The sequence below is a fragment of the Bombina bombina genome, chromosome 3 (genome assembly GCF_027579735.1).
Source record: "Bombina bombina isolate aBomBom1 chromosome 3, aBomBom1.pri, whole genome shotgun sequence".
Classification (NCBI taxonomy): Eukaryota; Metazoa; Chordata; class Amphibia; order Anura; family Bombinatoridae; genus Bombina; species Bombina bombina.
In genome coordinates this window covers 1,026,382,317-1,026,522,599 of record NC_069501.1, presented here as the reverse complement: position 1 = coordinate 1,026,522,599, position 140,283 = coordinate 1,026,382,317, and the positions used below count along the sequence as shown (strand labels likewise).

General features: G+C 40.1%; 1 protein-coding gene across 1 annotated transcript; it reads right to left on the bottom strand.

Moving 5' to 3' along the window:
* Window positions 1-18,615: 18,615 nt before the first annotated feature.
* Window positions 18,616-101,731, bottom strand: HIGD1C (HIG1 hypoxia inducible domain family member 1C). The gene is made up of 4 exons (XM_053708215.1): window positions 101,574-101,731; window positions 87,691-87,791; window positions 45,173-45,307; window positions 18,616-18,901 (listed from the first exon to the last, which is right to left on the bottom strand). The coding sequence occupies exons 2-4, from the start codon at window positions 87,779-87,781 to the stop codon at window positions 18,837-18,839; spliced, it is 291 nt and encodes a 96-aa protein (XP_053564190.1). The 5' UTR covers window positions 87,782-87,791; window positions 101,574-101,731; the 3' UTR covers window positions 18,616-18,836.
* Between the last annotated feature and the right edge of the window lie 38,552 nt (window positions 101,732-140,283).

Genomic DNA, 140,283 nt, shown 5'->3' with positions numbered 1-140,283 from the left:
AAAAATCAGCCTCAAAAGAGGCAAACTTGTCAAAATGGTCCTCTTTGCATGCTTTTACTAAATTTTACCAAGTAGCTGCCTTTACAAATTTGTTCAATGGAAGCTTCATTCTCTCTGGGGGAGACTTCCTGCTACCAAGCATGCTTTATGAATCAAAGCTTTAAGCCATGCGGCAATTTAATGGCTGTAGACTTATGTCCCTTGCAGGGACTAGAGAAATGGAGTAACAAATAAGAAGAAAGTTCGCTATCCAGTTGTCCACACCCAGGACTACTTTCAATCGCTATGGTACTTCTAGTACCGCCAATGTGATGTAAACCACTGCAGTGACATTGTCTGATTGAAACATCAGAAATTGCTCCTGTCTTAAGGGGCAGCTCTGGAGAACCCTGAAGACAGAGTCCCAAGTTGTTTTGTCTCCTTAGAAGACGAGGCAACCAAACTGCCTTTGCACTCTGGAAGTGCAGACTGAACCCCGACCAAAAAAAACCAAGAGTTGGTGGGTATTACCACTCAAGTTGGACATAGAAAGAAAGGACGCCCTGAAAAAGTGATTTGTGAAATTGCCACCATGTTAGGGATTGCCTTGTCTTTAAGTCTAAATTAAACTTCTGGTAGATTACAAAGATCTGCCTCAGAATATCTACTTATCTGAAAAACAAAAATGACAAAGAATAGACCTGTTGAAATAACAGAATTTATGCTTACCTGATAAATTACTTTCTCCAACGGTGTGTCCGGTCCACGGCGTCATCCATAACTTGTGGGAATATTCTCTTCCCCAACAGGAAATGGCAAAGAGCACAGCAAAAGCTGTCCATATAGTCCCTCCTAGGCTCCGCCCACCCCAGTCATTCAACCGACGGACAGGAGAGAAAAAGGAGAAACCATAGGGTGCCGTGGTGACTAGTTAAAGAAAGAAATTTATCAAACCTGATTAAAAAACCAGGGCGGGCCGTGGACCGGACACACCGTTGGAGAAAGTAATTTATCAGGTAAGCATAAATTCTGTTTTCTCCAACATTGGTGTGTCCGGTCCACGGCGTCATCCATAACTTGTGGGAACCAATACCAAAGCTTTAGGACACGGATGAAGGGAGGGAGCCAATCGGGTTACCTAAATGGAAGGCACCACGGCTTGCAAAACCTTTCTCCCAAAAATAGCCTCCGAAGAAGCAAAAGTATAAAATTTGTAGAATTTAGCAAAAGTGTGCAGTGAAGACCAAGTCGCTGCCTTACATATCTGATCAACCGAAGCCTCGTTCTTGAAGGCCCATGTGGAAGCCACAGCCCTAGTAGAGTGAGCTGTGATTCGTTCGGGAGGGTGCATTCCGGCAGTCTTGTAAGCCAATCGGATGATGCTTTTCAGCCAAAAGGAAAGAGGAAGCAGTAGCTTTTTGATCTCTCCTCTTGCCAGAATAAACAACAGAGAAGACGTTTGTCTGAAATCCTTTGTTGCTTCTAAATAGAACTTTAAAGCACGTACTACATCTAAATTATGTAACAAACGTTCCTTCTTTGAAACTGGATTCGGACACAAAGAAGGCACAACTATTTCCTGGTTAATATTCTTGTTGGAAACAACCTTTGGAAGGAAACCAGGTTTAGTACGCAAAACAACCTTATCTTAATGGAACACCAGATAGGGCGGATTACACTGCAGAGCAGATAACTCAGAAACTCTTCTAGCAGAAGAAATAGCAACCAAAAACAGAACTTTCCAAGATAACATCTTGATATCTATGGAATGTAGGAGGTTCAAACGGAGGTTCAAACGGAACCCCTTGAAGAACTCAAAGAACTAAATTCAGACTCCAGGGAGGAGTCAAAGGTCTGTAAACAGGCTTGATCCTGACCAAAGCCTGAACAAAAGCTTGAACATCTGGCACAGCTGCCAGTCGTTTGTGTAACAAGACAGATAAAGCAGAAATCTGTCCTTTTAGAGAACTCGCTGATAATCCCTTATCCAAACCTTCTTGGAGAACGGAAAGGATCCTAGGAATTTTAACGTAGGAGCTATCAAAATCACTGAGGCCCTCTCCTGTTTGATCCTGGCTACCAGCCTGGGAATGAGAGGAAACGGTGGAAACACATAAGCTAGGTTGAAGGTCCAAGGCGCTACTAATGCATCCACTAGAGTCGCCTTGGGATCCCTGGATCTGGACCCGTAGCAAGGAACCTTGAAGTTCTGACGAGACGCCATCAGATCCATGTCTGGAATGCCCCATAATTGGGTCAAGTGGGCAAATATCTCCGGGTGGAGTTCCCACTCCCCCAGATGGAAAGTCTGACGACTCAGATAATCCGCCTCCCAGTTTTCCACTCCTGGGATGTGGATCGCAGATAGGTGGCAGGAGTGATCCTCTGCCCATTTTATGATTTTGGTCACTTCTCTCATCGCCAGGGAGCTACTTGTTACCCCCTGATGGTTGATGTAAGCAACAGTCGTCATGTTGTCTGATTGGAATCTTATGAATCTGGCCTTTGCTAGTTGAGGCCAAGCCCGGAGAGTATTGAATATCGCTCTCAGTTCCAGAATGTTTATCGGGAGAAGAGACTCTTCCCGAGACCATAGACCCTGAGCTTTCAGGGGGTCCCAGACCGCGTCCCAGCCCACTAGACTGGCGTCTGTCGTGACGATGACCCACTCTGGTCTGCGGAAGCTCATTCCCTGGGACAGGTGATCCTGGGTTAGCCACCAACGGAGTGAGTCTCTGGTCTTCTGATCTACTTGAATCACTGGAGACAAGTCTGTATAGTCCCCATTCCACTGTTTCAGCATGCACAGTTGTAATGGTCTTAGATGAATTCGCGCAAAAGGAACTATGTCCATTGCTGCAACCATCAACCCTACTACTTCCATGCACTGAGCTATGGAAGGTCGTGGAACAGAGTGAAGAACTTGACAAGCGTTTAGAAGTTTTGACTTTCTGACATCTGTCAGGAAAATCTTCATTTCTAAAGAATCTATTATTGTCCCCAAGAAAGGAACTCTTGTCGACGGAGACAGGGAACTTTTTTCTATGTTCACCTTCCACCCGTGAGATCTGAGAAAGGCCAGAACGATGTCTGTGTGAGCCTTTGCTTTTGAAAGACGACGCTTGTATCAGAATGTCGTCCAAGTAAGGTGCCACTGCAATGCCCCTTGGTCTTAGAACCGCTAGAAGGGACCCGAGTACCTTTGTGAAAATCCTTGGAGCAGTGGCTAGCCCGAATGGGAGAGCCACAAACTGGTAATGTTTGTCCAGAAAGGCGAACCTTAGGAACTGATGATGATCTTTGTGGATAGGAATATGTAAATACGCATCCTTTAGATCCACGGTAGTCATAAATTGACCCTCCTGGATTGTAGGTAAAATCGTTTGAATAGTTTCCATTTTGAACGATGGCACTCTGAGAAATTTGTTTAGAATCTTTAAATCCAGAATTGGTCTGAAAGTTCCCTCTTTTTTGGGAACTACAAACAGATTTGAGTAAAACCCCAGTCCTTGTTCCACAGATGGAACTGGGTGTATCACTCCCATTTTTAACAGGTCTTCTACACAATGTAAGAATGCCTGTCTCTTTATTTGGTTTGAAGATAAGTGAGACATGTGGAACCTTCCCCTTCGGGGTAGTTCCTTGAATTCCAGAAGATAACCCTGAGAAACTATTTCTAGTGCCCAGGGATCCTGAACATCTCTTGCCCAAGCCTGAGCGAAGAGAGAGAGTCTGCCCCCTACTAGATCCGGTCCCGGATCGGGGGCTACTCCTTCATGCTGTTTTGGTAGCAGCAGCAGGCTTCTTGGCCTGCTTACCCTTGTTCCAGCCTTGCATCGGTTTCCAAGCTGGTTTGGTTTGCGAAGCATTACCCTCTTGTCTAGAGGCTGCAGAGTTGGAGGCCGGTCTGTTCCTGAAATTGCGAAAGGAACGAAAATTAGACTTATTCTTGGCCTTGAAAGGCCTATCTTGTGGGAGGGCATGGCCCTTACCCCCAGTGATGTCTGAGATAATCTCTTTCAATTCTGGCCCAAAAAGGGTTTTACCCTTGAAAGGGATATTAAGCAATTTTGTCTTGGAAGATACATCCGCTGACCAAGACTTTAGCCAGAGCGCTCTGCGCGCCACAATTGCAAACCCTGAATTTTTCGCCGCTAATCTAGCTAACCGCAAAGCGGCATCTAAAATAAAGGAATTAGCTAACTTAAGTGCGTGAATTCTGTCCATAACCTCCTCATACGGAGTCTCTCTACTGAGCGACTTTTCTAGTTCCTCGAACCAGAACCACGCTGCTGTAGTGACAGGAATAATGCACGAAATAGGTTGCAGGAGGTAACCTTGCTGTACAAAAATCTTTTTAAGCAAACCCTCCAATTTTTTATCCATAGGATCTTTGAAAGCACAATTATCCTCGATAGGAATAGTAGTGCGCTTGGCTAGTGTAGAAACTGCCCCCTCGACCTTAGGGACTGTCTGCCATAAGTCCTTTCTGGGGTCGACCATAGGAAATAATTTCTTAAATATAGGAGGGGGCGCTAGAAGTACTAGGGGTCTCCTGCGTGGGCAAAACTGGTGTAGACACAGAAGGAGATGATGTAGAACTATGTCTACTCCCTTCATCTGATGAATCATCTTGGGCAACTTTACTATCTGTGGCAGTGCTGTCCTTACTTTGTTTGGACGCTATGGCACAATTATCACACAATTTTGAAGGGGGAGACACATTGACTTTCATACATACTGAACATAGTCTATCTGAAGGCACAGACATGTTAAACAGGCTTAAACTCGTCAATAAAGTACAAAAAAAGTTTTAAAACAAAACCGTTACTGTCTCTTTAAATTTTAAACAGGGCACACTTTTTTTACTGAATATGTGAAAAACTATGAAGGAATTGTTCAATTTTAACCAAATTTTCACCACAGTGTCTTAAAGCATTCAAAGCATTGCACCCCAAATTTCAGACCTTTAACCCTTAAAATGAGGAAACCAGAGCCGTTTACAGTTTTAACTCCTCTACAGTCCCAGCTCCAGCCTTTGCTGCGACTTTACCAAACCCAGGGGGGTATACGATACCAAATGAAGCCTTCTAGGAACCTTTTCAACTACTTCCAGACCCACACACATGCAGCTGCATGTACTGCTCTCAAAAGTAACTGCGCAGTAATGGCGCGAAAATGAGGCTCTGCCTACTACAGAGAAGGCCCTTCCTGACTGGGAAGGTGTCTAAACCAGTGCCTGACGTAAAAAAAACGTTCCCCAAAGTTATAAAGTGTGAATTTCAACATCAAGCTGTATAAAATGCCCAAATAAAGCAATCGATCTAGCCCATAAAAGTGTCTACCAGTTTTATAGCCCATATTAAGCCCTTTATTCTGTTTGAGACTAAGAAAATGGCTTACCGGTCCCCATGAGGGGAAAATGACAGCCTTCCAGCATTACACAGTCTTGTTAGAAATATGGCTAGTCATACCTTAAGCAGAAAAGCCTGCCAACTGTTTCCCCCAACTGAAGTTCTCATCTCAACAGTCCTATGTGGAAACAGCAAACTATTTTAGTTACTGCTGCTAAAATCATACTCCTCTCACAAACAGAACTCTTCATCCTTTTCTGTTTCAGAGTAAATAGTACATGCCAGCACTATTTTAAAAATAACAAACTCTTGATAGTAGAATAAAAAAACTACAACTAAACACCACATACTCTTCACCATCTCCGTGGAGATGCTGCTTGTTCAGCGGCAAAGAGAATGACTAGGGTGGGCGGAGCCTAGGAGGGACTATATGGACAGCTTTTGCTGTGCTCTTTGCCATTTCCTGTTGGGGAAGAGAATATTCCCACAAGTTATGGATGACGCCGTGGACCGGACACACCAATGTTGGAGAATATATATATATATATATATATATATATATATATATATATATATATATATATATATATATATATATATATATATATATATATATATATATATATATATATATATATATATATATATATATATATATATATATATATATATATATATATATATATATATATATATATATATAAAAAAATACTGAAAAACAAATGGACTCCAAAAGACACGTGCTAAAGGGTTCAAGAAGTAACTACTTCTCTAGAATGAGCAGTAATGCACTCATGAAGCAACTTACCACTAGATTGGCCTTTTACCATCACAGTCTTCAGCCAGGCTGATAAAAGTAGTAGCTGTAGCCTTGTTACCCTTAAAGGGTCTAGAAAAGTGTACAAAAAGCATAGAAGAAAGCTTTTGCATCTTTCACATAAAATGTAAGAGCAGGAACCAAATCCAGTTTGCGAAGGAGATGCTCTTTAGAATTTTTAGGAGTTGGACACAATCTCTTGATACCACCTTCAAAAGGAATAGCGAATTCTGAGAACAGCCTTATTCTGATTAAATAAAACAAAGGAGGGCAATTAAAACCTAAGCCTTGATGGGATCCTGAGACTCAGGATAAAAGAAAACCTTTTTCAGGGGCACCTGTAGCGAAAACTCATTCAGATAAAGCTCGACAAAACCTGAAAATTTTGCTATATGCACCCCATAGAAAGAATCCTGATAGAGGTACACAACTACATGCAAACTGGAAACATTGTTGAAATGTTTTGGCTTGTTTTCTCTTACACCATGAGCTATGTCTCTATGAAGTCTTGGGGGAACCTGCTGATTAATTGGGAGAAAAAGGCTTTTTTTATATCTGTGTTGTCTTAGTGCTGAAAGGAGATAAAAAAAAAAAAGTTCCCTAGATCGTGAAAATGGTAGTATCTAGGCCAGGCACAAAAAATATTTTACTTTGTAAGGGCAGAGATTGATGTCTGCTAAATTTATCTCTAAAGAGATCATGTCTACAGAACAAGAATTTAGCCATAAGGCATGTCTAGCCAAACAATTTCCACTGCAGAGTCAAATAAAGCTATTAGCAACTTTAATCATATTAAATTTGATCTTTGATTTCTTCCAAGAATCCTTCTCCACAGGCAACCTCAAAAAGGTGATCGTAACATTCATGCCCACGCTAACAGCAAGGCAAAATAAATAGTCTGCTAGCTATAAGAACCCTCAATGAAAACCTTCAAGCTGCCAGTCCATTAAGTCCTTGAATGAGATGCTATCCTATAAGGAAAAGATGAATCTGCCTGGCTTCAGTGGAAATAACTTATGGTATAGGAAAGATAGAAAGCGGTTTAGGAACAGACAAATAATTTTTCCAGCACCTGCATATTAGCTTTAGGAGGGTTACTGTGTTCACACTGGAGCATATACATGACTTACTGAGAAAATGTTAAGCACCTAATGAAAATTAAAGGACACATTCTCACCCACTGTTTCTGTAAGGGGAGCGGGGTCCTAAGACTTAGCAAATTACTTCCCAGTAGAGGAACAATCATGAGGCCAACATTCCCTTTTAAATGTTTAGGAGAGTTAGGCAAGTCACTGTATATAAGTGACCCAAGAGAAAATGGCTTGTGAGAGAAGGTAACCTCATCTGCAGGCACACATCTGTGCTTAGCTGGGGGATGCATAGCAACCATAAACTCAACCATAGAATGTATTTAAATTTAGGAGATTATTAGAGTTACCTGGCTGTGAGGCATGAACCTCTTAGCTTTACATCTCTCAGGACAGCCTGTATAGGATTAGTAATATGCACAGTGCATGAATCACAGTTGAAGGAGCACAGGAACAGCTTTGCAAAGTATATATATATATATATATATATATATATATATAGAAGTAAGTTGGCCTCATGATTGTCATCCATTACTTATGGGATACCAATACCAAAGCTAAAGTACACGGATGATGGGAGGGACAAGGCAGGAACTTTAAACGGAGGGAACCACTGCCTGTAGAACCTTTCTCCCAAAAACAGCCTCCGAAGAAGCAAAAGTGTCAAATTTGTAAAATTTTGAAAAGGTATGAAGCGAAGACCAAGTCACAGCCTTGCAAATCTGTTCAGAGGCCTCATTCTTAAAGGCCCAGGTGGAAGCCACAGCTCTAGTGGAATGAGCTGTAATTCTTTCAGGGGGCTGCTGTCCAGCAGTCTCATAGGCTAAACGTATTATGCTACGAAGCCAAAAGGAGAGAGAGGTAGCCGAAGCTTTTTGACCTCTCCTCTGCCCAGAGTAAACGACAAACAGGGAAGAAGTTTGACGAAAATCTTTAGTTGCTTGTAAATAGAACTTCAGGGCACGGACTACGTCCAGATTATGCAAAAGTCTTTCCTTCTTTGAAGAAGGGTTAGGACATAATGATGGAACAACAATCTCTTGATTGATGTTCCTGTTAGAAACTACCTTAGGTAAGAACCCAGGTTTAGTACGCAGAACTACCTTGTCTGAATGGAAAATCAGATAAGGAGAATCACAATGTAAGGCAGATAACTCAGACTCTTCGAGCCGAGGAAATAGCCATCAAAAACAGAACTTTCCAAGATAACAGCTTAATATCAATGGAATGAAGGGGTTCAAACGGAACACCTTGGAGAACTTTAAGAACTAAGTTTAAGCTCCACGGTGGAGCAAGTGTCTTAAACACAGGCTTAATCCTAGCCAAAGCCTGACAAAAAGCCTGAACGTCTGGAACCTCTGCCAGATGTTTGTGTAAAAGAATAGACAGAGCAGAAATCTGTCCCTTCAACGAACTAGCAGATAAGCCCTTTTCTAAACCCTCTTGTAGAAAAGACAATATCCTAGGAATCCTAACCTTACTCCATGAGTAACTCTTGGATTCACACCAATACAAGTATTTACGCCATATCTTATGGTAAATTTTTCTGGTAACAGGTTTCTGAGCCTGTATTAAGGTATCAATAACCGACTCCGAGAAGCCACGCTTTGATAGGATCAAGCGTTCAATCTCCATGCAGTCAGTCTCAGAGAAATTAGATTTGGATGGTTGAAAGGACCCTGAATTAGAAGGTCCTGCCTCAGAGGCAGAGACCATGGTGGACAGGACGACATGTCCACTAGGTCTGCATACCAGGTCCTGCGTGGCCTCGCAGGTGCTATCAGAATCACTGATGCTCTCTCCTGTTTGATCTTGGCAATCAGTCGAGGAAGCAGCGGAAAAGGTGGAAACACATAAGCCATGTTGAAAACCCAAGGGGCTGCTAGAGCATCTATCAGCGCCGCTCCTGGGTCCCTGGACCTGGATCCGTAACAAGGAAGTTTGGCGTTCTGGCGAGACGCCATGAGATCCAGTTCCGGTTTGCCCCAACGACGAATCAGTTGGGCGAAGACCTCCGGATGAAGTTCCCACTCCCCCGGATGAAAAGGACTTAGAAAATCCGCCTCCCAGTTCTCCACGCCTGGGATGTAGATCGCCGACAGGTGGCAAGAGTGAGACTCTGCCCAGCGAATTATCTTTGAGACTTCTAACATCGCTAGGGAACTCCTGGTTCCCCCTTGGTTGATGTAAGCCACAGTCGTGATGTTGTCCGACTGAAATCTGATGAACCTCAGTGTCGCTGAGGCCAAGCTAGAAGAGCATTGAATATTGCTCTTAATTCCAGAATATTTATTGGAAGGAGTTTTTCCTCCTGAGTCCACGATCCCTGAGCCTTCAGGGAGTTCCAGACTGCGCCCCAACCTAGTAGGCTGGCATCTGTTGTTACAATCGTCCAATCTGGCCTGCGAAAGGACATCCCTTTGGACAGATGGACCCGAGAAAGTCACCAGAGAAGAGAATCTCTGGTCTCTTGATCCAGATTTAGTAGAGGGGACAAATCTGAGTAATCCCCATTCCACTGACTTAGCATGCATAATTGCAGCGGACTGAGATGCAGGCGCGCAAATGGCACTATGTCCATTGCCGCTACCATTAAGCCGATTACTTCCATGCACTGAGCTACTGACGGGCGTGGAATGGAATGAAGGACACGGCAAGCATTTAGAAGTTTTAATAACCTGGACTCCGTCAGGTAAATCTTCATCTCTACAGAATCTATAAGAGTCCCTAGGAAGGGAACCCTTGTGAGTGGTAATAGAGAACTCTTTTCCACGTTCACCTTCCACCCATGCAACCTCAGAAATGCCAGAACTATCTCTGTATGAGACTTGGCAATTTGAAAACTTGACGTTTGTATCAGAATGTCGTCTAGATACGGAGCCACCGCTATGCCTCGCGGTCTTAGCACCACCAGAAGTGAGCCCAGAACCTTTGTAAAAATTCTCGGGGCCGTAGCTAACCCGAAGGGAAGAGCTACAAATTGGTAATGCCTTTCTAGAAAGGCAAATCTTAGGTACCGATAATGATCTTTGTGAATCGGTATGTGAAGGTAGGCATCCTTTAAGTCCACTGTGGTCATATACTGACCCTCTTGGATCATGGGTAGGATGGTTCGAATAGTTTCCATTTTGAATGATGGAACTCTTAGGAATTTGTTTAAGATCTTTAAGTCCAAAATTGGTCTGAAGGTTCCCTCTTTCTTGGGAACCACAAACAGATTTGAGTAAAATCCTTGCCCTTGTTCCGTCCGCGGAACTGGGTGGATCACCCCCCATTAGTAAGAGGTCTTGTACACAGCGTAGAAACGCCTCTTTCTTTATTTGGTTTGCTGATAACCTTGAAAGATGAAATCTCCCTTGTGGAGGAGAAGCTTTGAAGTCCAGAAGATATCCCTGGGATATGATCTCCAACACCCAGGGATCCTGAACATCTCTTGCCCAAGCCTGGGCGAAGAGAGAAAGTCTGCCCCCCACTAGATCCGTTTCCGGATAGGGGGCCCTCTCTTCATGCTGTCTTAGGGGCAGAAGTAGGTTTTCTGGCCTGCTTGCCCTTGTTCCAGGACTGGTTAGGTTTCCAGCCCTTTCTGTAACGAGCAACAGTTCCTTCCTGTTTTGGAGCAGAGGAAGTTGATGCTGCTCCTGCCTTGAAGTTACGAAAGGCACGAAAATTAGACTGTTTGGCCTTTGATTTGGCCCTGTCCTGAGGAAGAGTATGACCCTTACCTCCAGTAATAGAATAATATGTACAGCGCCAATAAAGGCTGAGGGATAAATATAAGCACTAAAAAATATGGTGTAGGAGTACCAGGGCTAAAATGATAGTTTAATACAAAATGGTAGGTAAAAACAATGGTATAGGTAAAAAGTGGCCAGGGATATAATGACAGATCCCTATAATAAAAAGCTCAAAATTACGTTAATTACTTAACAGTAAAGATCATGGATCCATGAATTATATGGTGAGAAAATAATATAAACTCCACGTATGGGCATAAATAAACCAGTGTGCAAAGTGATTTACAGCATAGGTGGGCAATAAACACACAAGTGTAATAATAAAAATATAAACAGTGTATAAATATACAAGATTAAAAAACAACCCAAAAGTAGCTGAACAGTTCTGCTGATAGCACTGCAGTGCAAAAAATAAACACAAATAAGTGAATACAAATAAGTGAAAAATGTGAAAAAATGGGATGAGATGACACAGTAATGTGAAAAAATGAAAAAATGAAATGGGTCAAGAATCCAGTGAAAAAACGAAAAATAAAAATGATGTTCAACAAATGTTAATGAAGATCAAAAAATGTGTTTTGTAATCCAAATAAATAAACAGTTGAATTAAAAATAAAGTCACAAGAAAGAACCTTGGATCCTGAGGGTGAAAGTTCCCAGGTGAATCCTGACAGCGGTCAGCTGCTTATCCAATATTCTAGAAATGTCCCTGTAAAAAAAAAAAAAAAGGATGAACATAGCGTAACAAGTCCTTAAAATAGTGAAAATCTTAAAATGGTGCTTACCAATAGGTCTACGCGTTTCGGCCCTAAAAAAGGCCTTGATAAAGGCCTTTTTTTAGGGCCGAAACGCGTAGACCTATTGGTAAGCACCATTTTAAGATTTTCACTATTTTAAGGACTTGTTACGCTATGTTCATCCTTTTTTTACAGGGACATTTCTAGGATATTGGATAAGCAGCTGACCGCTGTCAGGATTCACCTGGGAACTTTCACCCTCAGGATCCAAGGTTCTTTCTTGTGACTTTATTTTTAATTCAACTGTTTATTTATTTGGATTACAAAACACATTTTTTGATCTTCATTAACATTTGTTGAACATCATTTTTATTTTTTATTTTTCGTTTTTTCACTGAATTCTTGACCCATTTCATTTTTTCACATTACTGTGTCATCTCATCCCATTTTTTCACCATTTTTCACATTTTTCACTTATTTGTATTCACTTATTTGTGTTTATTTTTTGCACTGCAGTGCTATCAGCAGAACTGTTCAGCTACTTTTGGGTTGTTTTTTAATCTTGTATATTTATACACTGTTTATATTTTTATTATTACACTTGTGTGTTTATTGCCCACCTATGCTGTAAATCACTTTGCACACTGGTTTATTTATGCCCATACGTGGAGTTTATATTATTTTCTCACCATATAATTCATGGATCCATGATCTTCACTGTTAAGTAATTAACGTAATTTTGAGCTTTTTATTATAGGGATCTGTCATTATATCCCTGGCCACTTTTTACCTATACCATTGTTTTTACCTACCATTTTGTATTAAACTATCATTTTAGCCCTGGTACTCCTACACCATATTTTTTAGTGCTTATATTTATCCCTCAGCCTTTATTGGCGCTGTACATATTATTCTATTGCTAGTTCTTTTCTTTGGGGGTTGGTTAGGCCCTCTATTTGTACTTAGCTTAGGGATTGTCTTAGCGCTTGGCTACTACACCATATTTCTATATACCTTACCTCCAGTAATGTCAGCAATAATTTCTTTCAAGCCGGGCCCGAATAAGGTCTGCCCTTTGAAAGGAATATTAAGCAATTTAGATTTAGAAGTCACGTCAGCTGACCAGGATTTAAGCCATAGCGCTCTGCGCGCCTGGATGGCGAATCCGGAGTTCTTAGCCGTTAGTTTGGTTAAATGTACGACGGCATCGGAAACAAATGCGTTAGCTAGCTTAAGTGCTTTAAGCTTGTCCATAATCTCATCCAATGGAGCTGTGCGAATGGCCTCTTCCAGAGACTCAAACCAGAATGCCGCAGCAGCAGTGACAGGCGCAATGCATGCAAGGGGCTGTAAGATAAAACCTTGTTGAACAAACATTTTCTTAAGGTAATTTTTTATCCATTGGATCCGAAAAAGCACAACTATCCTCCACCGGGATAGTGGTACGCTTAGCTAAAGTAGAAACTGCTCCCTCTACCTTAGGGACCGTCTGCCATAAGTCTCGTGTGGTGGCGTCTATTGGAAACATTTTCCTAAATATAGGAGGAGGGGAAAAGGGCACACCGGGTCTATCCCACTCCTTGCTAATAATCTCTGTAAGCCTTTTAGGTATAGGAAAAACGTCAGTACACACCGGCACCGCATAGCATCTATCCAGCCTACATAATTTCTCTGGAATTGCAACCGTGTTACAATCATTCAGAGCCGCTAATACCTCCCCTAGCAATACACGGAGGTTCTCAAGCTTAAATTTAAAATTAGAAATCTCTGAATCCAGTCTCCCTGGATCAGAACCGTCACCCACAGAATGAAGCTCTCCGTCTTCATGTTCTGCAAATTGTGACGCAGTATCGGACATGGCTCTCTCATTATCAGCGCGCTCTGTTCTTAACCCAGAGCTATCGCGCTTGCCTCTTAGTTCTGGCAATTTGGATAAAACTTCTGTCATAACAGTAGCCATGTCTTGCAAAGTGATTTGTAAGGGCCTCTCTGATGTACTTGGCGCCACAATATCACGCGCCTCCTGAGCGGGAGGCGAAGGTACTGACACGTGAGGAGAGTTAGTCGGCATAACTTCCCCCTCGTTGTCTGGTGATAATTTCTTTACAGATAAAGACTGACTTTTATTTAAAGTGACATCAATACATTTGGTACACATATTTCTATGGGGCTCCACATTGGCCTTCAAACATAGTGAACAAACAGATTCATCTGTGTCAGACATGTTTAAACAGACTAGCAATGAGACTAGCAAGCTTGGAAAATACTTTCAATAAATTTACAAGCAATATAAAAGACGCTACTGCGCCTTTAAATGGCACAAAAAAACTCACAGTTGAAATAACAATGAACCAAATCAGTTATAGCAACCAAATTTTCACAGTAAATGTATTAAGTTAGCAAAGGATTGCACCCACCAGCAAATGGATGATTAACCCCTTAATACCCAAAACGGATAATCAATTTAACAATTAACGTTTTTATCACAGTCAAACACACTGTCACAGGTCTGCTGTGACTGATTACCTCCCTCAAAATGAATTTTGAAGACCTCTCTAGAGACGTCCTGGATCATGGAGGAAGAAGCAGGAAGACTGTGACTGAATTTTTACTGCGCAAAAAAGCACTAAAATAGGCCCCTCCCACTCATATTACAACAGTGGGAGAACTCAGTTAACTGTTTCTATGTAGAAATATACGTTAGCCATGTGGAAAAAATCATGCCCCAATAAGTTTTATCACCAAAGTTCCTCACAAAAAAAGATTAACATGCCAGTAAACGTTTTAACATCCATTTTAAAGGTTATGTAGTGTTAATAAGCCTGCTACCAGTCGCTTCTACTGCAGTTAAGGCTCATACCTTACTTCAGTATTAACAGCATTTTCTTAGTCAAATTCTATTCCATAGAAAATTACTTTACTGCACATACATTCATCAGCCTGATACCAGTCGCTACTACTGCATTTAAGGCTGTACTTACATTACATCGGTATCAGCAGTATTTTCTTAGTCAATTCCATTCCTTAGAAAAATATTTTTACTGCACATACCTCGTTTGCAGGGGACCCCGCATGCTATTCCCTTTTCTGAAGTTACCCCACTCCTCAGAATGTGCGAGAACAGCCAGTGGATCTTAGTTACTTCTGCTAAGATCATAGAAAACTGTCAAGGTATTTGAAATATTATTAAATAATATATAGAAGTATATTTATCTTTATTTAATAAATCTGTGGATGTGCACATGGTCTGTAGGACAAAGGATTATTTCTAAGAGATCTCCCCCACTCCAATTGCACAGGAGACATTCTTGGCTGAAATGAGAACAAAGGATTATCTCTGGGAGATCTCACACACTCAATATGTTAAATTATGCAATTGTATAATTTAGCAAGGAACTAAAATATAACACAGTTTATTAGACCATATGTATGATTGCTTGGGAATGTGAGATAAAATCTATTTACCCCTCCCAATATACCTAGGAATCTAGCTCAGGTGACAAGTCATGTGAGATTTTCAGCATTTGCCCTTTGGTGCAGGGGACCCCATGTAGTGAATGGGAGACAGGGAGTCTGAAGTTACTGAAAGGGCAGTTAGAACATACAGCACACAGTGAAGACAAATGGCTTACATTATGATTTCAAAACAACTGTATATATTTTAGTGGATATGATATATATATACTTGTGATGACCCCTGGAGTGTTTTAATGTTTTCTACAATAAAGATGAAGTTTTATCTATATTGACCGTTGTCTGCAAAATTCTTCCTTTTGATATATATATATATATATATATATATATATATATATATATATATATATATATATATATATATATATATATATATATATATATATATATATATATATATATATATTTTGAAAGCATTGAATATCTTAACCTCTGTTTTTAAATAAATATTTGTGGACCTGGAAAGAAATAATTAATGACACTTATTACTTTATTTCAGATGGAGTGCCTGCGTGAGGTGAAATAAGTCATATCATATAAATGTGAAACAAATGTTTATAAAGTTTTAAATACATCTCTTAAAATATAGTGAGATGAAGATATAGAAGCTACTTTGATGTGATATGACTATGAGATATAAATTTTCTGTTAGGCTAAATGAAATATAAATTATTTTAATATAATGTTAGATATATGTGATGTTTCATATCAAAATGATCAGAAAATTCATTAAGATATAACTTATCCAAAACAAATATTATGAATAGTTGTCGCAGTAAATTATGATAAAATTAATAACCATTTCATAGAAATACTGATTTAAGTTGTTTCAAATGTTACTATGCCTGTTCATAATGCTGCCACCCGGTGTTGCCACGAGAGAACTACAGCCAGAAAGATTTTTGGCTGTTGGAAATGGGATATCCAGTTATCCAATAGAGGGACAAGGTTTCGAAGGGCCACCCATATTTCACACCAATGATTAAACTATATAGTGGATGCAGAAGGAAGAAGAGGGAGACTGGCTACAGTTTTTTGAACTGACTGAAACTGTTTTGCGTGGGACACAGTCAAACTACAAAAACAAAGTGGGCCATATTTCTCCTATTCCATTGCAATTACACTTATTTTATATGAGGTGTGAAATTGGATCCGTTGCGAAAATTGGAAACTGGATTGCTGTTATTTGATGATGTATATAAAAGTTTTATTATAAGATAAGTTATATACATAGTCAATTTGTATTTAATAGATTTAAAGAAACAGTGTGTTTTAGTTAGCATTTCACAGTATATATATATATATATATATATATATAGTTTAAATCTGTATCTGATTTGCTAAGTAAATCATCTGTGCAAGTTCTGATATTGTAAGTTAATTCTGTATTAAGATATATATATATTATCCTATTGTTGAAAGAGCACAGTTTAGAATTGTACTGCTTGGATGTTAAAGGTTTTAGTCCCATTGTATTAAATAAATAAGGCTGAATTGTGAAGGTATATTTTTCTGGGTTTTGTAAGAAGGATAGCATATCTTAAGAGTTGGTTTTAACGCATATAAATTTTGTTTCATTTCCTTTTATTGCGAATATACTTCAATATGTTTATGGATATTAACTAAATAAAAGAATTCAGATATTTATATTAATTGTATGGTCTAGTAGATACATGGTTGATTAGGGTTTCAATTTTTAAGGAAAATTAATATAAGATTGTATTTATAACCCTGCCATAAACTGATATATTATTTGGATAGCACTACTAAGATTTTCATAAATATACTAACAAAACGCAGGCAGATTCTTCTTCTAAACACTGCCTGAGAGAAAAAACAGCACACTCCGGTGCCATTTAAAATAAACTTTTGATTGAAGAAATAATTAGTTGTAAAAAACTCCACACTCCTCTCACGACCTCCATTCCAGAGAATGACTGGATATGACATGTGAGGGGAGGAGCTATATAGCAGCTCTGCTTGGGTGATCCTCTTGCAACTTCCTGTTGGGAAGGGAATATATCCCATAAGTAATGGATGACCCGTGGAATGAATACACTTAACAAGAGAAAAGCCCCCCCCCCCCCCCAGATGGAGGATCAGCAATGCTACGGGAATGTAAGGTACCCTCTTTAAAGTAACAGAATCCTCCATTGCTAGTGCAATAACTGGAACTATAGAAATTAAACATGTTATTTTATTAAAAACAAAAAAACGGCACCTTATACCCCCCAATGGCTGGGGCACTCACCACCTCCTATGACACAGACAGTACAGAGATTTAGGACACCTCTTTGATAGACACCCGGTCAGGAAAGAGGGAATGAATCACATGGTGCACAATGCAGGACCGTCCCTGATAAGAGAAAAAGCATGCCAAGCTTGTAAGCTGCACAGCTCTCAAAGTGAAACCTGTATATTCCATAACAGCCTATGAGCCCATAACAACTCACACAAAAGCAGAATAAAATCATATAAGATTATTCCCCACTGTTCAAAAATCCCTCTCAGGAGATATTAACCTTTGATTCTATACAGATAAAAGGCATCACACTGCGACCCTGTCTTTTTGCATATTTATACATGTGTAAAATATGAAACGATCTTATCAGAATCTATGTCATGGAACAGTAACACGGTCCTTGAAGTTTGACAGATAGTGCATCGCTTCTGACATGGACTTGAGAGTAGAAAGCAGGCAGAGAAACTAGTCCACGCTGATTGCTAAGGAGCTGTTATTAGTCTGGATGGTTTCGCAGAAAGACTCCCTGCATTTCCGGACTAACTTTCATCCATGCTCTCACTGAGAGGCTGACAGGACTACTTAAAACTCCAGTCCATTCTCAAAGAGTACTACCCTCCATAAGAGACTACTCCAAAATCTTCTAACACTTCTCTGCCAACCTTCTGAGACGAAAGGCAAAGAATGACTGGTGTTATGAGGAAGTGGGGGAGGTAATAAAGCCTTTGGTAGGGGCGTCTTTGCCTCCTCCTGCTGGTTAGGTTTAGTATTTCCCACAAGTGATGAATGCAGCTGTAGACTCATCCCATATTAAGGAAATTAAGCCAAATTTGATGAGAAATACAATGGAAAGTTATTTAAAAATGTATGCTCTATCTTAATCATGAAACAAAATGGGTTTCATGTTAGGAGTTTTCGTTAAGTGTATTAGTATAATAAACTACTACTACTTGCCCAATTTTCTTAAGTCTAGAGCTCTACAAACGCCTTATTTTCATAATCTGAGTTTAGGTGAGGAAAAAAAAAAAAAAAAAAAAAAAACAACGCACTGCAATAAATGAGGTTTGGCCTAAGGAGGATGGTTTTCCAAAATAGAGTGCTGTGTTTAATATCCCTTAGCATATTTGAGTTCCCACACCATATCAGCAGGCCTTGACATATTCAAAATGCAATTAATCTATACTGCACACTAAGATTGAAGTGCTTTATTTCAGATGCTCTGTAATGTAGGGGACATGATCTGGTGATTTCTCAAAGATATAAACAGCTTCACAGAACAGATTTGTAGACCACAATGTGCGGTTGAGGGTACGGTTTTACGTGTTGCCTTATAGCAACCTAGAAAATACAGAAGGAAATATTCACAAATTCATTTGATGCTGTGTATTTGCTGCAAGTCATCTGCCGTTGCTCACTTCTCATCTGCATTACTAAAAAGCGGCTTAATGTATTCCTTGAACATGGAATACATAACACCTGGGGGAAAAAAGAAAAAGAATAGTTACAAAGTGCAAAATCCTACAGTACTTAAACTTAGTTACATTAAAAAATCTACGTTGACTATAGGTACAGACTTTTTTAATGAGGGGAAGTGGCCTACAAGAAGATAAAAACTTCATTATGGGATTCTAGGCATAAGTTTATTGAGCATATAATCACATTCCCAACCAAAATCCTAATATATTGTGTTTGCACTTTTTTTATAAAGCAAAACAAAAAACCTTACCTGCTTTGTAGTGGCAAGCGATTCTTTCAAATAACTAGTCTTGGAGGTCTGTGGCTTTTAAAGGTAGCCAAGATCAAGGGATTTGAACAGAAACCCCAACCAACAAGCTCCCTTAACTACTTGTTATTTTGGAGCCCCGCCCCCCTTTGATGTCACCATGCACGTTCATGGTGACCTAACTTGCACTCCCATGTAGCTCTGGGAATACTGCCACCAACGATCAGTGCAGGGGAATCGCTGACCCGCTGCTATGATCATCAAGCAATAGTAGATAGATACAACTGAATTAAGCTTCTGAGATTTCTCTATTGCTTCAGATCTGAGGACATTTTTCAGTAAAAAGAAATAACTACTTACTGAAATACACTTATTTTGGCATCTTAATGAATGGAATAACAGCTACTCCAATCAAATATTATATCGATAAAATACACAAAGATAAGCCCTGGCAGGTCTTTCAAAATAAGTTAATTGTTTGACTGTTTTCTGAGGAAGGGGGGGATAATTCTCCCCAAAACAAATGACCCACTTATTTTGAAAACCCTGTGAGTACTTTTGTTTATTATTTAGGTTTAACCACCCAAGTGGCTGTTACAACAGATGTCCTTATATCACGGTTTGAATTGACATATAGATTTTTTTAAATACATAATATAAATATCACCTATATTTATGCAATCCCTGCAAAGGGATTAAACAAAGGGTTAGCTTACAAATAAGGTTCTATCTTAAGGTGCACCTGTAAAGGGGCAAATTTAAATAACCAGCCATTAAAAGTGGCTGGTTAATGTAACCACGGCGTGTTTTCACTTTGCACAATTAACCAGAGGTCTGACCTAAGTGCCTTTACATAGGAATAACATAATTTATGCTTACCTGATAAATTCCTTTCTCCTGTAGTGTAGTCAGTCCACGGGTCATCCATTACTTATGGAATATATCTCTTCCTAACAGGAAACTGCAAGAGAATTACCCAGCAGAGCTGCTATATAGCTCCTCCCCTCACCTATCATACTCAGTCATTCGACCAAAGCAGACGAGAAAGGAGGAACCATAGGGTACAGTGGTGACTGGAGTTTAATTAAAATTTAGACCTGCCGTAAAAACAGGGCGGGCCGTGGACTGACTACACTACAGGAGAAAGGAATTTATCAGGTAAGCATAAATTATGTTTTCTCCTGTTAAGTGTAGTCAGTCCACGGGTCATCCATTACTTATGGAATACCAATACCAAAGCTAAAGTACACGGATGAAGGGAGGGACAAGGCAGGAACATTAAACAGAAGGAACCACTGCCTGAAGTACCTTTCTCCCAAAAATAGCCTCCGACGAAGCAAAAGTGTCAAATTTGTAAAATTTTGAAAAAGTGTGAAGCGAAGACCAAGTCGCAGCCTTGCAAATCTGTTCAACAGAGGCCTCATTTTTAAAGGCCCAGGTGGAAGCCACAGCTCTAGTAGAATGAGCTGTAATCCTTTCAGGAGGCTGCTGTCCAGCAGTCTCATAGGCTAAGCGTATTATGCTACGAAGCCAAAAAGAGAGAGGTAGCCGAAGCCTTTTGACCTCTCCTCTGTCCAGAGTAAACGACGAACAGGGAAGAAGTTTGACGAAAATCCTTAGTTGCCTGCAATTAGAATTTCAGGGCACGGACTACGTCCAGATTATGCAAAAGTCGTTCCTTCTTTGAAGAAGGGTTAGGACACAGATGGAACAACAATCTCTTGATTGATATTGCTGTTATTAACTACCTTAGGTAAGAACCCAGGTTTAGTACGCAGGACTACCTTGTCTGAATGAAAAATCAGATAAGGAGAATCACAATGTAAGGCAGATAACTCAGAGACTCTTCGAGCCGAGGAAATAGCCATCAAAAACAGAACTTTCCAAGATAACAGCTTGATATCAATGGAATGAAGGGGTTCAAATGGAACGCCTTGAAGAACATTAAGAACTAAGTTTAAGCTCCACGGCGGAGCAACAGACTTAAACACAGGCTTAATACTAGTTAAAGCCTGACAGAAAGCCTGAACGTCTGGAACTTCAGCCAGACGTTTGTGTAGAAGAATAGACAGAGCAGAAATCTGTCCCTTTAACGAACTAGTAGATAAGCCCTTTTCTAAACCCTCTTGTAGAAAGGACAATATCCTAGGAATCCTAACCTTACTCCATGAGTAACTCTTGGATTCGCACCAATGTAAATATTTACGCCATATCTTATGGTAAATTTTTCTGGTAACAGGCTTCCTAGCCTGTATTAAGGTATCAATAACCGACTCCGAGAAGCCACGCTTTGATAGAATCAAGCGTTCAATCTCCAATGCAGTCAGCCTCAGAGAAATTAGATTTGGATGTTTGAAAGGACCCTGAATTAGAAGGTCCTGTCTCAGAGGCAGAGACCACGGTGGACAGGACGACATGTCCACTAGGTCTGCATACCAGGTCCTGCGTGGCCACGCAGGCGCTATCAGAATAACCAAAGCTCTCTCCTGTTTGATCTTGGCAATCAAACGAGGAAGCATCGGGAATGGTGGAAACACATAAGCCATGTTGAAGACCCAAGGGGCTGTCAGAGCATCTATCAGCACCGCTCCCGGGACCCGGGACCTGGATCCGTAACAAGGAAGCTTGGCATTCTGACGAGACGCCATGAGATCCAGATCTGGTTTGCCCCAACGACGAATCAGTTGAGCAAAGACCTCCGGATGAAGCTCCCACTCCCCCGGATGAAAAGTCTGGCGACTTAGAAAATCCGCCTCGCAGTTCTCCACGCCTGGGATGTAGATCGCTGACAGGTGGCAAGAGTGAGACTCTGCCCAGCGAATTATCTTTGAGACTTCCAACATCGCTAGGGAACTTCTGGTTCCCCCTTGATGGTTGATGTAAGCCACAGTCGTGATGTTGTCCGACTGAAATCTGATGAACCTCAGAGTTGCTAACTGAGGCCAAGCTAGGAGAGCATTGAATATTGCTCTTAACTCCAGAATATTTATTGGGAGGAGTTTCTCCTCCTGAGTCCATAATCCCTGAGCTTTCAGGGAATTCCAGACTGCTCCCCAGCCTAGAAGGCTGGCGTCTGTTGTTACAATCGTCCAATCTGGCCTGCGAAAGGTCATCCCCTTGGACAGATGTGGCCGAGAAAGCCACCATAGAAGAGAATCTCTGGTCTCTTGATCCAGATTTAGTAGGGGGGACAAATCTGAGTAATCCCCGTTCCACTGACTTAGCATGCACAATTGCAGCGGTCTGAGATGCAGGCGCGCAAATGGTACTATGTCCATTGCCGCTACCATTAAGCCGATTACTTCCATGCACTGAGCTACTGACGGGTGTGGAATGGAATGAAGGACACGGCAAGCATTTAGAAGTTTTAATAACCTGGCCTCTGTCAGGTAAATTTTCATCTCTACAGAATCTATAAGAGTCCCTAGAAAGGGAACTCTTGTAAGTGGTAATAGAGAACTCTTTTCCACGTTCACCTTCCACCCATGCGACCTCAAATGCCAGAACTATCTCTGTATGAGACTTGGCAGTTTGAAAACTTGACGCTTGTATCAGAATGTCATCTAGGTACGGAGTCACCGCTATGCCTCGCGGTCTTAGTACCGCCAGAAGTGATCCTAGAATTTTTGTAAAGATTCTTGGAGCCGTAGCTAATCCGAAGGGAAGAGCTACAAACTGGTAATGCCTGTCTAGGAAGGCAAATCTCAGATACCGGTAATGGTCCTTGTGAATCGGTATGTGAAGGTAGGCATCCTTTAGATCCACTGTGGTCATGTACTGACCCTCTTGGATCATGGGAAGGATGGTTCGAATAGTTTCCATTTTGAATGATGGAACTCTTAGAAATTTGTTTAGGATTTTTAAGTCCAAGATTGGCCTGAAGGTTCCCTTTTCTTGGGAACCACAAATAGGTTTGAATAGAATCCCTGCCCGTGTTCCGTCCGCGGAACTGGGTGGATTACCCCCATTAGTAAGAGGTCTTGTACACAGCGTAGAAACGCCTCTTTCTTTATTTGGTTTGCTGATAACCTTGAAAGATGAAATCTCCCCCGTGGAGGAGAAGTTTTGAAGTCCAGGAGATATCCCTGAGATATGATCTCCAACGCCCAGGGGTCCTGGACATCTCTTGCCCAAGCCTGGGCGAAGATAGAAAGTCTGCCCCCCACTAGATCCGTTTCCGGATAGGGGGCCCTCTCTTCATGCTGTTTTGGGGGCAGCAGCAGGTTTCTTGGCCTGCTTGCCCCTGTTCCAGGACTGGTTAACTTTCCAGCCCTGTCTGTAACGAGCAACAGCTCCTTCCTGTTTTGGAGCGGAGGAAGTTGATGCTGCTCCTGCCTTGAAGTTATGAAAGGCACGAAAATTAGACTGTTTGGCCTTTGATTTGGCCCTGTCCTGAGGTAGAGCATGGCCCTTACCTCCCGTAATGTCAGCAATAATTTCTTTCAAGCCGGGCCCGAATAAGGTCTGCCCTTTGAAAGGAATATTAAGCAATTTAGATTTAGAAGTCACGTCAGCTGACCAGGATTTAAGCCATAGCGCTCTGCGCGCTTGGATGGCGAATCCGGAGTTCTTAGCCGTAAGTTTGGTTAAATGCACAACGGCATCAGAAACAAATGCGTTAGCTAGCTTAAGTGTCTTAAGCTTGTTGATTATTTCATCCAATGGAGCTGAGCGAATGGCCTCTTCCAGAGACTCAAACCAGAATGCTGCCGCAGCAGTGACAGGCGCAATGCATGCGAGGGGCTGTAAAATAAAACCTTGTTGAACAAACATTTTCTTAAGGTAACCCTCTAATTTTTTATCCATTGGATCTGAAAAGGCACAACTATCCTCCACCGGGATAGTGGTACGCTTAGCTAAAGTAGAAACTGCTCCCTCCACCTTAGGGACCGTCTGCCATAAGTCTCGTGTGGTGGCGTCAATAGGAAACATTTTCCTAAATATGGGAGGAGGGGTAAAAGGCACACCCGGTCTATCCCACTCCTTGCTAATAATCTCTGTAAGCCTTTTTGGTATAGGAAATACGTCAGTACACACCGGTACCGCATAGTATCTATCCAACCTACATAATTTCTCTGGAATTGCAACCGTGTTACAATCATTCTGAGCCGCTAATACCTCCCCTAGCAATGTGCGGAGGTTCTCTAGCTTAAATTTAAAATTGGAAATCTCTGAATCCAGTCTCCCTGGATCAGATCCGTCACCCACAGAATGAAGCTCTCCGTCCTCACGTTCTGCAAACTGTGACGCAGTATCTGACATGGCTCTCATCTCATCCGCGCGCTCTATCCTTAACCCAGAGCTATCGCGCTTGCCTCTTAATTCTGGCAACTTAGATAATACTTCTGTCATAACAGTAGCCATGTCTTGCAAAGTGATTTGAAAGGGCCTCCCTGATGTACTTGGCGCCACAAAATCACGCACCTCCTGAGCGGGAGGCGAAGGTACTGACACGTGAGGAGAGTTAGTCGGCATAACTTCCCCCTCGTCGTCTGGTGATAATTTCTTTACATGTAAAGATTGACTTTTATTTAAAGTAGCATCAATGCAATTAGTACACAAATTTCTATTGGGCTCCACATTGGCCTTTAAACATAGTGAACAAAGAGATTCATCTGAGTCAGACATGTTTAAACAAACTAGCAATGAGACTAGCAAACTTGGAAATACATTTCAAAATTAATTTACAAGCAATATAAAAAACGTTACTGTGCCTTTAAGAAGCACAGAAAAAACTGACACAGTTGAAATAACAATTACCAACATAGTTATAGCAACCAAATTTTCACAGTAAATGTATTAAGTTAGCAAAGGATTGCACCCACCAGCAAATGGATGATTAACCCCTTAGTACCCAAAAACGGATAACAATTATATAATTAACGTTTTTCTCACAGTCAAATACACTGTCACAGGACTAATGTGCCTGATTACCTCCCTCAAAATGGATTTTGAAGACCCCTGAGCTCTCTAGAGACGATCTGGATCATGGAGGATGAAGTAGACAGATTGTGACTGAATTTTTACTGCGCAAAAAAGCGCTAAAATAGGCCCCTCCCATTCATATTACAACAGTGGGGAAGCTCAGAAACTGTTTCTATGCAGAAAACAAAAATGGCCATGTGGTAAAAATCATGCCCTAATAAGTTTTATCACCAAGTACCTCACAAAAACGATTAACAAGCCAGTAAACGTTTTAAACATACATTTGAAAGTTATGTATTATTAATAAGCCTGCTACCAGTCGTTTTTACTGCAGTTAAGGCTCATACATTATTTCAGTATTAACAGTATTTTCAGAGTCAATTCCATTCCTTAGAAAAATACATTCATTCAGTGTACACACACACACATCAGCCTGATACCAGTCGCTATCACTGCATTTAAGGCTGAACTTACTTTACAATGGTATCAGCAGTATTTTCTCAGTCAATTCCATTCCTCAGAAAATAAATTACTGCACATACCTCATTTGTTGCAGGGGAGCCCTGCATGCTATTCCCCTTCTCTGAAGTTACCTCACTCCTCAGATGAGAAACAGCCAGTGGATCTTAGTTACGTCTGCTAAGACCATAGAAAAAAACCCAGGCAGATTCTTCTTCTAATGCTGCCTGAGAATAAACAGCACACTCCGGTGCCATTTAAAAATAACAAACTTTTGATTGTAGAAATAAACTAAGTTAAAAAACACCACAGATCTCTCACAGCTTCCTTTTTAGTTAGGCTGCAAGAGAATGACTGAGTATGATAGGTGAGGGGAGGAGCTATATAGCAGCTCTGCTGGGTAATTCTCTTGCAGTTTCCCGTTAGGAAGAGATATATTCCATAAGTAATGGATGACCCGTGGACTGACTACACTTAACAGGAGAAAAATAGGAAGTGGGCACAAATTTAAAATTCAAATTTTGCACGTGAGACCACACATGCAATCTTATAAAATGCCCATGTTCCCTCATCTATATTGGAGAGATTGCGAGAACAGTTAGAGATAGAATGAGTCAACACTGCTCCAATATTAGATGTGGGGATAAGGATGCTCCAGTAGCACACCACTTCTTAGTAAAGGGACATAAGATCAGTCAGCTAACGTGGCAAGTTATTGATTATGTGGGCACTCAAAGGAAAGGTGTTGCTCGTGAAAAACGCAAAGAAAAATATGTATTGGGGGACGATGGTCCCAAATGGAATAAATAGGGCATTTAACTGGTCAGTATTTTGGTAACAGGTTCATAGTCTATAGAAAACCATACTATGACAAAGTTAGCAATAGACCCAGTCAGTTCAGTTGTAATGCAATTTGTTAATTTTTTTTGAGCACTTCAAAATAGATGTTTGAAGTTATTAAATTATTTAGTATAAGGAAACCAGACAAGTGATTTTAATTACATTGTACCAAAATGAAAAACGGTAAATGGCTCCAGATGTAAATAATTAGTAGCGCAAAACAAAGTGTTAAAAAGGCAACACAGTATCATATGTATAGCATGAATAAGGGATTTGACCCTGAAACGTCGCTATATTTGTGTGTCATAGAATAAAGTTGTAAAGTTTAATACAAGTGCTGTGGATATTTACTATTTTGTACATAGGAATAAATGGGGGACTTCTCCATAAAAATATATTTGTTGTTTGTAACAAATATATATATGTATATAAGCATATACATATTTATTTATTGTTGTGCAAGTTGCCCTCTGCAAAGCGCAAGGTGCTTGTGTGCAGCTGCCAGCATGGAAACGAGGTTCCCATGGGAACCTATGGAAGTGCTCTTTTATCTATGTGCTCTGGCATTGCCAAGCTCAAATATTGAGCTTGCAAAAGTGCAAATTTGCGCTTAACTTGTAATCTAGGCCAAAATCAGCTCCAGAGTTGCAATACACTACTGGTCCATAACTGAACCAGTAAACTAACAAGAGACGTGATAATGATAAGAGGCATGTGTGTATCCAACAATTACCAGCTATCTTTATCTTGGGGTCAGTAATGCATTTTTGGTCTGGAGATGTGTTTAACCTCTGTGCAAAAGTGCAATAAAATTCAAATTAGAACATTTTAATTTATGTCCCATAAATAATGGCAACATCGTCAGAAAAGTGCATAGCATATAAATATGCATTCCTGTTAGCTAAATGGAGGGATAGGTGGAGGTCTGAGTCCAAAGGCCATCGGGCAACCCTTTAGCTAGTTTGGGCCCCAGAATATTAATATCAAAAATAAAAAAAAGTGGTATGAGACAGGGGGGTTAGGGGATGAGTCGTATACCCAACAAAAAACAAAATTTATGCTTACCTGATAAATTTATTTCTTGACAGTGAGTCCACGTATCAACTAATTACTATTGGGAATATTACTCCTGCCCAGAAGGAGGCAGCAAAGAGCACCACAGCAAAGCTGTTAAATATCACCTTCCTTCCCTCTAACCCCAGTCATTCGACCTAAGCAAAGGGGAGAAAGGAAGCAACAAGGTGCAGAGGTGTCTTAAGTTTATAAAATACCAACAACCTGTTCAAAGAACAGGGCGGGCCGTGGACTCATTGTGTCAAGAAAGAAAGAAAACAAAAATGTATGCTTACCTGATTTATTTCTTATGACACTGAGTCCACGGATCATCTAATTACTACTGGGAATTAATACCCAAGCTAGAGTACACAGTTAAGGGAGGGACAAGACAGGGAACCTAAACGGAAGGCACCACTGCTTGAAGAACCTTTCTCCCAAAAGAGGCCTCAGCTGAAGGCAAAAGTGTCAATTTATAGAATTTTGAAAAAGTGTGAAGAGAGGACAAGTTGCAGCCTTGCAAATCTGTTCCACAAAAGCATCATTTTTGAATGCCCAGGAAGAGGAAACAGCCCTCGTAGAATGAGCCGTAACTCAGGAGGCTGCTGTCCAGCAGTTTCATAGGCAAAGCAAATGATACTCTTCAGTCACAAAGAAAGAAGTAGCCGTAGATTTCTGCCCCTTCCCAGAGAATATAAAGAGCAGTAGACTGACGAAAATACCTAGTCGCCTGTAAATAGAATTTTAATGCATGCACCACATCCAGATTGTGCAAAAGCTGTTCCTTTTTAGAAGGATTAGGACACAAGGAACGAACAACAATCTCCTGATTAATGTTCCGGTCAGAAACTACTTTAGGGAGAAACCCTAACTTAGTATGCAAAACCACCTTATCCGAATGAAAAATAAAAGTAAGGAGACTCATACTGTAATGCCGAGAGCTCTGACACTACGAGCAAATGAAATGGCAACAAGAAACAAAACTTTCCAAGATAACCACTTAATATCTAAGGAATGCATAGGCTCAAACAGAGCCCCTTGAAGAACCTTAAGAACTAAATTAAGACTCCAGGGAGGATTAACTGGCTTGAACAAAAGCCTGACAAAACAATTGCATATCTGGGACGTCCGCCAGACGTTTATGTAACAAAATACACAAGGTAGATATTTGACCCTTTAGGGAACTTGCCAATACACCCTTCTCCTAACCTTCCTGGAGTAGAATTAGGATTCTGTCCTTTCTCCAAGAGTAGCCCTTGGATTCACACCATTATAGATATTTACTCCATATCTTATGGTAAATCTTTCTAGTCACAGGTTTAAGATCCTGAATCATGGTCTCTAACGATTCCAAAAATCCACGCTTTGATAAAATTAAGCGTTCAAACTCCAAGCAGTCCCCTTCAGAGAAACTAGATTTGAATGAAGGGCCCTTGAAGTAGAAGGTCCTTCCTCAATGGAAGTCTCCAAGGTGGAAGAGATGATATGTCCACCAGGTCTGCATACCAAATCCTGCGAGGCCACAGACACCCTCTCCTGCTTGATTCGAGCAATGATCCGAGGTAGAAGAGCAAACTGAGGAAATAGGTATGCAAAATTCCAAGGTACCGCCAGAGCGTCCATCAGTACAGCTTGAGGGTCCCTTGACCTCGACCTGTACCTCGGAAGCTTGGCATTCTGCTAAGATGCCATGAGATCCAATTCCGGGTGACCTCATTTGAGAATCAGGATGTGGATCACCGACAGAAAGCAATTGTGGATCTCTGCCCACTGAATTATCTTGGCTACCTCTGTCATGGCCAAGGAACTCCTCCCTGATGGTTGATGTAAGCCACTGAAATTATGTTGTCTGACTGGAACCTGATGAACCGGGCCGAGGCTAACTAAGGCCAGGCCAGAAGAGCATTAAAGATCGCTCTCAGCTCCAGAATGTTTATGGGTAGAACAGACTCCGACCGAGTCCATGTTCCCTGAGACTTTAGAGAGCCCCAGACTACTCCCCATCCCAGAAGACTGGCGTCTTGTCACAATCACCCAAGAGGGTCTGCGAAAGCAGGGTCCCTGGGAGAGATGATCCTGAGACAACCACCAAAGAAGAGAATCCCTTGTCTCCTGCTCCAGCTGTAATCTGAGACAGATCCGCAAAATCTCCATTCCACTGACTGAGCGTGCTTAACTGCAGAGGTCTGAGGTGGAAACGGGCGAACGGGATGATGTCCATTGCCGCTACCATCAGACCGATTACCTCCATGCACTGAGCCACTGATGGCCGAGTAGAGGACTGAAGAGCTAGGCAAGAATCGAAAATCTTTGATTTCCTGACTTCTGTCAGAAAAATTCTCATTGATAAGGAATCTATTATGGTTCCCAAGAAAACTACCCTTGTAGTTGGAACTAAGGAACTCTTTTCCAAATTCACATTCCATCCGTGAGATTGCAGGAAAGATAACATTTCCGTGTGGGATCTTGCTTGTTGAAAGGATGGAGCCTGAACCAGAATGTCGTCCAGATAAGGTGCCACTGCAATGCCCCGCAATCAGAGCACCCCCAAAAGGGATCCCAGAACCTTTGAAAAAATTCTGGGAGCTGTGGCAAGGCCGAATGGAAGAGCAGCGAACTGGAAGTGTTTGTCTAGAAATGCAAACCTTAGAAACTTGCGATGGTCCCTGTGGATGGGAACATGCAGGTATGTGTCCTTTAAAACTGTTGACCCCCCTTGGACCAAAGGAAGAATGGAAAGAATAGTTTCCATCTTGAAGGACGGCGCTCTAAGGAATTTGTTTAGACTCTTGAGATCTAAATTGGTCTGAAGGTTTCCTTCTTTTTGGGAACCACGAAGAGATTGGAATAGAACACCAGACCCCGTTCCTGCATCGGAACAGGAACTATTGATCTCAGGTCAGAGAGATCCCGAACACAGTGTAAGAATGCCTCTCCTTATGTCTTGTCTACAGATAATCTTCAAAGCAGAAACCTGCCCCTGGGAGGAAAGGTCTTGAACTCTAGTTTGAATCCCTGGGACACTATGTCCACCGCCCAGGGACCCTGAACATCTCGAACCCAAGCCTGAATGAAGGAAAGTCTGCCCCCACAAGAACCGGTCCCAGATCGGGGGCAGGCCCTTCAAAAAGCCTGCTATTTAATCAAAAACAGCATGGATTGTTTTCCCTTGTTCCATGACTGATTGGACCTCCAGGAAGGCTTAGACTTCTTCTGCTTGGAAGAGTGAGAGGAAGGCTTTCCCTTGAAATTTCGAAAGGAACGAAAATTACTGACGTCCTTTTGGTTTCTCTCTCTTATCCTGAGGGAGGAAATGGCCCTTTCCTCCCGTAATGTCAGAAAATATTTCCGTCAAACCCAGCCCAAACAAGGTCTTTCCCTTGTAAGGAATCGTCAAAAGTTTAGACTTAGATAACACATCCGCAGACCAAGATTTTAACCATAAAGCTCTGCGGGCCAGTACGGCAAAACTAGAAATCTTAGCTCCCAGCTTAACCTGAAGGTAAGCATCCGTGATAAAGGAGTTGGCCAACTTAAGGGCCTTTATACTATCCTGGATTTCTTCGAGGGGAGTGTCTGTCCGAATAGAATCTGACAACGCATCAAACCAGTATGCTGCCGCACTAGTGACAGTAGCAATACAAACCACAGGTTGTCATTGTAAACCCTGGTGTACATACATTTACTTGAGTAAACCCTCAAACTTCTTGTCCATAGGATCTTTAAAGGAACAACTATCCTCTATGGGAATAATTGTTCACTTGGCTAGCATGGAAATTGCCCCTTCCACTTTGGGTACCGTCTGTCAAGACTCCTTGATAGAGTCTGCTATAGGAAACATCTTTTTAAATATAGGGGATGGAGAAAAAGGGATACCCTGTCTCTCCCATTCCTTAGCAATCTCTGTAGCCCTATCTGGTACAGGAAATACCTCCACCATGGAGGGCACGTCAAAATACTTGTTTAGTTTACTAGACTTCTTAGGATTGACTACGACGGTAGTGTCGGAGTCCTCCAGGGTAGCTAAAACCTCCTTAAGTAACAAATGGAGGTGTTCAAGCTTAAACCTGAAAGAAACAACTTCAGTATCAGTTAAAGGTATTACACCGAGTCTGAAATTTCACCCTCAGATGCTACCAAAGTATCTTCCTCTTCAGGTTTCTGGGAAGAAACATTCAGAATAGCCACTACTGTGTCAGCAACCTTATTCACTGATTGACTACATTTCCTCTTGCGCTTTCCCTGCAGCATGGGAAAAGCAGACAACGCATCAGATACTGCTGATGACATTATGGAAGCAATGTCTTGCAAGGTAACTCCAGGAGAACTAATAGAGGAAGCGCAGGGCACTGGCTGTATGGATGCTAAATTTTGGGACGCTTGAGGAGAAAGCTGCTGCATATCTTGCACATTGTCAAAAACTCTTGGACAGCATCTGCCTTAGACAATATAGGCTCAAAAAAAAATCTATCCTTAAGATTTAATGTTCTCTCAACACATGAGGAACAAAAAGGAATTGGTGGTAAAATATTAGCATTTAAACATACAGGATATCTGTAATCTGTAACAGTCTTGGGTCCATCTTAACAGAATAAAAAGAAATAAATTAAATTACCAACAATTTAAATAAAGAAAAAAAGTTACTGTTTCTTTAAATTTTAAAACTAAACTGCTTTATTTTTGATGCAATGCAAAAAACAGAATTTATGCTTACCTGATAAATTACTTTCTCCAACGGTGTGTCCGGTCCACGGCGTCATCCTTACTTGTGGGATATTCTCTTCCCCAACAGGAAATGGCAAAGAGTCCCAGCAAAGCTGGTCACATGATCCCTCCTAGGCTGCGCCCACCCCAGTCATTCGACCGACGGACAGGAGGAAATATATATAGGAGAAACCATATGATACCGTGGTGACTGTAGTTAGAGAAAATAATATATCAGACCTGATTAAAAAACCAGGGCGGGCCGTGGACCGGACACACCGTTGGAGAAAGTAATTTATCAGGTAAGCATAAATTCTGTTTTCTCCAACATTGGTGTGTCCGGTCCACGGCGTCATCCTTACTTGTGGGAACCAATACCAAAGCTTTAGGACACGGATGAAGGGAGGGAGCAAATCAGGTCACCTAAATGGAAGGCACCACGGCTTGCAAAACCTTTCTCCCAAAAATAGCCTCCGAAGAAGCAAAAGTATCAAATTTGTAAAATTTGGCAAAAGTGTGCAGTGTCGCTGCCTTACATATCTGGTCAACAGAAGCCTCTTTCTTGAATGCCCATGTGGAAGCCACAGCCCTAGTGGAGTGAGCTATGATTCTTTCAGGAGGCTGCCGTCCGGCAGTCTCATAAGCCAATCGGATAATGCTTTTAAGCCAAAAGGAAAGAGAGGTAGAAGTCGCTTTTTGACCTCTCCTTTTACCAGAATAAACAACAAACAAGGAAGATGTTTGTCTGAAATCTTTAGTAGCCTCTAAATAGAATTTTAGAGCACGGACTACATCCAAATTGTGTAACAAACCTTCCTTCTTTGAAACTGGAAGAACTAGATTTAGACTCCAGGGAGGAGTCAAAGGTCTGTAAACAGGCTTGATCCTAACCAGAGCCTGAACAAATGCTTGAACATCTGGCACAGCTGCCAGTCTTTTGTGAAGTAAAACAGATAAAGCAGAGATCTGTCCCTTCAGAGAACTAGTAGATAATCCTTTCTCCAAACCTTCTTGTAGAAAGGATAGAATCTTAGGAAGTTTTATCTGGTTCCATGGGAATCCTTTAGATTCACACCAACAGATATATTTTTTCCATATTTTATGGTAAATTTTTCTAGTTACAGGCTTTCTAGCCTGAATCAGTATCTATTACAGAATCTGAAAACCCACGCTTTGATAAAATCAAGCGTTCAATCTCCAAGCCGTCAGTTGGAGGGAAACCAGATTCGGATGTTCGAATGGACCCTGAACAAGAAGGTCCTGTCTCAAAGGTAGCTTCCATGGTGGAGCCGATGACATATTCACCAGGTCTGCATACCAAGTCCTGCGTGGCCACGCAGGAGCTATCAAGATCACCGATGCCCTCTCCTGATTGATCCTGGCTACCAGCCTGGGGATGAGAGGAAACGGTGGGAATACATAAGCTAAGTTGAAGGTCCAAGGTGCTACTAGTGCATCTACTAGGGTCGCCTTGGGATCCCTGGATCTGGACCCGTAGCAAGGAACCTTGAAGTTCTGACGAGACGCCATCAGATCCATGTCTGGAATGCCCCATAATTGAGTTATTTGGGCAAAGATTTCCGGATGGAGTTCCCACTCCCCCGGATGGAATGTCTGACGACTCAGAAAATCCGCTTCCCAATTTTCCACTCCTGGGATGTGGATCGCAGACAAGTGGCAGGAGTGATCCTCCGCCCATTGAATTATCTTGGTCACTTCTTTCATCGCCAGGGAACTCCTTGTTCCCCCCTGATGATTGATATATGCAACGGTCGTCATGTTGTCTGACTGAAACCTTAAGAATTTGGCCTTTGCTAGTTGAGGCCAAGCTCTGAGAGCATTGAATATCGCTCTCAGTTCCAGAATGTTTATCGGGAGAAGAGACTCTTCCCGAGACCATAGACCCTGAGCTCTCAGGGATTCCCAGACCGCGCCCCAGCCCACTAGGCTGGCGTCGGTCGTGACAATGACCCACTCTGGTCTGCGGAAGCTCATTCCCTGTGACAGATTGTCCAGGGTCAGCCACCAACGGAGTGAATCTCTGGTCTTTTGATCTACTTGAATCGTCGGAGACAAGTCTGTATAATCCCCATTCCACTGTCTGAGCATGCACAGTTGTAATGGTCTTAGATGAATTCGTGCAAAAGGAACTATGTCCATTGTTGCAACCATCAATCCTATTACTTCCATGCACTGCGCTATGGAAGGACGAGGAACAGAATGAAGTACTTGACAAGAGCTTAGAAGTTTTGATTTTCTGACCTCTGTCAGAAAAATCCTCATTTCTAAGGAATCTAATATCGTTCCCAAGAAGGGAACTCTTGTTGACGGGGACAGAGAACTTTTTTCTTTGTTCACCTTCCATCCGTGAGATCTGAGAAAGGCTAGGACGATGTTCGTATGAGCCTTTGCTTTTGACAGGGACGACGCTTGAATCAGGATGTCGTCCAAGTAAGGTACTACTGCAATGCCCCTTGGTCTTAGAACCGCTAGAAGAGACCCTAGTACCTTTGTGAAAATCCTTGGAGCAGTGGCTAATCCGAATGGAAGTGCCACAAACTGGTAATGCTTGTCCAGAAAAGCGAACCTTAGGAACTGATGATGTTCCTTGTGGATAGGAATATGTAGGTACGCATCCTTTAAATCCACGGTAGTCATAAATTGATTTTCCTGGATAGTAGGTAGGATCGTTAGAATAGTTTCCATTTTGAACGATGGTACCCTGAGAAATTTGTTTAGGATCTTTAGATCCAAAATTGGTCTGAATGTTCCCTCTTTTTTGGGAACTATGAACAGATTGGAATAAAAACCCATTCCTTGTTCTCTTATTGGAACTGGATGTATCACTCCCATCTTTAACAGGTCTTCTACACAATGTAAGAATGCCTGTCTCTATTTGGTTTGAAGATAATTGAGACCTGTGGAACCTTCCCCTTGGGGGTAGTTCCCTGAATTCCAGGAGATAACCTTGAGAAACTATTTCTAGCGCCCAAGGATCCTGAACATCTCTTGCCCAGGCCTGAGCAAAGAGAGAAAGTCTGCCCCCCACTAGATCCGGTCCCGGATCGGGGGCTATCCCTTCATGCTGTTTTGGTAGCAGTGATAGGCTTCTTGGCCTGCTTACCCTTGCTCCAGCCTTGCATTGGTTTCCAGGCTGGTCTGGGTTGTGAAGTATTACCCTCTTGCTTAGAGGATACAGAATTAGAGACTGGTCCGTTTCTGCGAAAGGGACGAAAATTAGGCTTATTTTTAGATGTCTGAAATAATCTCTTTCAAATCAGGTCCAAATAATGTTTTACCTTTGAAAGGAATGTTAAGCAATTTTGTCTTGGAAGACACATCCGCTGACCAAGACTTTAGCCAAAACGCTCTGCGCGCCACAATAGCAAACCCTGAATTTTTCGCCGCTAATCTAGCTAATTGCAAAGCAGCATCTAAAACAAAAGAGTTAGCCAATTTAAGTGCTTGAACTCTGTCCATAACCTCCTCATACGAAGATTCTTTACTGAGCGATTTTTCTAATTCCTCGAACCAGAAACACGCTGCCGTAGTGACAGGAACAATGCATGAAATTGGTTGTAGAAGGTAACCTTGCTGTACAAAAATCTTTTTAAGCAAACCCTCTAATTTCTTATCCATAGGATCTTTGAAAGCACAACTATCTTCGATAGGAATAGTAGTGCGTTTGTTTAGAGTAGAAACCGCCCCCTCGACCTTGGGGACTGTCTGCCATAAGTCCTTTCTGGGGTCAACTATAGGAAATAATTTCTTAAATATGGGGGGGGGACAAAAGGTATGCCAGGCCTTTACCACTCTTTATTTACTATGTCCGCCACCCGCTTGGGTATAGGAAAAGCGTCGGGGGGCACCGGAACCTCTAGGAACTTGTCCATCTTACATAATTTCTCTGGAATGACCAAATTGTCACAATCATCCAGAGTAGATAACACCTCCTTAAGCAGTGCGCGGAGATGTTCTAATTTAAATTTAAATGTCACAACATCAGGTTCAGCTTGATGAGAAATTTTTCCTTTATCTGAAATTTCTCCATCAGACAAAACCTCCCTCATGGCCCCTTGAGATTGGTGTGAGGGTATGTCAGAACAATTATCATCAGCGTCCTCTTGCTCTTCAGTGTTTAAAACAGAGCAATCGCGCTTTCTCTGATAAGTAGGCATTTTGGATAAAAGATTTGCTATGGAGTTATCCATTACAGCCGTTAATTGTTGCATGGTAATAAGTATTGGCGCACTAGATGTACTAGGGGCCTCCTGTGTGGGCATAACTGGTGTAGACACAGTAGGGGATGTAGTATCATGTTTACTCCCTTCACTTGAGGAATCATCTTGGGCAATATCATTATCTGTGGCATTACTGTCCTTACTTTGTTTGGACACTATGGCACAATTATCACAAATTTAAATGGGGAGACACATTGGCTTTCATACATATAGAACATAGCTTATCTGATGGTACAGACATGTTAAACAGGCTTAAACTCGTCAACAAAGCACAAAAAACGTTTTAAAATAAAACCGTTACTGTCACTTTAAATTTCAAACTGAAAACACTTTATTACTGAATATGTGAAAAAGTATGAAGGAATTGTTCAAATTAAAAGTATTGCACACCAAATTTCAGAGCTTTAACCCTTAAATTAACGGAACCGGAGCCGTTTTTACATTTAACCCCTATACAGTCCCAGCTATATACTTTGCTGAGACCCAACCAAGCCCAGAGGGGAATACGATACCACAAGACGCCTTCTATAAGCTTTTTCAGTGATTCTTAGCTCCTGACACATGCATCTGCATGCCTTGCTCTCCAAAAACAACTGCGCATTATTGGCGCGAAAATGAGGCTCTGTCTATAACTAGAAAAGGCCCCTATTTGAAAAAGGTGTCCAACACAGTGCCTGCCGTTTTCCTAAACGTTTCCCCAAGATTATAACACCAAAAATTAGTTAGAATCTGTATAATATGCCTATTAAAGCAATCGTTTTAGCCCAGAAAAATGTCTACCAGTTTTTAAGCCCTTTTTGAAGCCCTTTATTCTTTTATGTTAAACTAAGAAAATGGCTTACCGGTCCCCATGAGGGGAAATGACAGCCTTCCAGCATTACATGGTCTTGTTAGAAATATGGCCAGTCATACCTTAAGCAGAAAAGGTCTGCTAACTGTTTCCCCCAACTGAAGTTACTTCATCTCAACAGTCCTGTGTGGAAACAGCAATCGATTTTAGTAACTGTCTGCTAAAATCATCTTCCTCTTACAAACAGAAATCTTCATCCTTTTCTGTTTCAGAGTAAATAGTACATACCAGCACTATTTTAAAATAACAAACACTTGATAGAAGAATAAAACTACATTTAAACACCAAAAAACTCTTAACCATCTCCTTGGAGATGTTGCCTGTACAACGGCAAAGAGAATGACTGGGGTGGGCGGAGCCTAGGAGGGATCATGTGACCAGCTTTGCTGGGACTCTTTGCCATTTCCTGTTGGGGAAGAGAATATCCCACAAGTAAGGATGACGCCGTGGACCGACACACCAATGTTGGAGAAATGAAACTTATTTCTTTCATGTAATTAGCAAGAGTCCATGAGCTAGTGACATATGGGATATACATTCCTACCAGGAGGGGCAAAGTTTCCCAAACCTCAAAATGCCTATAAATACACCCCTCACCACACCCACAATTCAGTTTTACAAACTTTGCCTCCTATGGAGGTGGTGAAGTAAGTTTGTGCTAGATTCTACGTCGATATGCGCTCCGCAGCAAGTTGGAGCCCGGTTTTCCTCTCAGCGTGCAGTGAATGTCAGAGGGATGTGAGGAGAGTATGGCCTATTTTGAATACAGTGATCTCCTTCTACGGGGTCTATTTCATAGGTTCTCTGTTATAGGTCGTAGAGATTCATCTCTTACCTCCCTTTTCAGATCGACGATATACTCATATATACCATTACCTCTGCTGATTTTCGTTTCAGTACTGGTTTGGCTTTCTACAAACATGTAGATGAGTGTCCTGGGGTAAGTAAATCTTATTTTCTGTGACACTCTAAGCTATGGTTGGGCACTTTGTTTATAAAGTTCTAAATATATGTATTCAAACATTTATTTGCCTCGACTCAGGATGTTCAACATTCCTTATTTTCAGACAGTCAGTTTCATATTTGGGATAATGCATTTGAATCAATCATTTTTTCTTACCTTAAGAAATTTTTGACTTTTTTCCCTGTGGGCTGTTAGGCTCGCGGGGGCTGAAAATGCTTCATTTTATTGCGTCATTCTTGGCGCGGACTTTTTTGGCGCAAAAAATCTTTTCTGTTTCCGGCATCATACGTGTCGCCGGAAGTTGCGTCATTTTTTGACGTCTTTTTGCGCCAAAAATGTCGGCGTTCCGGATGTGGCGTCATTTTTGGAGCCAAAAAGCTTTTAGGCGCCAAATAATGTGGGCGTCGCTTTTGTCTCCACATTATTTCAGTCTAATTTTTTCTTTGCTTCTGGTTGCTAGAAGCTTGTTTATTGGCATTTTTTCCCATTCCTGAAACTGTCATTTAAGGAATTTGATCAATTTTGCTTTATATGTTTTTTCTCTTACATATTGCAAGATGTCTCACGTTGCATCCGAGTCAGAAGATACTTCAGGAAAATCGCTGTCTAGTGCTGGATCTACCAAAGCTAAGTGTATCTGCTGTAAACTTTTGGTAGCTATTCCTCCGGCTGTTTGTATTAATTGTCATGACAAACTTGTTAATGCAGATAATATTTCCTTTAGTAATGTACCATTGCCTGTTGCAGTTCCTTCAACATCTAAGGTGCAGAATGTTCCTGATAACATAAGAGATTTTGTTTCTGAATCCATCAAGAAGGCTATGTCTGTTATTTCTCCTTCTAGTAAACATAAAAAATCTTTTAAAACTTCTCTCTCTACAGATGAATTTTTAAATGAACATCATTCTGATTCTGATGACTCTTCTGGTTCAGAGGATTCTGTCTCAGAGATTGATGCTGATAAATCTTCATATTTATTTAAAATGGAATTTATTTGTTCTTTACTTAAAGAAGTACTAATTGCTTTAGAAATAGAGGATTCTGGTCCTCTTGATACTAATTCTAAACGTTTAGATAAGGTCTTTAAATCTCCTGTGGTTATTCCTGAAGTTTTTCCTGTTCCTAATGCTATCTCTGAAGTAATTTCCAGAGAATGGGATAAATTGGGTAATTCATTTACTCCTTCTAAACGTTTTAAGCAATTATATCCTGTGCCGTCTGATAGATTAGAATTTTGGGACAAGATCCCTAAGGTTGATGGGGCTATTTCTACCCTTGCTAAACGTACTACTATTCCTACGTCAGATGGTACTTCGTTTAAGGATCCTTTAGATAGGAAAATTGAATCTTTTCTAAGAAAAGCTTATCTGTGTTCAGGTAATCTTCTTAGACCTGCTATATCATTGGCTGATGTTGCTGCAGCTTCAACTTTTTGGTTGGAACCTTTAGCGCAACAAGTAACAGATCATGATTCTCATAATATTATTATTCTTCTTCAACATGCTAATAATTTTATCTGTGATGCCATTTTTGATATTATCAGAGTTGATGTCAGGTTTATGTCTCTAGCTATTTTAGCTAGAAGAGCTTTATGGCTTAAAACTTGGAATGCTGATATTGCTTCTAAATCAACTCTACTTTCCATTTCTTTCCAGGGTAACAAATTATTTGGTTCTCAGTTGGATTCTATTATCTCAACTGTTACTGGTGGGAAAGGAACTTTTTTACCACAGGATAGAAAATCTAAGGGTAAAAACAGGGCTAATAATCGTTTTCGTTCCTTTCGTTTCAACAAAGAACAAAAGCCTGATCCTTCATCCTCAGGAGCAGTTTCAGTTTGGAAACCATCTCCAGTCTGGAATAAATCCAAGCCTTCTAGAAAGGCAAAGCCTGCTTCTAAGTCCACATGAAGGTGCGGCCCTCATTCCAGCTCAGCTGGTAGGGGGCAGGTTACGTTTTTTCAAAGAAATTTGGATCAATTCTATTCACAATCTTTGGATTCAGAACATTGTTTCAGAAGGGTACAGAATTGGTTTCAAGATGAGACCTCCTGCAAAGAGATTTTTTCTTTCCCGTGTCCCAGTAAATCCAGTGAAAGCTCAAGCATTTCTGAATTGTGTTTCAGATCTAGAGTTGGCTGGAGTAATTATGTCAGTTCCAGTTCTGGAACAGGGGATGGGGTTTTATTCAAATCTCTTCATTGTACCAAAGAAGGAGAATTCCTTCAGACCAGTTCTGGATCTAAAAATATTGAATCGTTATGTAAGGATACCAACGTTCAAAATGGCAACTGTAAGGACTATCTTGCCTTTTGTTCAGCAAGGGCATTATATGTCCACAATAGATTTACAGGATGCATATCTGCATATTCCGATTCATCCAGATCATTATCAGTTCCTGAGATTCTCTTTTCTGGACAAGCATTACCAGTTTGTGGCTCTGCCGTTTGGCCTTGCTACAGCTCCAAGAATTTTTACAAAGGTTCTCGGTGCCCTTCTGTCTAATCAGAGAACAGGGTATTGTGGTATTTCCTTATTTGGACGATATCTTGGTACTTGCTCAGTCTTTACATTTAGCAGAATCTCATACGAATAGACTTGTGTTGTTTCTTCAAGATCATGGTTGGAGGATCAATTCACCAAAAAGTTCATTAATTCCTCAGACAAGGGTAACCTTTCTGGGTTTCCAGATAGATTCAGTGTCCATGACTCTGTCTTTAACAGACAAGAGACGTCTAAAATTGATTTCAGCTTGTCGAAACCTTCAGTCACAATCATTCCCTTCGGTAGCCTTATGCATGGAAATTCTAGGTCTTATGACTGCTGCATCGGACGCGATCCCCTTTGCTCGTTTTCACATGCGACCTCTTCAGCTCTGTATGCTGAATCAATGGTGCAAGGATTACACAAAGATATCTCAATTAATATCTTTAAAACCGATTGTACGACACTCTCTAACGTGGTGGACAGATCACCATCGTTTAATTCAGGGGGCTTCTTTTGTGCTTCCGACCTGGACTGTAATTTCAACAGATGCAAGTCTCACAGGTTGGGGAGCTGTGTGGGGATCTCTGACGGCACAAGGAGTTTGGGAATCTCAGGAGGTGAGATTACCGATCAATATTTTGGAACTCCGTGCAATTTTCAGAGCTCTTCAGTCTTGGCCTCTTCTAAAGAGAGAATCGTTCATTTGTTTTCAGACAGACAATGTCACAACTGTGGCATACATCAATCATCAAGGAGGGACTCACAGTCCTCTGGCTATGAAAGAAGTATCTCGAATTTTGGTTTGGGCGGAATCCAGCTCCTGTCTAATCTCTGCGGTTCATATCCCAGGTATAGACAATTGGGAAGCGGATTATCTCAGTCGCCAAACGTTGCATCCGGGCGAATGGTCTCTTCACCCAGAGGTATTTCTTCAGATTGTTCAAATGTGGGAACTTCCAGAAATAGATCTGATGGCGTCTCATCTAAACAAGAAACTTCCCAGGTATCTGTCCAGATCCCGGGATCCTCAGGCGGAGGCAGTGGATGCATTATCACTTCCTTGGAAGTATCATCCTGCCTATATCTTTCCGCCTCTAGTTCTTCTTCCAAGAGTAATCTCCAAGATTCTGAAGGAATGCTCGTTTGTTCTGCTGGTAGCTCTGGCATGGCCTCACAGGTTTTGGTATGCGGATCTTGTCCGGATGGCCTCTTGCCAACCGTGGACTCTTCCGTTAAGACCAGACCTTCTGTCGCAAGGTCCTTTTTTCCATCAGGATCTCAAATCCTTAAATTTAAAGGTATGGAGATTGAACGCTTGATTCTTGGTCAAAGAGGTTTCTCTGACTCTGTGATTAATACTATGTTACAGGCTCGTAAATCTGTATCTAGAGAGATATATTATAGAGTCTGGAAGACTTATATTTCTTGGTGTCTTTCTCATCATTTTTCTTGGCATTCTTTTAGAATACCGAGAATTTTACAGTTTCTTCAGGATGGTTTAGATAAAGGTTTGTCCGCAAGTTCCTTGAAAGGACAAATCTCTGCTCTTTCTGTTCTTTTTCACAGAAAGATTGCTAATCTTCCTGATATTCATTGTTTTGTACAAGCTTTGGCTCGTATAAAACCTGTCATTAAGTCAATTTCTCCTCCTTGGAGTTTGAATTTGGTTCTGGGGGCTCTTCAAGCTCCTCCGTTTGAACCTATGCATTCTTTGGACATTAAATTACTTTCTTGGAAAGTTTTGTTCCTTTTGGCGATCTCTTCTGCCAGAAGAGTCTCTGAACTATCTGCTCTTTCTTGTGAGTCTCCTTTTCTGATTTTTCATCAGGATAAGGCGGTGTTGCGAACTTTTTATATTTTTACCTAAAGTTGTGAATTCCAACAACATTTTGATGTGTTTTCTTCTTCTGAAGCAGTTTTTGGTAGAAAAGTACTTCAGGCAGCGGTTTCAGTTTGAATCTTCTGCTTATGTTTTTCATTAAACTTTATTTTGGGTGTGGATTATTTTCAGCAGGAATTGGCTGTCTTTATTTTATCCCTCCCTCTCTAGTGACTCTTGCGTGGAAAGGTCCACATCTTGGGTAATCATTATCCCATACGTCACTAGCTCATGGACTCTTGCTAATTACATGAAAGAAAACATAATTTATGTAAGAACTTACCTGATAAATTCATTTCTTTCATATTAGCAAGAGTCCATGAGGCCCGCCCTTTTTTGTGGTGGTTATGATTTTTTTGTATAAAGCACAATTATTCCAATTCCTTATAATATATGCTTTCGCACTTTTTTCTTATCACCCCACTTCTTGGCTATTCGTTAAACTGAATTGTGGGTGTGGTGAGGGGTGTATTTATAGGCATTTTGAGGTTTGGGAAACTTTGCCCCTCCTGGTAGGAATGTATATCCCATACGTCACTAGCTCATGGACTCTTGCTAATATGAAAGAAATGAATTTATCAGGTAAGTTCTTACATAAATTATGTTTTTTTTGAACAAATACAAAAACGTAACTGCTTTATTTTACAAAGATACTGAAAAATAAAAATGTCTTAACACCTCAAACAGCCTCTACACCTCAGCAGTAGCTTTGCTGAGGTGCCTACCTTGCAGGAAAACGATATATCTTTCTTAAAACCGGAATCCAGACTGAGCTGTTTCATTTATGACAGGCTAACAAATAACCGTTAAATTTGAAAAACGTTAAGATGCAGATATCTCTCCTCCATATACAGGAAGGGAGAGGACAACAAGTGCGCAACTTAGATAACTTCCCGCCACACAAGCCCCGCCCATCGTGGGCGTGTCAAAAATAACGTCTCCGCAGACATGTTTAAGGAAAAAAAAAAAACGATAACACCAAATTGAGCCAAGTACTCATCAAGTCCCCAGTGCCTGCAATACATAATCCCCCTTACAAAACTAGGAGCACTATATTAAATATCCCTGTCAGGGAAATAGTAAAGTGCCATGTTTTTTCCTTAAAGCAGCTTAAGAAAATAAATTAGCACTTAACTCAATCTGCCTGGCAGCAAGGCAGCTCACTAGGTTTGAGAGGTCCTTTCCCTCACATGGACCTGTGAAAAATAATAAGGGCATCAACTTATTTAAATATGAGGGAGGCACAGTGAGAATTATGTCCCACAAGTTCCCTTTGCTTAAAAGCCACCAATGCTCTACTGGAGAGACTGAAATGGACCACAGCTACACCCTGGAGTAAAAACAGCACATACTAGTACTGCAAATAAAATAAACTCTTGATTGAAGAATCTTTCCAGGCACCTAACTTTACCACTTCCTTACACTAACGTAGGCAAAGAGAATGACTGGGGTTGGAGGGAAGGAAGGTGATATTTAACAGCTTTGCTGTGGTGCTCTTTGCCGCCTCCTGCTGGGCAGGAGAGATATACCCAAAAGTAATTAGATGATCCATGGACTTGTGTCATTAGAAAGAAAAAGGAAGTTTCAGACTGGATTAAAGCTCAGCCCATATTAAAGTAACATCTTTTGTTGGTAAGTACCATTAGGGATAGAAGAAAATCATATAAATGTGTTTAAAATCTGAGGGGAAAAAAAATTGCCAACAATAATTAAAGGGACATGAAACCCAATTTTTTTCCTTTCATGGTTCAGAAAGAACATGCAATTTTAACCTTTCCAATTTACGTCTAATTTGTGTCATTATCTTGATATCCTTTGTTGAAAAGCATATCTAAATAGGCTCAGTAGCTGCTGATTTGTGGCTGAACATAGATGCCTTGTGTGATTGGCTAACCCATGTGCATTGCTATTTCTTCATCAAAAGATATCTAAAGAATAAAGCAGATAAAATAGAAGTAAATTGGAATTTTGTTTAAAATTGTATTCTGTCTGAATAATGAAAGAAAAGTGTTTCATGTCCCTTTAAGACCTAGACCAGTAACACAAAGTGTGAATTCAGTTAAGATAAAATGTAACTCATGGTTTAGATTTGAGTATGGCATTTTGAAAAGCTTTCCAATTTACCTCATATATTTGCTTCATTGTCTTGGTATCCTTGGTTGAAAAGCATACCCAAGTAGGCTCAGGAACAGCAATTCACTACTGGGACCTGGCTGCTGACTGGTGGATGCACATATATACCTCTTGTCATTGGCTCGCCCAAAGTGTTCCATGTAGCTCCCAGTAGTGCATTGCTGCTTCTTCAACGAAAGAACACTAAGAATTAAAGAAGTCCGATAATAGAAACAAATTGCAAATTTGTTTTTTTAGGGTTATTTTTATAATTATATGCAGTCTGTATTACAAAGGAGAAATTTGGGGTTTCATGTCCCTTTAAATAATTCATGAATTAGGTGTGACACAATCACAATCGTTAGAGAAACAGCAGGTGTTTTATTTTTCCTTATTTTAGCTCTTTAACATTATCACTCTCTGCTCTTCTAAAGATCATGCCATGACCCAATAAAACAAAAAATTAACATTGAGCCCTATTGATACACAATATGAATAGTTTTGTGCTTACCAAATGTTACAGCACCAACCACAAATCCTTGAGCACCAACTCTCATGTGAATGAGATGCACAGACATCTTCTGATCACCTCTGCTACGCAGCTTGTAAAGGCCAAAGGCCACCACAGCCAGGAAGCCAGCCATTCCTGTGAAGCACAATTCATGTCATAATCATGGAAAATAAAGAACAAAGGGACACTGAACCCAAAATTTTTCTTTCATGAAACTTTCTAATTTACTCCATTATCATTTCTTTGTTCTCTTGATATCTATTTTAAAAGCAGGAATGTAAATCTTAGCCGCCAGCCCATTTTAGATTCAGAACCATGGATAGCGCTTGCTTATTGGAGACTTACATTTACCCAACCAAAAATGGGCCGGCTCCTATGCATAACATTCCTGCTTTTTAAATAAAGATAGCAAGAGAAAAAAATTAATAGGAGTAAATTAGAAAGTTGCTTAAAATTGCATGCTCTCTCTGAATCATGAAAGAAAAAATTTGGGTTTAAAAGACTGCTTTAGACCACTATAAAAATGTTTATGCGTAGTAAAAAAATAAAAAAATGCTATATATTTCCATTATTTATCGTGTCACTTTCTAGAGTTGGTTCATCATTTCAAAGTTTCTATAAAAAGTAATGGGGGTCGCCATTTTGGAACCTTCATTTTCCCCTTATCTCTTCTTATGACAACAATTAGATGTATAAAAGAAGCAATAAAAATGTGCAAACAAGGATATAACTACTTTAACAATCCTTCATATTCCACATAGCCGTGTTTGCATGCTCTTGTAATATCTGTTTTATATCTGTACCAAATTGTCCTCAGCAGAAAAGAGGAAAAATATGAGTTACAATATGGCATTGCCCACTACGTTATAGAAACTAAAGCTTTCTATATTCAATATTTAAACAAAAGTTAAATATATATTCACATTCTCATGCTAATATTTGCTTTTAATATATTATAGTTAGCATGTATTTATGGATATCCATTAAAGTAACATTAAAAAGGGACAAAGGCCAAAATTTAAAAATATTCAGTTAGAATATGCATTTTTTTTATTTAAAACAAAAAAACTTTCTAATTTACTTCAATAATCAATTTGTGCTCAGTCTTTTTATATGCACACTTTGGAGGCACAAGCTCCTACAGATTGTGAGATTGTCTCAATACAGAATCTGATGAAACCCAAGAAGTAGACCCTGTTTTGAGGAAGTAGAGAGCTCTTAGGTAGGTTGATTTTACAACCATGGAACTGAATAACCTTGTTCATATGTTCCTGAGCCATCTGGAGAGAAGTAACCTGTACACGAATGTCATCTAGATAAGGAGCTACTGCAATTCCCTTAGCTTGCACTGCGGACTAAAGAGCTCCGAGAACCTTAGTGTTACCAGACCAAAGGGAGTCACCAAAGATTGGTAATGCCTGTTTAGTAAATACGGATTTGCAAATAGGCATCTTTCAAGTCTGTTATGATTTAAATTGACCCCCCGTGCACTAAAGGTAGTATATAGAGCAAATACTTTTAATTTAAAAAGTGGAACTTTTGCAGAATTTTGAGATCCACAATGGGCTTGTCCTAAGGTCGCACTAACGGGCTAGATTTTTAGGATTACCTTGCGTGAGCAGGTAAAATTACCATGTTTACTAATCAGCTGAATATTCCACCTGTGCTTTAGTTCAGATATCCTTAAAATCTGGCCTTTTAGGGAGGACAGGTTTTAAAACCAGTGCTCTAAGGGGACCAGAGTAATCACTCCCATAGATTTTATGTCTGTTGGACATAAAGCTCTCGCCCTTGAATGATCTTTGGGGCTGAAGATAGGAAGTTTTCCTCAAGGGGGGGGTGAGACAGAAAGGCTATGCGGTACCACTGGGAAATTATTTTAAGTACTCAAGGATCCTAAACAGACTTTTCCCAGGCCTCTGTAAACAAAGTTCAGCCTGGGTTGGGGGTAGCACCTTCTCATGCAGATTTGGAGGAAGCGGCAAGGATTTTGGGTCAGTTTTGCATTAGACCAAGAAGAACCAGGCTTTCATGTAGACTTGGAGGTCTCTTGACTTGACACTGAGGTGCTTTGCAACTTGGAATGATGAAAGAAGTGAAAACGTCCAGCCGCAGCGGACTGCCCTTAGATTTTTCGTCTTGCAGCAGGAAAGCTCCTTCATCTCCAATGACTTGCAATAAGGAGCATCCAGTCCAGTTCCAAACTGAATCTTTCCCTAGAAAGGAAGGGAAAGAAGTCTGCCCTAAAATACTATATCAGCAGACCATAAATGTAGCTATTAGGCTCTTCTAGCCAGAACAGTCATAGCAACACCACAAATTAAACTGTTTGCAGTCTTCAACCATCTCAAGTCATCCTGAATTTCTTCAAGGGAAGCTTCTTGGGCAATACCACATTGCAGTAGCTGCAGTTATGCATGCTACATTAACAGCTGCCTGCCAGCCAAAAGGATTTCTTGAAGAATCTTTAGTTTGTAGTCCATCAAATCCTTAGAAGCGAAACTGTCCTCTAAAGAAAATGTGGTCTGCCTAGCCAAAGTAGAAAAAGAACCATCAATCTATAAAAATAGCCTAGTCCCATATCTCCATTTGTCAGAGGGTAAAGGGAACATGTTTTTGAATTTGGCAGAGGGAACAAAGAGTATGCCTAATTTGTTTCAATCCTTGCTAATGAGTTCAGAAACTGCATCAGGAAACTGAAAGGCAGATGGATTCTTTGGGGCAGCCTTACAAAACTCAATTTTTTTTCTAAGAAAGGTGGAGGGTCCTTAATCTCCAAAGAAAGTAAAAAACTTCCCACAATTGAGTGCGTATATGCTCAAATTTGAAATTAAAAAGTACATCATCTGCTACTTCATGAGAAAGGAGGTCCTGGGTTTCTGAAAAATAATCCTCCGCCATGGATTCTATCAAGTGAATAAGTTTAAAATATCAATTCCATTTATAGTGGGGAGAAGTTTATAAAAGAGATTCATACAGCATGGCATAAACTTAAAGGGACATGAAAACCAATTTTTTTCTTTCATGATTTAGAAAGCATGCAATTTAAAACAACTTTTTAATTTACTTCTATTATCTAATTTACTTCATTCTCTTGATATACTTTGCTGAAAAGCATATCTAGATAGGCTCAGTAGCTGCTGATTGGTTGCTGCGCATAGATGCCTTGTGTGATTGGCTCTCCCATGTGCATTGCAATTTCTTCAACAAAGGATATCTAAAGAATGAAGCAAATTAGATAATAGAAGTAAATTAGAATGTTTAAAATTGTATTCTCTACTTGAATCATGAAAGAATTTTTTTGGGTTTAGTGTCCCTTTAAAGTGAAGGTAAACTTTGATGAATGAAAGCCCGGTTTTTAAAAATACTATTAAAAACAGGGGCACTTTCATTCATCAAAGATTAGAAAGCAGCCATTTTGTTTAAAAACTTACCTTTCTTCTTTTCGCAGCCGGAGCAGCTTCCCCCAACCGGACATCCTCTCTTCATACGTCAGCAATGACTAATCCGGCTTCCTCCAATCATGGCATGGCCTCTGGCAATGACTCCCCTGGGGGTTAAGCCGTGATTGGAGGAAGCTGGATTAGTCTTCAGTAATAAGTTTGCTTTGTCCTAAAAGTTGCTGATTAGCCACTGAGAACTTCAATGTATCAACCATTGTGAAAAGCCGGCTATCTGATCTCCAGGGGCTCTTACAACATTCATTTCTCCTCAGCTGTACCTTATAACATTTATTTTCCCACCAAAAGACACAAATGGTATTAGTCATTTTTATAGTAGCTTATTCAACTCTTGGCTTGACCATTTTGTCCTAGAGGTGCAAGCTATGTTTACCATGCCTTAAAGTGACATAATACTCATATGCTAAATCACTTGAAATTGATGCAGTATAACTGTAAAAAGCTGACAGGAAAATATCACCTGAGCATCTCTATGTAAAAAAGGAAGATATTTTACCTCACAATCTCCTCAGCTCAGTAGAGTTAGTTCTGTGTAAAAAGTTACTCAGCTGCTCCCAGCTGCAGGTAAAAAAATTAAATGAAATGAACAGCAGCCAATCAGCATCAGCAGTGCTGAGGTCATGAACTCTTACTGTGATCTCATGAGATTTCATAGTAAGCTTCCTTTACCTGATTGGTGAAATGAGAGTTCATGATGCTCATCCCTTCAGTTGTCCCGGGACAGACACACTAATATGCTGCTTAGAAATCCTTTACAATGGGAGGTGGCTACTGAGGATTTTTTGAGGTAAAATATCTTTCTTTTTTACATAGAGATGTTCAGGTGATATTTTCTAGTCAGCTTTTTACAGCTATGCTGCATCACTTTCAAGTGTTTAAACATTTGGGTATTATGGCCCTTTAAGAGCTCAGTGGTGAAGACATGAAAAACATAATTTATGCTTACCTGATAAATTCCTTTCTTCTGTAGTGTGATCAGTCCACGGGTCATCATTACTTGTGGGATATTATCTGCTCCCCTACAGGAAGTGCAAGAGGATTCACCCAGCAGAGTTGCTATATAGCTCCTCCCCTCTACGTCACCTCCAGTCATTCGACCAAGGACCAACGAGAAAGGAGAAGCCAAGGGTGTAGTGGTGACTGGAGTATAATTTAAAAAATATTTACCTGCCTTAAAAAACAGGGCGGGCCGTGGACTGATCACACTACAGAAGAAAGGAATTTATCAGGTAAGCATAAATTATGTTTTCTTCTGTTAAGTGTGATCAGTCCACGGGTCATCATTACTTGTGGGATACCAATACCAAAGCAAAAGTACACGGATGACGGGAGGGATAGGCAGGCTCTTTATACAGAAGGAACCACTGCCTGAAGAACCTTTCTCCCAAAAATAGCCTCCGAGGAAGCAAAAGTGTCAAATTTGTAAAATTTGGAAAAAGTATGAAGCGAAGACCAAGTTGCAGCCTTGCAAATCTGTTCAACAGAGGCCTCATTCTTAAAGGCCCAAGTGGAAGCCACAGCTCTAGTGGAATGAGCTGTAATTCTTTCAGGAGGCTGCTGTCCAGCAGTCTCATAAGCTAAACGAATTATGCTACGAAGCCAAAAAGAGAGAGAGGTAGCAGAAGCTTTTTGACCTCTCCTCTGACCAGAGTAAACGACAAACAGGGAAGACGTTTGTCGAAAATCTTTAGTTGCCTGTAAATAAAATTTAAGGGCACGAACTACATCCAGATTGTGCAAAAGACGTTCCTTCCTCGAAGAAGGATTTGGGCACAAGGATGGAACAACAATCTCCTGATTGATATTCCTGTTAGTGACTACCTTAGGTAAGAACCCAGGTTTAGTACGCAGAACTACCTTATCCGAGTGAAAAATCAAATAAGGAGAATCACAATGTAAGGCTGATAACTCAGAGACTCTTCGAGCCGAGGAAATAGCCATTAAAAATAGAACTTTCCAAGATAACAACTTTATAACAATGGAATGAAGGGGTTCAAACGGAACACCCTGTAAAACGTTAAGAACAAGGTTTAAACTCCATGGTGGAGCCACAGCTTTAAACAGGTTTAATCCTGGCCAAAGCCTGACAAAAAGCCTGAACGTCTGGAACTTCTGACAGACGCTTGTGTAACAGAATGGACAGAGCTGAGATCTGTCCCTTTAAGGAACTAGCGGATAACCCCTTTTCTAAACCTTCTTGTAGAAAAGACAATATCCTAGGAATCCTAACCTTACTCCAAGAGTAACCTTTGGATTCGCACCAATATAGGTATTTACGCCATATTTTATGGTAAATCTTTCTGGTAACAGGCTTCCTAGCCTGTATTAAGGTATCAATAACTGACTCAGAAAAACCACGCTTTGATAAGATCAAGCGTTCAATTTCCAAGCAGTCAGCTTCAGAGAAGTTAGATTTTGATGTTTGAAAGGACCCTGAATCAGAAGGTCCTGTTTCAGAGGTAACGACCAAGGTGGACAGAATGACATGTCCACCAGATCTGTATACCAAGTCCTGCGTGGCCATGCAGGCGCTATTAGAATCACTGATGCTTTCTCCTGTTTGATTCTGGCAATCAATCGAGGAAGCATCGGGAAAGGTGGAAACACATAAGCCATCCTGAAGGTCCATGGTGCTGTCAAGGCATCTATCAGGACCGCTCCCGGATCCCTGGATCTGGACCCGTAGCGCGGAAGCTTGGCGTTCTGTCGAGACGCCATGAGATCTATCTCTGGTTTGCCCCAACGTCGAAGTATTTGGGCAAAGACCTCTGGATGAAGTTCCCACTCCCCCGGATGAAAAGTCTGACGACTTAAGAAATCCGCCTCCCAGTTCTCCACTCCCGGGATGTGGATTGCAGACAGGTGGCAAGAGTGAGACTCTGCCCAGCGAATTATCTTCGATACTTCCATCATTGCTAGGGAGCTTCTTGTCCCTCCCTGATGGTTGATATAAGCTACAGTCGTGATGTTGTCCGACTGGAACCTGATGAACCCCCGAGTTGTTAACTGGGGTCAAGCCAGAAGAGCATTGAGGACTGCTCTCAATTCCAGAATGTTTATTGGAAGAAGACTCTCCTCCTGATTCCATAGTCCCTGAGCCTTCAGAGAATTCCAGACAGCGCCCCAACCTAGTAGGCTGGCGTCTGTTGTTACAATTGACCAGTCTGGCCTGCTGAATGGCATTCCCCTGGCCAGATGTGGCCGATAAAGCCACCATAGAAGAGAATTTCTGGTCACTTGATTCAGATTTAGAGTGGGGGACAAATCTGAGTAATCCCCATTCCACTGACTTAGCATGCACAGTTGCAGTGGTCTGAGATGTAGGCGTGCAAAAGGAACTATGTCCATTGCTGCTACCATTAGTCCGATTACCTCCATGCATTGAGCTACTGACGGGTGTTGAATAGAATGAAGGACACGGCATGCACTTTGAAGTTTTGTTAACCTGTCCTCTGTCAGGTAAATCTTCATTTCTACAGAATCTATCAGAGTCCCCAGGAAGGGAACTCTTGTGAGTGGAAAGAGAACTTTTCTCTTCGTTCACTTTCCATCCATGCGACCTTAGAAATGCCAGTACTATCTCTGTATGAGATTTGGCAGTTTGAAGGCTTGAAGCTTGTATCAGTATGTCGTCTAAGTACGGAGCTACTGAAATTCCTCGCGGTCTTAGTACCGCCAGAAGAGTGCCCAGAACCTTTGTGAAGATTCTTGGAGCCGTAGCCAGTCCGAATGGAAGAGCTACAAACTGGTAATGCCTGTCTAAAAAGGCAAACCTTAGATACCGGTAATGGCTTTTGTGAATCGGTATGTGAAGGTAAGCATCCTTTAAATCCACTGTGGTCATGTACTGACCCTCTTGGATCATGGGCAAAATTGTTCGAATGGTTTCCATCTTGAACGATGGAACTCTTAGGAATTTGTTTAGGATCTTTAAATCCAAGATTGGCCTGAAGGTTCCCTCTTTTTTGGGAACTACAAACAGATTTGAGTAAAACCCTTGTCCTTGTTCCAACCGCGGAACTGGATGGATCACTCCCATTAATAAAAGATCTTGTACGCAGCGTAGAAACGCTTCCTTCTTTGTTAGGTTTGTTGACAACCTTGACAGATGAAATCTCCCTCTTGGGGGAGAGGATTTGAAGTCCAGAAGGTATCCCTGAGATATGATCTCTAACGCCCAGGGATCCTGAACATCTCTTGCCCAAGCCTGGGCGAAGAGGGAAAGTCTGCCCCCCACTAGATCCGGTCCCGGATCGGGGGCCCTCAATTCATGCTGTCTTAGGGGCAGCAGCAGGTTTTCTGGCCTGTTTGCCCCTGTTCCAGGACTGGTTAGGTTTCCAGCCTTGTCTGTAGCGAGCAACAGCTCCTTCCTGTTTTGGTGCAGAGGAAGTTGATGCTGCTCCTGCTTTGAAATTACGAAAGGAACGAAAATTGGACTGTCTAGCCTTGGCTTTGGCCTTGTCCTGAGGCAGGGCATGACCTTTACCTCCTGTAATGTCAGCTATAATCTCTTTCAAGCCGGGCCCGAATAAGGTCTGCCCTTTGAAAGGAATATTAAGCAATTTAGATTTAGACGTAACATCAGCTGACCAGGATTTCAGCCACAGAGCTCTGCGTGCCTGAATGGCGAATCCTGAATTTTTAGCCGCAAGTTTAGTTAAATGTATTACCGCATCTGAAATAAATGAATTAGCTAACTTAAGGAATTTAAGTTTGTGTGTGATGTCATCTAGTGTGGATGATTGAAGTGTCTCTTCCAGAGACTCAAACCAAAATGCTGCTGCAGCCGTGACAGGCGCAATACATGCAAGAGGTTGCAATATAAACCCTTGTTGAACAAACATTTTCTTAAGGTAACCCTCTAATTTTTTATCCATTGGATCTGAAAAAGCACAGCTATCCTCCACTGGGATAGTGGTACGCTTGCTAAAGTAGAAACTGCTCCCTCCACCTTAGGGACCATTTGCCATAAGTCCCGTGTGGCGGCGTCTATTGGAAACATCTTTCTGAATATAGGAGGGGGTGAGGAAGGCACACCGGGTCTATCCCACTCCTTAGTAACAATGTCAGTAAGTCTCTTAGGTATAGGAAAAACGTCAGTACTCGTCGGTACCGCAAAATATTTATCCAACCTACACATTTTCTCTGGGATTGCAACTGTGTTACAATCATTCAGAGCCGCTAATACCTCCCCTAGTAACACACGGAGGTTCTCAAGCTTAAATTTAAAATTTGAAATGTCTGAGTCCAGTTTATTTGGATCAGAACCGTCACCCACAGAATGAAGCTCTCCGTCTTCACGTTCTGCAAACTGTGACGCAGAATCAGACATGGCCCTTGCATTATCCGCGCACTCTGTTCTCACCCCAGAGTGATCACGTTTACCTCTTAGTTCTGGTAGTTTAGCCAAAACTTCAGTCATAACAGTAGCCATATCTTGTAATGTGATTTGTAATGGCCGCCCAGATGTACTCGGCGCTACAATATCACGCACCTCCTGAGCGGGAGATGCAGGTACTGACACGTGAGGCGAGTTAGTCGGCATAACTCTCCCCTCGTTGTTTGGTGAAATATGTTCAATTTGTACAGATTGACTGTTTTTTAAAGTAGCATCAATACATTTAGTACATAAATTTCTATTGGGCTCCACTTTGGCATTAACACATATAGCACAGAGATATTCCTCTGAATCAGACATGTTTAACACACTAGCAAATAAACAGCAACTTGAAAATACTTTTCAAAGTAATTTACAAATAATATGAAAACGAACTGTGCCTTTAAGAAGCACAGAAAAAAATTATAACAGTTAAAATAATTAAGTTATAGCATCAATCTTTGTCAGAATATACAGTTTTAGCAAAGGATTGTTCCCCTCAGCAATTAAACAACACAACTTTAGCAAAGGTTTAATCCCATTAGCAAAGATAACAATTTCTGAAAGCAGGAAACAAATTACAGAATAAACGTTTTTATCTCAGTCAAACTATAATTCTCACAGCTCTGCTGACTGAAATATTTGATGCATAGTAAAAGCGCCCCTCCCCCACACACACAGCAGTGAGGGAGAACAGAAACTGACAGAAAAAAACAGATTTAAGCAACTGCCAAGTGGAAAAATAGTGCCCAAACATTTATTCACTCAGTACCTCAGCAAATGAAAACGATTTTACATTCCAGCAAAAACATTAAACATAATCTCTAGTTATTAAACAGCTTTATGTCTTTCTTACAGTGTAATTCTAGTGAAGTACCATTCCCCAGAATACTGAAGTGTAAAATATACATACATGACATATCGGTATGGCAGGATTTTCTCATCAATTCCATTGTCAGAAAATAAAAGCTGCTACATACCTCTATGCAGATTCATCTGCCCGCTGTCCCCTGATCTGAAGTTTACCTCACTCCTCAGATGGCCGAGAAACAGCAATATGATCTTAACTACTCCGGCTAAAATCATAGCAAAACTCTGGTAGATTCTTCCTCAAACTCTGCCAGAGAGGTAATAACACACTCCGGTGTTATTTTAAAATAACAAACTTTTGATTGAAGATATAAAACTAAGTATAATCACCATAGTCCTCTCACACGACCTATCTAGTTGCTGGGTGCAAGAGAATGACTGGAGGTGACGTAGAGGGGAGGAGCTATATAGCAACTCTGCTGGGTGAATCCTCTTGCACTTCCTGTAGGGGAGCAGATAATATCCCACAAGTAATGATGACCCGTGGACTGATCACACTTAACAGAAGAAAGCAGGACTTGAAACATTTAACATACAAATGCTACAATTTGTTGAACTGTGTACTAGACATGTGCAACGTTAAAAAATTAGTTTAGTTTTCAATAGTTGAATAAATAATTTTGTTTTGGCAAATTAGTTATGTTAAATCATTTTTTTCGGATCTGTTCGTTATTTCGGATCCACTCTTTAATCATATTCATTATTCTATTGTAATCTTTGGAATAAAATGATGAATATATAAACGAATGGAAACAAAATTATCTAAACCGCTGTCCCGACACTAAATAAAGCAATAAACCCCTAAACCGCTGCCCCCCCACATCGCCAGCACCAACTAAATCTATTAACCCCTAAACCGCCACCCTCTACAACACCAAACTAACTAAACCTACAAATCTCCGCCCCCCACACAACTAAACCTATTGACCTCTAAACTGACATTCCCCGACATAGCCAAGACTAACTAAACCTATTTACCTCTAACCGCCGCCCCTATATCGCCAACACTAACTATTAACCTCTAAACTGATATTCCGACACTAAATAAACCTATTAACCTTTAAACCACTGCCCCCAAATCGCCAAAACTAAATAAATACTCCTATTAACCTCTAAACTGCCGCCCCCACACATCGAAACTAGCTCAATTAAACTATTAACCCCTAAACCTAACACCCCCTAACATAATTAAAATAGACCTAAAGTAAAGTTACAATTAACTAACCTATTGTTTAAAAAAAAAAACTAATACCAAAAATAAAAAAACAAACATTACTAAAAATGATAAAACCTAACATTACTAAAAATAATAAACACTAAAAAAAAACAAAAAAAACTACTGTTACAATCCTCAACTAAAATTATCCAAAATAATAAATCTCTATTCTAATACCCCATATAAAAAAACAAACAAACAAAAAAAACTCCACTAATAAACTACCAATAGCCCTTAAAAGGGCCTTTTGTAGGCCATTGCCCTAAGTTTAAAGGGACAGTCTACACCAGAATTTGTATTGTTTTAAAAGATAATCCCTTTATTACCCATTCCCCAGTTTTGCATAACTAACACAGCTATATTAATATATGTTTTACATCTGTGATTACCTTGTATCTAAGCCTCTGCAGACTGCCCCCTTATCTCAGTGCTTTTGACAGACATGCAGTTTAGCCTATCAGTGCCGACTCCTAAATAAGTCCACGGGAGGGAGTACAATGTCATCTATAACACACATGAACTAGTACTGTTTAACTGTGAAAAACTTTCAAAATTATCTGAGCTAAGAGGCGGGTTTTAACGGTTTAGAAATCAGTTTGAGCAAGCTTTTAAAAAAATACCACCAAGGGAACAAAGCAAATGTAATGATAAAAGTCAATTGGAAAGTTGTTTAAAATGACATGCCCTATCTGAATCATGAAAGTTTAATTTTCACTAGACTGTCAAAAGAGCTGTTAAAGGGACAAACAATTAAACAAATACCCCTAACATTACAACTCCCCACCACCCACATAAAAAAAACCTAATCTACCCATTGCCCTAAAAAAGGGCATTTGTATGGGCATTGCCCTTTAAATGGCATTTAGCGCTTTTACAGCTCATTAAAAAAAAAAAAAAACAACAAAACAAAAAAAACAAAAAAAAAAAAAAAAAACTAACTCCAAACTTACTGTTCCTGAAGTCCGGTGAAAGATCTTCATCCCAGCGGTTCCATCTGTATCCATCGCATGACCAGCATCTTCAATCTTCATCCCAGCGGAGGCGGAGCAGTCTGGATACGTGGAGGTCCATCGGTCCGACGTGGAGGTCCTCTTCATGCAATCATCCGCCACACACTGAAGGTTCAATACAGTCCTCGTCCTATTGGCGGATTTGATTTTTTCAGCCAATAGGAATACGATACCCCAATATAAAAGGGGTACCTTGCATTCAATCTTCAGTGTGCAGCAGATGATCGCATGAGGACCTCCACGTCAGACCGATTGACCTCCGCCCATCCACCGACCGCTCTGCCGGGATGAAGATAGAAGATGTCCGTCCCTCAATGGATACAGATGGAGCCGTCTGGATGAAGATGCTTCTCCGCTGGGACAGTGAGTACAGATTTTGTTAGTTTTTTTTTATATTGGGGCTTTTTTATTTTTAATGGGCTGTAAAAAGGAAATTTATGCCTACATGATAAATTGATTTCTTCTACGATACGAAGAGTCCACGGATTCATCCTTACTTGTGGGATATTATCCTCCTAACAGGAAGTGGCAAAGAGCACCACAGCAGAGCTGTATATATATAGCTCCTCCCTTCTCTCCACCTCCAGTCATTCGACCGAAGGTATAGGAAGAGAAAAGTAATTTCCCTTTCTTCTACTAGATAAGAGTCCACGGATTCATCGTTACTTGTGGGATACAATACCAAAGCTACAGGACACGGATGAACGGGAGGGACAAGACAGATCCCTAAACAGAAGGCACCACTGCTTGAAGAACCTTTCTCCCAAAAACAGCCTCAGAAGAAGCAAAAGTATCAAATTTGTAAAATTTGGAAAAAGTATGAAGGGAGGACCAAGTCGCAGCCTTACAAATCTGTTCAACAGAAGCATCCTTTTTAAAAGCCCATGTGGAAGCCACCGCTCTAGTAGAATGAGCTGTAATCTTTTCAGGAGGCTGCTGTCCAGCAGTCTCGTATGCCAAACGGATGATGCTTTTCAGCCAAAAAGAAAGAGGTAGCCATAGCTTTCTGACCCCTACGCTTTCCAGAATAAACAAATAAAGATGTTTGACGGAAATTCTTGGTCGCTTGTAAGTAAAACTTCAAGGCACGAACCACGTTCAGATTATGTAACAACCGCTCCTTCTTAGAAGGATTAGGACAGAGAAGGAACAACAATTTCCTGATTAATATACTTATTTGAAACAACCTTAGGAAGGAATCCAGGTTTAGTACGCAAAACCACCTTATCAGAATGGAATATAAGATAAGGCGAGTCGCATTGTAATGCAGAAAGCTCAGAGACTCTTCGAGCAGAAGAGATAGCAACTAAAAACAAAACTTTCCAAGATAAAAGCTTAATATCTATGGAATGCATAGGTTCAAACGGAACCCCTTGAAGAACATTTAGAACTAAATTCAAACTCCATGGTGGAGCAACAGGTTTAAACACAGGCTTGATTCTGACTAAAGCCTGACAAAAGGACTGAACGTCTGGGACATCCGCCAGACGCTTGAGTAGTAAAATTGACAAAGCCGAAGTTTGTCCCTTTAAGGAACTAGCCGATAATCCCTTCTCCAATCCTTCTTGGAGAAAGGACAAAATCCTAGGAATCCTAACCCTACTCCAAGAGTAGCCCTTGGATTTGCATCAATAAAGATATTTACGCCATATCTTATGGTAAATTTTCCTAGTGACAGGCTTCCAAGCCTGAATCAAGGTATCAATAACGGACTCAGAGAATCCCCGCTTCGATAAAATCAAGCGTTCAATCTCCAGGCAGTCAGCTACAGAGAATTTTGATTTGGATGCTGGAACGGACCTTGAATGAGAAGGTCCCGTCTCAGTGGCAGTTTCCACGGAGGCAGAGATGATATTTCCAACAGATCTGCATACCAAGTTCTGCGTGGCCACGCAGGCGCTATCAAGATTACCAAAGCCCTCTCCTGTTTGATTCTGGCAATCAGACGAGGCAGGAGAGGAAAGGGAGGAAACACATACTCCAGGTTGAACGACCAAGGTACTGCTAGAGCATCTATCAGTACTGCTTGGGGATCCCTTGATCTGGATCCGTAACATTCTGACGAGATGCCATCAGATCCAATTCCGGTGTGCCCCATTGACGAATCAATGTCGCATACACCTCCGGATGGAGCTCCCACTCCCCCGGATGAAAAGTCTGATGACTTAGAAAATCCGCTTCCCAGTTTTCCACTCCTGGGATGTAGATTGCTGATAGATGGCAAGAGTGCGCCTCTGCCCATCGAATTATCTTGGAAACCTCTATCATCGCTAGAGAACTCTTTGTTCCCCCTTGATGATTGATATATGCTACAGTCGTGATATTGTCTGACTGGAACCTTATGAATTTGGCCAAAGCCAACTGAGGTCAAGCTTGAAGTGCGTTGAATATTGCTCTCAATTCCAGAATATTGATTGGTAGTAGGGACTCCTCCTGAGTCCAAACACCCTGAGCCTTCAGTGAATTCCAGACTGCACCCCAGCCCAAGAGGCTGGCCGTCCGTCGTCACTATAACCCATGCTGGTCTGCGGAAGCACATTCCCTGGGACAGATGATCCTGTGACAACCACCAAAGAAGAGAGTCTCTGGTCTCTAGATCCAGATTTATCTGAGGAGATAAATCCACATAATCCCCATTCCAGCTGCAGTGGTCTGAGATGTAAGCGAGCAACCGGAACGATGTCCATTGCCGCTACCATTAATCCAATGACCTCCATACACTGCGCCACTGATGGCTGAGGAGTGGACCGAAATGCCCGGAAGTAGTTAAGATCTTTGACTATCTGACCTCCGTCAGAAATATTTTCATGTCTACCGAGTCTATCATGGTTCCTAGGAATGGAACTCTTGTCAGTGGAACTAGTGAACTCTTTTGTATATTCACCTTCCACCCGTGAGTTCTTAGAAAAGCCAGCACGATGTCCGTGTGAGATTTGGTTAGCTGGTAAGTTGACGCCTGGATCAAAATATCGTCCAGATAGGACCCAACTGCTATGCCCCGCGGCCTTAGAACCACCAGAAAGGACCCTAGCACCTTTGTGAAGATTCTGGGAGCTGTGGCCAATCCGAAAGGAAGGGTCACAAACTGGTAGTGTTTGTCCAGGAAGGCGAACCTGAGAAACTGGTGATGATCTCTGGATAGGAATGTGAAGATACGCATCCTTTAACTCCATGGTGGTCATATATTGACCCTCCTGGATCATTGGTAAAATAGTTTGAATGGTCTCCATCTTGAACGATGGGACTCTAAGAAATTTGTTTAGGCATTTGAGATCTAAAATTTTTTGGGAACCACGAACAGATTTGAGTAAAACCCCTGCCCCTGTTCTAGTTTTGGAACTGGGCAGATTACACCCATGGTATATAGGTCTTACACAGCGTAAGAGCGCGTCTTTTTGTCTGGTATACAGACAACCGTGAAAGATGAAATCTCCCTCTTGGGAGAAATTCTTTGAATTCTAGTCGATACCCTTGGGTCCCTATTTCTAATGCCCAGGAATCCTTAACGTCCCTTGCCCAAGCCTGAGCAGAGAGAGAAATTCTGCCCCCTACTAGATCCGGTCCCGGATCGGGGGCTGCCCCTTCATGCTGTCTTGGTAGCAGCAGCGGGCTTCTTGGCCTGTTTACCTTTATTCCAGGTCTGGTTAGGTCTCCAGACTGACTTGAATTGTGCAAAATTCCCCTCCTGCTTTGTGTCGGAGGAGGAAGTAGAGGGTCCACATTTAAAGTTTTGAAAGGAACGAAAATTATTTTGTTTGGCCCTCATTTTAACCGTCTTGTCCTGAGGAAGGGCATGACCTTTACCCTCCAGCAATGTTGGAAATGATCTCCTTTAGTTCAGGCCCGAATAGTGTCTTACCTTTGAAAGGAATAGCTTACATTTTGATGACACATCAGCAGACCAAGACTTAAGCCATAACACACTACGCGCTAAAATGGCAAAGCCTGCATTCTTTGCCGCTAATTTAGCCATTTGAAAAGCGGCATCTGTAATAAAAGAATTAGCTAGTTTGAGAGCCTTAATTCTATCCAAAATATCATCTAATGGGGTCTCAACCTTAAGAGACTCCTCTAGAGCCTCAAACCAAAAAAGCTGCTGCAGTAGTTACTGGAACAATGCACGCTATAGGTTGTAGAAGAAAACCCTGATGAACAAAGAATTTCTTATCCATAGGATCTTTGAAAGCACAACTGTCCTCAATAGGTATGGTTGTACGCTTAGCCAGGGTAGAAATAGCTCCCTCCACCTTAGGGACCGTCTGCCAGGAATCCCGAATGGTGTCAGATGTGGGAAACATTTTCTTAAAAGTAGGAGGGGGAGAGAATGGAATGCCTGATCTATCCCATTCCTTAGTAACAATGTCCGAAATCCTTCTAGGGACTGGAAAAACATTAGTGTAAGTAGGAACCTCAAGATATTTATCCATTTTACACAATTTCTCTGGTGGGATGACAATAGGGTCACAATCATCCAGAGTCGCTAAAACCTCCCGGAGTAACAAGCGGAGGTGTTCAAGCTTAAACTTAAAGGCCGTCACATCTGAGTCTGTTTGAGGGAACATCTTTCCTGAGTCTGAAAGCTCTCCCTCAGACAGCAATTCCCCCACCCCCAAATCAGAACACTGTGAGGGTACATCGGAGATGGCCAATAAAGCATCAGAGGGCTCAGCATTTACTCTAATACCTGACCTGCTGCGCTTACCCTGTAAACCTGGCAGTTTAGATAATACCTCTGTAAGGGTAGTAGACATAACTGCAGCCATATCTTGCAGGGTGAAAGAATTAGACGTACTAGAAGTACAAGGCATCGCTTGAGCGGGCGTTAAAGGTTGTGACACTTGGGGAGAATTGGATGGCATAACCCGATTCTCTTCAGACTGAGAATCATCCTGAGATACTTTTATCACTTGAAAAATGTTCTTTGCAATGTAAGGCCCTTTCAGTACATGAGGGACACATTTTAAGTGGGGGTTCCACAATGGCTTCTAAACACATAGAACATTGACTTTCCTCAATGTCAGACATGTTGAAACAGACTAGTAATGACCACAAACAGTCTTTAAAACACTTTTAGTGAAAAAAAAAACGCAATCTGAAAAACGGTACTGCGCCTTTAAGAGAAAAAAAAAAAAACGTACAATCTCTGCAAAACTGCTCTAAAAGGTTATAATTATCACAATTTTAGGATATATGCGTCTTATCTTGCCAGCTAAGATTGCACCACAAGAAATGCTTAACCCTTAATGGAAATAACGTTACTCAAAAACGTTATTAAATTAACAAATCAACCCCCTGCACCTCGTCACAGCTCTGCTGTGGCGCCTACCTGCCCTCGGGGGTCTGTTAGTTCACTCTATCACTTCGTTTAGGCCAAATCTTTCAGTTTAGGCCCACCAGAGACGGAGCTTGTTGCATGCATAGGAAATTCAACTGCGCATGAGGCGCAAAATTAAGCCCCGCCCATCTACATTGATGTCTCTGCCTAGTAAAAACCGCTGTAAAGCAGTCTAGAACCTAGCCATGTGGGTTTTCATATACCCAACCTATTATAGAAAGCCATGTGAAACCCTCCAGTGCCATCAAAACATTAAAACGTTTGCACACTAAAACGATAAGTTGCCCTCTAAACATAAAATAAATAAAATAGTTTTGCTCAAAAAAACATTTTTCAATTTTTTTCTGAAGCTTCTCAAGTACTCCTCAGCCATTCTGTGGGAACTTCTCTGGATCTTAGTGACAATTGCTAAGATCATCAGTTTCCAGGCAGAAATCTTCATCCATCTGCTGCCTGAGAAAACAATAGCACCCACTGGTGCCATTTAAAATAATAAAATCTTGTTTGAAGAAAATAAAAACTATCATTTTAACACCTTTCACTTTACCTCTTCCTATTACTAGTATAGGCAAAGAGAATGACTGGGGGTGGAGAGAAGGGAGGAGCTATATATACACAGCTCTGCTGTGGTGCTCTTTGCCACTTCCTGTTAGCAGGAGGATAATATCCCACAAGTAATGATGAATACGTGGACTCGTCGTTTCTAGTAGAAAAGAGCTGAATGTCCTTTTAAGGGCTATAGCCATACAAATGCCCTTTTTGGGGCAATGGGTAGATTATTTTTTTTTAGTTAGGTTTTATTTATTGTGGGTATTTGTTTAATTTTTGTTGGGCAAAAGAGCTGTTCACTTTAGGGCAATGCCTTACAAATGGCCCTTTTAAGGGCTCTTGGTAGTTTATTATAGTTTTTTTTTTTTTTTTTTTTTATACAGGGTATTAGAATATGAGTAATTTTTATTCTTTTGGATAATTTTGTTTGTTATTTTTTGAAATTGTAGTTTTTTTTCCATTTTTTGTCATTTTAGGTTTTATTAAACAAGTAATGTTAGGTTTAGTTTAAAGGGACAGTAAACACCAAAATTTTTGTTGTTTTAAAAGATAGATAATCCCTTTATTACCCATTCCTCAGTTTTGCATAACCAACACTGTTACATTAATACACTTTTTACCTCTGATTAACTTGTATCTAAGCATCTTCTGACAGCCCCCTGATCACATGACATTTTATTTATTATCCATTGACTTTCATTTTAGCCAATTAGTGCAGTGTCTGCCACAATCCACGGGCGTGCTCACAATGTTATCTATAGGGTTTACCTGAACTAGCTCTCCCCTGCTGTGAAAAGCAAATACAAAAGCATGTGATTAGAGGCGGCCTTCAAGGGCTTAGAAATTATATGAGCCTTCCTAGGTCTAGCTTTCAACTAAGAATACCAAAAGAACAAAGCAAAATTGGTGATAAAAGTAAATTGGAAAGTTGTTTAAAATTACATGCCCTATTTGAAACATGAAAGTTTTTTTTGACTTGACTGTCCCTTTAAGCTTAGGTTTTATTTTCATTTTACAGGTAAGTTTGATTTTATTTTAACTAGGTAGTTAAATAGTAATATTGTAACTAGCTAAGGTTTTATTTTTATTTCACAGGTATGTATTTTTAAATAGGTAGTTAGTTAATCATTGTAACTACTTTAGGTGTATTTTAATCATGTTAAAGTTAGGGGCTGTTAGATTTAGGGGTTAATAGTTTAATTTAGCTAGTTGCGATGTGGGGCGATGGCAGTTTAGAGGTTATTTTATTTTGTGTTTGCGATGTGGGGGGCGGCAGTTTAAGGGTTAATAGGTTTAGTTTGTGTTGGCGATGTGGGGGGACGGCAGTTTAGGGGTTAATAGCTTTATTTAGTGTCAGCGATGTTTGGGATCTGCGGTTTAGATTAGAACTATGAATAAAGAATGGATCCGAAAACTCAGAAACAGATTTATTCAGCAATGGAATTTTCGTTATGGTGCCGATTCGGAAATTCAGATTAATCTGAAATCGGCCGAAAACTAAATTCGGCTGTAATCAATTGCACATGTATACTGTGTACTTATATAGTACAGGTACAAAATATTTTATCCAAACTAATGGGGGATAAGAAAGGGTTTGTATTTTGGAAGAGTTTAGATTTCAGAATATTTGTATATTTCCAGATGCAAAATGGACAAGCTTGGAAAGGTAATCTGCAATATCAATGTAATTTCAGCAATGTTTACATAATACAGATTGTAAATGCAACCTAAAGTTAGTTTTATATAATTTTTTTTTTTTTTTTTTTTAAAAATGATTTTTTAGAATAATTCTGAAATTTGGAATTAAGTATTTGGGGATTTATACCTTGAATACACATTCACCTAATATCAAATAGGACAGCTCAAGAGGTTTTAGCCTAGTATGCTTAAAGGGCTGTTACTTTTCACATAAAAGGGGGCAGAAGACTATTTTAATGTGTTCCCAAATGCATTCGAACCCCAGGACCCACTAAGCTTCACAGATTTTTAGGATTACTTTTGGTGAAAAAGCAGCTGAAATATATCACCTGTGCTCTCATTCAGGTGTTCTTAAAGGGACATGAAACCCAATGTTTTCATTTCATGATTCAAATAGAAAACTATTTGTGTTTACCCGATAAATTAATTTCTTTCATGGTGGTGAGTCCACGATCCATTACTCCTGGGAATTACTCTTCCTCACCACTACTAGGAGGTGGTAAAGAGCTCTAATAAAACTCCTCCCATCCCACTCATACATCAGGCTAACGTATAGCCAAGCAAAGAGGTAGTAAAAGAATTTAGAACAAGCAAATAGAAACATAAAAAAGAAATGATGGGCACAAAAAAAAAAAAACTTTCCCCACCACAAAAAAGGAATTTTTCAGGTAAGCGTAAATGTTTTATTTCATACAGGTGGTGAGAGTCCACAATCCATTAATCCTAAGAACTAATACCCAAGCTGCAGAGTCCATGAGTAATAGAGCACAAAGGGTGGGATTTAAGAAAAATCTTTTACTGAAAAAACAAAATCCACAACAATAATAGAACCCAAAAAAGGTCAAAACATGTTTTAATGCACTTGAAATCAGGCAAACAATGGGACAGTCTACTGCAGAATTTTTATTGTTTAAAAAGATATTATTCCATTGCCCAATTATACATAACCAATACTTATATTAATACACACTTTACCTCTGATTACCTTGTATCTAATCCTCTGCAGACTGCCTCTTTAGATTTTTGACAGACATGCATTTTAGCCGAATAGTGCCGACTCCTAGGTAACACCACGTGCATGAGCACAATGTTATCTATATGGCACACATGAACTAATGCCCTCTAGTTGTGAAAAACATAATTTATGCTTACCTGATAAATTTATTTCTCTTATAGTGTATTCAGTCCACGGGTCATCCATTACTTATGGGATATATTCCCTTCCCAACAGGAAATTGCAAGAGGATCACCCAAGCAGAGCTGCTATATAGCTCCTCCCCTCACATGTCATATCCAGTCATTCGACCGAAACAAGACAAGAAAGGAGAAACCATAGGGTGCAGTGGTGACTGGAGTTTTAATTAAAATTTAGATCTGCCTTAAAAAAAGACAGGGCGGGCCGTGGACTGAATACACTACAAGAGAAATAAATTTATCAGGTAAGCATAAATTATGTTTTCTCTTGTTAAGTGTATTCAGTCCACGGGTCATCCATTACTTATGGGATACCAATACCAAAGCCAAAGTACACGGATGATGGGAGGGACAAGGCAGGAACCACTGCCTGTAGAACCTCTCCCCCAAAAACAGCCTCCGAAGAAGCAAAAGTGTCAAATTTGTAAAATTTTGAAAAAGTGTGAAGCGAAGACCAAGTTGCAGCCTTGCAAATCTGTTCAGAGGCCTCATTCTTAAAGGCCCAGGTGGAAGCCACAGCTCTAGTGGAATGAGCTGTAATTCTTTCAGGGGGCTGCTGTCCAGCAGTCTCATAGGCTAAACGTATTATGCTACGAAGCAAAAAGGAGAAAGAGGTTGCCGAAGCTTTTTGACCTCTCCTCTAACCAGAGTACACGAAAAACAGGGAAGTTTGACGAAAATCTTTAGTTGCCTGTAAATAGAACTTCAGGGCACGGACTACGTCCAGATTATGCAAAAGTCGTTCCTTCTTTGAAGAAGGATTAGGACATAATGATGGAACAACAATCTCCTGATTGATATTCCTGTTAGAAACTACCTTAGGTAAAAACCCAGGTTTAGTACGCAGAACTACCTTGTCTGAATGGAAAATCAGATAAGGAGAATCACAATGTAAGGCAGATAACTCAGACTCTTCGAGCCGAGGAAATAGCCATCAAAAACAGAACTTTCCAAGATAAAAGCTTAATATCAATGGAATGAAGGGGTTCAAACAGAACCCCTTGAAGAACTTTAAGAACCAAGTTTAAACTCCACGGAGGAGCAACAGTCTTAAACACAGGCTTAATCCTAGCCAAAGCCTGACAAAAAGCCTGGACGTCTGGAACTTCTGTGTAAGAGAATAGACAGAGCAGAAATCTGTCCCTTTAACAAACTAGCAGATAAGCCCTTTTCTAAACCCTCTTGTAGAAAAGACAATATCCTAGGAATCCTAACTTTACTCCATGAGTAACTCTTGGATTCGCACCAATATAAATATTTACGCCATATCTTATGGTAAATTTTTCTGGTAACAGGCTTCCGTGCCTGTATTAAGGTATCAATAACTGACTCAGAGAAGCCACGCTTTGATAGAATCAAGCGTTCAATCTCCAATGCAGTCAGCCTCAGAGAAATTAGATTTGGATGTTTGAAAGGACCTTGTATTAGAAGGTCCTGCCTCAGAGGTAGAGACCATGGTGGACAGGACGACATGTCCACTAGGTCTGCATACCAGGTCCTGCGTGGCCACGCAGGCGCTATCAGAATCACCGATGCTCTCTCCTGTTTGATCTTGGCAATCAGTCGAGGTAGCATCGGAAATGGTAGAAACACATAAGCCATGTTGAAGACCCAAGGGGCTGTCAGAGCATCTATCAGCGCCGCTCCCGGGTCCCTGGACCTGGATCCGTAACAAGGAAGCTTGGCGTTCTGGCGAGACGCCATGAGATCCAGATCTGGTTTGCCCCAACGATGAATCAGCTGAGCGAAGACCTCCGGATGAAGTTCCCACTCCCCCGGATGAAAAGTCTGGTGACTTAGAAAATCCGCCTCCCAGTTCTCCACGCCTGGGATGTAGATCGCTGACAGGTGGCAAGAGTGAGACTCTGCCCAGCGAATTATCTTTGAGACTTCCAACATCGCTAGGAACTCCTGGTTCCCCCTTGATGGTTGATGTAAGCCACAGTCGTGATGTTGTCCGACTGAAATCGGATGAACCTCAGTGTTGCTAACTGAGGCCAAGCTAGAAGAGCATTGAATATTGCTCTCAACTCCAGAATATTTATTGGGAGGAGTTTCTCCTCCTGAGTCCATAATCCCTGAGCCTTCAGGGAGTTCCAGACTGCACCCCAACCTAGAAGGCTGGCATCTGTTACAATCGTCCAATCTGGCCTGCGAAAGGTCATACCCTTGGACAGATGGACCCGAGAAAACCACCAGAGAAGAGAATCTCTGGTCTCTTGGTCCAGATTTAGCAGAGGGGACAAATCTGAGTAATCCCCATTCCACTGACTTAGCATGCATAATTGCAGCGGTCTGAGATGCAGGCGCGCAAATAGCACTATGTCCATTGCCGCTACCATTAAGCTGATTACTTCCATGCACTGAGCCACTGACGGGCGTGGAATGGAATGAAGGACACGGCAAGCATTTAGAAGTTTTGATAACCTGGACTCAGTCAGGTAAATTTTCATCTCTACAGAATCTATAGGAAGGTGACTCTTGTGAGTGGGGATAGAGAACTCTTTTCCACGTTCACTTTCCACCCATGCGACCTCAGAAATGCCAGAACTATCTCTGTATGAGACTTGGCAATTTGAAAGCTTGACGCCTGTATCAGGATGTCTTCTAGATACGGAGCCACTGCTATGCCTCGCGGTCTTAGAACCGCCAGAAGTGAGCCCAGAACCTTTGTAAAAATTCTCGGGGCTGTGGCCAACCCGAAGGGAAGAGCTACAAATTGGTAATGCCTGTCTAGAAAGGCAAACCTTAGGAACCGATTATGATCTTTGTGAATCGGTATGTGAAGGTAGGCATCCTTTAAGTCCACTGTGGTTATGTACTGACCCTCTTGGATCATGGGTAGGATGGTCCGAATAGTTTCCATTTTGAATGATGGAACTCTGAGGAATTTGTTTAAGATCTTTAGATCCAAGATTGGTCTGAAGGTTCCCTCTTTCTTGGGAACCACAAACAGATTTGAATAAAACCCCTGTCCCTGTTCCGTCCGCGGAACTGGATGGATCACTCCCATTACTAGGAGGTCTTGCACACAGCTTAGTAATGCCTTTCTTTATCTGGTTTGCTGATAACCTTGAAAGATGAAATCTCCCTTGTGGAGGAGAAGCTTTGAAGTCCAGAAGATATCCCTGAGATATGATCTCCAACGCCCAGGGATCCTGAACATCTCTTGCCCACGCCTGGGCGAAGAGAGAAAGTCTGCCCCCCACTAGAACTGCAAAATAAAACCTTGTTGAATAAACATTTTCTTAAGGTAACCCTCCAATTTTTTATCCATTGGATCTGAAAAAGCACAACTGTCCTCAACCGGGATAGTGGTATGCTTTGCTAAAGTAGAAACTGCTCCCTCCACCTTAGGGACCGTCTGCCATAAGTCCCGTGTAGTGGCGTCTATTGGAAACATTTTTCTAAATATAGGAGGTGGGGAAAAGGGCACACCGGGTCTATCCCACTCCTTACTAATAATTTCTGTAAGCCTTTTAGGTATAGGAAAAACGTCAGTACACACCGGCACCGCATAGTATCTATCCAGCCTACACAATTTCTCTGGAATTGCAACTGTGTTACAGTCATTCAGAGCAGCTAATACCTCCCCAAGCAATACACGGAGGTTCTCAAGCTTAAATTTAAAATTAGAAATCTCTGAATCAGGTTTCCCCGAGTCAGAGATGTCACCCACAGAATGAAGCTCTCCGTCCTCATGTTCTGCATACTGTGACGCAGTATCAAACATGGCTCTTACAGCATTTGCGCGCTCTGTATCTCTCCTAACTCCAGAGCTATCGCGCTTGCCTCTTAATTCAGGAAATCTAGATAATACCTCTGACAGGGTATTATTCATGATTGCAGCCATGTCCTGCAAGGTAATTGCTATGGGCGCCCCTGATGTAATTGGCGCCATATTAGCGTGTGTCCCCTGAGCGGGAGGCGAAGGGTCTGACACGTGGGGAGAGTTAGTCGGCATAACTTCCCCCTCGATAGAACCCTCTGGTGATAATTCTTTTATAGATAAAGACTGATCTTTACTGTTTAAGGTGAAATCAATACATTTAGTACACATTCTCCTATGGGGCTCCACCATGGCTTTCAAACATAATGAACAAGTAGGTTCCTCTGTATCAGACATGTTTAAACAGACTAGCAAGCTTGGAAAACACTTAAAACAAGTTTACAAGCAATATAAAAAAAACGTTACTGCACCTTTAACACAAATTGTCAAAATTTGAAATAACAGTGAAAAAAGGCAGTTACACTAACGAAATTTTTACAGTGTATGTAACAAGTTAGCAGAGCATTGCACCCACTTGCAAATGGATTATTAACCCCTTAATACCAAAAACGGAACAAATGACAAAAACGTTTTTTAAACAGTCACAACAACTGCCACAGCTCTACTGTGGCTTGTTACCTCCCTCAATACGACTTTTGAAGCCTTTTTGGTCCCTCCAGAGAAGTCCTGGAACATGCAGGAAGAAGCTGGATGTCTGTGTCTAATTTTTCTGCACAAAAAAGCGCTAAAATAGGCCCCTCCCACTCATATTACAACAGTGGAAAGCCTCCAGAAACTGTTTCTAGGCAAAATTCAAGCCAGCCATGTGGAAAAAACTAGGCCCCAATAAGTTTTATCACCAAACATATATAAAAAACGATTAAACATGCCAGCAAACGTTTTAAAATACACTTTTATAAGAGTATGTATCTCTATTAATAAGCCTGATACCAGTCACTATCACTGCATTTAAGGCTTTACTTACATTACTTCGGTATCAGCAGCATTTTCTAGCAAATTCCATCCCTAGAAAAATATTTTAACTGCACATACCTTATTGCAGGAAAACCTGCACGCTATTCCCCCTCTGAAGTTACCTCACTCCTCAGAAAATGTGAGAACAGCAAAGGATCTTAGTTACTTCTGCTAAGATCATAGAAAACGCAGGCAGATTCTTCTTCTAAATACTACCTGAGATAAACAGTACACTCCGGTACCATTTAAAAATAACAAACTTTTGATTGAAGAAATAAACTAAGTATAAAACACCACAGTCCTCTTACAACCTCCATCTTAGTTGAGATTTGCAAGAGAATGACTGGATATGGCAGTGAGGGGAGGAGCTATATAGCAGCTCTGCTGTGGGTGATCCTCTTGCAACTTCCTGTTGGGAAGGAGAATATCCCATAAGTAATGGATGATCCGTGGACTGGATACACTTAACAAGAGAAAATGATAAGTACCAAAGTATCACAAAAAAGAAAAAAGTGAAATAAATGTGATATAGTAAAATAAACACACAAAAAAAAAAAAAAAAAAAAAAAAATAGTATATGGTGCCACAAATATATATAAGACCATAAAATAATTTAGAGTTCATATAAGGATATGTAGATTCTTCCTGGCACTCTTCAATCTTCTGCTTGATCTCCCTTGATCCTCATAAAAAAGAGAAAATATGCCACATAGCATAATTCTGTAACTTTGTTGCAATACAAAACTTGTGTCTGTGCAAATGGTTACTCACATGCGGTGGAGCTATAGCCAAGCTCAGGTAAAAGCGCACACCCACTTTTATACTGTTGGGTAAACAGATTCTTGTACCAGTTGTTCGAATAAAAGAATTTTATTAAAATACAATATATAAAATAGCGTCTCAAGACCAGCTATAAACACCTTGTACAATAAGTTTAGGCAATACAATGTAGTAATTGCTCAATATGAGCTTAACAAGATACCAGAAACCGTGGTAAGGTGTGTAGAAACTGAACCACACAACCTCCCCCAGAAAGTCCAGTAAATGTTGTTCTCCTTATTGGTGTGCAGATACTTAGAAAGACGCCAAAAAGCGGTAAATCCGACGTACGTTTCGCAAGAAGCTTTATCAAGGATGGTGTGCGCATGTCCAAAACTTAATTTAAGTCATTCAGATTCATTGAACCGGAAATCCGGTATACGGTCCTCCATTTTTGGAGTGGGCATATATTTAAATTTGAGGTCACGATGGAACTATCTACAAGTAGAAATATTTCGAGTGAGGGCATTCACCAATATATGCATAAATGTTAAGGGCAGACATATTTAACAAAAGTATTCACATTGATTAAACGAAATTGTTTCATTTGACAAGTCTAATATGTACCATACCAGTAAATAATTAGCACCCTTTAAATAGAGAATATTTACAATTCGTGTGCGATATATTAATAAGAAGCATAAAGAGAAATGTACAACGTAGCACTCTTTAGTGTTAGCAACGTTCTCATTCTTGTCAGAAACAGAATCATGTACATTTTACAAATGGGATCTAACCTTTTAATGATGGTCTTAGGGCCAATTTATCTAAACATAATTTTCTGCATGTATCCAGAACTATTTAATACCAGATATTATGATTTAGTATCTTGAATTTAATATAGTACTCGTACCCTCAAATTGTTATTTGTTACTATTTTATATTAATACATTAGTATTCAGAGATAAGGAGTTGTAATTTAATTAATTTTTCCAAAAATCTCTTTTTTATATTTTTAAAAAAAAGATACATTAGAGGATATATTAATAGGGGAACTTATAAAAAATGATGAAGCTCAAAATCCTTAAGGCCATTTGGTATAAAACTATCCATAATATGGATCCATTTCATCTCCAAACGACCTAGTTGATTCTGTATATCTCCTCCTTTCCACCCATATTCTACCTTCCCGATACCCAAAAACTCGAGATCCCCTATTCTTCTATTGTGTTTTTTGTCAAAATGTGCCGATAATGTATGTTTCTGAAAACCTTTTCTTATATTATAGATATGCTCATTCAGTCTTGTTTTTAGAAGCCTAGAGGTGCGTCCTATGTAAATTAAATTGCACGTGCAACGTAACAGATATATTGCATTCTTACTGTTGCACGTGATAAATTGATTAATGTCATAATTCCTTTTTCCATCAGTGGAATAGAATTACATATTTTAGGTCCCTTTTTCATTTCTTTACAAGCATTACAAAACTGGCACCTTCTAAAACCTTCTGGGGGTGATGGTAACCAGTTTTTATTAAAATTAGTACCCTCTGTCTTTTTTATTATTTTATGTGAGAGTTGTACTTTTAAGTTTGGAACCTTTTTAAACATTATATAAGGTTTGTCTTCTATGAGTTCAGATAAGCTTGGGTCTCTAAATAAAATTCCCCAATGTTTTTGTATAATCTCTCTGACTTCTTTACTTTGGGTGCTATGTTGTAAAATTAATCTGCTTGCTGAATTATCCTTATCCATTTTTTGAAATCCAGTTACTTTTATGTTTATATTGGAGTAGATTTTTTCTATCCAATTTTGTCACTTTTATTTTCTCTTCTAAGAAATTACTAGAATAGTTCTCTATGAATCTTTCTTTTAATATTTTGGATTGAGTTTGGAAAACGGCTTCATCTCTACAGTTACGCCTAAGGCGGACATATTGTCCCTTTGGTATGTTCTTTAACCAGTGTCTTTGACAGCTATTTAAACTAATATAATTATTTACATCAATACTTTTAAAGAAGTTTAGTTTTTAAATCTCTCATTTTCTATGTATATTTCCAAATCAAGAAACTCTACATTAGTTCTACTCTGATTCCATGTAAGTGTTATATTAAACTCATTAGATTTTAGATATTCTTTAAATTAATTTAATTGACCCTCTGTTCCTGACCAAATCAGGAACAGATCGTCTATGTAACGACGATAGGACACCAGATATTGCGCCCAGGGGGAGTTATAGATGTATAAATTTTCCCAATTGGCCATATATAAGTTGGCGTAACTGGGCGCAAATCTGGTGCCCATCGCCGTTCCACTTATTTGTAAATAGTATATTTTATTGAACCAAAAATAGTTGGTCTCTAAGATGATCCTAATACCATCCAAGATAAACTAACTGTTTAGGATCAAGGGTAGTATCCTCTTAAGATATTTCGTACTGAAGTAATCCCTAGTTCTTTGTCTATTATGGTATATAAGGATGTGACGTCTCCAGTGACTAACAACCAATCTTTATTCCATTGAATGTCTTCAAGATGGTTCAGTATACTAATAGTGTCTTTTAAATAGGATTTTGTGTTCTTAACATATGTTTGCAGAAATGAATCTATGTATGCAGATAAGTTACTAGTGTGTGAGTTTACCCCAGACACAATGGGCCTCCCTGGGGGATTTTTTGGATCTTTGTGGATCTTAGGGAGTATATAAAAACTGGCAGTTTTGGGGAATTGATTACATAAATATTGATACTACTTATTTAAAATACCTTCTTTTAGTCCTTCATTTAGATATTTCTCAATTCTTTTTCTATAAACAAATACGGGATTTGAATCTAATTTTTTGTATGTGCTTAAATCATTCAATTGTCTGAGACATTCTTCATCATACTTTTCACTATCCATTATAACTGTGCCTCCGCCCTTATCGGCCGGCTTCACCACTATCTTGTCATCCTGTAGTTCTTTTAATGCTATTTGTTCCTCCTTAGTCAAATTAGATGTGTAATTAGTTTTTAGATGTTTAATATCTCTATGGACTAATTCTAAAAATGTTTCCATTGGGGCAGACTTGTATTGTGTGGGATTAAATAAGGACCTGTTTTTTACTTCTGCATGTTTGTATTTGTTGGAATCTGGGATCTTATTATTTACAATAGGACTATTGAGAAAGTACTTTTTAATACACAAATTACGTATAAATTTCTGCACTCCTATACAGGTATCAAATTTATTGATTCTATAACTGGGTGCGAAATTAAGTCCTCTGTCCAAAACAGAAATTTGTGCTTCTGTTAATTCTGTCTTAGGAAATGGTATCTTTAATCTATCTAAGACAGAATTAACAGAAGCACAAATTTCTGTTATGGGAAAACAATTTAAGAACTTACCTGATAAATTCATATTTTTCATAGTGGCATGAGTTAGTGACGTATGGAATATACATTCCTACCAGAAGGGGGCAAAGTTTCCCAAACTTTAAATGCCTATAAATACACCTCCCACCTCACTCATACCTCAGTTTAATGTATAGCAAAGTTAGTGAGGCGTAAATGGAGTAAAAAGCATAAAAAAAAATTAAAAAAAAAGGGGAACAGGATAAAGTGCTTTATATATATATATATATATATATATATATATATATATAAAAAAATCATAACCCAAAAAAAGTGGGTGGGTCTCATGGACTCTTGCCACTATGAAATTAATTTATCAGGTACGTTCTTACATAAAATTATGTTTTCTTTCATGTAAGTGGCAAGAGTCCATGAGCTAGTGGCATATGGGATATAATACCCAAGATGTGGAAGTCTATGAGTCACTAGAGAGGGAGGGATAAAATAAAAACAGCTATTTTCTGAGAAATTAAATCTAAAATATTACGTTTTCTTAAAAAAAATTAAAAAAAACTCAAACCATAGGCACTAGAATCAAACTGAGACAGCTGCCTTAAGTACCTTTCTACCAAAGGCTGCTTCCAAAGAAGCAAACATCAAAATGGTCAAATTCAGTTAATGTATGCAAAGAAGACCAAGTTGCTGCTTTGCAAATTTGATCAACTGAAGCTTCATTCTTGAAAACCCAATGATGTGGCAACTGATCTAGTAGAATGAGCTGTAATACGCTGAGGCGGTGACTGCCTCGCCTCTATATAGGCTTTGTGAATCAAAAGCTTCAACAAAGATGCCAAGGAAATGGCAGAGACTTTCTGACCTTCTCTGGAACCAGAAAAAATAGACTAGAAGTCTTTCTGAAACCTTTAGTAGCCTCAACATATTTTAAAGCTCTTACCACATCCAAAGAATGTATAGACCTTTCAAGAGAATTCTTAGGGTTAGGACACAAGGAAAGAACAATAATTTCCCTATTGATGTTAGAATTCACAACCTTAGGCAAAAAATGTAAACGAAGTCCGCAAAACAGCTTTATCTTGATGGAAAATCAGATGAGACTCGCAAGAGAGCAGACAATTCAGAAACCCTTCTAGCAGAAGAGATAGCCAAAAGAAATAAAACTTCCTAAGAAAGTAGTTCAATATCCAAAGAATGCATAGGCTCAAAGGGAGAAGCATGCAAAATCTTTAAAACCGAATTGAGACTCCAAGGAGGAGAAATTGATTAAATAACAGGTTTGATACAAATTTTGGTGGGAAAAAGTACATTTTTGGCACCAAAAAAAATGGCACACGATGACGTCACCCTATGACAAATGGCATCATCACATGCGCGACATGCAAAGCTGAAGAAGATTTCTAATACAACTATCACTCTAAAAAGCAGGTAAAAATTTTGATTGTATATACAAAAAAAAAAAAAAAAATGTACCAAAATAAAGCCTAATGGATACTTCTATTATAGCTGCATAAAATGTGATCAACATTCCATGAGACTAACATAATACTTAGCATCTTAATTTATAAATAAATTACTAGCTCAAAAGAGCCAGACTACCAACCTTGACAAATATTTAGCCACAAAGTCGCTATATAAACAATATAACAACTTTACTTAAAAATTGCCCAATCCATAGCGGAGAGCGACTTATATAATAAAAGTATATACTTACAGTGTAAGACACCCATCCATATATAGCAGACAGCCAAACCAGTACTGAAACATCAGCAGAGGTAACGGTAGAGGAGTATAATGTTGATCTGTAAAGGGAGGCAGCAGATGAATCCCTGCGACCGATTTACAGAGAGCCTTATAAATAGATTTCCCATAGGTGAAAGCATGGTATCAGGCAATACTCCCTTCACATCCCTCAGAAACACACTGTACTTAGAGGAACTGGGCTTCAATATGCTTAGAAGCACCTTTCACAGAAGAAATCCAGCACATCATGCTTCACCACCTCCTAAGGAGGCAAAGTTTGTAAAACCGGGGTATGAGTGAGGTGGGAAGTGTATTTATAGGCATTTGAGGTTTGGGAAACTTTGCCCCCTTCTGGTAGGAATTTATATCCCATACATCACTAGCTCATGGACTCTTGCCACTTACATAAAATTCACTTTCCAACCATGTTTAAGAAAAAATATGTCTCTTGGTGTGAGATTCTGCTAAAATGTCAAGATAGAACTTGAGCCAAGATATTGTACAGGTAAAGAAACAGCAATACCCTGAGATCTGATTACTAATAAAAGGGTACCCACAACATAGTAGAAAGTTCTGGGAGCGGTAGACAGACCAAAAGGTAGGGCAACAAACTTAAAATGCTTGTCCAGAAAAAGCAAACCTTAGAAAATGGATGATGTTCCTTTTGCATAGGAAAATGGAGGTAAAAATCTATTGTGGACATAAACTGACCTTGCAGAAACCTCTGAGAAACTTGTTCAGAGCCTTCAGATCCAGAACTTGTCTGAAAGTTCCCTCCTCCGTTGGAACAATGGAGATTTTAATAAAATCCCAGTCCATGCACCCGCAAGGGAATCTAAACAATCAACCCCATAGTTTCTAGATCCAAAATGGATTGAGCATTTACAAGATTTCATGGAACATTGGACAGAAAATACCTTCTATTGGGAGGAATTGTTTTGAAATCTATTAGATATCGCTGGGAATCTATATTTAGAACCCAAGCTTCCTGATAAAGGCATAGCCTGCCCCTAAAAAAGCCTCTGGATCGGGGCCACGCCTTCATGCACACTTGGATGGGGGAGTGGAATTGGACTTGTTCAAGTTAGAACTAGGCTTCCAAACAAAACTAGAGGAACCTTGCTTCTGAGTGGAGGAATTAGATTTCTGTGTCCTCTTCTGACAAAACACAAAAAAAGATTCTGAAGTTTTTTACTGTGATCTCATGAGATTTGACTTGACTCATGAGATTTCATTGTAGAGTTCATGGCCTTAGCACTGCTGATGGGCTGCTGTTCATTTCTTCATTTTTTTTTACCTGCAGCTGAGTATAACTTTCTCTGCTGAGCTGAGGAAGTTGTGAGGTAAAATATCTTCAATTACATAGAGATGCTCAGTTGATATTTTCCTGTCAGCTTTTTACAGTTATACTGCATCAGTTTAAAAGGTGAACAAATATGCTCAACTTTAAATGAATAAGGATATTTAATTTTCATTAACAGATGACTATCATCAGAATAAAACTCCTCTGAGGACACAGCATCACCAATAGAAAAATAAGGCTTAGAACTAGTAGAGAGTAAATGCTTAACTGGTCTTTTACACTTACTTGGGAGGCATGGCCGCCAACATTTCAGACAGTTGTACGAAGAAAATCCTTAAATCCAGGAGTGAAACTAGTAAAATCTTTAAAGGAACAAACAGAAGGAACAATAATACCTTTTGAAGCAAGAGCAGCCCCAGACTGGCCAGAATGCATTAAAATACATTTATCACATAAATGTGCTGGAGGAAAAACCTCAACATGCTTACAATATAAACATTTAACACTGGTAGGAAAGTGTTCAGATGACCCAGCATAGGGACAGAATTAAATTACTTCATAACTGCAGGAAAACGTATAATAAAGTTAAATGCAAAAAAACACAAAGTTAAATGTTAATATCCCCATTAAAAAAGAGGTCGAGTAAAGGTAAACACTTACCCCCTCCGAAAGAAACTAAAAAACTGTTTCATAAACAAATAGATCAGGAATGCAATAAACAGTACACCCTGCATCTAGACAGCGTACTTGAGAAGTGAGGCACATATCAAGTTATGTCATAGGCAGAAAAAAAGCTTGCCAAAAAGTATGCACGTCATCACGCTGATGCATGCAGGCTCAAAGGCCGGCATGTGTAAATGTGTCAAAAAGTACACAGGAAAAAAAAAAATAGTTATTTAAAAGGAGAATTACCAAAAACTACACATAACTGTCCCAAGGCTATATAACGATAGACCTAAACGGCTTATAGAGTGCCAAATTATTAAAAAAAAAATATACTACTTGCGGGGGGCGTGTCCGTACAGTGTCCATGACAGTAAGCATTCTCGAGAGCTCTAGAAGATTATCTAATAATCCGCAGATTTTTGGATTAATGAGACAGCATCCACACAGAACTTTAATATATAACTCTTCCTTATGACATTGGGAACATTTTAAAACCACACATGTTGTCTAAACGAAACTGGAGCCATGAAATGGAAGTATCAGGCCTAAAGCGGTTGCTTACCAATAGGCACCCCCCCCCCCGGGGTCTCTGTCCATCTCTGGACCATAGAATATACACTCATACAGACACCTGGATTCAATTATAAACACTGAGCAGCAGCATCTCAAAAGACCAAACAGTTATGTGCGATCATGCTCCTTTAAAATCGGCACGACGCCCAATACCTGAAATTTTCAAAGCTTCTACAAACCCTATATGATAAGGCGCTACCTGCAGATGTCAGAGAGTTATGCAACAACCCCCACAATGTGTGCCAAGACCGTAATATCCACATGTGGACTACCCTCATCTGGCTTTGGAGACCCGATCGAGCAAATGTCACCCTTCCAAATAAGCAACTTATAGAACTCTCATGTGGAAGAGCCCTTACCCTTAGAGCCGAATGGAGAGACGGCACTGGCAGACCGGAACTTGCCGGCTATACCAAAGTGCCCCAGGTGCGGCTGAAAGAAAAACAAAATTTATGCTTACATGATAAATTTATTTCTCTTGTGGTGAATCCAGTCCACGGATTCATCCATTACTTGTGGGATATTCTCCTTCCCAACAGGAAGCTGCAAGAGGATCACCCACAGCAGAGCTGTCTATATAGCTCCTCCCCTAACTGCCACCTCCAGTCATTCGACCGAAGACAAGCAAGAGAAAGGAGAAACTATAGGGTGCAGTGGTGACTAGTTTAAAAATAAAAAACACCTGCCTTAAAATGACAGGGCGGGCCATGGACTGGATACACAACAAGAGAAATACATTTATCAGGTAAGCATAAATTTTGTTTTCTCTTGTTATGTGTATCCAGTCCACGGATTCATCCATTACTTGTGGGATACCAATACCAAAGCTATAGGAAACGGATGAAGGGAGGGACAAGGCAGGTGCTTAAACGGAAGGCACCACTGCCTGTAAGACCTTTCTCCCAAAAATAGCCTCCGAAGAAGCAAAAGTATCAAATTTGTAGAATTTAGAAAAAGTATGAAGCGAAGACCAAGTCGCCGCCTTACAAATCTGTTCAACAGAAGCCTCAATCTTAAAAGCCCATTTGAAAGCTACCGCTCTAGTGGAATGAGCTGTAATTCTTTCAGGAGGCTGCTGGCCAGCAGTCTCATAAGCTAAGCGGATTATACTTCTTAGCCAAAAAGAGAGAGAAGTTGCCGAAGCCTTTTGGCCTCTCCTCTGTCCAGAGTAGAACACAAACAAATAAGATGAAAATCCTTTGTAGCTTGTAAATAAAATTTTAAAGCACGAACCACATCAAGATTGTGTAAAAGACGTTCCTTCTTTGAAGAAGGATTAGGACATAGTGAAGGAACAACAATTTCCTGATTGATTTTTTTATTAGATACTACCTTAGGAAGAAAACCAGGTTTGGTACGTAACACTACCTTATCTGCATGGAAAATGAGATAAGGGGAATCACATTGTAAAGCAGATAACTACGAAACTCTTCGAGCCGAGGAGATAGCTACTAAAAACAGAACTTTCCAAGATAAGTTTAATATCTATGGAATGCAAAGGTTCAAACTGAACCCCTTGCAGAACCTTAAGAACCAAATTTAAACTCCATGGCGAAGCAACAGGTTTAAACACAGGCTTGATTCTAACTAAAGCCTGACAAAACGCCTGAACATCTGGAGTATCAGCCAGACGCTTGTGCAAAAGAATAGACAGAGCAGAAATCTGTCCCTTTAAGGAACTAGCTGACAATCCCTTCTCCAATCCTTCTTGGAGAAAAGATAATATCCTAGGAATCCTGACCTTACTCCATGAGTAACCTTTGGATTCACACCAATGAAGATATCTACACCATATCTTATGATAGATTTTCCTGGTGACCGGCTTTCGAGCCTGTATTAAGGTATCAATGACCGACTCAGAGAAACCACGCTTTGATAGAATCAAGCGTTCAATCTCCAAGCAGTCAGACGCAGAGAAATTAGGATTTGGATGGTTGAAAGGACCTTGGAGTAGAAGGTCCTGCCTCAGCGGCAGAGTCCATGGTGGAAGGGATGACATGTCCACCAGATCTGCATACCAAGTCCTGCGTGGCCACGCAGGTGCTATCAAAATCACGAAGCTCTCTCCTGCTTGATCTTGGCAATCAAACGAGGGAGCAGAGGAAACGGTGGAAACACGTAAGCCAGGTTGAAGGACCAAGGCGCTGCTAGAGCATCCATCAGCGCTGCCTTGGGATCCCTGGACCTGGATCCGTAACAAGGAAGCTTGGCGTTCTGACGAGACGCCATGAGATCCAGTTCTGGTTTGCCCCAAAATTGAATTAACTGTGCAAATACCTCCGGATGGAGTTCCCACTCCCCCGGATGAAAAGTCTGCCAACTTAGAAAATCCGCCTCCCAGTTCTCTACTCCTGGGATATGGATAGCTGATAGATGGCAAGAGTGAACCTCTGCCCATAGAATTATTTTTGAAACCTCCAACATTGCTAGGGAACTCCTTGTTCCCCCTTGATGGTTGATGTAGGCTACAGTCATGATATTGTCCGACTGAAATCTGATGAACCTGACCGCAGGAAGCTGAGGCCAAGCCTGAAGAGCATTGAATATCGCTCTTAGTTCCAGAATGTTTATCTGAAGGAGTGCCTCCTCCTGAGTCCACAAGCCCTGAGCATTCAGGGAGTTCCAGACTGCACCCCAGCCCAGAAGGCTAGCATCCATCGTTACTATTGTCCAATCTGGCCTGCGGAAGGTCATACCCTTGGACAGATGGACCCGAGATAGCCACCAGAGAAGAGAATCCCTGGTCTCTTGATCCAGATTTAGTAGAGGGGACAAATCTGTGTAATCCCCAATCCACTGACTGAGCATGCAAAGTTGCAGCGGTCTGAGATGTAGGCAGGCAAACGGCACTATGTCCATTGCCGCTACCATTAAGCCGATTACTTCCATACACTGAGCCACTGAAGGGCGAGAAGTAGAATAAAGAACACAGCAGGAATTTAGAAGTTTTGACAACCTGACCTCTGTCAGGTAAATCTTCATTTCTACAGAATCTATCAGAGTTCCTAGGAAGGAAACTCTTGTGAGAGGGGATAGAGAACTCTTTTCTTCGTTCACTTTCCACCCATGGAGACCTCAGGAATGCCAGAACAATGTCCGTATGGGACCTGGCGATTTGAAAATTTGACGCCTGTATCAGAATGTCGTCTAGGTAAGGGGCTATTGCTATACCCCGCGGCCTTAGGGATGCTAGGAGTGACCCTAGAACCTTAGTAAAGATTCTTGGTGCCGTAGCTAACCCAAAGGGAAGAGCCACAAACTGGTAATGCCTGTCTAGGAAGGCGAACCTGAGAAACCGATGATGATCTCTGTGTATCGGAATGTGAAGATAAGCATCCTTTAAGTCCACGGTAGTCATATATTGACCCTCCTGGATCATAGGTAGGATGGTTCGAATAGTCTCCATCTTGAAGGATGGGACCCTGAGAAATTTGTTTAGGATCTTGAGATCTAAGATTGGTCTGAAGGTTCCCTCTTTCTTGGGAACTACAAACAGATTTGAATAGAAGCCTTGCCCCTGTTCCTCCTTTGGAACTGGGTGGATCACTCCCATAACTAGGTCTTGAACACAATAAAAGAATGCCTCTCTCTTTTTCTGGTTTGCAGATAATTGTGAGAGATGAAATCTCCCTTTTGGGGAAGAAGCTTTGAAGTCCAGAAGATATCCCTGGGACACAATTTCCAATGCCCAGAGATCCTGAACATCTCTTGCCCATGCCTGGGCGAAGAGAGAAAGTCTGCCCCCTACTAGATCCGTTTCTGGATCGGGGTCTGCCCCTTGAAGGGAATGTTGAGAAGCTTAGTCTTTGAAGTAACGTCAGCTGACCAGGATTTAAGCCATAGCGCCCTACGCGCCTGAATAGCAAAACCTGAGTTTTCAGCCGTTAGCTTGGTTAAATGAACAACGGCGTCAGAAACAAATGAATTGGCTAGCTTAAGAGCTTTAAGCTTGTCAAGGATATCATCCAACAGGGTTTCTACCTGTAGAGCCTCTTCTAGAGACTCAAACCAGAAAGCCGCAGCAGCAGTGACTGGGGCAATGCATGCAAGAGGCTGGAGAATAAAACCTTGTTGAATAAAAATTTTCTTAAGGTAACCCTCTAATTTTTTTGTCCATTGGATCTAGAAAAGCACAACTGTCCTCGACCGGGATAGTTGTACGCTTCGCTAGGGTAGAGACTGCTCCCTCCACCTTAGGGAGGGTCTGCCACAAGTCCCGTGTAGCGGCATCTATAGGAAACATCTTTTTAAAAACAGGAGGGGGAGAGAACGGTACACCTGGTCTATCCCATTCCTTAGTAATAATTTCTGAAAACCTCTTAGGGATTGGAAAAACATCAGTGTAAACAGGCACTGCATAGTATTTATCCAACTTACACAATTTCTCTGGGACTACAATGGCGTCAGTCATCCAGAGTTGCTAAAACCTCCCTGAGCAACACGCGGGGGTGTTCAAGTTTAAATTTAAATGTAGAAATATCAGAATCAGGTTGAAGTGTCTTCCCTGAATCAGAAAAATGACCCACAGATAGAAGCTCTCCTGCTTCGGCTTCTGCACATTGTGAGGGTATATCAGACATAGCTACTAAAGCGTCAGAGAGCTCTGTATTTGTTCTAGTCCTAGAGATGTCTCGCTTTCCTTGTAACCCTGGCAGTTTGGACAATACCTCTGTAAGGGTATGATTCCTAACTGCCGCCATGTCTTGTAAAGTATACGCAATGGGCGTGCTAGATGTACTTGGCGTCCCTTGAGCAGGAGTTATAGGTTCTGACACGTGGGGAGGGTTAGTCGGCATAACTTCCCCCTTGTCAATTTCCTCTGGTGATAAATCTTTTAAAGCCAGAATATGGTCTTTAAAATTTATAGTAAGATCAGTGCATTTGGTACACATTCTAAGAGGGGCTTCCACAATGGCTTCTAAACATAATGAACAAGGAGTTTCCTCTATGCCAGACATGTTTAACAGACTAGTAATGAGACCAGCAAGCTTGGAAAACACTTTAATAAATGTGAAAAAGCAGAATATAAAAAACGGTACTGTGCTTTTAAGGGAAGAAAACAATCACAAACTGCAAAACAGTGAAAAAAAGCAGTAAACTCTACGAATTTTTTACAGTGTGTATAATAGACTAAAATAGCATTGCACCCACTTGCAAATGGATGATTAACCCCTCAGGCTCAAAAACGAATCAGAAAAACGGTAAAACCGTTATAAACAGTCACAAGCAAACTGCCACAGCTCTACTATGGCTCCTACCTGCCCATAAAACGACTTTTGTAGGCACAAAAACCCTTTACAGAGGTCCTATATGTCAGGGGACTCCTTCAGGGAAGCTGGATGTCTGACTGTAAAAACTACTGCGCAACTAGAGCGCGAAAATAGGCCCCTCCCACCATGCACTCAAAGTGAAAGGGCCATAAATAACTACTCCTAGGAGAAATCTAGTCAGCCATGTGGAAAACTAGGCCCCAAATAAAGATTTATCACCCTAAGTAAAAAACATTTTTTAAATATCATGCAAACGTTTTACATACTAAGTAATAAGAGCAAGTAACATGAATATTACCCTTTACTGCAAGCATGATCCCAGTCGTTTGTTAAATCACTGTAATCAGGCTTACCTTAAATATATCAGGCACTGTCAGCATTTTCTAGACCTTACCTCTCTAGAAAAAAAATATACTGAACATACCTCAGAGCAGTTAATTCTGCAGGCCATTCCCCCAGCTGAAGTTTTCCCATACTCTTCAGTTATGTGTGATAACAGCAGTGGACCTTAGTTACAACATGCTAAGATCATCAAAAACCTCAGGCAGAACTCTTCTTCTAATTTCTGCCTGAGGGAAAAACAGTACAACGCCGGTACCATTTAAAAATAAACTTTTGATTGAAGATAAACTACACTAAATCACCACATATCTCTTGATACTTCCTTTCTTGTCGAGAGCTGCAAGAGAATGACTGGGAGTGGAAGTTAGGGGAGGAGCTATATAGACAGCTGTGGGTGATCCTCTTGCAGCTTCCTGTTGGGAAGGAGAATATCCCACAAGTAATGGATGAATCCGTGGACTGGATACACCTTACAAGAGAAAACAAGCACTTCATTACTACCATACCGGACCTTTATCGCCTCTCCTGATCCCTGTGAGTTAACTACGATCCTGCCCGACAAGCTGGAAGGATCTGCTCCTGACACAATCACACAACAATCCCACACAGCTCATTTTCTACTGCCACATGGCGAGACTGAGAAAAACATACACAAAGGCAGAAGTTTAAGAAGCGCAATGTCTCAGAAGATATGTCTAAGTTGGGTTTTTATAATCCTCTTCTATGTGGGACTAATACAATAACTCTTGCTCATATCTTTGAACCGACACCCACATGGCGCCTGAAAAAAAAAATATACTTGCCCTGAACATCATCTCTTCCCGGGGCAAACATTGGAGTGCCGTTTGTTTATGCCATCATCAAACACCTCATTTTACTGAACTGCTCCACTCAGCAAATACAAAGAGGCTTATCTGAGACTACAGAGTTTGTGCGCAAGCAAAAACCAGGGGCTGATTTAGCACATATAGCTGTGTTCCTGATTTGATGATGGTGTTGGATTACCCAGAGTTGCTTAGTTATATTTTGTTAGGTTTACACTATTACATACCAGTGAAAATTTACTTTTATTTGTTAAGTTAGAATTCCTCCAATAGAATGTAGGCTTATGCTCTAGATAAACACATCGTAATGAGGCTTCAGATACAATAGCACTTCTAAAACATAACAAAATGACCCTATGGGTCACAATTCTACGTTATACATAGTGACCCATTGTTATGAGGTCATTGTTATGTTTTAGAAGTGCTATTGTACCTGAAGCCTCATTACGATGTGTTTATCTAGAGCATAAGCCTACATAAGATCACACTATTCTTTCTACATACCCTTACAGAAGCTTGTTATAAATTTAGCCACAATAAGGTGTAAATGTTTACTTATAAATATAACTTTCTCACTCGTGGCTAGCGGCCGTAGAGATGGAGGAGACTAAAATAAAAATCTCATGTTTTAAACACCATCACAAACCCATATATATTAGAAGATGCCTGCTTACTCATGACTCCCATAAGGTAAATTGCCTCTACTATTTAGCTTTCTCCATCTCAATACAAGAGCTAAATCTCTGTTTTATATTCTCTATGAGGAAATTGTATTACACCCCACTACATTGTTCACCCCATCACAAAAGGTTATATGTCTTGTACTACTACATTGTATTTGCCACTATAGGCCTTCTTCACATTTTTCCTATGAAGTTTTTATTTGCCAGGTGACTGTTTATTCTAAAATGCTAATAGATGGTTTGGTTTTGGCCTTTAATCTGCATAATCTACACTATTCCGTTTATATATTTTTATTTTATCTGTATATTAACCCTATATTGTTCTATTATACCTTCAACTTATATATTTGCCCATAGGTCACTGCAGGAAATTTGTAGGAAGCCAAAAACAGTGCTGAAACATAACAGCAGAGGAGCTGGAATAGGAGTATATCGAACCAACAGGCAGAGGCAAAAAACAAGTACCTGCGACTCCCGTGGCAAGGCTTGTGACGAAATCCCAACAGGCAAAATATATGCTACTACCAAATACATCCCCACCAACAAGAAATTGTACTTTTACTAAATATGATGCACATCTTCATTCTTCACCACCTCCAGCAGAGGCAAAGACAAGACAGAGGTATGAGTGAGGTGGGAGGGGTTTTATTGAGCTCTTAGTTTGGAAGATCTTTACCTCCTCCTAGTGGTAGGGGGAGTAATTGATCGTGGACTCTCACCACCTGTATATAAAAAAAAAAAAAAAAACTTTAAAAATGATATGCTCTTCTATTATCAGATTGACTTCATTCTCTTGGTATCATTTCTTTAAATAATACCATGACAAAGCAAATTTGATAATAGAACTACATTGGAAGCGTGTTTTTCAAATCCATGCTCTAAATCACAAAAAAAAATTGGGGTTTCATTTGGCGTATGAGTCCTGAGGCCAAAAACTGAATAACCCTACCTTATAGTATGTTATGAGGCCTCATGCCCTTAAGTTTTTTTTTTTTTTTATAAAAGCACTAATCCAATTAAAATTTTCTAACACGCCAGTGCACTTTAAAGGAATAGACTAGTCAAAATTAAAACGCTCATGATTTAGACAGAGCATGCAATTTTAAGCAACTTTCTAAATTTCTCCCATTCATTTTTCTTCATTCGCTTGTACTCTTTATTTGAAGATAAGCTTAGAAGCCGTCCCATTTTTGATTCAGCACCTCAGTAGCACTTGCTGATTGGTGGCTACACTTAGAAACTAATCAGAAAGTACTACCCGGGTGCTGAACCAAAAATGGGCTGGCTCCTATGCTTACATTCTTGCTTTTTCAAATAAAGATAGCAATAGAACAAAGAAAATTTGATAATAGGAGTAAATTAGAACGTTGCTTAAAATTGCATGGTGTAGTTGAATCATGAAAGTTTAATTTTGACTAGATTACCCCTTTAAAGCATGTTTTTGTTTTGTTAAACAAGAAAAAACAAAACTGACAGGTATGCCCCTTTTCTGTATTAAACACATTGCTGAAAGATTAAAGTATGGAGTTTGTGTGCAGATTCATACAGTTCCTTACCTATAGGGACAAAGGGAGATTCCTGGGACTTCCTCAGCAGTTTACTGGAAGCGGAGTCAGGCTCCCCTGGTGTAAAGCTATCTGAAGACATCGTTTCTGTTCTGTAAGGGATGGAAATAAAAAATAGTTTGTTACAACAAGAGCAAAAAGTGATTAGCGGCATTTGAGTCAACCTAATTACTGCTATACAAACATGTGTACGCACATATTTAACCCCTCCATTAGTCAAAAATAGACATGCTATGAATTAACCTATAACAGGGCAATCAATTCACCCTCTAAGAATTTTGGGCAGAAATGACCACATCCCCTATTGCCAGTTTAAAAGGTGACTCCACTTACTGACCCCTTCAATCAGAATGTAAAGAATAGGGTGGATAGAAATTAAAGGGACAGTCTACACCTTAGTCATCTTAAAGTCTTACTTTAGATTAAGCTGCAAATATCTTCTTGCACCCTTTTATATATCATGCAGCAGTAACAGTAAAAAAAAAAAAGTTACTGCAGAATACCATTGACAGTCTGTTTAATCCAATTAGTGAGTCTTCTGTAACTAGTGAAGCCTTTAATGCAGCCAAGATCATTATGTCATTAGTGGGCAGAGCTTGGCCGCCATTTCAAAGTGACCAGAAACCATAGTAATTTAAAATAACTTTTTTACCGTTACTGCTGCATGATATTGATAGGGTGCAGGAGGATATTTGAGCTTAAAGTGAAAGTAAATCCTAGCGTTTTACAAACGCTAGGATTTACTATTGAAACAAATAAAGGGCACTTTCATTCATGAAGTATAAGATACGTCATGTAGATAGCTCCTTTATTTGATTTAATCGATTGCCGCTCTTAGCTCCTACAGCAGCGCATGGCTTAAAAAAAAAATTGGGCGTTAAGCCGTGGACTGCTGTAGGAGCTAAGAGCGGCGATCGATTGAATCAAATAAAGGAGCTTTCTACATGAAGTATCTTACTTCATGAATGAAAGTGCCCTTTGTTTCAATAGTAAATCCTAGCGTTTGTAAAACCCCATGGGAGTAAGCACAATGTTATCTATATGACACACAAACTATTACTGTCCAACTGTGAAAAACTTTCAAAATGCACTGAGCTAAGTGGCGGTTTTCAACGGTTTAGAAATCAGTTTGAGCAATACCTAGGTTTAGCTTTTCAAAATTACCACCAAGGGAACAAAGCAAAGTTAATGATAAGTCAATTGGAAAGTTGTTTAAAAGTGCCTGCCCTATCTGAATCATGAAAGTTTAATTTTGACTAGACTGTCCCTTTAACCCCTTGAGTGCTAACGACAGCTCTGAGCCGTCGTAGAGTTTCCCACTCTGGTGCTAACGATGGCTCAGAGTCGTCGCTAGCACTCTCCCACCTTGAGGGAGATCTGGGGGCTCCCACCCGCTCTAGACTGCTATATGCAGGAAACTTCTGCGCTTAGGCTAACACTGAATGCCCTATTAATGCCTACCCACACGCTATACTTCTTTTAAAAAGTAATTCACTTTGAATTAACAATTAGGCTATGTATTGTGCGGTATTCCCCAAGCGATCTCGAACTGAGGAACATAACTGACTGGGGTCCATTATTATCTGACACGTGTTACTTGTTGAATATATCTGTGTCCACTATTTTCGGTTTGGACTACTTTTTTATTGTTCAACTTTTTATGAAACACCTTTTACTGTGATATTAATTTGTTTGGGAGACGTCCCAGATTATTGTGCTGATTAGGCTTCATATACCTTTATTGACCAACTTAAATTATTAAATGGTATTAACTACTTAGATATCTTAAGCTTTCTTTTAGCACACCCACTACTATTCACTGTGTTTGGCAATACTTGTTTTCCCTAATAGAGAAGGAGTTAGGGTTTTTGAGGTGCATGATACCTTCAGCTTAGCGCATTTTCTACATTGTTTTGTGATAAACCTAGGAGGTTCATATGCTAATTTCTTAGATCTTGAAGGCCGCCTCTTATCTGAAGGCAATTTGACAGTTTTTCACCATTAGAGGGCGTTCGTTCATGTGTGCCATATAGATAACACTGTGCTCACGCACGTAGAGTTACCATTCATTGGCTAAAATGCAAAGTCTGTCAAAAGAACTGAAATAAGGGGCAGTTTGCAGAAGCTTAGATCAAAGAGGTAAAAAGTGTAAGGGACACTGAACCCACATTTTTTCCTTTCGTGATTCAGATAAAGCATGCAATTTTAAACAACTTTCTAATTTACTCCTATTAATTTTCTTCGTTCTCTTCCTTTCTTTATTTGAAAAAGGCAGCTAAGCTATTTTTTTGGTTCAGAACCATGGAAAGCACTTTTTTATTGGTAGGTGAATTTACCCACCAATCAGCAAGAACAACACAGTGTGTTCACCAAAAATGGGCTGGCACCTAAACTTACATTCTTGCATTTCAAATAAAGATACCAAGAGAATGAAAAGAATTTAATAGGAGTAAATTACAAAGTTGCTTAAAATTGCATGCTCTATCTGAATCACGATAGAAAACAGAATTTATGTTTACCTGATAAATTTCTTTCTCCTAAGGTGTGTCCGGTCCACGGCTTCATCCTTACTTGTGGGATATTTTCTTCCCCAACAGGAAATGGCAAAGAGAGCACACAGCAAGAGCTGTCCATATAGCCCCCCCTCTGGCTCCGCCCCCCAGTCATTCGACCGACGGTTAGGAGAAAAAGGAGAAACTATAGGGTGCCGTGGTGACTGTAGTGTATGGAATAAAAATTTTAAACCTGACTAAAAGCCAGGGCGGGCCGTGGACCGGACACACCGTAGGAGAAAGAAATTTATCATTTAAACATAAATTCTGTTTTCTCCTACATTGGTGTGTCCGGTCCATGGCTTCATCCTTACTTGTGGGAACCAATACCAAAGCTTTAGGACACGGCTGAAGGGAGGGAACAAGACAGGTTACCTAAACGGAAGGCACCACGGCTTGCAAAACCTTTCTCCCAAAAACAGCCTCCGAAGAAGCATACGTATCGAATTTGTAAAATTTGGCAAAAGTATGCAGAGAAGACCAAGTCGCTGCCTTACAGATCTGATCAACAGAAGCCTCGTTCTTGAAGGCCCATGTGGAAGCCACAGCTCTAGTAGAGTGAGCTGTAATTCGTTCAGGAGGCTGCCGTCCGGCAGTCTCATAAGCCAATCGGATGATACTTTTCATCCAAAAAGAAAGAGGTAGCAGTAGCTTTCTGCCCTCTCCTCTTACCAGAATAAACGACAAACAAGGATGATGTCTGTCTGAAATCCTTTGTTGCTTCTAAATAGAATTTTAAAGCACGGACCACATCTAGGTTGTGTAACAAACGTTCCTTCTTTGAAACTGGATTCGGACACAGAGAAGGAACAACTATCTCCTGGTTAATATTCCTGTTGGAAACCACCTTTGGAAGAAAATCAGGCTTGGTACGTAAAACTACCTTATCTGTATGGAATACCAGATAGGGAGAAGTACACTGCAAAGCAGATAATTCAGAAACTCTTCTAGCAGAAGAAATAGCAACCAAAAACAGAACTTTCCAAGATAGTAACTTGATATCTATGGAATGTAAGGGTTCAAACGGAACCCCCTGAAGAACTGAAAGAACTAAATTTAAACTCCAAGGAGGAGTCATAGATCTGTAGACAGGCTTGATTCTAACCGCCTGTACATCTGGCACGGCTGCCAGACGTTTGTGTAACAAAACAGACAGAGCAGATATCTGTCCTTTTAAAGAACTAGATGACAAACCTTTATCCAAACCCTCTTGGAGAAAGGAAAGTATCCTAGGAATTTTAATTTTACTCCAAGAGAATCCCTTGGATTCACACCAACGGATATATTTTTGCCATATCTTATGGTAAATTTTCCTAGTTACAGGTTTTCTGGCTTGAACCAGAGTATCTATAACTGAATCTGAAAACCCACGCTTAGACAGAATCAAGCATTCAATTTCCAAGCAGTCAGTTGCAGAGAGACTAGATTTGGATGTTCGAATGGACCTTGTACTAGAAGATCCTGTCTCAAAGGTAGCTTCCATGGTGGAGCCGATGACATATTCACCAGGTCTGCATACCAAGTCCTGCGTGGCCATGCAGGAGCTATTAGAATCAGAGGCCTTCTCCTGTTTGATCCTGGCTACAAGCCTGGGAAGGAGAGGGAACGGTGGAAACACATAAGCTAGATTGAACGACCAAGGCGCCACCAATGCATCCACTAGTGTCGCCTTGGGATCCCTGGATCTGGACCCGTATCGGGGAACCTTGGAGTTCTGACGAGACGCCATCAGATCCATATCTGGAGTGCCCCATAGTTGAGTTAACTGGGCAAAAACCTCCGGGTGGAGTTCCCACTCCCCCGGATGGAAAGTCTGACGACTCAAATAATCCGCCTCCCAGTTGTCTACTCCTGGGATGTGAATTGCAGATAGGTGGCAGGAGTGATCCTCCCCCCATTTGATGATCTTGGATACCTCTCTCATCGCTAAGGAACTCCTTGCTCCCCCCTGATGATTGATGTACGCTACAGTTGTCATGTTGTCCGACTGAAATCTAATGAATCTGGCCTTCGCTAGGTGAGGCCAGGCCAGGAGCGAATTGAATATCGCTCTCAGTTCCAAAATGTTTATCGGGAGGAGAGACTCTTCCCGAGACCATAGACCCTGAGCTTTCAGGGAGTCCCAGACCGCGCCCCAGCCTAAGAGACTGGCGTCGGTCGTGACGATGACCCACTCTGGTCTGCGGAAACTCATTCCCTAAGACAGGTGATCCTGAGTCAACCACCAGCGGAGTGAGTCTCTGGTTACCTGGTCTACTTGAATATGGGGAGACAAGTCTGCATAATCCCCATTCCACTGTTTGAGCATGCAAAGTTGTAATGGTCTTAGATGAATTCGAGCAAAAGGAACCACGTCCATTGCTGCAACCATTAATCCTATTACCTCCATGCACTGAGCTATGGAAGGCTGAGGAATAGATTGAAGAACTTGACAAGCGTTTAGAAGCTTTAATTTTCTGACCTCTGTCAGGAAAATCTTCATTTCTACAGAATCTATTGTTCCCAGAAAGGGAACCCTTGTGGACGGGGACAGGGAACTCTTTTCTATGTTCACCTTCCACCCGTGAGACCTGAGAAAGGCTAAAACAATGTCTGTATGAGCCCTTGTCTTGGAAAGGGACGACGCTTGGATTAGAATGTCGTCTAGGTAAGGTGCTACAGCAATGCCCCTCGGCCTTAGAACCGCTAGAAGGGACCCTAGCACCTTTGTGAAATTTCTGGGAGCAGTGGCTAAACCGAATGGAAGAGCCACGAACTGGTAATGTTTGTCCAGAAAGGCGAACCTCAGGAATGGATGATGATCTTTGTGGATAGGAATATGCAGGTACGCATCCTTTAAGTCCACGGTAGTCATATATTGACCCTCCTGGATTGTTGGCAAAATTGTCCAAATAGTTTCCATTTTGAATGATGGAACTCTGAGGAATTTGTTTAGAATTTTTAAATCCAGAATTGGCCTGAAAGTTCCCTCTTTTTTGGGAACTACAAACAGGTTTGAGTAAAAACCCAGACCTTGTTCCGCTGTTGGAACTGGGTGTATCACTCCCATCTTTAATAGGTCTCCTACGCAATGTAAGAATGCCTGTCTCTTTATCTGGTCTGAAGATAAGCGAGACACGTGAAACCTTCCCCTTGGAGGAAGTTCCTTGAACTCTAGAAGATACCCCTGAGAGACTATTTCTAGTGCCCAGGGATCCGGAACATCTCTTGCCCAAGCCTGAGCAAAGAGAGAAAGTCTGCCCCCTACTAGATCCGGTCCCGGATCGGGGGCTACCCCTTCATGCTGTCTTGGTAGCAGCAGCAGGCTTCTTGGCCTGTTTACCCTTGTTCCAGCCTTGCAATGGTTTCCATGCTGGTTTAGGCTTGGAAGCGTTACCCTCTTGTCTAGAGGCTGCAGAGTTAGTAGTCGGTCTGTTCCTGAAGTTGCGAAAGGAACGAAAATTAGATTTGTTCTTAGCCTTGAAAGGCCTATCCTGAGGGAGGGCATGGCCCTTTCCCCCAGTGATGTCTGAAATAATCTCCTTCAATTCCGGCCCGAAGAGGGTCTTACCCTTGAAAGGAATATTAAGCAATTTTGTTTTGGACGACACATCCGCCGACCAAGATTTTAGCCAAAGCGCTCTGTGCGCCACTATTGCAAAACCTGAATTTTTCGCCGCTAACTTAGCCAATTGAAAAGCGGCATCCAAAATAAAGGAATTAGCCAACTTTAGTGCGTGAATTCTGTCCATGACTTCATCATATGGAGTCTCCTTTTGGAGCAAATTTTCTAGTTCCTCGAACCAAAAAGACGCTGCCGTGGTGACAGGAATAATGCATGAAAATGGTTGCAGAAGGAAACCTTGCTGAACAAATATCTTTTTAAGCAATCCTTCCCGTTTTTTATCCATAGGATCTTTGAAAGCGCAACTGTCCTCGATAGGAATAGTTGTGCGCTTGGCTAATGTTGAAACTGCCCCCTCAACCTTAGGGACCGTTTGCCATGCGTCCCTTCTGGGGTCGACAATGGGGAACATTTTCTTAAAAATAGGAGGTGGAACAAAAGGTATACCTGGCTTCTCCCACTCCTTAGTCACTATGTCCGCCACCCTCTTGGGTATCGGAAAGGCATCAGCGTGCACAGGGATCTCTAAGAATTTGTCCATTTTGCACAACTTCTCTGGAATCACCAAAGAATCACAATCATCAAGAGTAGTTAGCACCTCCTTAAGCAGGGCGTGGAGATGTTCTAACTTAAACGCCACAATATCAGGTTCTACCTGCTGAGAAACTTTTCCTGAATCAGAAATTTCTCCCTCAGACAGACCCTCCCTCACTGCCAATTCAGATTGATGTGAGGGTATAACAGATAAATTATCGTCAGCGCCAACTTGCTCATCCTATGTATTTAAAACTGAGCAATCACACTTTCTGGGAAATGCTGGCAGTTTGGATAAAAGATTTGCTATAGAATTATCCATTACTGCAGTTAATTGTTGCATAGTAACAAGCATTGGCACGCTAGATGAACTAGATATCGCCTGCGCGGGCAAAACTGGTGTTGACACAGAAGGAGAGGATGATGAGCTATCCCCACTACCTTCATTTGAGGAATCATCTTGGGCAACCTTATTAAATGTGACAGTACTGTCCTTACTTTGTTTGGACGCCATGGCACAATTTGCACATACATTTAAAGGGGGAACCACCTTGGCCTCCATACACACAGAACATATGCTATCTGAAGGTACAGACATGTTAGACAGAATTTGGCAGGCTATTAATGCAATAAAAAGGTTTTTAAACAAAACCGTTACTGTCTCTTTAAATAATAAAAAGAGCACACTTTATTTCTGAATGTTTGAAAAACTATGAAGGAAATATCCGATCTTTACAAAATTTACACCCCAGTGTCTTAATGCTTTGAAAGTATTGCACCCCAAATTTCAAGTCTCTAAACCCTTAAATGAGCAAACCGGAGCTAATTGTTCAATTTACTGGTTAAAACACACTACGGTCCCTGCCACAGACTTTGCTGCGGCTTTTACCTTCCTTAGGGGTTATTCACCACAGAAATAAGCCTTCCTGAGTCCGTTTTTTAGCCACAGGACCCTCTCACATGAAGCTGCATGCACTGCCTCTAGAAGTAACTGCGCAACTGAGGCGCGAAAATGAGGCCTCCTCCCTCTGCATACCAGAGGGAAGGGGCCTTCCTGACTAGATTAGGCGTCTAAACAACTGCCAGGCATAATAAAAACGTTCCCAAAAGTGTTTCCAAATTCACAAAACACTCCAAAGTCAAATAAATATGATGTAAACCAATCGATTTAGCCCACAATAGTGTCAACCAGTATAGAGCCCATTTTATAAGCCTTAATTCTGTTATGAGTCTAAGAAAATGGCTTACCGATCCCATAAGGGAAAACTGACAGTCTTCTAGCATTACTATGTCTTGTTAGAAAAGAGACTGGTCATACCTGGAGCAGAAAAGTCTGCAAACTGTTCCCCCCAACTGAAGTTCTCTGGTTTCAACAGTCCTGCGTGGGAACAGCAATGGATTTTAGTTACTGGTGCTAAAATCATACTCCTCTTTTAACAGAACTCTTCATCACTTTCTGTTGTAGAGTAAATAGTACAAACTGGCACTATTTTAAAATAACAAACTCTTGATAGAAGAAATAAAACTACAACTAACACCACATACTCTTTACCATCCCCGTAGAGATGCTACTTGTTCAGAGCGGCAAAGAGAATGACTGGGGGGCGGAGCCAGAGGGGGGGGCTATATGGACAGCTCTTGCTGTGTGCTCTCTTTACCATTTCCTGTTGGGGAAGAGAATATCCCACAAGTAAGGATGAAGCCGTGGGCCGGACACACCAATGTAGGAGAAATTGGGTTCAGTGTCCCTTTAATATAACTGTCTTGGTTATGACAAACTAGGGAATGGGTAATAAAGGGATTATCGATATTTTAAAACAATAAAAATTCTGGTGTAGATTGTCCCTTTAACTCCAGTTTTAACAAATTTTACCATGAGAATAAAGTGTATGGGGGGGGGGGGATTCTACAAAATACACTTCTGCTGCATAAACCAAATCATTTTAAATAGGCAGCTCTTCAAGGCCTCTTGACAGAACTGAAATATTGTCACAAGCAAATGCTAATCTTGCAGCATGCCTAGCTGGTATGCCAACCCTAGCTGAACTCCATTAGCTATCTTCAAAGTTATTTCCACAGTTGGCTGGAGAGAATTAAATTTCTCTATTATGTATTTAAAAGCACATTTTAAAAACTACATCATTTTATAAATGAGCATAAAATATTACTCAATAGGGAGACTGCATTCTACAACCTAAAAAATATCTTGATTTAAGATATGAGAAATAGGTTTTCACAATTGGCAGTTTTAAATCTTAAGGGACCAGTAAATACAGTAGATTTGCATTATCAATAAATGAATGATAAAAAGACAATGCAATAGCACTTGTCTGAACTTCAAATGAGTAGTAGATTTTTTTCTAACAAATTTCAAAGTTATGTCTATTTCCACTCCTTTTGTATCATGTGACAGCCATCAGCCAATCACAAAAGCATATATACGTATATTCTGAATTTTTGCACATGCTCAGTAGGAGCTGGTCACTCAAAAAAAAATATATAAATATAAAAAAAGACTGCACATTTTGTTAATGAAAGTAAATAGGAAAGTTGTTTAAAATGTGCATGCTCTATTTGAATTATTTAAGTTTAATTTTGAATTCAGTGTTCCTTTAACTTTTTAAAGTCTATAAATGTGTCACATTTTGGAAAGACTTTCTGCATATAGAGGTCATTTATTTGTAAACTGTTTCTTTAAAAATATTAACAACAAAATGTAATGATTTGAAACGATGAATGTTATGTGAATGTAGCATTATTAAATTGTAACCGATTCAAAACTAAGTCATCTTTTTATATAGCATGCAGTTTTTTTCTTTGCTGTCCAACCAAACTGTTCAACACAGACACATAGCTTGAAACCCAAACCCAAAAATTTTCTTTCATGATTTGGATAGAGAATACAATTTTAAACAATAACATTCCAATTTACTTCTATGATCTAATTTCCTTCATTCTTTAGATATCCTTTGTTGAAGAAATAGCAATGCACATGGGTGAGCCAATCACGAGGCATCTATGTGCAGCTACCAATCAGCAGCTTCTGAGCCTATCTAGATATGCTTTTCAGCAAACAATATCAAGAGAATGAAGCAAATTAGATAGTAGAGGTAAATTAGAAAGTTGTTTAAATTTGCTTGCTCTTTTTAAATTACGAAAGAAAAATTGGGGTTTCATGGCCCTTTAAGTCCCACTGAGGTGCAGCAACACATTGCAACACTAAAGCAGGGTAAAATTGGTGAATGGCAGCATATGTAGGTAGCTATTCATGAGAAATGGCTCACCAAGAGGAACCTCAGCTATGTGTACTTACAAAGGGTTTAAAACGTTTTTTTTGCATTAGAATGCCCAAACATCTGCTGTCAGAGCAGATACCCATGTCCCAAATATAAAACAGATTTGCTAAAATTGTGTAATACTCTTTATAGATGCAACAAGGAAGGGCTTGACAAACCCAGGAGCTTGGCTGCTAGAATTTTACCCCTGGCTTCAAATAAGTTTGGCTCCTAAATGTTAAACAGATTTCTTGACCCCCGCAATAAAGGTATGCACTACAACAGTTACCTTAGAGCAGTGATTTTTAACCTTTTTTTGCTGTGGCACACTTTTTTACATTAAAAAAATCCTGTGGCACACCACCATCCCAAAATTAAAAAAAAAAAAAATCACACATTGTAGCCTAATACAGCATATATATATATATACACATACACACAAACACACACATACTGTATGTATTGTGCTGTTATGCCCTGCCTCCTACAAACTACCCCTGCACTGGGAGTAAAAAACAAGCAAAGTTTAAAAAATATGTCACACTGTTGTCAGTCTGCTGTGGCACACCTAAGGATCTCAAACGGCACACTAGTGTGCCACGGCACACTGGTTGAAAAACACTGCCTTAGAGCACAGCACTGGGAACAAGTACAGTACATAGAGCTGCTTCTCAACACACTGCTGTTTTTACCGAATGGATCCACTACAGCTCCACAACCACAGAAACTCAGCTGAAAATGTACACAAGGCTCAGAAAATAGCAACTCTGGAAATGTTATCTTCCCAGCAGTTCATGACCACCCACCTTACTAGCCCACCCAACACTGCCAACAGAATTGGGGGGGGGGGCATTTAAACAGTAAATACATGTTATATATAACAATTCAAAGCAAAGTTTAGCCTGAAAATAAGCTTTTTTTTTTTTTTTTTTTAAATACTAAAGACAGAAGGGTACAGTTTTGTTTTCTATAAAGTAATGGGGGCCTCCATATTAAAACTTAGGTTTTCCTTTATCTAATCTTGTCTGTTGATGACAATTAAGAACAGACAAAGTGAGCAAGCAACGGCTGTGCAGAGTGCAGAGAGTGTAAAGTTTATTTTAATCTTGCTAAATCAATCATCTACACAATCTGTCCATAAATGCCCTCAGCAGATGAAATTAGATAAGGAAAACCTAGGTTTAAACACAGTCTCAAACAGAGGAATTGGAAAACCAACAGGAAAAGGTGAGAACACAAAAAAAAAAGTTTTGAAGCGGCAAGCCAGGACAGTGGCATGGCTATATTAAAAAGTTACACAGCATCTTTATTAAAAATCATCTACACCAGAATTTGTATTGTTTAAAAAGATAGATAATCCCTTTATTACCCATTAACACATTAGTGATTGTAAACTTTACATATTTTAGTAAAGAATAGATTAGTGATTGTAAACTTTACATATTTTAGTAAAGAATAGTGATGGTAAACTTTACATATTTTAAAAGTTAAGCAATATTTTAGATGGTCTTTAAAAGGGACTGTCTAGTAAAAAAAAAAAAAAACATTCATGAGTCAGATAGAGAATGTCATTTTAAACAACTTTCCAATTTACTTTTATCTTAAGTTTTGCTTTGTTTTCTTGTTATTCTTTGTTGAAAGTTAAAACTAGGTAGGCTCATATGCCAATATCCAAGCCCTTGAAGGCAACCGCTTATATGAATGTATTTTGACATTTTTCACAACTAGAGGGCATTAGTTCATGTGTGCCATATATATATATATATATATATATATATATAACATTGTGCTCACGCCCGTTGAGTTACCTAGGAGTTAGCACTGATTGACTAAAATAAGTCTGTCAAAAGAACTGAAATAAGGGGGCAGTCTGCAGAGGCATAGCTACAAGGTAATCACAGAGGTAAAAAAGTATATTATTATAACTGTTGGTTATGCAAAACTGGGGAATGTGTAATAAAGGGATTATCTATCTTTTTAAACAAAAATTCTGGTGTAGTCTGTCCCTTTAAAGATATTATAGAGAGAAAATTACCAGGTAAAAACTGATTGCACAGAAGTGGCGTTGCCAGCGAGCAAGACAAACAGCAAGAAATATGTTGCATAGAGTAGGCTGTCCTCCCTTTTCTGTCCCACATACAGTGAAACGGCTGTGCTCCTTTTGATCAGTGGAAAAAGTAGGCAAGTCGACAAATCTACTCCATCTTTGTGTCCCCCTCCACTTGCTTTTCATCCGTGTGTAAAATCCGTGTGTAAAATTATCACAAGAACCTCATTTTAGACTGAAGCAGCGAGTCGTCTAGGGCCCTTCTATTTCCACATATCCAAAAGCGATTATCCACATCCAAGGGGCAAGTTTGAGTGAATCACACCAAGGGCAACCAGCTAGAGAAGGGGTAGTATGCAATGGCAGACTTAATTTCAGAATATTACTTACATCTCGCTCACAAGCTTGTGCCCCCAGTGTAGTCAGCTGTTCGCACCTATTCACACAAGACCAAGGGGCCAATAACTTGTGCTAGTTAGTGATAGTATATGCCACCTCACATTGAATTAAATGCAGAGAACATTATAATCAGAAGGTCACAACTAGTAAATATGCACTCATTTCAGTAACAAGCACTTAATATAATAATGCAAATGAGATTATTCAAACGTGGGTGGGCTTGGGAAGATGAAAGTGGATAAAGTGAAAACAATCTGATATATAAATATGATACATATATAGCATCCACTGTAATTCCCCCATCTTCACTATCTTTTTTGCCTCCGCCTGGAGGGTTCAAAGGGGTGAAGCCCCCTTTTAAAACCTCATTCCCCAAGGTTCACTTGGGGTGGATGCCAGAGGATCGGCGGCGCCTTCCTTGAACCCCCCAGGCGGAGGGAAAAGAAATTGTGTAGATGGGAAAATTAAAGTAAATCGGACTTTACCCAAAGCTGATTGGGTGACTACACAGGAAAAATTATATGTATTTGCTGTAAGGAAAAGGTTAAAGGGATACTGAACCCAAAAAAAAACTTTTGCGATTCATATAGAGCATGCAATTTTAAGCAACTTTCTAATTTACTCCTATTATCAATTTTTCTTCATTCTCTTGCTATCTTTATTTGAAAAAGGCATCTAAGCTTTTTTTTGTTCAGACTCTGGACAGCACTTTTTTATTGGTGGATGAATTTATCCACCAATCAGCAAGGACAACCCAGGTTGTTCACCAAAAATGGGCCGGCATCTAAACTTGCATTCTTGCATTTCAAATAAAGATACCAAGAGAATAAAGAAAATTTGTTAATTTGAGTAAATTAGAAAGTTGCTTACAATTTCATGCTCTATCTGAATCACAAAAGAAAAAATTTGGGTTCAGTGTGCCTTTAATGTAGCAAATGTACTTAGTGATGGATAAGGAAAAATTGGCATTCTAGGACAAAGAAATTAAATCATCATTATTAGTGCTTAAAGGTGGGATGCGCGTCACATTTTTTAAATGAAGCCAATAAAGAAAAAAGTATGTTTTACCGGGAGTGCCAACATTTTCTCTTTGCATTAGCACTGTAGGGGTTACCAGGAAAGCGGTTAATAACTAATGGCATTGCGGGGTTAATGACAAAAGGGATTCAATTCAGTATGTCAATAAGTGCCCTAACAGCAGTTATATAAATTTACACAACTTAGCACTTGTGGTTCTCTATCTAAATTGGACTTTATTACACAAATCATATTAAACTACAGATAGTCTTGCACGAAACACGTATGCAAATTATTGATAGTGACAGCATAGCAGGCTCTATCTTCTGAAGATCAACATGAATATTTGAGTCCGCTAGCAAATTCACAAAACAGTCACGCCCACACATACGCTACAAATGAGGCTTCTCAAAATGACTAACAATAATGTAAACACCTGCACAGACCTAGCTGCTGTCTTCTCCACACAAAAGGTTAGGTGTCAACTGTGTCAAGTTTAGCAACGGCTATTGCGCAATTGATTTATAAACTCGGGAGCCGAAAGAGGGCGCTGACTCCACACAAGCTGTTAGCCAATCGTTAGCCAGCATTCGAGACTAGCAGCAGAAAGGTATTGCAGCGGATAGGTGTCTGCCTTAGCTAACCCTGGTTAAGCCACGCCCATACTCATGTACAGCCAATGGTATTGTACTTCCGTGTGACGTTCTCCCATCAAGACGAGTCATGTTTGTTTGCTCAATTGTTTGTGTCTTGCTGTTAGAGTGCATGTGAAAAGGTTGGGCTAAATTAAAATGCGTTCCTATTTCAAAGGTTAGATGGCTGTCTTTAGTATGGTTTGTTAAATTTACAGAGACAAAATATTATTGAACTGTGTCTTTCACGTCATTTAAATGTATCAGAGCCCTTATATATAAGGGAAGACTGCCGTAATAACAACTCCCCCCACTAACTCCCAATAAAACATCTGCTACTTCCTGCTGTTATTACACCAAACTGAAGTGCAATAATCAGTTGAAACAATAAAATATGTGTTTAGCAACAACTCACCTCAGTTCAACACTAGAACTTAAAGGGACATTAAACCTAAAAAAAATATTTCATAATTCAGACAGAGAATAAAATTTTAAACAACATTCCAAATTACTTCTATTATCTAATTTGCTTCATTATTTAGATATCCTTTGTTAAAGAAATAGCAATGTACACGGGTGAGCCAATCATATGAGGCATCTATGTTTAGCCACCAATCAGAAGCTTCTGAGCCTATCTAGATATGCTTTTTAGGAAATAATATCAAGAGAATGAAGCAAATTAGATAATAGAAGTAAACTAGAAAGTTGTTTAAAATGGTATTCTCTATCTGAATCCTGAAAGAAAACATTTGGGTTTAATGTCCATTTAAAGCATACTGAAGTAGACCTATTGTGGTGTTGCATTTATTATATTTTGTTTTATAAGTGTTTTAAAAAAACGTATTTGCGGTTAAACGTTCGAAAACAACAAGCCATGACAAACTGGTTTAGAAGGTGCCTTACCCGATTAAATACAATACTCCAAAAAATAAAGGCAACACTAAAATAACACATCCTAGATCTGAATGAATTAAATATTCTAATGAAATACTTTGTTCTTTACATAGTTGAATGTGCTGACAACAAAATCACACAAAAATTAAAAAATGGAAATCAAATGTTTCAACCCATGGAGTTCTGGATTTGGAGTCACACTCAAAATTAAAGTGGAATAACACACTACAGGCTGATCCAGCTTTGATGTAATGTCCTTAAAACAAGTCAAAATGAGGCTCAGTAGTGTGTGTGGCCTCCACGTGCCTGTATGACCTCCCTACAACGTCTGTGCATGCTCTTGATGAGGTGGCGGATGGTCTCCTGAGGGATCTCGACCTGGACTAAAGCATCTGATAACTCCTGGACAGTCTGTGCTGCTCGTGACGTTGGTGGATGGAGCGAGACATGATGTCCCAGATGTGCTCAATTGGATTCAGGTCTGGGGAACGGGCGGGCCAGTCCATAGCATCAATGCCTTCGTCTTGCAGGAACTGCTGACACACTCCAGCCACATGAGGTTTAGCATTGTCTTGCATTAGGAGGAACCCAGGGCCAACCGCACCAGCATATGGTCTCACAAGGGGTCTGAGGATCTCATCTCTGTACCTAATGGCAGTCAGGCTACCTCTGGCGAGCACATGGAGGGCTGTGCGGCCCCCCAAAGAAATGCTACCCCACACTGTGATGAGAGCAGGAAGTGATGTCACTAGTTTGGGGGCGGGGCTTAGGTCCAGTAGCCTGTGTCGCAGTTAGTTAGTGAAATCAACCTGACTAGATGTATGTTTCTGTGCTCTGTAATAAAATAGAGTTGTACCATCATTGCTGTGTCCTGCATATGTCCTGCATCTCATGACATGGTGTCAGAAGTTCTGGCCTACGCTTCTGTTCCTGATAGATGACGATGTCAAAGTTTACCCCATCTGAGCCTTTTGACTTCTCTCAGCCTGCAGCTTGGCCCACATGGCGCCAGCGGTTTCAGCGCTTCAGGATCGCTTCTAAACTGAACAAGGAGAGTGGTGAAGTACAAGTTAATTCTCTTTTATACTCTATGGGGAAGGATGTGGAGCCATTGTTAAATGCTTTTATTTTCCAAGAAGGGGAAGAATTTAACTTTGATATAGTTATGGATAAACTCAGTGCCCACTTTGTGCCCAAAAGAAATGTGATTCATGAGAGAGCTTGTTTTCACAAACATAATCAGCGTGTGGGAGAATCTGTGGAGTCATTTGTACGCAGCCTGTATGAACTAGCTGAATTCTGTGAGTTTGGTGTTGCTAAAGAAGAGCAAATCAGAAATGTGATTCATGAGAGAGCTCGTTTTCACAAACGTAATCAGCGTGTGGGAGAATCTGTGGAGTCATTTGTAAGCAGCCTGTATGAACTAGCTGAATTCTGTGAGTTTGGTGTTGCTAAAGAAGAGCAAATCAGAGACAGAATAGTTATTGGAATTGCAGATGCTGAAGTCTCACTGAAGCTGCAGTTAGAGCCTGATTTAACATTAGATGGGGCTATTAGGATGGCCCGCCAGAGTGAACTGGTGAAAAAGCAAAGTGCTGATCTGAGGTCTGAGAGTATTGTGGATGAAGTGCAACAGTTCAGGAAAACTGCTAGTGAAAGGCACAGTGTGAGCGGTAGATCTAAAATAACGGATAGACCTAGAAGTGGATGGGCGCAGCATGCCCGATGCACACGGTGCTACCGTGCCCATGATCAGAGTGTTATATGCCCGGCCAGAGATAAAAGATGCAGAAAATGTAACGGAATGGGCCATTTGAAGTGGTGTGTAAAACTGAATACATTAAGGAGATGCAGGTGGACAGTGACCAGGAGGGTCAGGATGTGTCTTTTGTGGGGTCTGTTGTGGAACGGCCAAGCTCAGAGGAAGATTGGAAGGTTACTTTTACTGTAATGGGAGCCAAAGTTGATTTTAAGATTGACACAGGAGCAGATATCACTGTAATGTCTCTCGCTGCATTTATGAAACTGTCTCGACAGCCCCAGCTGGCGAAGGTTACTACAAATGTCCATAGTCCTGGTGGCCGCATTGATTGTGCGGGGAAATTTCTTGCCAGCTGTGAGTACAAGCAAAGGAAATTCACCATGTGGGTGCATGTGATTCCTAGGTCAGTGTGTTAGCAATTTATTGAGCAGAAAAGCAGCCTGTGACTTGGGCCTCGTGGCCAGAGTGAATGAGATCTCCAAAGATATGTTTGGCGAATTGGGCCTACTGAATTGCAAGCCAGTCCGTATAGCACTTAAAAGTGACGCAGTCCCATAAAGTATTTCTACTCCCCGTAGAATTCCGTTCCCGCTCTTGTCTCAAGTGGTGAAGGAGCTTATGCGCATGAAGTCTATGGGGGTTATTGAAGAGGTTGTTGAAGCGACTGATTGGTGTGCCCCCATTGTTCCTGTTGCAAAGAAAAATGGAAAGGTGCGCATCTGTGTGGACCTGAAAAGGTTGAATGAGGCAGTGAAGAGAGAGAGATTTGTGCTGCCGACATTAGAAGATATAGCTCCAAAGTTGGCTGGGGCGAAGTTCTTTTCTACATTGGACACTTCTAGCGGCTTTTGGCAGATCCCCTTGGATGCAAAGTGCCGCAAACTGACTACCTTTATCACACCGGTAGGTCGGTTTTGCTTCTGCAGACTCCCCTTTGGGATATCCTCTGCTCCTGAAATCTTTCAAAGGGAAATGAGTTCTCTCCTGAGTGACCACGTGGGCACGGCAGTCGTCATGGACGACATTCTAGTGTATGGGTCTACAGCGGAGGAGCATGATCAGCGTTTAAGCTGTGTGCTGCAGGCTATCAAAGAGTCTGGGCTGAAGTTAAATAAAGAAAAATGTCATTTTAGGAAAACTGAGTTATGTTACTTTGGGCATATCATCAATGGGGATGGCATCAAGCCAGACCCCGAGAAAATTTGTGCTATTGAACAGATGAAAAGTCCTTCTGATGTACATGATGTACATTATGTGGGCAAATTTCTTCCAGATTTATCAACAGTTCTACACCCTATCACAGAGTTGCTAAAGAAAGACGTTGCCTGGGTCTGGGGACCTTCACAAGAAAAATCTTTTATGCAGGCCAAGTCCCTGCTGGGGTCTGCCCCAGTGCTTGGGTTCTACGACCCTTCTAAAAAGACTGTGGTTAGTGCCGATGCAAGCAGTTATGAGTTGGAGGCTGCTCTCCTGCAGTTAAATGAAAATAAACTACAGCCCATCGCCTACTGTTCCCGCACACTGACGGCTGCTGAGTCAAAATACGCTCAAATTGAGAAAGAGTGCCTGGCTGCAGTTTGGGCCTGTGAGCGCTTTCATCGTTATCTAGTGGGTTTAGAGAAATTTAGTCTGGAGACTGACCGTAAACCGCTAGTCCCTCTAATCAACTCCTACAATATCGACAAAACACCCTCAAGATGCGAGAGAATTTTAATGAGACTACTCAGCATACAATATTTATAAGGAATGTAACAAAGCATGCAAAAAAGCAATCAAATTAGCCAAAATTGAAAATGAAAAATTAATTGCCAAGGATTCTAAGTCTAACCCTAAAAGGTTCTTTAAGTACATAAATAGCAAACAATCTAAGAAGGATAATATAGGTACATTAAAATGTGTGGAGGGTAGCATGATAAATAATGACAGGGAGAAGGCTGAGGTACTAAACCAGTTTTTTTCTTCAGTATACACAAGAGAGGAACCATTGAATGATACTTTGGAACAGAATAGAACATGCCAGTCCATACCACTAACTGGGTTTTGTTTAGAGGATATCAGGAAAAAACTAAAAAATATTAAGGTAAATAAAACTCCAGGCCCAGATGGAATACAGCCAAGGGTGTTAAGTGAACTTAGCACTGTTATAGACAAACCTTTACTCTTAATTTTTCAAGACTCATTATCCTCAGGCATGGTACCCCAGGATTGGCGTAAAGCTGATGTGGTGCCACTCTTCAAAAAGGGAAGCAGGGATGATCCAGGAAGCTATAGACCAGTTAGTCTGACATCAATAGTGGGGAAGATATTTGAAGGGATTATAAGGGATTATATTGATGAGCATATTCGTGTAAACAAGATTATGAGTTCTAATCAGCATGGCTTTAGGAGAAATAGATCATGTCAAACTAATCTAATTAGATTCTACGAGGAAGTAAGTAAAAATATAGATAAAGGGGAATCAGTTGATGTGGTATACTTAGATTTTGCAAAGGCATTTGATACAGTGCCACATGAGAGATTAATGCACAAAATTAAGGGACTGGGAATAGCTGAAAATGTTAGCTCATGGATAAATAACTGGATAAAAGATAGGGAGCAATGAGTAGCAGTAAATGGATCATACTCAGATTGGACAAAGGTAATCAGTGGCGTCCCCCAGGGATCAGTACTGGGCCCTGTTCTTTTTAATATTTTTATAAATGACTTGGAGCAAGGATTAAATAGCGACATCTCTATTTTTGCGGATGATACTAAGTTAAGTAAGGTCATTAGGTCAGAGCAGGATGAACTCTCTTTGCAAAGGGATTTGCTAAAATTAGAACTATGGGCAAGTGAATGGAAAATGAGATTTAATACGGAAAAATGTAAGGTTCTACATTTTGGAAGTAAAAATAAGCAGGCTATGTATTTTTTAAATGGGACAAGACTTAGCCAAACACAGGAGGAAAGGGATTTGGGAGTAGTAATAGATAACAAGCTAAAGATGAGTGCACAATGCAGGGCAGCGGCTTCAAAGGCTAATAAGATACTAGCATGTATTAAAAGAGGCATTGATTCAAGGGAGGAAAGCATAATTCTGTCATTATATAAAGCCCTGGTAAGACCTCACCTTGAGTTTGGAGTGCAGTTCTGGGGACCGATTGCTAAAAAAGATATTGCAGAACTAGAAAAAGTTCAGAGAAGGGCCACAAAGCTAATAAGGGGATTGGAGAAATTAACCTATGAGGAGAGGCTAGCCAAACTGGGTCTGTTCTCTTTAGAAAAAAGGCGCTTGAGAGGTGACATGATTACTTTATATAAATATATTCAAGGCCCATATACAGAGATGGCAGAAGCTCTTTTTATTCCAAGAAAATTGGTTCTGACAAGAGGTCATAATTTAAGGTTGGAGGAAAGGAGATTTAATCTCCTGCAACGGAAACGTTTTTTCACTGTAAGAGCAATAAAATTGTGGAACTCATTACCAAAGGAGGTAGTGAATGCCAATACCATAGATACATTTAAAAATAGTCTGGATAAATTTCTGTATATAAACAAAATTCATGGATATGATTGCTAGTATTAAATGGGTCACATTTTAATGGGGTTATTTAAGCTTAACTGGAGCTTTTTGTAAGTATTTTAGATTTGTATAGGTTGAACTCGATGGACTTCAGTCTTTTTTCAACCTTATCTACTATGTACTCAGGTTCAATGTTCAGGCAGTGCATGTGCCGGGGAAACAACTGGTTGTGGCAGATACACTATCCAGGCTCCCGCTGGCTGCTGCTGAAGAATCCTCAACCGAATCTGATGTGAAAGTGTATGTCGATTCGGTTCTGGCCTCAAAGTCCATTTCTTCAAGGAAACTGGAAGAAATAAAGAAAGACATATTTGGACACAGATCTGCAAGAGGTTATAAAGTACATAAAAGAAGGCTGGCCCGAGAGCCGGGCAGCCTGGATGTCTTTAAGTTCTTACCAGTCAGAGAGGTCGCAGCTCACAGAGCTGGAGGGGTTGGTGCTGTTCCAAGACCGCATTGTTATTCCTGTCAGCATGAGGAAGGAGATGTTAAACAGGATTCACGATGGCCACTTAGGCATTACAAAGTGCAGAGAAAGGGCAGCTACAGCTCTGTGGTGGCCTGGGATCAGCTCCGACATTGCAGATCATGTGTCTAAATGTGCCTTTTGCCGGGAACGCCGGCCTACTCAGAGAAGGGAGCCCAATAGAATAGAATACCAATAGAATAGATACCAATAGAATGAAGAAAATTTGATAATAGTAGTAAATTAGAAAGTTGCTTAAAATGTCATGCTCTATCACACGTGATACTATCAAATGCAGAGTATTTGTCCCTGTGAAATTCATGGTGCATAAGCAACCACTGAGCCCATTAGGGATATAATAATTGATCCTTTAGACAATATGAAGATACAATACACCCAGTATTGGATCTAAAGAGAGGTTAGCCTTAAGAGGCCTATGTGTCCATTAAAAGGACATGAAGAGAGTTACAGAGTGTAACATTAAAAAAAAATCCAGTTTATTTCTTTTTATCAAATATACATAGTTCCTTTGGTATCCTTTATTGAAAAGCAGATAGGAAGGTTTAGGAGCTTACACGTGTCTGGAGCACCAGTTTTATAACAATATTAGGTTGATCACAATCCTTTATAAAATCTTATTGAATGATTATAAACAGAAAGAAAAACCATTAAAATATATGGGGATTTCCACCCCAAATCCACCTCCAAGTCGCATCCTGTAGCCTTTTTTTCTAAACGTTTTACCCCTGCAGAAAGGAACTATGATGTGGGGAATCGTGAGCTCTTACTGAATGGCGACATTGGCTGGAGGGCACTGCGAACCCCATTCAAATTCTCACAGATCACAAGAATCTGACGTACTTAAAAACTGCTCATCGACTCAATCATCGACATGCCAGGTGGGCTATATTCTTTTCTCGTTTTAACTTTATAGTCTCTAATCTTCCTGGGACCAAGAATAAAAAGGCTGATGGGGTTTACTGTCAGTTTCCTCAGTCAAATGAGTCTTTTGAAGTTCCTATCGAACACATTATTCCTCCCTCCTGTGTGGTTGCTCAGCTTAACACCTTAACAAAGACTGCAACGTGCCTAGTCAAAAAAATCTTCTGAAGCCCCTGCGGCTTCTGAACTGCTTTATGTTCCTCCAAACCTTCACACTCCTGTGCTATTCTGGGCTCATGACAGCAAGCTATTAGGTCATCCTGGTTAGACAAGAACCCTTAAACTCCTTTCCCGACACGTTTGGTAGCCTACCATGAAGTTGGACTCACAGGAGTATGTCAAGGCTTGTCAGACAAGTGCTGTTAACAAGACTCCCCGATTCCTACCTCATGGCCTGCTTCAACCATTGTCAATACCCAAACAACCATGGACACACATAGCCATGGATTTTATTGTAGACCTCCCTCCTTCTGACCATCTTACAGTGATCTGGGTTAGGGTGGATTGGTTCTCCAAACTTGCTCATTTTGTACCCTTACCTAAGCTACCTACAGCCCAAGAATTGTTGAGTCTTTTTCTGTTACACATAGTACGACTCCATGGTTTACCCATAAACATTGTCTCTGACAGAGGACCTCAATTTGTTTCTTCTTTTTGGAGAAGCTTTTGCAAATTGCTTTGGACCACTGTTTCATTGTCCTCTGGCTATCATCCACAGACTAACGTGCAAACTGAGAGAACAAATAAGGATCTTGAAGCCTATCTCAGAGCATTTGTCAATTCTCAGCATACTAGTTGTTGCCCATAGCTGAACTGGCAAAGAACAGTCATTGGCATTCTTCTCTACGATGCTCTCCTTTCCAGGCGACAGCTGGTTATCAACCTCGTGTTTTTCCTCTTTCCGCCAAGTCCACAGGGGTCCCTGCTGCAGAACGACATTTCACTGACCTCACTACCCATTGGCAACGAATACGCTCTCAGTTATACTCAACCGTCTTCATATACAAGAGGTTTGCCGACCATCATCGAGCTGCTATTCGTGACTTTTCTGCAGGTGATTGTGTCTGGGACTCTATTCACCTTTTTCGCTTATGTCAACCTTCTCACAAATTAGGGCCTCAGTATATTGGTCCCTATAAAGTCATAAAAAGACTTTCTCCTGTTGCCTATAGAGTAGCTTTGCCTAAGGCCTTACACATTCATCCGGTCTTTCACATCTCCCTGCTCAAACCTTACATCACAAATAGATATACTCGACTCAGACTCCTTCTCCACTCCTAATTCACGGTGAACCTGAGTACGAGGTTGCGAAGATCCTGGAGTCCAGAATCAAATGCAGGCAACTCCAAAACCTTGTGCACTGAAAGGGGTACTCTGTGGCGGAGCGTTCCTGGGTCACTGCCCGTGATGTGCATGCCCCATCTTTGGTCTCCAAGTTCCATGCTGCTCATCCTTTGAAACCAACTCTGGTTCCCGGAGGGAACCCTCTAGTGAGGGGCTATGTCACACCGCTTCGTTGCTTGGCAGTTGCCAGGGACGCGCCGGTTGTTGTGAGCGTGCAGCGATGATGTCATTGCTGCAAGCCAATGCCCCTCTCATGCTGGTCGGATCCTGGGATTCCTCCTTGGCGCGAATCTGCACCTATGTAAGTACCTGCATTACTTACATACATTGCCCAAGTATAGGTTGTCTTGTACTCCCTGGGTGCTTTGTTAGATTGTTCTTTATTGCTAAATGCCTTATTATTGCTGAACTCTGCCTGTCTGTGACCACTCTACAGATTACCCCTGAACTGCTTGATTGTCTTATTGTTGCTGAACTCTGCTTGTCTCTGACCACACTACAGATTAACCCCATAACTGTTGGATTGCCTTATTGTTGCTGAACTCTGCTTGTCTCTGACCACTCTACTGATTAACCCCTAAACTGCTGTTACTCTGGATTGCTCTTTTGTTGCCGAACTCTGTTTGCCTGACTACTCTCCAGTTCTCCCCTGTGGTGCCGTGAAGGATTGTCCTCTCTACTGTGAGTACTAATTACCTATTTTAATGATCTATTCTCTTGTTGTGGGATATTTACTTATCCTTCCACTTGACACCGGGATAAGAAGACTAGGCCAAGTTTGGTCTGATGGGGAAATATCCCACGAGCATTACACATCCGACATTTAGAATGCCTAAAGTGATCCATTCAGGAATTGCAAAGCTGAACTGGAAACAATCCTGCAAAATAGAAAATAAAATTATCATCAGTGGATTTACCCTCTAAAGGATAATGTAAGGTAGTGGGGACAAATTTCAGTATGCTCCATGAAAGAATACACCATCAGACAAATAAAATAAATGAAGACAACCACTATTATTTTTTTTTACTGTACATACATGTAAAAACAGTAAATAAAATGTTTGGAAACAATGTAACTGGGACCTTATAGAATAAAGTTCAAGACATATGAGATAGACAACATTGGTCAATAAGAATTAAAGGGAAAACCTCCTTGTGTAATAATAGTAAATAATAATAATGCACTGGAAAAAAATAATATATATATATATATATATATATATATATATATATATATAGCCCAGCATAATAATTAATAAAAATAACACCCTCCAGTAATAAGACATTTGAAAAAAAAATTCCCCCATAGACATCAATGGAGAAAAAACTACATGCAATTGCGGAATGGCGATCGCTATAACGCAATCCCCATTGCGTTAAAAAAACCTAACACCCTAACATAAACCCCTAGTCTAAATACCCCTAATCTGCCGCCCCCCTGACACCGCCAACACTAAATAAAGTTATTAACCCCTAAACCGCCGACCCCCACATCACAACTACAATAATAAACCTATTAACCCCTAAACCGCCAACCTCCCATATCACAACTACTATAATAAACCTATTAACCCCTAAACCGCCGACCCCCACATCACAACTAATAAAATAAACCTATTAACCCCTAAACCGCCAACCCCCCACATCACAACTACTATAATAAACCTATTAGCCCCTAAACCGCTGACCCCCCCACATCGCAACTAATAAAATAAACCTAATAACCCCTAAACTGCTGTCCCCCCGCATCACAACACACTAAACCTAACATAACTATTTTAAAAAACTAAAATAAACTAAAAATAAAAAACCTAAATTACAAAATTACAAAATCCTAACACTACAAAAAAATAAAAAAAAGCTAACATTACAAAAAAATGAAAACTCTAAAATTACAAAAAATAATAAACAAAATTATCCAAAATAATAAAAGCTAAAGCTAATCTAATACCCCTATAAAAACAAAAAAGCCACTCCAAAATAAAAACAACCCCCTAATCTAACAATATACTACCAATAGCCCTTAAAAGGGCCTTTTGTAGGGCATCGCCTTAAGTTAAACAGCTCTTTTACATTAAAAAATTACAAAATACCCCCTAAAAGTAAAACCCCCCAGCCAACCAACCCCCCAAAAGAAAAAAAACTAACTCTAAAATCTAAGCTACTCATTGCCCCAAAAGAGGCATTTGTATGGGGATTGCCCTTAAAAGGGCAATCAGCTCTTTAGGGATTTTTTTTTTTAGATTAGGGATTTTTTTATGGGCACTAATCTAAAAAAAAAAACACCCCAAAAAATAGGAATGCAAGGTACCCCAAATATAAAATGGGTACCTTGCATTCAATCTTCAGTGTGCAACAACGATCACATGAAGAGGATCCTCCATGCTGGATGGCTCCACGACCGCCGTTCATGATCCGCTGCTGCCTTCCCTCCGCACCGCCTGCGCTCCGGATGAAGAAAGAAGATGTCCCCGCGCTGGATGAGGATGGAGCCGCCTGGAAGAACACCTTCACCGCCGGACTTCAGGAATGGTGAGTACCTATGAATTGCTGGATTGCCTTACCATTGCTGAACTCTGCCTGTCTGACCACTCTGCCTGTTTAACCCTTAAATTGCTGGATTGCCTTATCATTGCTGAACTCTGCCTGTCTGACCACTCTGCCTGTTTAACACTTGAATTTCTGGATTGCCTTATCATTGCTGAACTCTGCCTGTCTGACCACTCTGCCTGTTTAACACTTGAATTTCTGGATTGCCTTATCATTGCTGAACTCTGCCTGCCTGTTTAACCCTTAAATTGCTGGATTGCCTTTTCATCACAGAACTCTGCCTGCCTGACCACTATACTGGTTTACCCATGAACTGCTTAACCACTGGATTAACTTTTTGTTGCTGACCTTTGCCTGTTTCTGACCATTCTTCTGGTTTGCCCCTGAACTGCTAATCTGCTGGATTGCCTTCTCTTGCTGCCGTTAAGGACTGTGCTGTCTACCATGAGTACTTACCTCCTTTCTTATACTTACTGTATAAATATCTGGGATATTTCCTTATCCTCCCACTTGACGCTGGGATAAGAAGACTACTGACCAAGTTTGGTCTGATAGGGAAATATCCCACGAGCATTACAGTAGCTTAGGTTTTTATTTTTTTATTTTGGGGCATTGGTTGGGTGGGGAGTTTTACTTTTATGGGGTACTTTGTAATTTTTTTATGTAAAAGAGCTGTTTAACTTAGGGCAATGCCCTACAAAAGGCTCTTTTAAGGGCTATTGGTAGTTTATTGTTAGATTAGGGGGTGTTTTTATTTTGGGGTGGCTTTTTTTGTTTTTATAGGGGTATTATTTTGGATATTTTTTGTAATCTTAGATTTTTTTATTTTTTGTAATTTTAGAGTTTTTATTTTTTGTAATGTTAGTTTGTTTTTTATTTTTTCGTAGTGTTAAGATTTTTTAATTTTGTAATTTAGATTTTTTATTTTTAGCTTATTTTAGTTTTTTTAAAATAGTTATGTTAGGTTTATTTATAGTTTAAATATTACAAAGAGTGGGTAGTAGTAGTGGGCTATACAGCTACGGGGTCTGAATAATATATAAAAAATATATTAAAAAAACAACTGGTAAAAAATCACAAAAGTTAAAAATCTAATAACATTTATTTATATAAAATAAAATAAAAATTCATTAAAATTATGGGGGGGGAGATAAAAAACTGAAATTAAAATCCTCCATGTCTCAAAATTAAATCAATGTAAATATTTGCATAGGAAATTAGTACATCTAAGCAAGTATCCCCGCTTGCCCCCAGAAATTCTTAATATGCAATGTTTCCAATGCACAAGAGAATTGTGGGTAAGATATGCAAATTAGGTATGCAAATTCTCAGTTTTTTTGCTTCTAAATACTGTTTTAACACAGCGATCCTTTTAAACAGGAATATGACAGCAAACCAGAAATCACTCACTATACAAGCCTGTTTCGTTCTTTTTAGAACTCATCAGTAGGAGATAGATTTCTGATTGCTGCATTGGAAAAGCTATTTTCATGGTTAAACCAAAATTCATTAAAATTATGGGGGGGGAGATAAAAAACTGAAATTAAAATCCTCCATGTCTCAAAATTAAATCAATGTAAATATTTGCATAGGAAATTAGTACATCTAAGCAAGTATCCCCGCTTGCCCCCAGAAATTCTTAATATGCAATGTTTCCAATGCACAAGAGAATTGTGGGTAAGATATGCAAATTAGGTATGCAAATTCTCAGTTTTTTTGCTTCTAAATACTGTTTTAACACAGCGATCCTTTTAAACAGGAATATGACAGCAAACCAGAAATCACTCACTATACAAGCCTGTTTCGTTCTTTTTAGAACTCATCAGTAGGAGATAGATTTCTGATTGCTGCATTGGAAAAGCTATTTTCATGGTTAAACCAAAATTCATTAAAATTATGGGGGGGGAGATAAAAAACTGAAATTAAAATCCTCCATGTCTCAAAATTAAATCAATGTAAATATTTGCATAGGAAATTAGTACATCTAAGCAAGTATCCCATATTCCTGTTTAAAAGGATCGCTGTGTTAAAACAGTATTTAGAAGCAAAAAAACTGAGAATTTGCATACCTAATTTGCATATCTTACCCACAATTCTCTTGTGCATTGGAAACATTGCATATTAAGAATTTCTGGGGGCAAGCGGGGATACTTGCTTAGATGTACTAATTTCCTATGCAAATATTTACATTGATTTAATTTTGAGACATGGAGGATTTTAATTTCAGTTTTTTATCTCCCCCCCCATAATTTTGAGCGGGTGTGTAACCAATCATTCAGATTAAGATGCTTTATAAGGACATCTATCACTGCTGGAAATCATCTTGATAAAGCCGTTGAACATGGTGAAACACGTTGATGATAGCAGGACACTAATTGCCTTTGTTCTAAAACTAAAGAGAGCAAAGGATTATTTGGATTACAGAAGGGATTCTTTTCTTCAGATCCGTTTTTGAAATCTCTGTGCAGAGTAAAGAACAGCGGACCATCACAGAACCATTTATTCCAGTACGGAACTACATTTCTCCCTTCAGCCACAGGATTGGCTCGGAGACATCACGTGGGCTAACCAGGTAACAACGGACGGCAACTGTGGAAACACCTGTGCCTTAGTCGGAGTATGGTAAGAGATCGACTCTGTTGGATGCATTGATTCTGGGCACTAGAGAGGTTACAGCCCGTCCGTGCGTTTAACAAAGTGCCACACAAAGTTTTTTATATATGGAGTTTTGTATAACAAAGTCCCTACAATAAGAACACGGCATTAGTAATTAATATAGGAGACATATATCCCTCACTGACACGTTACGCTAAAAGATTTAATAAGGATATTAACTTTTTGATACTTAAGTGACTTTTTGGCATAATTCTTGCAAACAAAAGGAGGATTATCATATAACAGTGATTGGATGAATTACTGAATAGACATTGTCTTCAATTTGTTAATTTCAACTATTATGAATCCTGATGTATAAGGAATTATCATGTATTTTAATATCACACATGTTAAATAGGCACTTGGCACTTTCACTTATATAAGTTATATATCATACAATTGCTAAATATTGCACATTCACCATGATATCCCCTTTTTTTACAATGACCGACCTATATTATTATAGTAGCACAGGTCAATTTACAATATATATTTGCTTATAAATGCAAGGCACTTTAGCAACCTATTGTACGTTACATTATAATATAATAGGCTGATTCTGAAACACATTCATAAACTGAAGGCATTATAGCAATCAACTCCTCTTTAGTCTAGGATTTTTTATGTTAGTCACGTGCACTTTCAGGGGTCTATTTAACAAGGGCCGAATGGCCCCTGTTTCCGCGCGAGCCTTCAGACTAAACTCATACGCCGCCTCTGAGGTGGCGTATAGCAATCCGCCTGATCATGTATGATCAGGCTGATTGACACCCCCTGCTAGCGACCGGTTGGCCGCGAATCTGCAGGGGGCGGTATTGCTCCAGCAGTTCACAGGAACTGCTGGTGCAATGATAAATGCCGATAAATTTATCGATTTGTGGTGGACATGATTTGCTATAGCGGATCATGTTTGTCCGCACATATATAAATAGACCCTTATGACACTATTGTTGCACTTTTCGATACTAGGGTTGAGTATATATTATATATGTGTTAAAATAAGATATTGTTTTTTAGACCTAGGAGTACTATTACATGACCGGTCATTAGGTTACAATTTGTCTTCTTTCACTAGGCCATACAGATTTTAATAAACAGCCATGTATTATTATTTTATTTTATATCAATAAATGTTATTAGATTTTTAACTTTTGTGATTTTTTTACCAGTTGTTTTTTTTTATATATTTTTATATATTATTCAGACCCCGTAGCTGTATAGCGCACTAATACTACCCACTCTTTGTAATATTTATTCCTCTTCTTTCTGCCTTTTGGGAGCAGAACAGTATATGTGCAGGGGTTAGTGTACCAGCGCGACACTTACACAACTTACCTTCAACTTATTTATAGTTTAATTATATATTTTTTTTTATTTCACAAGTAAGTTTTTATTTATTTTAAGGTAGTTATATTGTAATTATTACTTTAAAGTTAGGGGGTTAATAGTTTAATTTAGTGTGTCGGGATGTGGGGGGCCGGCGGTTTAGAAGTTAATAGGTTTATTTATTATAGTAGTTGTGATGTGGGGGTCAGCGGTTTAGGCGTTAATAGGTTTATTATAGTAGTTGCGGTGTGGGGGTCGGTGGTTTAGGGGTTAATGGGTTTATTATAGTATTTGCGATGCACAGGGGTTGGTGGTTTAGGGGTTAATATGTTTATTTTATTAGTAGCGATGTGGGGGTCGGCGGATTATGGGGTGGTGGTTTAGGGGTTAATATGTTTATTTTAGTAGTAGTGATGTGGGGGTCGGCGATTATGAGTTAATAGATTAATTATAGTATTTGCGATGCGGAGGGTGGTGGTTTAGGGGTTAATAGTTTATGGGTGTTAGTGTACTTTTTGTACACTTTTTGTTTCGCAAAATCCATAACTACCGGTTTTTGATCTCGGAATGGATTAGAGCGTTATGTGAGCTTAAAATTCCACACCCAAAAGCCATTTTGAATGCGGAATAGAGAGTGGCAGTGCAGGCTAAAACGATAGCAGCATAGCATTCCGCGCTCAAAGGCCAATTTTTCAGCGGTATAGCCGTACTGCAAAACTTGTAATTTAGGTGTATAGAAATATGTGTATTGTGCGTGTTTTTATTAAAACATGGGTATAAAATGAAAGCAATCATGCTTTAGGAAAACAATGAAAACAATCATGCTTTAGGACAAATATGGCTCATGTTTCTCCTATGTGTCTTAAGTGTTGTCCATTTCTATTATTTATGTGACCCAGAATAGTGTTCCTATTAATCAAACTACACACAGTTAAAATATGTTACTGCACTGTAAGCTCTCTGTATATGATTATTTTTATTTATATGATGGCAAGTCAAGTCATGAATAAGATCATTGACCCTTATGGCTACATAGTTGCATGCAGATGCATTGCTATCTGTTAAAAATGTTCACTATAAATCTGCTCTATACCTTGGAGCAAATTATTATAAATGTTTCCACTCGCTGCTATTCCCCTGTAACTTTATTTCTGTTAAACAGTAATTATTGCTATTAGCAGTCTGTATTCATTTGCATTAGTATATTATTACTTTAAAGGTATATTAATCCCAAACATATTGTTTTGTGATTTTTTAAAAAGTATGGTCCATCTTCATCCTGGCGGCGGTCTTCTATCTTGATCCCAGCGGTGGTGCTCTACCGCTATTGTTTTAGCTTGTACCGCAACTCTCCATTCCACACTAAAAAAATGGCTTTTAAATGTGGAATTGTCAGCTCACCCATATTACAGGTTGTGCGGTCTGGCTATTTTGCTGGCGTTATGGCTTATACCGCCACAGTCCATTTGGGATCAGAGACCAGTAGTTAGGGATTTTGCAAAACAAAAATGTTTCACAAAACTCATAACAACCTATTAACCCATAACCCCCCACTCAAAGTACCCCCTAACCCCCCACTCAACCAACCCCCCAAAATAAAAAAACTAAGTCTAAAAAAACCCAAGCTACCCATTGCTCCTAAAGGGACATTTGTATGGGCATTGCCCTTAAAATGGAAATCAGCTCTTTAGTGCCCATTAAAATAAAAAATCCCTAATCTAAAAAACCCCCCACCCCAAACAAAAACAACAAAAAAAACTAACACTAACCCCAAAAATTTACTCACAGTTCCTGAAGTACAGACTTCCATCTTCAGCCAGGCAGCGACATCTTCATCCATTGCGGGGGCATCTTCTATCTTCATCCCGGTGGCATGGAGCTGTGGTGGTGCGGAGCTGAGAAGAACCGGCGATAACGACAACAACATCCAGAGCGGAGCCTCCTCTTCATGTGATCTCCGACGCACACTGATAATTGAATGCAAGCTACCCCTTTTATATTTGGGGTACCTTGCATTCCTATTGGATGAAATATTCAAGTCAGCCAATAGGATGAGAGCTGCATAAATCCTATTGGCTGTTCAAATCAGCCAATAGGATTTAAGCAGCTCTCATCATATTGGCTGATTTGAAAAGTTCAGCCAATAGGAATGCAAGGTACCCCAAATATAAGACAGGTACCTTGCATTCAAGTTTCAGTGTGCGGCGGAGATCACATGAAGAGGAGGCTCCGCACTGGATGTTATCATCGCCGGCGTTACTTCTCAGCTCCGGGCCGCCACTGGGAAGAGAATAGAAGACGCCCCCGCAATGGATGAAGATGTCGCAGCCTAAATGAAGACTTGTCGCCGCCTGGATGAAGAAAGATGTCCGGACTTCAGGAACTGTGATTACATTTTTTGGGGTTAGTGTTAGTTTTTTTGTTTTTTTTTAGATTAGTGATTTTTTTATTTTAATGGGCACTAAAGAGCTGATTGCCCTTTTAGGGGGAATGCCCATACAAATGCCCCTTTTTTTTTAGACTTTTGGGGGGTTGGTTGGGTGGGGGGTTTTACTGTTAGGGGGTACTTTGTAATTTATGTAAAAGAGCTGATTGCTTCACCGGCTTTTAAGGGCTATTGGTAGTTTATTGTTAGATTAGGGGGTGTTTTTATAGGGGTATTAGATTAGGTTTAATTTTTATTACATGTATATTGGATAATTTTGTTTATTATTTTTTGTAATCTTAGTTTTTTTTCATTTTTATGTCATTTTTGTTTGTTTTTTGTAGTGTTAGGATTTTTTAATTTTATAACTTAGTTTTTTTATTTTTCGTTTATTTTATTTTAAAAAAAGTTATGTTAGCTTAATTTATAGTTTAAGCTTAGGTTTTGTTTTATTTCATAGGTAAGTTTTTATTTATTTTAAGATAGTTCTATTGTAGCTTTAATTTAAAGTTAGGGGGTTACTCTGCGATGCTTATTCGGGTTGAGCGCCTCCTATTGGCAACATATCCTGCCTGTTTTAGGTTTAGAGGTTAATAATTTAAGTTAGTGTGTTGCGTTGTGGGGGGGCATTTTAGGGGTTAATAGGTTTATTGTAGTGTTGGCGATGCGGGGGAGTCTGCGATTTAGGGGTTAATAGTTTTAGTTTAGTATTTGCAATGTGGGGGGTGACGGTTTAGGAGTTAATGGGTTTATTTATTGACGGTGATGTCGGGGTGGCAGTTTAGCGGTTAATAACTTTATTTAGGTGTTAGTGATGCGGGTGTTAGGTTTTTACATAACCTTCTTTTCCCTATAGACATCAATGGGGATTGCGTTATATTGGTTGCCATTCCGCAACCGCAGGTGTTTGTTTGATTCTAACACTTTCTCTCCATTGATGTCTATGGGGGAAAACGTGCTCAAGCATGTCAAGACAGGCCTTGGCTTTTGTGCGGTATGGAGCTTATCGCACAATACTGCACAACAAAAGAAGGTTTTTCTGTAACTTGTAATGGCAGCGCAATGGAAAGTGTGGTACGTACCGGGTTTAGCGCACATTTTGTAATCTTGGTGTATATTAGTGCATGCTTATACAATATCAATATAGAATATTAAACTTGCAAAATCAGACTCTCACTCTACAATGCTATCATATATAGTATCTTGTCCGGTAATACATTCCATGTGCAACATAAAGGGCTAGATTACGAATAGAGCGATATCGTTTGCACGCAAGCGATATCGGGTTGCACGCAAGTTAAATTCTACTCTTATTACAAGTTGAAAGTAAATTTGAACATGTGAGCACAATCATAATTTACTCTAGAATGATTACTCCAACTTTAGAGCTCTGTTTAACTGTTACGCGAGTCAAGAAAGTGTCACAAAACACATCAAAAATACGTTTAAAAGTACAGTTACACCCATAAGAACACTAATAAAAATTATTAAAAAAAATATAATTGCTACTCACTGCGCTACTCACTTTCAGATGATCTCACATGGGATCCACACCCTGACTGTAGCTCCCAGCCTCCAATCCCGCAACCTCCTTGCTCTGTCGGCTTGTCTGAAAAACAGCCGGGACCCTCTGCAACTGCAGCCATGAGAAACTAAGGTACTCAGGTCATGTCCCAGCTACTGTAGGGCATTAAAGTCCTATGCTCTCCCCATTAAAGCCTGCTCTCAGGAGAGTCATCTGCAGGCACAATCAGAATGTGGCCATTTCCTTCACTGGGATGAAAATAAGAAGACCACCGCTGGGATCAAGATAGAAGACCGCCGCCGGGATGAAGATGAACCATCGCCAGGTTGAAGATGGAGTGTCGCCACCCGGATTTAAAGGGACATGATTCGCAAATGTTGAAGCACATAAAAATTATGCAGTATAGCTGTAAAAAGCTGACTAGAAAATATAACCTGAACATTTCTATGTAAAAAAGGAAGATATTTTACCTCAAATTTCCTAAGTATTCACACCAACTTTAAAGAGACTTAAAGCAGCCACTCAGGATGCTTGTCTCAGGACTTGCTAGGGAGTGTGCATCTGTTATGTGCAGGCACAGTCATGTTATTTTCCTATTCAGTTTAAGTACATTCTATGAAATCTCATGAGATCACAGCAAAGGCAATGAGGCCGAATTATCAAATGACATTGCTTAATGCGGAGAGCAATACGATCTCTGTATTCAGCATTGCACCAGCAGCTCACAAGAGCTGCTGGTGCAACGCCGCTCCCTACAGACTCGCGGCCAATCGGCCACCAACAGGGGGGTGTCAATCAAACCGATCGTACTCGATCGGGTTGAATTTCGGCGATTCCTGTACGCCTCATCAGAGCAGACAGACAGGGTTATGGAGCAGCGGTCTTTAGACCGCTGCTTCATAACTGCTGTTTCTAGCGAGTTTGAAGACTCGCCAGAAACACGGGCCCTCAAGCTCCATATGGAGCTTGATAAATGGGCCTCAAAGCATTATCTAAGCATTGCTGATGCTGATTGGCTATTGTTTTTTAATTTTCAATTTGCAGCTGAAATACAACTGTTTACACAGCACTTACTCTGGTGAGCTGAAGAAAGTTTGAGGTAAAATATCTTCCTTTTATACATAAAGATGCTGAGGTGATATTTTCTTGACAGTCTTTTACAGTTATGCTGCATCACTTTCAAGCATATGAATATTATATCCCTTTAACTTTGTTGAGTACCATCTTTGAGGTTTAATGTTAGGATGTTTTTGGGTGGGATTTTATTTTTGAATAGGGTTATTTTATTTTATTTTGAGCAGAAAAAGAGCTAAATGCCCAGCGAATTTTTAGAGTAGTTTTTTTTAGACAGCTTTTTTTTTGGTGTGGGGATGGGGGTTACTTGTAGATTGGTGTAGTTTTTTTATTGAAAAAGAGCTAAATCACTACAAAATGCTCTTTTAAAGGGATATTAAATACTAAATAAATGCTAGGTAGAATGATGCATTCAAAGAAAAGATTTGTCTGAGAATAACATGTAAATATATTATTTAAAGCTTCATTAGCTGTTTAAATATTGACAACATAAGTGTAACGTTTTTGTGTCTATAAAACAATGGAAGCTGCCATGTTGTAACTTAGGTTACCTTCTCTTCTGTGGCGAATTAGGGACAGTTATAAATACGTCACTAGAATGTGCAGCCAATGGCTGTGTGGAATATAAGAGTGTTCTGTACTTCCATTTCTAACAGGAGCTGAAAATCTAAAAATTTCAGAATGGAATTAAAAGAAAAGGGGACAAAATAAATAATGAAAGTATTTTGTACAGTTTATATATATATATATATATATATATATATATATGATTTATCATTTTATATTACCATCTCAAAGTGTTTAATGTCCCTTTAAGGGCTGTTGCTGTAGTTTAGTGTAAGTATAGGTTTTTATTTTGGGGTGTTTTTTTAAGTGTGGTTATTTCATTTTTCTGTAATAGTAGTTTTTGATATATTCTGTAATGTTAGGTTATTTTATTTTTAAAAGAAATGTAAGGTTTTTTATTTTTCAAGTAAGGTTAGTTTTTTTTATTTTTAAAGGTTAGGTTAGGTTTTTTATTTTTAGTTGAAATAATTTTTATTGAGGGATGACAACAAAAAAATGCAATACATTCACAATATGTATCATTACAATAGGGTGTGATATTAATCATTTGAGTACAATGATACAATTTGTCTCTGCAGAATATACTGTTTCCCAATTGTGTTAAGAATAACAACCCTTGGGTTGTCTTTTAAGCCCACTAATAAATGAAGAACTATCCCTCCCACCCACCCCCCCCAACTCCCCTCCCTTAAGACCATTTAACTTGGCCTAACTTCTAACTGTAAACTTTTTTCCGTCATGCAGAGTCGTCTTTTTGGTAGCTGTTAGAGTATGTTTCTCTTAGTATAGAAAAAAAAAACTTCTGTAAAAATAGTTCAGACATTCCCCTCTATGAATGTTTTTTCATTATCCAGTGTATCCAGATATTTTGAAAGCTTGCGGAGGTACCCTGTAACCAAGCTGCTGATTCAGAGATAGTGTATATATTCTCTATTTTGTCAAGTATTTCACTCCATTCCAAAGCACCTTCTCTCCACCTTCTAGCTATGCATAATCTAGTGGCTGTGCATACTATATTAATCCATCTGTTAGTGGCCGAGTTAAATGAATCTATTGGAATGTGAAGCAAGGCCTTGGCGGCTGAGAGTGTGAATGTGTCATCTAGTGTATTCTTGATCAGCTGTGCTAGTTTATCCCATATAGGTCTAATCTTCGGGCATTCCCACCACATATGCAAGTAAGTACCTAACCCTAAGCAACCTCGATAACACATTCTATTATTCTGTGGGGTGTAATGTGAAGTTTTTAATGGTGTGAGGTACCATCTGTAAGCCGTTTTTATTGCGTTTTCAACTAGGTCAGCTCCTATTAGGCTTTTGCCCAGTGAAAAGAATATTTGTTCCCATTCCTCTTCGTTATATGTTATATCTAGATCCTGTTCCCAGGTAATGTGTAGTTTTTGTTTTTTAAGGTTTTTCGCTTTTTGGATAGCTAGGTATAAGTTTGAGATCATTTTTTTGTTTCTGCCTGGCGATAGTATGATTTGCTCTAGGATGGTGTATGGGATATGGGGAGAATTTTGCCTATATTTATGTATCGAGTGTGATATTTGGTGGTACAAGAACCATTGCAGTATATTGGGGTTAATTTTGTCTCTTAATTGTAGGTAGGTTAGTATTTTCCCCTTGTCTAAGAAGTCCGCCACCCTATACAGACCTTTGTTTTCCCATTTTGACAGCTGTTTTCGAAATTCTAGCGGTAGCAACAGACCCAGTGGTATTATGGTTGAATGTGGTGGAATTAATCTCAGTGATTTAGTCAGTGTTCTCCAAATTGTTTTAGTGTATTCTGTGGTTTTAAGTTTGGATAGAGGTTGAAGTTTGGCATTTGAGGGGGTCCAAAGGATGTCTCCTGGGTTACTATATCCTCCTATTTCTGCTTCAATATTTGGCCATGTTAAGTTGCGACAGTCTTTCCCTAGTAGTGTATTTTGCGCTAATCTAGCGGCCTGGTAATAGTCGCGTAGGTTGGGAACCCCTATTCCCCCTAGTTGCTTATGCAAATTTAATATGTTAGCAGGTATTCTAGTTGTTTTGTGGCCTCGGATAAATCTGAGGAACTCAGACTGTAGGTCTTCTAAGTCTTTTAGTGGTATTTTGATAGGAAGGGCCCTAAACAGGTACAATAGTCGGGGTAGAACATTCATTTTTATTGCTACTTGTCTTCCCACCCACGAGAAACATCCTTTTTTCCATTTGTTCAGGTCAGATCTTATATTTTTGATGATCGGTGTGTAGTTAGCTTTATATAATGCGTCTAGGGTGTCAGTGATATATATTCCCAAATATTTAATAGAGTGCTTGGCCCATTTAAAATCAAAATTAGTTTCTATTAGTTTCCGAGTTTGAGCTGGTAAAAAAAGGGGGAGAGCCTCACACTTATCAGAATTTATTTTGAAGCCAGAAATCCGAGAGAAATCGTCTAATATCTTATAGAGATTGGGTAGAGAAAGCATGGGTTTGGAAAGTGTTAGCAGGATGTCATCCGCAAATAGTGATAATTTAAATTCCCCTATGTTCAGTTTAACACCATGGATACATTGTGAATTTCGGATGCATGCTGCCAGTGGTTCCACGCATAGCGCAAATAAAAGTGGTGAAAGGGGGCATCCCTGGCGTGTACCATTTAGAATTTGTATCGGCCTAGATTGGTATGCCGCCGCTCTGATTGTGGCTCTTGGGTTAGAGTATATATTTTTAACCGCCCCTATAAATTTATCACCAAATCCAAATTGTTCTAAGATCTCTATCATATATACCCAATCCACCCTATCAAACGCCTTCTCCGCGTCCAAGGAGAGGAGCAGAGAAGGCGTTTTTGTTTCTTTCAGATATTCAACCAGGGCCACTGTGCGACGGACATTATCCGGTGCTTCACGATCTTTAATGAAGCCCACCTGATCAGGGTGGATTAATGAGGGCAAAAGGTGTTTAAGTCTGTTTGCCAAGATTTTGGTGAAAATCTTTACGTCTTGATTGATCAATGAGATTGGTCTGTAATTTGAGGTTATTTTGGGGTTTTTTCCTGGCTTTGGGATCACTATAATTTTCGCCTGAAGGAGTTCTGAGGGGATTGGAGTACCATTTAGCGCATCATTACAAAATTTGTGAAGGTGGGCATACAGATCTGTTTTAAACAATTTGAAGTAATCTCCAGAAAACCCATCCGGACCCGCCGCTTTACCTATCTTGAGCTCTTTGATTGCGGAAACTATTTCTGCCAATGTGATGTCTGCATCTAGGGTTTTTGCATCTTGTTCGCCTAAACTTGGGAGTTTTGCTAATTCAAGAAGGTTTTGACTCAATTGTGCTATCTGTGGTGTATGTGAAACTTTCTTTCCATCATAAAGGGCCTCATAGTATTGGGCAAAACATTCTACAATTTCTCGTGGATGGGATGTCAAGGCTCCGTCTGATTTTTGTAATTGTGTGATTGTGAAGGATTTAGTTTTCTCTCTCAATTTATTAGCTAAAAATCTATCTGGTTTGTTTGCGTGTAGGAAATAGTATGATTTCAGTTTGCTAATAGCTCTCATAGAGTTGTCGGTTAATATTTTATTGAGTTCTTTTCTTTTATTGGTCAGTGTGGTTAAAGTCTGGTCGGACATTGTAGATCTGTGACTCTTTTCTAATTCTTCTATTTCCTTCTGAAGCGTTATTGTTACCAATCTGGTCTTTTTTAGGAAAATGTTTTTCTCTTTAATTAGTAGACCTCTAATGTAAGGTTTGTGAGCGGCCCAAGTTATGACTGGTTTGATTGACGGAGTAACGTTAAGACTCCAATATTCTTTAAGACTCTTAAGGATTCTATTGAAAATGTCTGGTTGTTTCAAAAGTGTGGGGTCATATGTCCATGATTTCTGTCTGTTTGTGTCAGTAAGACTTTTCAATTGTGTTTGAATGATTGAGTGGTCTGACCAAACTGAAGCGTGAATAGATGAGGAAACCAGGTTGGGTAACATTATTTGACTAATGAATATGTAATCGAGTTTAGTGTAAGTTTTATGGGCAGGTGAATAATACGTATGGTCAGATGTCTGACCGTATAAGGAAGTCCAAGAGTCGATCACGTTATGTGACTCTAGTGTATCTCTAATGGTCTTAGTAATAGAATTTAATCTACATTGTTTGTTTGTTAGCTTGGTGGAATTGGTCTCTTTTAATATCTTAAGATTTATATTGAAGTCTCCCGCCACAATCATCAAAGTTTGAGACCACTGTGTTAATAAGTGTGATAGTTTAGTGAAAAAGGTGTGTTGTTGCTCGTTGGGCGCATAAATATTGCAAAGTGTAATCGGAGTGTCTTGAATGGAACCTCTCACAATAAGGTATCTACCCTCTTTGTCTTTTATCACCTCTTCTTTCGTGAACGGGAGGGAATTGTGCAAAAGAATTGTTACCCCCCTTTTTTTTGAGTCGGTTGTGGAGTGAAAATGTTGAGTGTAATGCCTACTCCAGTGTTTAGGGATTTGGCTATGTGTAAAATGGGTTTCTTGCAGAAAAATAATTTTAGCCTTCATATTACTATATTGGGCGAGTGCAATTTTTCTCTTAACATTGGTATTTAGTCCCCTGACGTTGTGTGAAATTATCTGTATCTTAGGATCCATTTATCACTCACCACCACCCCGTCCCCTCGTACCTGGATATTACACCTGTCGTTACTTTGTATGTTGTCTGATCTTGTCTTCTTACCTTCTGAGGCATGGAGAAACTTTCTAGACTCTTGCCTGACGGAATTTGAGAAGAAGAGAAAAAAAAAACAAAAAAAAAAAACTATACATTAAAAAAACTCAAATTGACAAACAGTAAATAACATAATACAACAAATGTGAGTAGTACTAAATTTGCAATTTCCTAACTATCTGCAAATCCTAGCACTTTATAGCGTTATAAATAAATTGAAGCAATCCTGAAGTGTATAACTTTAACTTTAGAATGACCCATCTAAAGATGTTTGTATATTCTATCTATTGGGCCGGACTAGAAGATGGTACAGGGGATGTGTAATTTAACCTAAACTAGATACATATTGCTTTATCCCCCAATCTCTTCTTGGTAGGTTATCTAAGTTGATATCTGAATATTACTAGAAAAGTCTCAAGTCCCACAAATATTATTTTCACTTAGGAACAGGCAAAGACATAGTTACCACACTAAGGTATTTAACAACTTTCAGAGTCTCTAGAGTCTCTCAGCTCCTCTGTTTTCTTTTGGAGACTTTAGTCCATCGATTCGGCTGATTTGCTCCGCCTGGGATCTGTGAGCGGTTTTTGATATTGTCTTGAGGAGAGTCTGGGATTTCTGGGCAGTCCAATTTTAAACGTTGACAAATCTCTGGAATGTCCTGTTTCTCTCTTATGGATAAGGTGCTGCCTTCATGATGTATGAATAGGGCGAAGGGGAATCCCCATCTGTACAAAATCTGATTTTTCCTCAGTAGTTGAGTCAGTGGGCGAAGTGTATATCTCTTCTGTAGGGTCTTAATACATAGGTCTTGGAAGAATTGAATGATTGTTCCTTGATATTTGAATGTTGGATTCTTTCTAGACGCCGCCATGACCTCTTCTTTTTCTTGAAAACGGAGGAATTTAACTATCACATCTCTGGGGGGTTCAGAATCTTTGGGTTTAGCTCTGAGGGCTCTATGAGCTCGTTCCAACTGAAATTTCCCTTCTTCTGATGAGCCTGTAATATTCTGAAATAGGTGAATCAGATAAGTACGAAGTTCTGATGAAATGATTGTTTCTGGGATTCCCTTCATGCGAATGTTGCACCTCCGACTCCTATTCTCCAAGTCCTCAAGTTTATCATTAATATCTGACAGTTCTTTCTGGTGATCAGCTAGATGTTGGTTGATAGACGAGATGTCTTCTTCCATTGCCTCTTCTTTTTCTTCAAGGGTTTCCAGTCTAGAACCCAATTCTGTAATGTCATGTTTGATTTCAGTGAGGCTGTTTGTGACAGTGTTTTGGAGTGCATCCATCTTAGCCCACATCTTGTCAAATATGTTAGTGATATCTTGTTTGCTGACCAGATTTTTGATGTCTTTTAAAGTTACAGGTGTGTCCACAGTTTCCATGGAAGTAGCTTCATTGTCTTCCTCCAACTCATCCTCAGTGGCATTTCCATTTTTCTCTGGAGGCTTTTCTCCTCTTTGGCTTTTGAGAAAGATGTCAGCTACTGCTGGTTTGCTTAACGTTCCTGCTTTATTTTGTCTTCTAACTGACATTTTGTAGTTTGCTGCCTGGAAACAAAAAAAGATTGTATAGCCCCTGACAAGGGGTGCAGATTGTGACTGAGTGAATGAGGTTTTTTTTAAAGTCCTCTCTGAAATTCCTTAGCTTGTGTGGAAGGTTTCTTAACAATTTACTGGTTTAGACATAATAAGTTTTATTTCTCTTTTATCATGCTTTTACTTTCTAGCTCTCCAGAGAACAATAGAGAATATAAATCGTCTCTTTTATTGATGCATTGCTCTTACTGTGTAGTTAGATCTTTTTAGTGAAGTGAGGCATTTGAAGTAGCTTATTATTTCCTCTAAGTGGTTTAATCTGCTCTCTCTTCAACAATGTAGTGGAGCGCTTTACTAATGAGTTAGAACTCCTTCATGCATTGCCTGTGTTTAGCATATCTGTCTGATTTAGTTGCCACGTGGTAGCATCACATATATAATGATTTGTATAACATGCTTCTGTCATCACTTTTTGAACCTGTTTTATATGTCTTCACATCTTTATCTTGCTAGTCGGGTCATTTACCCTGTGCCAAAATGTTTCGTGACATGTTCCCTGTGGTAGGGGCTTAACTCCTGATTCTTTGCTTATAACGCCATTACTCGGCGTGAGTCGGGGCTTTAGGCTCTTTGTCAGATGATAAGTTTTACTTCGTTTGGCAAGAAATGCCGTTGTACTTTAGTATGTGTGTTTGTTTTCCTAAGCGGTAATGCTTAACTCTGCTTTGCACCCCTTAAGTCCGTGTTGGAGATTATTTCAGTTGCCACGTGGTAGCGTTATTAAAATGGCGATTCTAAAAAAAATGTCTATCTCCACCTTTTGAGAGCAATCTTATGTTGCTGGTCTCCCCTGTAAAGTTTGCCGCTATGTGTTTGATTAGCTGTGCCGATGAGGGCTTACCATCTCCAGGGCTTCACTTCCAATGTCCTGACAGTTCTGCCATTTCTCGCTGCGACACGAATGTGTCAGTGCGCTTGCAGCCCCTGTATAAAATGTTATTTGGCCAGCGATACAGCACCGCACCACTTCTGCATAAGTCCGGTTAAAGTTGAGGGTCATTTAATGTCGAGTAGAGTGCTTTTACTCCATTAATTGTGCTAGGTGATCCCGGAGCTCTAGGAATATGCGTCCTCCATTAAGCATGCCTAGGCTCCGCCCCCAGGTTTTTTATTTTTAAAGGTACTGTTAGTTGTTTTTTTTTACAGGTAAGGACAGTTTTTTTGGGGTAACTTATGAGGTGTTAGGTTAGGGTGGTTAGGGGTTTAGATGTTAGTGGGTATTTTTTCGGGTGGGGGTTGTGGTGGTTTAGAGGTTGATAGAGTATTGGCGTATTTTGCGATGTGGGGGTGTAGCAGTTTAGGGGTTAATAGTGTGGAAAGGTAGTTTGTGGTGAGGGTTGTGACAGTTTAGGGGTTAATAGTGTAGAGGGGTAGTTTGCGGTGGGGTAATGGCGGTTTATGGTTTAATAGCGTAGAGGGGTAGTTTGCGGTGGGGGTAATGGTAGTTTATGGGGTAATAGTGTAGAGGGGTAGTTTGTGATGTGGGGTGTGTGGCGGTTTAGGGTTTAATAGAGAAGTTTACTGCAACTGTTTCCTTTGGCCAAACCTTTCTGGTCACGTAAAAAGTTTGAGTGTTAAATACGATTGCATTAGAGAGATCTCATTTACTTTCAATTTGTAATGCGAGCGGACATTGCTGTTCAACACCACCCATATAAAATATGGGGAACGTAAATTACTTCAACTTCACACTACTTGTAATATGGATTTGAGTGTAAATAACACTGCAATCTCGCTAACATGTATGCGTTCCGCGCGCTAACAAGAGTGCTCCATTTGTAATTTGGCCCAAAATTGGTTTGGAAAAGTGTTTAAAATAATTTGAAAAATTTATGATCACCATTAGGGGGAGCTATAGTATTAATATAAATGTATTGAACATGGAAATCTTTCATCTTAAACAAGTTATCAGCTTGTTCACCATGACAAGGAGTATAATATTAATTTAATCTTAACAGTTCCGTTTTCCACACTAAGTTTAATCTAAAGACATTTGTACAAATTCTACTATTAAAGTCTTTGGGTATTTTTGTAGGTAAATAATTTGATAAACTTTTCTTAAGGATTTTGATCAATCCCTTTGTTATTTATATGCAATATGAATAGGAGATTTATTTCCTTCTATCAATGGTAGAATTTCAAAATGAATGTATAATTTGAAACGCCAGGTTTCTTCTTTTTTAATTTTTTATTACTTTAAGCTTACACTGATGTCTGTTACAGTCGAGTTCCACAAAGTGCTCTCACAATGTTTTCAGACTTGATGCCATTCCAGAGCAGGGTTCTCTAATATTTCATTTTAACTTTGCAGCAAAAAACAAACGAACTTTGCTTTGAGACTCCTCATAAACTAGTGTTTTATGTTTGAATAGAAAGTTAAATATATAGGTTTAAATGACACTTTCAACCTATGCTTATTTACGGTTGCAGTATGCAGTTGGGAGTTTGAAGTTTTAAAAATGTTAATTTTAAAGTTGTAAAAAATTACATGAAATTTTTATTTTATCCCAACAGGGACCTTAGACACTTCTTGCTTTTGAATAAAAATTGTGCTTTGGTCCACACTCCCTACAGAAGCAGAAAATCCAAACCTGTAACCTATGTTTTCAAAATGCTGTATATTGCATAAACCAGCTATTGCATTTTCAACATTTGCAGGTAACAGAATATACTTATTAGCCTTTAGGGAGCATAGGAAAATCACTAATGTTACAAAAATGCAAGAGATATTTAATATCCTTTTAAGCAGTCATAGTTTATACATAATTAATTAGCTGCTATGTTTTCTTTTTACATTGGCTGAGAAAAATCTATTTTTTTTAGTTTTTGACCAGTCTGAATGTATGAGAATTTGATGTTCTCATTATATTCTTGTATATGTAATTCAGACTTTCTAACTAATTTAATTTCCCCTCTATGTCATAGAATTCATTAACTCAGTACAAAGTTTTCGAATGGTTAGTCCCTAATGGTTAGGAGGAATGAACCCACAATCTTGCAATGTAAAATTTTAAATAACAAACAGCTAGATTATGAGTTTTGAGCACTATAGGGAAATTAATGAACGCCACAAAAGCGGCGTTCTTTCACCTCCAGCTATAGCGCTGCTATTACAGGTTTGTAAAAAGCAGGCTTTCGCGGGCGATATGGTGGCGTTGAGCTCCATATCTCGCCCAAATACAAGCGCTGCTTTGACGTGCTGGTGCACAATTTCCCCATAGACATCAATGGAGAGAGCCGGCAAAAAAAAAAGCCTAACACCTGCGATCGCGGAATGAAAAGCTCCGTAACGCAACCCCATTGATGTCTATGGGGAAAGAAAAAGTTATGTTTAAACCGAACACCCTAACATAAAAACCACGTCTAAACACCACTAATCTGCTGCCCCCAACATCGCCGCAACCTACATAATGTTATTAACCCCTAATCTGCCACCCTTAACATCACTGCCACCTACCTACAGTTATTAACCCCTAATCTGCCGCCCTTAACATCACCGCCACCTACATTACAGCTATTCACCCCTAATCTGCCGCCCCCAACATTGTCGCAACCTACATAAATGTATTAACCCCTAATCTGCTGGCCCTAACATCGCCACCACCTACCTACACTTATTAGCCCCTAATCTGCCGCCCCCAATGTCGCTACCACTATATTGAAGTAATTAACCCCTAAACCTCTGGCCTCCCACATCACTAACACTACATAAATATATTAACCCCTAAACCTAACCCTAACGTAACCCTAAGCATAACCCTAACGTAACCCTAAGCCTAACCCTAACACCCCCTAACTTAAATATAATTAAAATAAATCTAAATAAAACATACAATTATTACCTAAATAATTCCTTTTTAAAACTAAATAAATACTTACCTATAAAATAAAACCTAAGCTAGCTACAATATAACTAATAGTTATAATATTTTTAGCTATCTTAGCTTTTGTTTTTATTTCACAGGTAAGTTTGTATTTATTTTAACTAGGTAGACTAGTTAGTAAATAGTTATTAACTATTTACTAGCTACCTAGTTAAAATAAATACAAAGTTACCTGTAAAATAAAACCTATCCTGCAGAGGTGTAACTAGAAACCACAGGGCCCAGGTGTAAGAATCTAAGAAGGGCCCCCCCAAAAAAATAAAAGTAAATTTGATACATATTTTTTTTTTTTTTTTTACATTTAACACAGAAAAAAAAAATGTGAATCAGATTACATGTCTGCAAAAGGAGGTACCCTGTGCCCACAGTCTGTGAGATGGTCTGACCCCCTATTACTGTATATAGTGAGTCAGTGACACAGTCTGTAATCTGCCGGTGAGATGGCTGGCCTGACCCTACCCGCCCCAGTACTTTATAAAGTGACCACTTTATAAAGTGACCTGACCCTACCCGCCCCCTGTATTGTATATAGTGATACTGTATAGACTGACAATGTTTACCCCCCCGCCCCCTTCATGCTATAGTAAAAAAAGGTCTGTAATTTGCTGGTTCCACAAACATACACACACACACACACACACACACTCACATACATGCATAAATACACACACATAAACACCAATGGGTAAAACAGAAACACTAACCCCTGTAGTCAGAGACACTAGTGAAGCATCATGTCACACTCACATGATATCAGTGCAGGCAGTGGCAGGTCAACGTTTTTTATTTTTTGTACTTTTTTAAGCTGGGCCCCTACCCTTGGGGCCCAGTCGCAATTGCGACCTCTGCTCCCCCTGTAGTTTCACCCCTGCTATCCTGCGTTACACTAAAACCTAACATTACAATAAAATAAATTAAATTAATAAAATACAATTAACTAAATTACAAAAAAATAAATAAACACTAAATTACACAAAATAAAAAAACTAAATTATCAAAAATAAAAACGAATTACTCCTAATCTAATAGCACTATCCAAATAAAAAAGTCCCCCCCAAAATAAAAAAAAAAAAACCTAGCCTACACTGAACTGCCAATGGCCCTTAAAAGGGCCTTTTGTGGGGCATTGCCCAAAAGAAATCAGCTCTTTTACATAGCAATTAAAAATAAAAACATCCCCCCAACACCCACACAACCAAACCCCCCAAATAAAAGTCTATCTAAATAAACCTAAGCTAACCATTGCCCTAAAAAGGGCATTTGGATGGACATTGCCCTTAAAAGGGCATTTAGCTCTTTTGCCATGCCTTGAAAAGGGCAATCAGCTCTTTTACGAAGTGCCCAAACCCTAAGCTAAAAATAAAACCCACCCAAAAAACCCTTAAAAAAACCTAACACTAACCCCCGAAGATCCACTTACAGATCCAATCAGCCAATAGGATTGAGCTAGCTTGCATTCTATTGGCTATTCCAATCAGCCAATAGGATGAAAGCTTGGTCTGATGAAGGGGTGATTGATATATAATATATATATATATTATAAATGTGTATGCTAAGTGCACTCTCACAATATATATATATATATATATATATATACTTTATATATATATATATATATATACTATAAAAGTGTATAGTAGGTGCACTCTCACAAACACTTTGGGGTCGATTTATCAAGGGCTGAATGGCCCCTGATGCCCCTGTTTCCGCACAAGCCTTCGGGCTCGCTGGAAACAGCAGTTATGAAGCAGCGGTCTTAAGACCACTGCTTCTTAACTAGTCCACCTGCTCTGAGGCTGCGGACATCAATCTGCCCGATCTCATACGATCAGGCTGATTGACACCCCTGCTAGTGGGGGCCACATTGCACAAACAGTTCACAAGAACTGCTTGTGCAATGATAAATGCCGACAGCATATGCTGTTGGCATTCATCGATGTCTGTCGGACATGATCCACTGAGTGGACACATGTCAGACAGACCGATGATAAATCGGCCCCTTTAAATAAAATGTACCAGGGTGCCAGACTCCAAGGTATAAACATCAAACAAGCAAAGATGGCAGTCTGTGTCTGAGGAAGGGAATAGTATCCCTGAAATGTTACTACACAATGAAGGAGGTTTGCTTCTTCATTCAAATTTGGAGAGTGCCGTTTGAGAATTGATGTATATATATATATATATATATATATATATATATATATATATATATATATATATATATATATATTTACATACCTTATGTATAAATATAATTTAAACTATAAAAACAATTTAGTCAGTATATTTAGCTCATATTTCTGCCCCTTCAACTGTGTGCTCAACATTTTGTCTAGTTCTCAATGTCACTGTGATCTGTTGTATAGCTGTTTACAAGTTATAGTTGTATAGTTTAATTTTAATAAGGTTTTCTTTGTTAAATGCCATTTTTAAAATATATGTCATGTTGAATGATTGAATAAAATACTCTATGATTTGTACTTTAATACACAATGGCAGTTACTAGAAACTAGATAGACGTATGAAGTAAACCCATTCAGTAGTAAGAAGACTAACAAACAAGTCTTATTTAGAACAGCTGGCATATATAGCGTTTGGGATTGGGACTGTAATGAATAGGTCATTTGGGTGTATGTGTTTATTTGCTTTTTATAGCTTATGATCTAATAGCTAGAACAAAACGTTAGGAGCCAGGCAAGAATTTCATGCTCCAATGTATAAGGGGAAATATATGTAATATTCTGTGCAGTATACATCACTAATGTGACTATCTCTTACAAAGAATTGCTTTTCTTCTACCTTTCTGGACCTTTATGTCAGCCATATAGACAAATATCTGACCCATCGACCTCATAAATGGCAGCTACCTGCCTATATCACACCTAGGGACCATAAGCATGAGATAGAACATCTTTAAAGGGACATGAAAGTCAAACTTAAACTTTGACGGTTGAGACAGAGCAATTTAGAAGACTTTTTAGTTTCCTTCTGTTATCAAATGTACTTTGTTATCTTGTTATTCTTTATTGCATAGCATAGGTAGACTCAAGAGCAGCACTGGCAATACTGTGAGCTAGCTGGTGATTGGTGGCTACACACATTTGCCTCTTGTCAATTGCTCACAAGATGTGATAAGCTAGCTCCCATTAGTGCATTGCTGCTATTGTCTGACTTTAGCTATGTGTTAACTCCATTGCAGGGGTTAAACACAATGATCATTTAATTATTCCACTAGTGCTTGCATAAAACACATTACCATTTTATTTTTAAACTTTTATATCCCTTTAATGCCATCTATATGCCCACACAAAACCTCAGACAGATGCATGTTTTAGAAACCCCTTTATCACCCTTGGCTAATAGAGAGAGGAAAAACAGAATTTATGCTTACCTGATAAATTACTTTCTCCAACGGTGTGTCCGGTCCACGGCGTCATCCTTACTTGTAGGAATATCTCTTCCCCAACAGGAAATGGCAAAGAGTCCCAGCAAAGCTGGCCATATAGTCCCTCCTAGGCTCCGCCCACCCCAGTCATTCGACCGACGGACAGGAGGAAAAATATAGGAGAAACCATATGGTACCGTGGTGACTGTAGTTAGAGAAAATAATTAATCAGACCTGATTAAAAAACCAGGGCGGGCCGTGGACCGGACACACCGTTGGAGAAAGTAATTTATCAGGTAAGCATAAATTCTGTTTTCTCCAACATTGGTGTGTCCGGTCCACGGCGTCATCCTTACTTGTGGGAACCAATACCAAAGCTTTAGGACACGGATGAAGGGAGGGAGCAAATCAGGTTACCTAAACGGAAGGCACCATGGCTTGCAAAACCTTTCTCCCAAAAATAGCCTCCGAAGAAGCAAAAGTATCAAATTTGTAAAATTTGGCAAAAGTGTGCAGTGAAGACCAAGTCGCTGCCTTACATATCTGGTCAACAGAAGCCTCGTTCTTGAAGGCCCATGTGGAAGCCACAGCCCTAGTGGAGTGAGCTGTGATTCTTTCAGGAGGCTGCCGTCCGGCAGTCTCATAAGCCAATCGGATGATGCTTTTAAGCCAAAAGGAAAGAGAGGTAGAAGTCGCTTTTTGACCTCTCCTTTTACCAGAATAGACAACAAACAAAGAAGATGTTTGTCTGAAATCTTTTGTAGCCTCTAAATAGAATTTTAGAGTACGGACTACGTCCAAATTGTGTAACAAACATTCCTTCTTTGAAACTGGATTCGGACATAAAGAAGGTACAACTATCTCCTGGTTAATATTCTTGTTAGAAACAACCTTTGGAAGAAAACCAGGCTTAGTACGCAAAACCACCTTATCTGCATGGAACACCAGATAGGGCGGAGAACACTGCAGAGCAGATAACTCTGAAACTCTTCTAGCAGAAGAAATAGCAACCAAAAACAAAACTTTCCAAAATAGTAACTTAATATCTATGGAATGTGAAGGTTCAAACGGGACCCCTTGAAGAACTGAAAGAACTAGATTTAGACTCCAGGGAGGAGTCAAAGGTCTGTAAACAGGCTTGATCCTAACCAGAGCCTGAACAAATGCTTGAACATCTGGCACAGCTGCCAGTCTTTTGTGTAGTAAGACAGATAAAGCAGAGATCTGTCCCTTTAGAGAACTTGCAGATAATCCTTTCTCCAAACCTTCTTGTAGAAAGGAGAGAATCTTAGGAATTTTTATCTTATTCCATGGGAATCCTTTGGATTCACACCAACAGATAAATCTTTTCCATATTTTATGGTAAATGTTTCCAGTTACCGGTTTTCTGGCCTGAACCAGAGTATCTATCACAGAATCTGAAAACCCACGCTTTGATAGAATCAAGCGTTCAATCTCCAAGCCGTCAGCTGGAGGGAGACCAGATTTGGATGTTCGAATGGACCCTGAACAAGAAGGTCCTGTCTCAAAGGTAGCTTCCATGGTGGAACCGATGACATATTCACCAGGTCTGCATACCAAGTCCTGCGTGGCCACGCAGGAGCTATCAAGATCACAGAGGCCGTCTCCTGTTTGATCCTGGCTACCAGCCTGGGAATGAGAGGAAACGGTGGAAATACATAAGCTAGGTTGAAGGTCCAAGGTGCTACTAGTGCATCTACTAGAGTCGCCTTGGGATCCCTGGATCTGGACCCGTAGCAAGGAACCTTGAAGTTCTGACGAGACGCCATCAGATCCATGTCTGGAATGCCCCATAATTGAGTTAGTTGGGCAAAGATCTCCGGGTGGAGTTCCCACTCCCCCGGATGGAATGTCTGACGACTCAGATAATCCGCTTCCCAGTTTTCCACACCTGGGATGTGGATCGCAGATAGGTGGCAGGAGTGATCCTCCGCCCATTGAATTATTTTGGTCACTTCTTTCATCGCCAGGGAACTCCTTGTTCCCCCCTGATGATTGATATACGCAACGGTCGTCATGTTGTCTGATTGGAATCTTATGAATCTGGCCTTTGCTAGCTGAGGCCAAGCCCTGAGAGCATTGAAGATCGCTCTTAGTTCCAGAATGTTTATCGGGAGAAGAGACTCTTCCCGAGACCATAGTCCCTGAGCTTTCAGGGATTCCCAGACCGCGCCCCAGCCCATTAGACTGGCGTTGGTCGTGACAATGACCCACTCTGGTCTGCGGAAGCTCATTCCCTGGGATAGATGGTCCAGGGTCAGCCACTTCTGATCTACTTGAATCATTGGAGACAAGTCTGTATAGTCCCCATTCCACTGTTTGAGCATGCACAGTTGTAATGGTCTTAGATGAATTCGTGCAAAAGGAACTATGTCCATTGCTGCAACCATCAACCCTACTACTTCCATGCACTGCGCTATGGAAGGACGTGGAACAGAATGAAGAACTTGACAAGTGCTTAGAAGTTTTGACTTTCTGACCTCTGTCAGAAAAATCCTCATTTCTAAGGAATCTATTATTGTTCCCAAGAAGGGAACTCTTGTTGACGGAGACAGAGAACTTTTTTCTATGTTCACCTTCTATCCGTGTGATCTGAGAAAGGCCAGAACGATGTCTGTATGAGCCTTTGCTTTTGACAGGGACGACGCTTGTATTAGAATGTCGTCCAAGTATGGTACTACTGCAATGCCCCTCGGTCTTAGAACCGCTAGAAGGGACCCTAGTACCTTTGTGAAAATCCTTGGAGCAGTGGCTAACCCGAATGGGAGGGCCACAAACTGGTAATGTTTGTCCAAAAAGGCGAACCTTAGGAACTGATGATGTTCTTTGTGGATAGGAATATGTAGGTACGCATCCTTTAGATCCACGGTAGTCATAAATTGACCTTCCTGGATAGTGGGTAGAATCGTTCGAATGGTTTCCATCTTGAACGATGGTACCCTGAGAAATTTGTTTAGGATCTTCAAATCCAAAATTGGTCTGAAAGTTCCCTTTTTTTTGGGAACTACGAACAGATTTGAATAAAATCCCATTCCTTGTTCCTTTATTGGAACTGGGTGTATCACTCCCATCTTTAACAGGTCTTCTACAAAATGTAAGAACGCCTGTCTCTTTATTTGGTTTAAGGATAAGTGAGACATGTGGAACCTTTCCCTTGGGGGTAGTTCCCTGAATTCCAGAAGATAACCCTGAGAAACTATTTCTAGTGCCCAGGCATCCTGAACATCTCTTGCCCAAGCCTGAGCAAAGAGAGAGAGTCTGCCCCCTACTAGATCCGGTCCCGGATCGGGGGCTACTCCTTCATGCTGTTTTGTTAGCAGCATCAGGCTTCTTGGCCTGCTTACCCTTGTTCCAGCCTTGCATAGGCTTCCAGGCTGGTTTGGGCTGTGAGGCATTACCCTCTTGCTTAGAGGATGCAGAATTAGAGTCCGGTCCGTTCCTGAAATTGCGAAAGGAACGAAAATTAGACTTATTCTTGGCCTTGAAAGGCCTATCTTGAGGAAGGGCGTGGCCCTTTCCCCCAGTGATGTCTGAGATAATCTCTTTCAATTCTGGTCCAAATAGAGTTTTACCTTTGAAAGGGATGTTAAGCAATTTTGTCTTGGATGATACATCCGCTGACCAAGACTTTAGCCAAAGCGCTCTGCGCGCCACAATTGCAAACCCTGAATTTTTCGCCGCTAATCTAGCTAATTGCAAAGCGGCATCTAAAATAAAAGAGTTAGCCAACTTAAGTGCGTGAACTCTGTCCATAACCTCCTCATATGGAGTCTCTCTACTGAGCGACTTTTCTAGTTCCTCGAACCAGAACCACGCTGCTGTAGTGACAGGAACAATGCACGAAATGG

Coding starts and splice junctions, on each gene's coding strand:
- HIGD1C (XM_053708215.1), bottom strand. CDS start 87,781: ATGTCTTCAGATAGCTTTACACCAGGGGAGCCTGACTCCGCTTCCAGT. Junction 45,308..87,690: donor ATCTCCCTTTGTCCCTATAG/GTAAGGAACTGT, acceptor TGTGCTTCACAG/GAATGGCTGGCTTCCTGGCT. Junction 18,902..45,172: donor GGTTGGTGCTGTAACATTTG/GTAAGCACAAAA, acceptor TTTTTCCCCCAG/GTGTTATGTATTCCATGTTC.